The sequence below is a fragment of the Drosophila melanogaster genome, chromosome 2R, assembly GCF_000001215.4.
Source record: "Drosophila melanogaster chromosome 2R".
NCBI classification, from domain to species: Eukaryota; Metazoa; Arthropoda; class Insecta; order Diptera; family Drosophilidae; genus Drosophila; species Drosophila melanogaster.
The window spans coordinates 2,462,350-2,606,528 of NT_033778.4; the positions used below are offsets into that span (position 1 = coordinate 2,462,350).

The window sequence follows — 144,179 nt, forward strand, 5'->3', positions numbered from 1 at the left end:
CTTGAAAACCTCGTCTCAAATGACGAAGACGCAAAATGACTTTTGTAAAAAGTCCGTTCTTATTTTTTTTATTTTTGATAGTGAAAATAAAACAAGAAAACAATTTATATGTACAGGAAAATAAATTTGAACACAATGAATTGCATATCTCTCAAGATTATACATTGGTATCAATATGTCATAATTGGTTTGGCCATTTAAATTACAAAAATTTGAATGTTGAATGTTAAACAAAAACAAAGGTATTGCGTAGTGACAACGGCCCGAGTATAAAAACAAACAATTTGACGATTTTTTGAAAAAGTGCGGAATTAAAACACAGTTGACTACTCCGCAGCAAAATGATATTGCTAAGCGAGCAAATCGCAGGGCAAAAAGTCTCCTAATTCACACAAATTTACCGGAATTTCTGTGGGCTGATGCTGTGCAAACCGCAGCTTATTTGCGTAGTAGATGTCCAAATAATGTTCTCAATGGAGGGACTCCCTTCGAGTTATGGGAAGGGCGAAGTTTTTGCACTGGATAACCGAAGAAGGGGAAGTTTCAAGAAAAAAGAAGCGACGCTCTTAGAAAGAACGATACATGGGACTTGATGGTCCTACCTCCCAAGCAAAAGACGATTGCATCAAAATAGGTTTTTCGTATAAAGCGAAACAAAGACGACGAAATCGAGCGATTTAGATCTAGACTAGTTGCCAAAGGATGCGGTCAGGAGTGTGGAGTCGATTACTGGGAAACATTCTCTCCAGTAATACGTTATGAAAAAATTCGAATGCTATTTGCTATCGCCGCAGAGAAGGAGCTTTGTATGCATCAATTGGTCATCTCTAATGCATACCTAAACAGTACTTTGAAAGAAACGGTTTGTATGAAGCAACCGGAGAACTTTGTTGACGAGGATCACCCAACGAAAGTATTGAAGTTGCAAAAGGCAATCTAGGCAATCTGGCCTAAAACAATCTGGACGATCCTGGAATTATTCTCTAAGTGAGGTTTTGAAAGGCTTAGATTTCAAAAGATGTAAAAGCGAGCCATGTCTACACGTACTTCTCACAGAGCAAAAGTACATTGAAGTTTACGTAGACGACTTAATTATTATTTGTCCCACCGAGAGACTATGACAAAATCAAAAGAAATATTGCTGACAAGTTTGAGACACATGATAGCGGTCCCCTAATATACTTTCTTGAAATTAAACCTGTTGTCGCAAGAGAAGTACATAGAATCCTTATTAGCCACTTATGGGATGCAGGGAACTTTCAATCTGCGCCCACGCCACTTGGATTTCAAGTTTCCTGCCAAGATGACAATTGCGCCAAGGTAACAAAATATCAATCGCTAAAAGGATAACTTATGAAGTGTTAAGCCGACCCGAAATATTGCACACCATTTGCAACTTATCTCAACTTGCAGCCAAGCGTGTTTTACGATATTTGTCTGGAACCATGGATCTGAGGATCACATATCACAAAAACTGCAAACCAATTAAAGGGCTTCGCTGAAGCTGATTGAGGAAATGACCAGAATGACAGGAAATCGTATTCAGGGTATGCGTTTATGTTGGGCGGCACCGCGTTTTCCTGGTCATCTTCAAAACAAGTTGCCCAAAGCAGCATTGCAGCTGAGTATATCGCGTTGTTGACTGCTGCCAAAGAAACCGTTTATCTTCGCAGACTGCTAAAAGAAGTTGGCTGTTTAGACCAAGATAAAATTTTCTTATTAGGTGACAACATTAGTGCGCAGCATATCGCTAAAAACCCTGTACATCACAAGCGCACTAAACACATCGATATTAAGTATACTTCATAAGAGAGAAAGTCTAAAGTAAAGAAATGTAATTAAAATATGTCTCAACTAATGAAAATGTTGCTGATATCTTTACAAAAGGCTTAGGAAAGCAAAAGCATTATGAATTAATAAAATTGCTTATATTTAATTTAAATAAATGTATGTAGTTTAAGAGGAAGAGTTAAGTATCGATTAACTTGATTATCAAATATCTTTTTTTTTGTAAGAAAAAAAAAATTATTTAATACAATTTCCGCAGCTGTTTTCTCGTATTAAATAGGTAAAATGAGGTATTGAAATAATATGGATGAAATAAAATGAAATGGTCATGGAGGGCTAATTTTCCTATCTTTCCATAGACATCTTAGCGATCACTGGCCGGGAATTTTCTTCAATTAAATTATTGGGTGCCACCAGTAGTTTACGGCCTTCAAAAAAATAATTTGTTTATTTTTTCCCGTTTTTCTTTTAATGTTGGGATAGCACGAAATTCTCATACACCACGCACTATGTACTCGCTATACAATGGCTTCGGGTCGGGACCCCGAATCTGATTTCTAAAAATTCACTAGTTGGAGAAATGTCTAACATGAACGGCCAATCAGCGTGCCTACTTTTAGGCCGACAACGAAGGCACTATGGGGCATTTGGCCTGTTTTTTTTACAAAAATTAATACCTCCTAAACTATTGGAGATATTTGGATGAATTTTTGCCTCCAGGAATATTTTGGAAAAGTGGGCGTGCCCCAACTCCGCCCCAATTTTTTTTTTTTTTTTTAATATATTTTTAAAGTTTATTTTTAATTTAAATATTGTATAATTCATAACCGTCTTCCTCTTCACATTCAGCGAAGTCTGAAGAATTTTTATTAGGTTCAAATTCGCAAGCTAACATTTGAATGACTTCTGGTGGAAGAGATAGTCGCTTATACTTTCGCCTCTTTAAATTTATTGATGATATTATGGGATCCGAAGTATCCATTGCTCTGTAAAAGACATCTGCGAAGCTACTAATGGTTTCTGCCTTGGCTGGGTTTAACAAAAGAGTTTTAAGTATGGTTGCAAGATCCCGCAGGCCGCGCTAGAACCAAAAGATGTTCGTTGTGATTCTGCGCCCTTACGAGTTCATCTGCTTGCTGTCATCGGCCACTCAAACTTTTTAAATAATATGACGTTTTCGGGAGTAAAGCTTATTTCCTTTCCTTTTTATTTTTCTTCTTTACCTTCAGGACTAGGTGTTCTTTTAACCAATTTTAAAAAACTTTCAAAAATTCATTTATTTTTCGATTGCATTGTCTCCAATTTCAATCAAAAGATTGACTAAAATCATTCGTTGTTATTATTATTCGTTAAAGTCATTATTCATTAAAGTCTAGCTTGCTATCAGAAAAATGCCCACTGATAAAAGTGCAAATAGAATTTTCCTTTTGACGAACATCCTTTTGCTTGCGCCACTCTTCCAGCAGGGCAGCATTGGAAATCGAGGTATTGCTCCCTAAAAAATGAAATTTCTCAAAAAACCGCAGAAAACGCACATAGAGACTACCTGATATGAGTTAGGAATTGAACACACAAATTTAAACAAATTGTTGTAGCTCTATTTAAAGTTGAAAATTTTTTCAAACAACTACATGTTGACACCACTTGCTAAATGTACAAATTGTTAGAAATCTATCTATCTATTAGTCGGGGAACTAGACTATAGCATTCTCTCATGCTTTAACATAAACTTTCTGTTTTTAATTTTAATTTTTTCCGGCCACGCTTCTAACAGAGTATGTTGGGAAACGCAGCCGTCAGCAATTCCTATTATTATTTATTTATTTGATCCCAACTTTGGAGACACAAATTAGCGGCACCTCAGTTGTGCCATTATCTTTCTTTATCTAACCGTAGCTGGTTAGATACCGTAGCCGGCATTGTGATGAGATGGAGTCGAGTTGCTGTGCTGAGGACACCGACAGGATTGACGAAACGGGGAGTTAATAAGCTGTGTCTGCTGCCCCTTGAAAACCTCGTCTCAAATGACGAAGACGCAAAATGACTTTTGTAAAAAGTCCGTTCTTATTTTTTTTATTTTTGATAGTGAAAATAAAACAAGAAAACAATTTATATGTACAGGAAAATAAATTTGAACACAATGAATTGCATATCTCTCAAGATTATACATTGGTATCAATATGTCATAATTGGTTTGGCCATTTAAATTACAAAAATTTGAATGTTGAATGTTAAACAAAAACAAAGGTATTGCGTAGTGACAACGGCCCGAGTATAAAAACAAACAATTTGACGATTTTTTGAAAAAGTGCGGAATTAAAACACAGTTGACTACTCCGCAGCAAAATGATATTGCTAAGCGAGCAAATCGCAGGGCAAAAAGTCTCCTAATTCACACAAATTTACCGGAATTTCTGTGGGCTGATGCTGTGCAAACCGCAGCTTATTTGCGTAGTAGATGTCCAAATAATGTTCTCAATGGAGGGACTCCCTTCGAGTTATGGGAAGGGCGAAGTTTTTGCACTGGATAACCGAAGAAGGGGAAGTTTCAAGAAAAAAGAAGCGACGCTCTTAGAAAGAACGATACATGGGACTTGATGGTCCTACCTCCCAAGCAAAAGACGATTGCATCAAAATAGGTTTTTCGTATAAAGCGAAACAAAGACGACGAAATCGAGCGATTTAGATCTAGACTAGTTGCCAAAGGATGCGGTCAGGAGTGTGGAGTCGATTACTGGGAAACATTCTCTCCAGTAATACGTTATGAAAAAATTCGAATGCTATTTGCTATCGCCGCAGAGAAGGAGCTTTGTATGCATCAATTGGTCATCTCTAATGCATACCTAAACAGTACTTTGAAAGAAACGGTTTGTATGAAGCAACCGGAGAACTTTGTTGACGAGGATCACCCAACGAAAGTATTGAAGTTGCAAAAGGCAATCTAGGCAATCTGGCCTAAAACAATCTGGACGATCCTGGAATTATTCTCTAAGTGAGGTTTTGAAAGGCTTAGATTTCAAAAGATGTAAAAGCGAGCCATGTCTACACGTACTTCTCACAGAGCAAAAGTACATTGAAGTTTACGTAGACGACTTAATTATTATTTGTCCCACCGAGAGACTATGACAAAATCAAAAGAAATATTGCTGACAAGTTTGAGACACATGATAGCGGTCCCCTAATATACTTTCTTGAAATTAAACCTGTTGTCGCAAGAGAAGTACATAGAATCCTTATTAGCCACTTATGGGATGCAGGGAACTTTCAATCTGCGCCCACGCCACTTGGATTTCAAGTTTCCTGCCAAGATGACAATTGCGCCAAGGTAACAAAATATCAATCGCTAAAAGGATAACTTATGAAGTGTTAAGCCGACCCGAAATATTGCACACCATTTGCAACTTATCTCAACTTGCAGCCAAGCGTGTTTTACGATATTTGTCTGGAACCATGGATCTGAGGATCACATATCACAAAAACTGCAAACCAATTAAAGGGCTTCGCTGAAGCTGATTGAGGAAATGACCAGAATGACAGGAAATCGTATTCAGGGTATGCGTTTATGTTGGGCGGCACCGCGTTTTCCTGGTCATCTTCAAAACAAGTTGCCCAAAGCAGCATTGCAGCTGAGTATATCGCGTTGTTGACTGCTGCCAAAGAAACCGTTTATCTTCGCAGACTGCTAAAAGAAGTTGGCTGTTTAGACCAAGATAAAATTTTCTTATTAGGTGACAACATTAGTGCGCAGCATATCGCTAAAAACCCTGTACATCACAAGCGCACTAAACACATCGATATTAAGTATACTTCATAAGAGAGAAAGTCTAAAGTAAAGAAATGTAATTAAAATATGTCTCAACTAATGAAAATGTTGCTGATATCTTTACAAAAGGCTTAGGAAAGCAAAAGGATTATGAATTAATAAAATTGCTTATATTTAATATAAATAAATGTATGTAGTTTAAGAGGAAGAGTTAAGTATCGATTAACTTGATTATCAAATATCTTTTTTTTTGTAAGAAAAAAAAAATTATTTAATACAATTTCCGCAGCTGTTTTCTCGTATTAAATAGGTAAAATGAGGTATTGAAATAATATGGATGAAATAAAATGAAATGGTCATGGAGGGCTAATTTTCCTATCTTTCCATAGACATCTTAGCGATCACTGGCCGGGAATTTTCTTCAATTAAATTATTGGGTGCCACCAGTAGTTTACGGCCTTCAAAAAAATAATTTGTTTATTTTTTCCCGTTTTTCTTTTAATGTTGGGATAGCACGAAATTCTCATACACCACGCACTATGTACTCGCTATACAATGGCTTCGGGTCGGGACCCCGAATCTGATTTCTAAAAATTCACTAGTTGGAGAAATGTCTAACATGAACGGCCAATCAGCGTGCCTACTTTTAGGCCGACAACGAAGGCACTATGGGGCATTTGGCCTGTTTTTTTTACAAAAATTAATACCTCCTAAACTATTGGAGATATTTGGATGAATTTTTGCCTCCAGGAATATTTTGGAAAAGTGGGCGTGCCCCAACTCCGCCCCAATTTTTTTTTTTTTTTTTTTAATATATTTTTAAAGTTTATTTTTAATTTAAATATTGTATAATTCATAACCGTCTTCCTCTTCACATTCAGCGAAGTCTGAAGAATTTTTATTAGGTTCAAATTCGCAAGCTAACATTTGAATGACTTCTGGTGGAAGAGATAGTCGCTTATACTTTCGCCTCTTTAAATTTATTGATGATATTATGGGATCCGAAGTATCCATTGCTCTGTAAAAGACATCTGCGAAGCTACTAATGGTTTCTGCCTTGGCTGGGTTTAACAAAAGAGTTTTAAGTATGGTTGCAAGATCCCGCAGGCCGCGCTAGAACCAAAAGATGTTCGTTGTGATTCTGCGCCCTTACGAGTTCATCTGCTTGCTGTCATCGGCCACTCAAACTTTTTAAATAATATGACGTTTTCGGGAGTAAAGCTTATTTCCTTTCCTTTTTATTTTTCTTCTTTACCTTCAGGACTAGGTGTTCTTTTAACCAATTTTAAAAAACTTTCAAAAATTCATTTATTTTTCGATTGCATTGTCTCCAATTTCAATCAAAAGATTGAATAAAATCATTCGTTGTTATTATTATTCGTTAAAGTCATTATTCATTAAAGTCTAGCTTGCTATCAGAAAAATGCCCACTGATAAAAGTGCAAATAGAATTTTCCTTTTGACGAACATCCTTTTGCTTGCGCCACTCTTCCAGCAGGGCAGCATTGGAAATCGAGGTATTGCTCCCTAAAAAATGAAATTTCTCAAAAAACCGCAGAAAACGCACATAGAGACTACCTGATATGAGTTAGGAATTGAACACACAAATTTAAACAAATTGTTGTAGCTCTATTTAAAGTTGAAAATTTTTTCAAACAACTACATGTTGACACCACTTGCTAAATGTACAAATTGTTAGAAATCTATCTATCTATTAGTCGGGGAACTAGACTATAGCATTCTCTCATGCTTTAACATAAACTTTCTGTTTTTAATTTTAATTTTTTCCGGCCACGCTTCTAACAGAGTATGTTGGGAAACGCAGCCGTCAGCAATTCCTATTATTATTTATTTATTTGATCCCAACTTTGGAGACACAAATTAGCGGCACCTCAGTTGTGCCATTATCTTTCTTTATATAACCGTAGCTGGTTAGATACCGTAGCCGGCATTGTGATGAGATGGAGTCGAGTTGCTGTGCTGAGGACACCGACAGGATTGACGAAACGGGGAGTTAATAAGCTGTGTCTGCTGCCCCTTGAAAACCTCGTCTCAAATGACGAAGACGCAAAATGACTTTTGTAAAAAGTCCGTTCTTATTTTTTTTTCTTGATCAGCAGAAGCTTTCTGTCTTTTTTAGAATCCTTACGCTGAATCTCACCCTTCTAGCGTTTATAGTTCCTGAGATCTCTACGTTCATACGTGCAGACGGACATGGCTAGATCGACTCGGCTATTGATCCTCATCAAGAATATATATACTTTATATAGTCGGAAACGCTTCCTTCTGCCTGTTACAAACTTTTTAACGAATCTAGTATACCATTTTACTCTACGAGTAACGTTTAAAAAAGGGTCTGTTGAATTTTTGTAATAAGCTTTTGGAAATAGGGTCGTGATAATAAGGAAATAGTCGCTAACTTGGAGGTCGTTTTGTATTTCCCACTTGGATTGAAGAGATTGAAGAGCAGAGTGTGAGATCGATGTGTCTGTAATTATTGTGTGGTAAAAAGTGTGTGGGAGATTTGTCCAATGACGATTAGGTCGAACCTTGGAAGGTTCTATACCTGGAATGCTGTTGTCAGCATTCGTTGAAAATGACGTTATATCTCTAGAACTCTCTTCAAGTTTAATTTGGTGAAAACGTGACATTAAATCAAGGAATGAAAAATCTCTCTAAAAACTCTTCCTACTTGATCCAAAATCTCATCAATTAAAGTAAATAAAACAAAAAAAAAAAAACAACTTTTCAATAAATATAAGTAGAAAAATCGGCAAATGGTGGATTTTCCTAAGACTTGGCCCTAAAATGTAGCACAACACTTTCCAGGGGACTGTTGAAGTTTGTCGCCAGTGCCATACTACATATTATTAATTATAAACATAAATATATATATGTAAACTATAATTAATTAATTAAAAACACTTCACTCATTTTAGTAGATCAGTTTGCAATGAAATTGGTCAAAGCTCCCCAAAACCGTCTTCTAGCACGTTCTCATTTATTGTTTTTACTCACACTAGCAAGCAATTTCTGAATTTTAGGCGAGAGGAGAAATTGCAATTTTGACTATTACCAATGCATGCATGTTGGAAAACCGTTACGCTTCTAGTTATTCTAATGGCTTTGGTATGGCCGTTAGGCATCTTGTCATTTCAATGTCTTTGGACGAACCTTAGCACTATCGTAGCCAATTTTCAGGGTCACTGGGAGGTTAGTGGTATTAAAAACAGGCTTGTTTCCGATGGTTTGTTGTCAATAAACTTGAGAAGCAAGTTCCGGTAGTATTTTGTCTTCCTGGATGCTGCGTAGGTCGTTTTGAATACACTTTGCCTTGGGTGAAGTTCCTTTGTGCCCGCATCCTTTAGTTTTAACAAGTTCCTCTTCGCTATCGCATGTGAAATTTATGACTTTTTTAATCACGAATGGTGAGATTTTTTCAAAACTTTTTCCATATGTTTTGCTAATAACGATCATTTTCGTAAATAATCGGTTGGCGCTTGGTAGCTCAAATCCGGCGGTCACTTCGGTAGAGGCGACTGAAGCATTAAATAATATAGTTCCCGATAAACAAACTTTAGGGAGCTTGCGGTCAGATTTTACACACTAATTTAGGGTCATAACAAAGACACTAGAATAACAAGATGCGTAACGCCATACGATTATTTGGCAAACGATTTTTTCGCCGTGGCTCCAGGCTCTCTCTTCACCTTAGAGGTTCTTAGACTTTAAATCTATATTATTTTTGATCAATTGGCACCATGCGAAAAACTCTTGTTTTGCATTGCCTTAACGTTATTATTATTTAAATAAAGCTTAGAAATAGTAATAGCCGAATCATAATATCACAAAATAAATTTCAAAAATTACCTTTCATTAGAATATTTGACATAAGAGTATTCAGCTTGCGGCGTGTGAAAAATAAAAAAATAAGGCAATGATTGTTGAGTGCTTGTGTCCGCACTTCGTGCCTCAAGATATGACCAAAGTAAATACACTAGAATAATTCTAATGTCTTTGATATGATTTTTGTAATAAACAGTTTTCATATATTTTTTTAATTTCTACTTCGTATTATTTTTATGAAATATTTATTTCTCAATGTAATGTCTTCTTTTTGGAAAATTTATGTTTTGATTTGAAGTAGTTATAATAATTTCCTTTGTATTTGCTTTAATTATTTAAAATATTTATTAAGTCATTTGACTTAATATGATGTATGTAATTGAACAATTTTTATTATTTAAAATGCACATTAGATTCAGTTGTTTTTCATTTTCGGTTTTTTTGTTATTCCAATTTCGTCATATTGCTACAAAATTGGCCAAAACTCCCCAAATATGTAAATTCGTTTCTTCGATCAGAATTGATTTCGGCTCGAAAATCGTCTTCTAGCACAACACGCACACATATACGCGTTCTCGTCTCTTGTTTTTACTCACACAAGCAAGCAAATTCTATTTTTAGATTTCTTACGCTCTCAGCGTAAGCGAGCGGACAGAGGGCAACTTGGGCCATCACCAAAAAAGTGGCTGCATAGTGCCAAACCAATGTATGGCCGTTACGCATCTTGTTATTCTAGTGTCTTTGGTACTGATCTATTGAAGGATCCGCTATACAACTAGCTATCAAGTTAAGTTCTTCCTTAAACGTTTAATCACGTTCTAAATAAACCAACAAAGGTTATGGGCACAGATCCCACAGATAGTGAAAAAGATTAGAACACTTTTCTAAACACATGGAGTTTATTTATGCGGAATTCATTAATTACATCGGATTTGTGAAATGTTGTGTGTGAAAACATATATAGCCCAAGGAAGCAACCCAGGCAGTAACATGGGAAACAATTGATCGAAACGATTATCTAGTCAAATATTGAATGTTAAGCCCACGCAGTTAATGCTCATAAAGTCAAGGAGAACATCGGCAGAAGCATGGAAAAAATTGCTCAGAATTTATATGCCGGCGGTACCAAATAGAAAAATTCAGTTGTTTTATGTTGATGAAAAATGCAATCTGGAGATAAATTTGGAAGACGAGTTGAAGGTAATCATGTTTTAAGCAGTTTGCTTGATTCTTGGGAAAATTTAGTAGTCGCAACAGAAAAACTCGACGAGATGCCGCCATTTGAAAGGGTAAAAATCAAATTTCTTGGGGAAGGCGCCAGAAAAGAAGTGAAACTAGAAGAAACAGAAGCTGTGTACACACTCACACACAAAGCAGAACAACAGTAAGCAGAAAGACAATCGCCAAAAAAATAAATTTAAATGGATGTGCTAAAATTACCAAAAACCGGGACTTCGCGCGAGTGAATGCAGAAATAATGAGAAAGAAGAGAAAAAGAAAAAGAGAACAATCAATTTTTTAATGCAAGTTATCCAACCCATTTTCAACCCAAACTCTACCCCAGTTGATAAACAAATTTCAAACTCCAATCTCAGCAGCATTGCCTTTGCCCTTGTATTTGTCGTCTACACTTAGCCTGCCCTTGCCCTTGTTTTTGTCGACAACACTTAGCCTCCCGTTGTCGCCAACACTTAGCCACCCGATAAATAACCAAACTTAAACAAAACTTCCACTTGGAGACCAAGCCATGATCTACTTATTGCGCTTCAATCAAACTGCATTAGTCAGCAAATTTGAATTTCACAATTCTGTGAAATAATTTCAGTGTAAAGCTTTTATCCTAAACATATATGAAAGCTCAAGAAAATCCTAAAGAAAAGCTTTTGGCCGAGGTTCAGTGGATTAAGATTAAGATTTAGAAGATCAGTCTGAATCTGTATCAGATCGTGAACAGCTTCAAATCAAAGATACACTAGTAATAAAGGGTCTTGTAATAATATAAGTCAAAAAGTCTATCATCGAAATAAAATTAAATAATAAAAAGTAAAAACCATTTTTATTAAATAATTAAATAGTAACCATTTTAATTTGCATAGCAGTGTGGTTAAAGACAGAAAAAATATATGGTGCCTTGACAGTGGCTCTACTTCACATATGTGTTGTAACAAAACTAAATTTTCAAATATTAGTGAAAATAAAACAAGAAAACAATTTATATGTACAGGAAAATAAATTTGAACACAATGAATTGCATATCTCTCAAGATTATACATTGGTATCAATATGTCATAATTGGTTTGGCCATTTAAATTACAAAAATTTGAATGTTGAATGTTAAACAAAAACAAAGGTATTGCGTAGTGACAACGGCCCGAGTATAAAAACAAACAATTTGACGATTTTTTGAAAAAGTGCGGAATTAAAACACAGTTGACTACTCCGCAGCAAAATGATATTGCTAAGCGAGCAAATCGCAGGGCAAAAAGTCTCCTAATTCACACAAATTTACCGGAATTTCTGTGGGCTGATGCTGTGCAAACCGCAGCTTATTTGCGTAGTAGATGTCCAAATAATGTTCTCAATGGAGGGACTCCCTTCGAGTTATGGGAAGGGCGAAGTTTTTGCACTGGATAACCGAAGAAGGGGAAGTTTCAAGAAAAAAGAAGCGACGCTCTTAGAAAGAACGATACATGGGACTTGATGGTCCTACCTCCCAAGCAAAAGACGATTGCATCAAAATAGGTTTTTCGTATAAAGCGAAACAAAGACGACGAAATCGAGCGATTTAGATCTAGACTAGTTGCCAAAGGATGCGGTCAGGAGTGTGGAGTCGATTACTGGGAAACATTCTCTCCAGTAATACGTTATGAAAAAATTCGAATGCTATTTGCTATCGCCGCAGAGAAGGAGCTTTGTATGCATCAATTGGTCATCTCTAATGCATACCTAAACAGTACTTTGAAAGAAACGGTTTGTATGAAGCAACCGGAGAACTTTGTTGACGAGGATCACCCAACGAAAGTATTGAAGTTGCAAAAGGCAATCTAGGCAATCTGGCCTAAAACAATCTGGACGATCCTGGAATTATTCTCTAAGTGAGGTTTTGAAAGGCTTAGATTTCAAAAGATGTAAAAGCGAGCCATGTCTACACGTACTTCTCACAGAGCAAAAGTACATTGAAGTTTACGTAGACGACTTAATTATTATTTGTCCCACCGAGAGACTATGACAAAATCAAAAGAAATATTGCTGACAAGTTTGAGACACATGATAGCGGTCCCCTAATATACTTTCTTGAAATTAAACCTGTTGTCGCAAGAGAAGTACATAGAATCCTTATTAGCCACTTATGGGATGCAGGGAACTTTCAATCTGCGCCCACGCCACTTGGATTTCAAGTTTCCTGCCAAGATGACAATTGCGCCAAGGTAACAAAATATCAATCGCTAAAAGGATAACTTATGAAGTGTTAAGCCGACCCGAAATATTGCACACCATTTGCAACTTATCTCAACTTGCAGCCAAGCGTGTTTTACGATATTTGTCTGGAACCATGGATCTGAGGATCACATATCACAAAAACTGCAAACCAATTAAAGGGCTTCGCTGAAGCTGATTGAGGAAATGACCAGAATGACAGGAAATCGTATTCAGGGTATGCGTTTATGTTGGGCGGCACCGCGTTTTCCTGGTCATCTTCAAAACAAGTTGCCCAAAGCAGCATTGCAGCTGAGTATATCGCGTTGTTGACTGCTGCCAAAGAAACCGTTTATCTTCGCAGACTGCTAAAAGAAGTTGGCTGTTTAGACCAAGATAAAATTTGCTTATTAGGTGACAACATTAGTGCGCAGCATATCGCTAAAAACCCTGTACATCACAAGCGCACTAAACACATCGATATTAAGTATACTTCATAAGAGAGAAAGTCTAAAGTAAAGAAATGTAATTAAAATATGTCTCAACTAATGAAAATGTTGCTGATATCTTTACAAAAGGCTTAGGAAAGCAAAAGGATTATGAATTAATAAAATTGCTTATATTTAATATAAATAAATGTATGTAGTTTAAGAGGAAGAGTTAAGTATCGATTAACTTGATTATCAAATATCTTTTTTTTTTGTAAGAAAAAAAAAATTATTTAATACAATTTCCGCAGCTGTTTTCTCGTATTAAATAGGTAAAATGAGGTATTGAAATAATATGGATGAAATAAAATGAAATGGTCATGGAGGGCTAATTTTCCTATCTTTCCATAGACATCTTAGCGATCACTGGCCGGGAATTTTCTTCAATTAAATTATTGGGTGCCACCAGTAGTTTACGGCCTTCAAAAAAATAATTTGTTTATTTTTTCCCGTTTTTCTTTTAATGTTGGGATAGCACGAAATTCTCATACACCACGCACTATGTACTCGCTATACAATGGCTTCGGGTCGGGACCCCGAATCTGATTTCTAAAAATTCACTAGTTGGAGAAATGTCTAACATGAACGGCCAATCAGCGTGCCTACTTTTAGGCCGACAACGAAGGCACTATGGGGCATTTGGCCTGTTTTTTTTACAAAAATTAATACCTCCTAAACTATTGGAGATATTTGGATGAATTTTTGCCTCCAGGAATATTTTGGAAAAGTGGGCGTGCCCCAACTCCGCCCCAATTTTTTTTTTTTTTTTTAATATATTTTTAAAGTTTATTTTTAATTTAAATATTGTATAATTCATAACCGTCTTCCTCTTCACATTCAGCGAAGTCTGAAGAATTTTTATTAGGTTCAAATTCGCAAGCTAACATTTGAATGACTTCTGGTGGAAGAGATAGTCGCTTATACTTTCGCCTCTTTAAATTTATTGATGATATTATGGGATCCGAAGTATCCATTGCTCTGTAAAAGACATCTGCGAAGCTACTAATGGTTTCTGCCTTGGCTGGGTTTAACAAAAGAGTTTTAAGTATGGTTGCAAGATCCCGCAGGCCGCGCTAGAACCAAAAGATGTTCGTTGTGATTCTGCGCCCTTACGAGTTCATCTGCTTGCTGTCATCGGCCACTCAAACTTTTTAAATAATATGACGTTTTCGGGAGTAAAGCTTATTTCCTTTCCTTTTTATTTTTCTTCTTTACCTTCAGGACTAGGTGTTCTTTTAACCAATTTTAAAAAACTTTCAAAAATTCATTTATTTTTCGATTGCATTGTCTCCAATTTCAATCAAAAGATTGAATAAAATCATTCGTTGTTATTATTATTCGTTAAAGTCATTATTCATTAAAGTCTAGCTTGCTATCAGAAAAATGCCCACTGATAAAAGTGCAAATAGAATTTTCCTTTTGACGAACATCCTTTTGCTTGCGCCACTCTTCCAGCAGGGCAGCATTGGAAATCGAGGTATTGCTCCCTAAAAAATGAAATTTCTCAAAAAACCGCAGAAAACGCACATAGAGACTACCTGATATGAGTTAGGAATTGAACACACAAATTTAAACAAATTGTTGTAGCTCTATTTAAAGTTGAAAATTTTTTCAAACAACTACATGTTGATACCACTTGCTAAATGTACAAATTGTTAGAAATCTATCTATCTATTAGTCGGGGAACTAGACTATAGCATTCTCTCATGCTTTAACATAAACTTTCTGTTTTTAATTTTAATTTTTTCCGGCCACGCTTCTAACAGAGTATGTTGGGAAACGCAGCCGTCAGCAATTCCTATTATTATTTATTTATTTGATCCCAACTTTGGAGACACAAATTAGCGGCACCTCAGTTGTGCCACTATCTTTCTTTATATAACCGTAGCTGGTTAGATACCGTAGCCGGCATTGTGATGAGATGGAGTCGAGTTGCTGTGCTGAGGACACCGACAGGATTGACGAAACGGGGAGTTAATAAGCTGTGTCTGCTGCCCCTTGAAAACCTCGTCTCAAATGACGAAGACGCAAAATGACTTTTGTAAAAAGTCCGTTCTTATTTTTTTTTCTTGATCAGCAGAAGCTTTCTGTCTTTTTTAGAATCCTTACGCTGAATCTCACCCTTCTAGCGTTTATAGTTCCTGAGATCTCTACGTTCATACGTGCAGACGGACATGGCTAGATCGACTCGGCTATTGATCCTCATCAAGAATATATATACTTTATATAGTCGGAAACGCTTCCTTCTGCCTGTTACAAACTTTTTAACGAATCTAGTATACCATTTTACTCTACGAGTAACGTTTAAAAAAGGGTCTGTTGAATTTTTGTAATAAGCTTTTGGAAATAGGGTCGTGATAATAAGGAAATAGTCGCTAACTTGGAGGTCGTTTTGTATTTCCCACTTGGATTGAAGAGATTGAAGAGCAGAGTGTGAGATCGATGTGTCTGTAATTATTGTGTGGTAAAAAGTGTGTGGGAGATTTGTCCAATGACGATTAGGTCGAACCTTGGAAGGTTCTATACCTGGAATGCTGTTGTCAGCATTCGTTGAAAATGACGTTATATCTCTAGAACTCTCTTCAAGTTTAATTTGGTGAAAACGTGACATTAAATCAAGGAATGAAAAATCTCTCTAAAAACTCTTCCTACTTGATCCAAAATCTCATCAATTAAAGTAAATAAAACAAAAAAAAAAAAAAACAACTTTTCAATAAATATAAGTAGAAAAATCGGCAAATGGTGGATTTTCCTAAGACTTGGCCCTAAAATGTAGCACAACACTTTCCAGGGGACTGTTGAAGTTTGTCGCCAGTGCCATACTACATATTATTAATTATAAACATAAATATATATATGTAAACTATAATTAATTAATTAAAAACACTTCACTCATTTTAGTAGATCAGTTTGCAATGAAATTGGTCAAAGCTCCCCAAAACCGTCTTCTAGCACGTTCTCATTTATTGTTTTTACTCACACTAGCAAGCAATTTCTGAATTTTAGGCGAGAGGAGAAATTGCAATTTTGACTATTACCAATGCATGCATGTTGGAAAACCGTTACGCTTCTAGTTATTCTAATGGCTTTGGTATGGCCGTTAGGCATCTTGTCATTTCAATGTCTTTGGACGAACCTTAGCACTATCGTAGCCAATTTTCAGGGTCACTGGGAGGTTAGTGGTATTAAAAACAGGCTTGTTTCCGATGGTTTGTTGTCAATAAACTTGAGAAGCAAGTTCCGGTAGTATTTTGTCTTCCTGGATGCTGCGTAGGTCGTTTTGAATACACTTTGCCTTGGGTGAAGTTCCTTTGTGCCCGCATCCTTTAGTTTTAACAAGTTCCTCTTCGCTATCGCATGTGAAATTTATGACTTTTTTAATCACGAATGGTGAGATTTTTTCAAAACTTTTTCCATATGTTTTGCTAATAACGATCATTTTCGTAAATAATCGGTTGGCGCTTGGTAGCTCAAATCCGGCGGTCACTTCGGTAGAGGCGACTGAAGCATTAAATAATATAGTTCCCGATAAACAAACTTTAGGGAGCTTGCGGTCAGATTTTACACACTAATTTAGGGTCATAACAAAGACACTAGAATAACAAGATGCGTAACGCCATACGATTATTTGGCAAACGATTTTTTCGCCGTGGCTCCAGGCTCTCTCTTCACCTTAGAGGTTCTTAGACTTTAAATCTATATTATTTTTGATCAATTGGCACCATGCGAAAAACTCTTGTTTTGCATTGCCTTAACGTTATTATTATTTAAATAAAGCTTAGAAATAGTAATAGCCGAATCATAATATCACAAAATAAATTTCAAAAATTACCTTTCATTAGAATATTTGACATAAGAGTATTCAGCTTGCGGCGTGTGAAAAATAAAAAAATAAGGCAATGATTGTTGAGTGCTTGTGTCCGCACTTCGTGCCTCAAGATATGACCAAAGTAAATACACTAGAATAATTCTAATGTCTTTGATATGATTTTTGTAATAAACAGTTTTCATATATTTTTTTAATTTCTACTTCGTATTATTTTTATGAAATATTTATTTCTCAATGTAATGTCTTCTTTTTGGAAAATTTATGTTTTGATTTGAAGTAGTTATAATAATTTCCTTTGTATTTGCTTTAATTATTTAAAATATTTATTAAGTCATTTGACTTAATATGATGTATGTAATTGAACAATTTTTATTATTTAAAATGCACATTAGATTCAGTTGTTTTTCATTTTCGGTTTTTTTGTTATTCCAATTTCGTCATATTGCTACAAAATTGGCCAAAACTCCCCAAATATGTAAATTCGTTTCTTCGATCAGAATTGATTTCGGCTCGAAAATCGTCTTCTAGCACAACACGCACACATATACGCGTTCTCGTCTCTTGTTTTTACTCACACAAGCAAGCAAATTCTATTTTTAGATTTCTTACGCTCTCAGCGTAAGCGAGCGGACAGAGGGCAACTTGGGCCATCACCAAAAAAGTGGCTGCATAGTGCCAAACCAATGTATGGCCGTTACGCATCTTGTTATTCTAGTGTCTTTGGTACTGATCTATTGAAGGATCCGCTATACAACTAGCTATCAAGTTAAGTTCTTCCTTAAACGTTTAATCACGTTCTAAATAAACCAACAAAGGTTATGGGCACAGATCCCACAGATAGTGAAAAAGATTAGAACACTTTTCTAAACACATGGAGTTTATTTATGCGGAATTCATTAATTACATCGGATTTGTGAAATGTTGTGTGTGAAAACATATATAGCCCAAGGAAGCAACCCAGGCAGTAACATGGGAAACAATTGATCGAAACGATTATCTAGTCAAATATTGAATGTTAAGCCCACGCAGTTAATGCTCATAAAGTCAAGGAGAACATCGGCAGAAGCATGGAAAAAATTGCTCAGAATTTATATGCCGGCGGTACCAAATAGAAAAATTCAGTTGTTTTATGTTGATGAAAAATGCAATCTGGAGATAAATTTGGAAGACGAGTTGAAGGTAATCATGTTTTAAGCAGTTTGCTTGATTCTTGGGAAAATTTAGTAGTCGCAACAGAAAAACTCGACGAGATGCCGCCATTTGAAAGGGTAAAAATCAAATTTCTTGGGGAAGGCGCCAGAAAAGAAGTGAAACTAGAAGAAACAGAAGCTGTGTACACACTCACACACAAAGCAGAACAACAGTAAGCAGAAAGACAATCGCCAAAAAAATAAATTTAAATGGATGTGCTAAAATTACCAAAAACCGGGACTTCGCGCGAGTGAATGCAGAAATAATGAGAAAGAAGAGAAAAAGAAAAAGAGAACAATCAATTTTTTAATGCAAGTTATCCAACCCATTTTCAACCCAAACTCTACCCCAGTTGATAAACAAATTTCAAACTCCAATCTCAGCAGCATTGCCTTTGCCCTTGTATTTGTCGTCTACACTTAGCCTGCCCTTGCCCTTGTTTTTGTCGACAACACTTAGCCTCCCGTTGTCGCCAACACTTAGCCACCCAATAAATAACCAAACTTAAACAAAACTTCCACTTGGAGACCAAGCCATGATCTACTTATTGCGCTTCAATCAAACTGCATTAGTCAGCAAATTTGAATTTCACAATTCTGTGAAATAATTTCAGTGTAAAGCTTTTATCCTAAACATATATGAAAGCTCAAGAAAATCCTAAAGAAAAGCTTTTGGCCGAGGTTCAGTGGATTAAGATTAAGATTTAGAAGATCAGTCTGAATCTGTATCAGATCGTGAACAGCTTCAAATCAAAGATACACTAGTAATAAAGGGTCTTGTAATAATATAAGTCAAAAAGTCTATCATCGAAATAAAATTAAATAATAAAAAGTAAAAACCATTTTTATTAAATAATTAAATAGTAACCATTTTAATTTGCATAGCAGTGTGGTTAAAGACAGAAAAAATATATGGTGCCTTGACAGTGGCTCTACTTCACATATGTGTTGTAACAAAACTAAATTTTCAAATATTAGTGAAAATAAAACAAGAAAACAATTTATATGTACAGGAAAATAAATTTGAACACAATGAATTGCATATCTCTCAAGATTATACATTGGTATCAATATGTCATAATTGGTTTGGCCATTTAAATTACAAAAATTTGAATGTTGAATGTTAAACAAAAACAAAGGTATTGCGTAGTGACAACGGCCCGAGTATAAAAACAAACAATTTGACGATTTTTTGAAAAAGTGCGGAATTAAAACACAGTTGACTACTCCGCAGCAAAATGATATTGCTAAGCGAGCAAATCGCAGGGCAAAAAGTCTCCTAATTCACACAAATTTACCGGAATTTCTGTGGGCTGATGCTGTGCAAACCGCAGCTTATTTGCGTAGTAGATGTCCAAATAATGTTCTCAATGGAGGGACTCCCTTCGAGTTATGGGAAGGGCGAAGTTTTTGCACTGGATAACCGAAGAAGGGGAAGTTTCAAGAAAAAAGAAGCGACGCTCTTAGAAAGAACGATACATGGGACTTGATGGTCCTACCTCCCAAGCAAAAGACGATTGCATCAAAATAGGTTTTTCGTATAAAGCGAAACAAAGACGACGAAATCGAGCGATTTAGATCTAGACTAGTTGCCAAAGGATGCGGTCAGGAGTGTGGAGTCGATTACTGGGAAACATTCTCTCCAGTAATACGTTATGAAAAAATTCGAATGCTATTTGCTATCGCCGCAGAGAAGGAGCTTTGTATGCATCAATTGGTCATCTCTAATGCATACCTAAACAGTACTTTGAAAGAAACGGTTTGTATGAAGCAACCGGAGAACTTTGTTGACGAGGATCACCCAACGAAAGTATTGAAGTTGCAAAAGGCAATCTAGGCAATCTGGCCTAAAACAATCTGGACGATCCTGGAATTATTCTCTAAGTGAGGTTTTGAAAGGCTTAGATTTCAAAAGATGTAAAAGCGAGCCATGTCTACACGTACTTCTCACAGAGCAAAAGTACATTGAAGTTTACGTAGACGACTTAATTATTATTTGTCCCACCGAGAGACTATGACAAAATCAAAAGAAATATTGCTGACAAGTTTGAGACACATGATAGCGGTCCCCTAATATACTTTCTTGAAATTAAACCTGTTGTCGCAAGAGAAGTACATAGAATCCTTATTAGCCACTTATGGGATGCAGGGAACTTTCAATCTGCGCCCACGCCACTTGGATTTCAAGTTTCCTGCCAAGATGACAATTGCGCCAAGGTAACAAAATATCAATCGCTAAAAGGATAACTTATGAAGTGTTAAGCCGACCCGAAATATTGCACACCATTTGCAACTTATCTCAACTTGCAGCCAAGCGTGTTTTACGATATTTGTCTGGAACCATGGATCTGAGGATCACATATCACAAAAACTGCAAACCAATTAAAGGGCTTCGCTGAAGCTGATTGAGGAAATGACCAGAATGACAGGAAATCGTATTCAGGGTATGCGTTTATGTTGGGCGGCACCGCGTTTTCCTGGTCATCTTCAAAACAAGTTGCCCAAAGCAGCATTGCAGCTGAGTATATCGCGTTGTTGACTGCTGCCAAAGAAACCGTTTATCTTCGCAGACTGCTAAAAGAAGTTGGCTGTTTAGACCAAGATAAAATTTGCTTATTAGGTGACAACATTAGTGCGCAGCATATCGCTAAAAACCCTGTACATCACAAGCGCACTAAACACATCGATATTAAGTATACTTCATAAGAGAGAAAGTCTAAAGTAAAGAAATGTAATTAAAATATGTCTCAACTAATGAAAATGTTGCTGATATCTTTACAAAAGGCTTAGGAAAGCAAAAGGATTATGAATTAATAAAATTGCTTATATTTAATTTAAATAAATGTATGTAGTTTAAGAGGAAGAGTTAAGTATCGATTAACTTGATTATCAAATATCTTTTTTTTTTGTAAGAAAAAAAAAATTATTTAATACAATTTCCGCAGCTGTTTTCTCGTATTAAATAGGTAAAATGAGGTATTGAAATAATATGGATGAAATAAAATGAAATGGTCATGGAGGGCTAATTTTCCTATCTTTCCATAGACATCTTAGCGATCACTGGCCGGGAATTTTCTTCAATTAAATTATTGGGTGCCACCAGTAGTTTACGGCCTTCAAAAAAATAATTTGTTTATTTTTTCCCGTTTTTCTTTTAATGTTGGGATAGCACGAAATTCTCATACACCACGCACTATGTACTCGCTATACAATGGCTTCGGGTCGGGACCCCGAATCTGATTTCTAAAAATTCACTAGTTGGAGAAATGTCTAACATGAACGGCCAATCAGCCTGCCTACTTTTAGGCCGACAACGAAGGCACTATGGGGCATTTGGCCTGTTTTTTTTACAAAAATTAATACCTCCTAAACTATTGGAGATATTTGGATGAATTTTTGCCTCCAGGAATATTTTGGAAAAGTGGGCGTGCCCCAACTCCGCCCCAATTTTTTTTTTTTTTTTTAATATATTTTTAAAGTTTATTTTTAATTTAAATATTGTATAATTCATAACCGTCTTCCTCTTCACATTCAGCGAAGTCTGAAGAATTTTTATTAGGTTCAAATTCGCAAGCTAACATTTGAATGACTTCTGGTGGAAGAGATAGTCGCTTATACTTTCGCCTCTTTAAATTTATTGATGATATTATGGGATCCGAAGTATCCATTGCTCTGTAAAAGACATCTGCGAAGCTACTAATGGTTTCTGCCTTGGCTGGGTTTAACAAAAGAGTTTTAAGTATGGTTGCAAGATCCCGCAGGCCGCGCTAGAACCAAAAGATGTTCGTTGTGATTCTGCGCCCTTACGAGTTCATCTGCTTGCTGTCATCGGCCACTCAAACTTTTTAAATAATATGACGTTTTCGGGAGTAAAGCTTATTTCCTTTCCTTTTTATTTTTCTTCTTTACCTTCAGGACTAGGTGTTCTTTTAACCAATTTTAAAAAACTTTCAAAAATTCATTTATTTTTCGATTGCATTGTCTCCAATTTCAATCAAAAGATTGAATAAAATCATTCGTTGTTATTATTATTCGTTAAAGTCATTATTCATTAAAGTCTAGCTTGCTATCAGAAAAATGCCCACTGATAAAAGTGCAAATAGAATTTTCCTTTTGACGAACATCCTTTTGCTTGCGCCACTCTTCCAGCAGGGCAGCATTGGAAATCGAGGTATTGCTCCCTAAAAAATGAAATTTCTCAAAAAACCGCAGAAAACGCACATAGAGACTACCTGATATGAGTTAGGAATTGAACACACAAATTTAAACAAATTGTTGTAGCTCTATTTAAAGTTGAAAATTTTTTCAAACAACTACATGTTGATACCACTTGCTAAATGTACAAATTGTTAGAAATCTATCTATCTATTAGTCGGGGAACTAGACTATAGCATTCTCTCATGCTTTAACATAAACTTTCTGTTTTTAATTTTAATTTTTTCCGGCCACGCTTCTAACAGAGTATGTTGGGAAACGCAGCCGTCAGCAATTCCTATTATTATTTATTTATTTGATCCCAACTTTGGAGACACAAATTAGCGGCACCTCAGTTGTGCCACTATCTTTCTTTATATAACCGTAGCTGGTTAGATACCGTAGCCGGCATTGTGATGAGATGGAGTCGAGTTGCTGTGCTGAGGACACCGACAGGATTGACGAAACGGGGAGTTAATAAGCTGTGTCTGCTGCCCCTTGAAAACCTCGTCTCAAATGACGAAGACGCAAAATGACTTTTGTAAAAAGTCCGTTCTTATTTTTTTTTCTTGATCAGCAGAAGCTTTCTGTCTTTTTTAGAATCCTTACGCTGAATCTCACCCTTCTAGCGTTTATAGTTCCTGAGATCTCTACGTTCATACGTGCAGACGGACATGGCTAGATCGACTCGGCTATTGATCCTCATCAAGAATATATATACTTTATATAGTCGGAAACGCTTCCTTCTGCCTGTTACAAACTTTTTAACGAATCTAGTATACCATTTTACTCTACGAGTAACGTTTAAAAAAGGGTCTGTTGAATTTTTGTAATAAGCTTTTGGAAATAGGGTCGTGATAATAAGGAAATAGTCGCTAACTTGGAGGTCGTTTTGTATTTCCCACTTGGATTGAAGAGATTGAAGAGCAGAGTGTGAGATCGATGTGTCTGTAATTATTGTGTGGTAAAAAGTGTGTGGGAGATTTGTCCAATGACGATTAGGTCGAACCTTGGAAGGTTCTATACCTGGAATGCTGTTGTCAGCATTCGTTGAAAATGACGTTATATCTCTAGAACTCTCTTCAAGTTTAATTTGGTGAAAACGTGACATTAAATCAAGGAATGAAAAATCTCTCTAAAAACTCTTCCTACTTGATCCAAAATCTCATCAATTAAAGTAAATAAAACAAAAAAAAAAAAAAACAACTTTTCAATAAATATAAGTAGAAAAATCGGCAAATGGTGGATTTTCCTAAGACTTGGCCCTAAAATGTAGCACAACACTTTCCAGGGGACTGTTGAAGTTTGTCGCCAGTGCCATACTACATATTATTAATTATAAACATAAATATATATATGTAAACTATAATTAATTAATTAAAAACACTTCACTCATTTTAGTAGATCAGTTTGCAATGAAATTGGTCAAAGCTCCCCAAAACCGTCTTCTAGCACGTTCTCATTTATTGTTTTTACTCACACTAGCAAGCAATTTCTGAATTTTAGGCGAGAGGAGAAATTGCAATTTTGACTATTACCAATGCATGCATGTTGGAAAACCGTTACGCTTCTAGTTATTCTAATGGCTTTGGTATGGCCGTTAGGCATCTTGTCATTTCAATGTCTTTGGACGAACCTTAGCACTATCGTAGCCAATTTTCAGGGTCACTGGGAGGTTAGTGGTATTAAAAACAGGCTTGTTTCCGATGGTTTGTTGTCAATAAACCTGAGAAGCAAGTTCCGGTAGTATTTTGTCTTCCTGGATGCTGCGTAGGTCGTTTTGAATACACTTTGCCTTGGGTGAAGTTCCTTTGTGCCCGCATCCTTTAGTTTTAACAAGTTCCTCTTCGCTATCGCATGTGAAATTTATGACTTTTTTAATCACGAATGGTGAGATTTTTTCAAAACTTTTTCCATATGTTTTGCTAATAACGATCATTTTCGTAAATAATCGGTTGGCGCTTGGTAGCTCAAATCCGGCGGTCACTTCGGTAGAGGCGACTGAAGCATTAAATAATATAGTTCCCGATAAACAAACTTTAGGGAGCTTGCGGTCAGATTTTACACACTAATTTAGGGTCATAACAAAGACACTAGAATAACAAGATGCGTAACGCCATACGATTATTTGGCAAACGATTTTTTCGCCGTGGCTCCAGGCTCTCTCTTCACCTTAGAGGTTCTTAGACTTTAAATCTATATTATTTTTGATCAATTGGCACCATGCGAAAAACTCTTGTTTTGCATTGCCTTAACGTTATTATTATTTAAATAAAGCTTAGAAATAGTAATAGCCGAATCATAATATCACAAAATAAATTTCAAAAATTACCTTTCATTAGAATATTTGACATAAGAGTATTCAGCTTGCGGCGTGTGAAAAATAAAAAAATAAGGCAATGATTGTTGAGTGCTTGTGTCCGCACTTCGTGCCTCAAGATATGACCAAAGTAAATACACTAGAATAATTCTAATGTCTTTGATATGATTTTTGTAATAAACAGTTTTCATATATTTTTTTAATTTCTACTTCGTATTATTTTTATGAAATATTTATTTCTCAATGTAATGTCTTCTTTTTGGAAAATTTATGTTTTGATTTGAAGTAGTTATAATAATTTCCTTTGTATTTGCTTTAATTATTTAAAATATTTATTAAGTCATTTGACTTAATATGATGTATGTAATTGAACAATTTTTATTATTTAAAATGCACATTAGATTCAGTTGTTTTTCATTTTCGGTTTTTTTGTTATTCCAATTTCGTCATATTGCTACAAAATTGGCCAAAACTCCCCAAATATGTAAATTCGTTTCTTCGATCAGAATTGATTTCGGCTCGAAAATCGTCTTCTAGCACAACACGCACACATATACGCGTTCTCGTCTCTTGTTTTTACTCACACAAGCAAGCAAATTCTATTTTTAGATTTCTTACGCTCTCAGCGTAAGCGAGCGGACAGAGGGCAACTTGGGCCATCACCAAAAAAGTGGCTGCATAGTGCCAAACCAATGTATGGCCGTTACGCATCTTGTTATTCTAGTGTCTTTGGTACTGATCTATTGAAGGATCCGCTATACAACTAGCTATCAAGTTAAGTTCTTCCTTAAACGTTTAATCACGTTCTAAATAAACCAACAAAGGTTATGGGCACAGATCCCACAGATAGTGAAAAAGATTAGAACACTTTTCTAAACACATGGAGTTTATTTATGCGGAATTCATTAATTACATCGGATTTGTGAAATGTTGTGTGTGAAAACATATATAGCCCAAGGAAGCAACCCAGGCAGTAACATGGGAAACAATTGATCGAAACGATTATCTAGTCAAATATTGAATGTTAAGCCCACGCAGTTAATGCTCATAAAGTCAAGGAGAACATCGGCAGAAGCATGGAAAAAATTGCTCAGAATTTATATGCCGGCGGTACCAAATAGAAAAATTCAGTTGTTTTATGTTGATGAAAAATGCAATCTGGAGATAAATTTGGAAGACGAGTTGAAGGTAATCATGTTTTAAGCAGTTTGCTTGATTCTTGGGAAAATTTAGTAGTCGCAACAGAAAAACTCGACGAGATGCCGCCATTTGAAAGGGTAAAAATCAAATTTCTTGGGGAAGGCGCCAGAAAAGAAGTGAAACTAGAAGAAACAGAAGCTGTGTACACACTCACACACAAAGCAGAACAACAGTAAGCAGAAAGACAATCGCCAAAAAAATAAATTTAAATGGATGTGCTAAAATTACCAAAAACCGGGACTTCGCGCGAGTGAATGCAGAAATAATGAGAAAGAAGAGAAAAAGAAAAAGAGAACAATCAATTTTTTAATGCAAGTTATCCAACCCATTTTCAACCCAAACTCTACCCCAGTTGATAAACAAATTTCAAACTCCAATCTCAGCAGCATTGCCTTTGCCCTTGTATTTGTCGTCTACACTTAGCCTGCCCTTGCCCTTGTTTTTGTCGACAACACTTAGCCTCCCGTTGTCGCCAACACTTAGCCACCCAATAAATAACCAAACTTAAACAAAACTTCCACTTGGAGACCAAGCCATGATCTACTTATTGCGCTTCAATCAAACTGCATTAGTCAGCAAATTTGAATTTCACAATTCTGTGAAATAATTTCAGTGTAAAGCTTTTATCCTAAACATATATGAAAGCTCAAGAAAATCCTAAAGAAAAGCTTTTGGCCGAGGTTCAGTGGATTAAGATTAAGATTTAGAAGATCAGTCTGAATCTGTATCAGATCGTGAACAGCTTCAAATCAAAGATACACTAGTAATAAAGGGTCTTGTAATAATATAAGTCAAAAAGTCTATCATCGAAATAAAATTAAATAATAAAAAGTAAAAACCATTTTTATTAAATAATTAAATAGTAACCATTTTAATTTGCATAGCAGTGTGGTTAAAGACAGAAAAAATATATGGTGCCTTGACAGTGGCTCTACTTCACATATGTGTTGTAACAAAACTAAATTTTCAAATATTAGTGAAAATAAAACAAGAAAACAATTTATATGTACAGGAAAATAAATTTGAACACAATGAATTGCATATCTCTCAAGATTATACATTGGTATCAATATGTCATAATTGGTTTGGCCATTTAAATTACAAAAATTTGAATGTTGAATGTTAAACAAAAACAAAGGTATTGCGTAGTGACAACGGCCCGAGTATAAAAACAAACAATTTGACGATTTTTTGAAAAAGTGCGGAATTAAAACACAGTTGACTACTCCGCAGCAAAATGATATTGCTAAGCGAGCAAATCGCAGGGCAAAAAGTCTCCTAATTCACACAAATTTACCGGAATTTCTGTGGGCTGATGCTGTGCAAACCGCAGCTTATTTGCGTAGTAGATGTCCAAATAATGTTCTCAATGGAGGGACTCCCTTCGAGTTATGGGAAGGGCGAAGTTTTTGCACTGGATAACCGAAGAAGGGGAAGTTTCAAGAAAAAAGAAGCGACGCTCTTAGAAAGAACGATACATGGGACTTGATGGTCCTACCTCCCAAGCAAAAGACGATTGCATCAAAATAGGTTTTTCGTATAAAGCGAAACAAAGACGACGAAATCGAGCGATTTAGATCTAGACTAGTTGCCAAAGGATGCGGTCAGGAGTGTGGAGTCGATTACTGGGAAACATTCTCTCCAGTAATACGTTATGAAAAAATTCGAATGCTATTTGCTATCGCCGCAGAGAAGGAGCTTTGTATGCATCAATTGGTCATCTCTAATGCATACCTAAACAGTACTTTGAAAGAAACGGTTTGTATGAAGCAACCGGAGAACTTTGTTGACGAGGATCACCCAACGAAAGTATTGAAGTTGCAAAAGGCAATCTAGGCAATCTGGCCTAAAACAATCTGGACGATCCTGGAATTATTCTCTAAGTGAGGTTTTGAAAGGCTTAGATTTCAAAAGATGTAAAAGCGAGCCATGTCTACACGTACTTCTCACAGAGCAAAAGTACATTGAAGTTTACGTAGACGACTTAATTATTATTTGTCCCACCGAGAGACTATGACAAAATCAAAAGAAATATTGCTGACAAGTTTGAGACACATGATAGCGGTCCCCTAATATACTTTCTTGAAATTAAACCTGTTGTCGCAAGAGAAGTACATAGAATCCTTATTAGCCACTTATGGGATGCAGGGAACTTTCAATCTGCGCCCACGCCACTTGGATTTCAAGTTTCCTGCCAAGATGACAATTGCGCCAAGGTAACAAAATATCAATCGCTAAAAGGATAACTTATGAAGTGTTAAGCCGACCCGAAATATTGCACACCATTTGCAACTTATCTCAACTTGCAGCCAAGCGTGTTTTACGATATTTGTCTGGAACCATGGATCTGAGCATCACATATCACAAAAACTGCAAACCAATTAAAGGGCTTCGCTGAAGCTGATTGAGGAAATGACCAGAATGACAGGAAATCGTATTCAGGGTATGCGTTTATGTTGGGCGGCACCGCGTTTTCCTGGTCATCTTCAAAACAAGTTGCCCAAAGCAGCATTGCAGCTGAGTATATCGCGTTGTTGACTGCTGCCAAAGAAACCGTTTATCTTCGCAGACTGCTAAAAGAAGTTGGCTGTTTAGACCAAGATAAAATTTTCTTATTAGGTGACAACATTAGTGCGCAGCATATCGCTAAAAACCCTGTACATCACAAGCGCACTAAACACATCGATATTAAGTATACTTCATAAGAGAGAAAGTCTAAAGTAAAGAAATGTAATTAAAATATGTCTCAACTAATGAAAATGTTGCTGATATCTTTACAAAAGGCTTAGGAAAGCAAAAGGATTATGAATTAATAAAATTGCTTATATTTAATTTAAATAAATGTATGTAGTTTAAGAGGAAGAGTTAAGTATCGATTAACTTGATTATCAAATATCTTTTTTTTTTGTAAGAAAAAAAAAATTATTTAATACAATTTCCGCAGCTGTTTTCTCGTATTAAATAGGTAAAATGAGGTATTGAAATAATATGGATGAAATAAAATGAAATGGTCATGGAGGGCTAATTTTCCTATCTTTCCATAGACATCTTAGCGATCACTGGCCGGGAATTTTCTTCAATTAAATTATTGGGTGCCACCAGTAGTTTACGGCCTTCAAAAAAATAATTTGTTTATTTTTTCCCGTTTTTCTTTTAATGTTGGGATAGCACGAAATTCTCATACACCACGCACTATGTACTCGCTATACAATGGCTTCGGGTCGGGACCCCGAATCTGATTTCTAAAAATTCACTAGTTGGAGAAATGTCTAACATGAACGGCCAATCAGCGTGCCTACTTTTAGGCCGACAACGAAGGCACTATGGGGCATTTGGCCTGTTTTTTTTACAAAAATTAATACCTCCTAAACTATTGGAGATATTTGGATGAATTTTTGCCTCCAGGAATATTTTGGAAAAGTGGGCGTGCCCCAACTCCGCCCCAATTTTTTTTTTTTTTTTTAATATATTTTTAAAGTTTATTTTTAATTTAAATATTGTATAATTCATAACCGTCTTCCTCTTCACATTCAGCGAAGTCTGAAGAATTTTTATTAGGTTCAAATTCGCAAGCTAACATTTGAATGACTTCTGGTGGAAGAGATAGTCGCTTATACTTTCGCCTCTTTAAATTTATTGATGATATTATGGGATCCGAAGTATCCATTGCTCTGTAAAAGACATCTGCGAAGCTACTAATGGTTTCTGCCTTGGCTGGGTTTAACAAAAGAGTTTTAAGTATGGTTGCAAGATCCCGCAGGCCGCGCTAGAACCAAAAGATGTTCGTTGTGATTCTGCGCCCTTACGAGTTCATCTGCTTGCTGTCATCGGCCACTCAAACTTTTTAAATAATATGACGTTTTCGGGAGTAAAGCTTATTTCCTTTCCTTTTTATTTTTCTTCTTTACCTTCAGGACTAGGTGTTCTTTTAACCAATTTTAAAAAACTTTCAAAAATTCATTTATTTTTCGATTGCATTGTCTCCAATTTCAATCAAAAGATTGACTAAAATCATTCGTTGTTATTATTATTCGTTAAAGTCATTATTCATTAAAGTCTAGCTTGCTATCAGAAAAATGCCCACTGATAAAAGTGCAAATAGAATTTTCCTTTTGACGAACATCCTTTTGCTTGCGCCACTCTTCCAGCAGGGCAGCATTGGAAATCGAGGTATTGCTCCCTAAAAAATGAAATTTCTCAAAAAACCGCAGAAAACGCACATAGAGACTACCTGATATGAGTTAGGAATTGAACACACTACAACATGGATATAAACACTTACTGAACAAATTTAAACAAATTGTTGTAGCTCTATTTAAAGTTGAAAATTTTTTCAAACAACTACATGTTGACACCACTTGCTAAATGTACAAATTGTTAGAAATAGGCGCACACAATAAACAATATATTAATAACAACACATAATAAAAACCTAAAGATTGATTATCCATTTATATTTATTTTGGAATAAATATTCCTAGTCGTGTTAGTTGTGAACCCATTTCAATGTCTTCGATATATTCAATAAAGTGTTCAATGTTAAATATGAAAAGGGAGATTTTTCGTTCTCTCTCTAAATATTTTGAGTGGGAATTTATCAAAAAAAATTTATGAAAAACAAACGGGATTCCCTTTTTTCCTATCTACACATTCCAATTTACAAAAACAAGTGGAAAAGTAAAAGTGAAAGTAAATATTAAAAGTCGGCTGTAAATATTTGCTATTATTAATATATTTTTTCTTTTTACAGTTGCTTTTTTTAATTTGGTACATTTTGTCCTCTATAGTTTTCGTTATAATGTTTTTCATCTATTTGTTTAATTCTGCCTGCATTCCTATAGGGACTTTTAGATATGGAGGGTGTTATGGTTTGTATATTTTGTGTCAATTTCATAACTTTGTCTGTTCTTGTTAAGTTTTTTAATTATATTTAGATTTATCACCTGTGAGTTATAGATAGGTGTGCCTGCGTAAAGTAAATGTGAGCTGTAAAAGCAATGCAAAGCCAAAAATAACGGAAAAATCGAGTTTGTTCTAAGAAAAAGAACAAAACAAAGTAGGAAAAAAAATTGTAGAGTTTCTTGACAGTCTCAAAAGTGTGTAAACTTGGAATTAGTTAGTTTCTTGTATATTTAATATTTTTAATTTGTTTTTTGATTTATAAGTAAAATAAATATTGTTTAATTATATTTTATAAAAAAATTGCGTTTAATTAGCAAAAAACCCTTAATTTTTACCTTTAAATTATTTCACAGTGTGTAAACAGTTTCTTGACAAACTGTAGTTTTATTGTCTTATGTGTAAAAAATTGTTTCTACTCTTGTTTTCCTATAATAGTTCGTATTTTTTTGTGAAGGAGTTCTATATCTGCTACTCCTGTTTTGGTCGTTGTTATATCAATTTTTATTTTTTCAGTATTTAAACTTTCAAAGAGTTTCTCATAAACTCTGAGTCCTTTTCTGCTTTAAATTTCTGTGGTTTTCCCGCCTATCTACTTGCAACAGAACTTCTTTCCTTTTTATAGTAATGGCGAATATGTGACGATTTTGAAATTAGTTCCCAGGACATACTCACCCCTTTTTGTCAATGCTGCATTGAAAGCTAGAACTTCCGGTTTCGACCTATGTACATGACGAGAAGTGGTCTCCTTGATCCTTTTGAAATATTACTGTGCCGAAACCTAAAATAGAGGCGACAGAGTTGCTGCGGCTAGCTCAAAGAGTTTGTGTGTCCCATCAAACTTATGATTTGTGATTGCCCGACCAAGGAGAAGGGTGTATGGTCCATGTGTTAAGCCAACGATATACCTGGGACCACCTATGACGACCACTGACTCCACTGAATTTTCAACCACGTTACACCGTTACCGTTCGACCACCGGCTCGAGTTCAAAGGTCAAACGTCAAGGTCTATTAATTCCCGTTCGACCTGACCGCCCTTGACTCTTCTTGCATTCCAGACGTTTTCGCTATTGCGAAGAGTGGGGATTTTACTCCTCACAACTTTACTGCATCTCAGCTATGCAGCAACATCATCGTTACCTATGCAGAGCATCTACGTAAGCTCTCCACTCTAGTTCGCTCCACAATTATTTCAATTCTCGCTTATGCATGCTGCCAAACTTCGTAAGAAAAAAAACAAATAATCGTTTTAATTCGCTACAACATTAAAGTCGTCGTTTATTTTCGCAAATACAGAAAATAAAAAAGATTATTACCCCAACATTTAAGTAATCTGCTATGTCTTCAAACAATAGCTATGTCGTCAAAAAGAAAAAGTGACCACTTTTATTTAGGCACTTTCTTTAACTTTTAATGCTCTCTATGTTAGATCATTAAACAAAAATAAAGTAAAATAGGTGTGATATTTTATTATCATAACAGCGAACATATAACATATATCAAATTTGGTATAACAGTTTTAATTTTAACTGTGATTTCTTTAAATTGGTCCACCAGTATTATCTAAATCATCCTTTGCTGTCGATAAAACCTTCCCTTCATCTGAATCATCATTAACTGGTAGTCCTTTATTCCATGTCTGTATTTCTGCGGTCCCGAAAAGTTGATAAAATAGATACGTCAGAATTGAAATAATTGCGGAGACTTCAAATACTCTTCGCCATTGATCAATGGAATCCTAAAAATACAAAATTTTATTTTAAATTAAGAATTAAATCTGAATGGAAGCGGACGGATTTTTAAAAACGTTTCCAATAAGTAATATGTAAGAATCTGTTTAGGAAAAGACCATGTTGGGACTGCAATAAGTCCTTACTATTTATATTATTTTCGTATAAATTCATTCATTCATGGTAATATCAACTGCATTTATTAGTTATGTTATCATTTATCAAATTTCTTTTAGGAGAATAGGGTTTAACTAGGCGATTACATAATGTTATTGGACACAAAAAAGGAAAAAAACAACTTCAACCATGTTCTTACCAAATTTAAGACTCGTTAAGACAAAAAACAACAAAACTAGTGAGTACTGAACTAAAACCATTTATATTCGAAACCAACAAAGGTACATTTTGTTCAAATATTTTTATAGATTATTGCTTTGTCATAATAGTCATAATGTCCCGACCCGGACCGGACCTACATATAAACATCTCGCAATGAAGGCTTTAGATTAAAGAAAGATTAGTTTTGCATAGAAACGAACGGACGGACGGACATGGTTACATCAACCTGGATGTTAATACCGATGAAAATATATGTGTATTTCGGAGAAGCCCCGAGCGCGACTTTTCTTCCACTTCAGCGTCCATATTGTCCAGCAGAGAACTGGAAGGGTGGCATTTTTTGCCACTCGACTCACACTCAACAATTTTGAGTGCGGGTGCCACTCACCACGCACATCGCGGGTACTTACAAACACCCAGTAAAAAAGCCTACATGTGCAGGCAAGCACCCGGTTGTGCGCGCACCCGAATCAGTACTGCACTCTGCGTCGCGGGTGCCGCTCATACTCGCCACTTATAATGGAGGATGGAGAAGACAAAAAATCAAAAAACACATGTGCCTAAAAAGAGATGATAGGCAAAACACTCATGGGTTTCCCGTTAAACACATGGGTGTTTCCAAAAACACTTGTGTGTTTCTAAAAATACTTGAGTGTCTCGTAGACAGTCGAGTCAAAGACACGATGCGTAACGTGAGTGCTTGTGTCTTTGGTGGAGTGTCTCGACCGTTAATTGCGTCTTCTTTGTTTTTCCTTCTTATACATTTTATATTAGTTCTTAATATTTGCTTCCTTTTTCTTTTTGTTTTTAATAAATGTATAATTTTTTTTTAAATAATAAAAAAAAACAATTAAATATTTAATTATAAGTATTATTTAATAATATATAAGATTGTTATTTGTTAAGACATAAGATGCAAAGGTTGCAAAATTCTTAAAATGTGAGAAAAATAAAGTTCCTCTTTAATGTGTTTTAAAATATTTAATATATACTTTTTATGCCCACTTTGTTTTTATTAAAAAATCAGCAAATACCGTCATTAGTTTTAAATACTTTTTGTGTTCGAAATCTGTGGTACCCATTGAGTACATCAAAAAGCAAAAACATGTGCACGACCTTTTTTTTGGGTGTTTCCTTTCACCCTTCATTTCTTAGACCGTCACAACCGCCACCCATACAAATTTTATGAGTACAAAAAATGACCTGCTGCCGATCTTGCTTGTGCGTCACCCACCCAAAACCGTATTGCACAGCAGGCACAGGATGGGTTTTTACTCGTACCAATAACACCACGTCGACAAAACACTCGGATATTTTTTATTGCCCAAAGTAGGGTGTCGAAAAACACACGGATGCCTAGGGTGCCAGTGTTTAGCGGGTGTACTTAAAGTGCCAGTGGCAAAGACACTAGAATAACAAGATGCGTAACGGCCATACATTGGTTTGGCACTATGCACCCACTTTTTTGGTGACGGCCAAAATTGCTCTCTTTCCGCTCGCTCACGCTGAGAGCATAAGAAATCTAAAAATAGAATTTGTTTGTGTGAGTAAAAACAAAAGACGAGAACGCGTATATGTGCGCGTGTTGTGCTAGAAGACGATTTTCGGGCCGAAATCAATACTGATCGAAGAAATGAATTTACATTGTACATATTAGGGTAGTTTTATGCCAATTTCGTAGCAATATGATAAAAAAAATAATTATTAAAAATTCACGCCCTGAAATTATAATTTTAAAGCTTTTTAAATTCGTTTGTTAAAATCGCCTCTCGAATTAGCTACCGTTTACATATTTATATTTATGTTGATAATTATTTATGAGTAAAATGTGTAATAATCGGTACCCAGGGAACACCACGGGGAGGCCATTACAATTGTAATGGGGTCTTATATTTACGTATATGACCTTCGAGTCGACTTGAAATATTTTTATGTTTAACATTAAAACATTTCCATATTCCCCAATTAAGTTATTTTTCTAACTATTGTTTTTTATTATATATTGCTCGATTTTTCAGTCGTCAGTTATTTAAATAACGCTATTTTTTTTTATTTATGAGATAGAATGCTGAGCTTAGCTTGCTTTTTTTGTCTATCAGCTATCACAGTCCACTTCCAATGCTTAAAAAGCAAAACTTTTATAAGTTTGTTTAAAAGATCTGTTCTATGTGCATAACATTCATTATTTTCATAAAACCATAATGAGAAGGCACTAATTTCAATTGTGCACTTAATGCATTGCTCAACAATAATCTTTTTTAATACACATTTGTTTTTTGTTATTTTTAAAAACATTTTCGAAAGCTTTAATGTGTATTTTGCAAATATTAAAAAATAAATCAGATGGTGCCTTTAATTTCCCGAAGTCGGATTCTATTGAGTAGTTTTTCTCATGTATAAAAAGCTCTGATGGAGCTGTTAAATGCTCGGTTTCTTTTAAAATTACCGATCTGCATTTATCGCAACAACAAGTCACATCAAAGACACTAGAATTATTCTGGTGTCTTTGTTTTTGTCATATCTTGAGGCACGAAGTGCGGACACAAGCACTCAACAATCATTGCCTTAGTTTTTTATTTTTCACACGCCGCAAGCTGAATACTCTTATGACAAATATTCTAATTTAAAGTCATTTTTGAAATTTATTTTGTGATGGTATGTACATAGATTTGGCTATTTCTAATCTATTTTCAAATAATAATAACGTTAAGGCAATGCAAACAAGAATTTTTCGCATAGTGCCAATTGATCAAAAATAATACAGATTTAAAGTCTAAGAACTTCTAAGGTGAAAGGCATATTTTGTCAAATTTACAATGCATGAGCATACATGTGCCCACATAAAGTTGTCTGCTATCACTGTATGCGTAGAAAAGATCGGTTCGCTGTAGTGCTCTCTCGCTCTCTAACAAAAATTCGAGAGAGCCTGGAGCCACCTCTAGAGCCACGGCGAAAAAATCGTGTGACAAAAAATCGTATGGCGTTACGCATCTTGTTATTCTAGTGTCTTTGCCAGTGCCGTGCTGCAGTTCTCTGTTGTCCAGCACAGCACTGCGTGTTGTTCCTTTTATCGTTCTCACCAGACTAATTTACTCAAGCGTCGCCCTCTCGATGCTTTTCTTCTATTCCTCAACTGCACTCAATTATTTCACCCTTACTTCGCTTCCACGAAACTCTTACCAAAACAACAACAGGCGCCATGCTCATTTATGCTCACTTAACAACAACGGAACGCTTTCCGTGAATTTAATTATTCGCTGCTCATTCTTAACATAACAGATCAATAACATAATTTCGGTTACATTAAAACAATAATTTAAATAATACGTTAGATCTACTCAATCTTTCACATATACTTTATATTGTCCAAAATGTATTCCTTACTGCTTTTAAATTGTCAGAAATCCTTTCTAAGGGTATCTCTATCGGTATAAATGTCTATAGGTAATATTAAATTTTCCAAATCCTTATTATAATGACTTTCTTCTCTATTTTTTTTATTTCTTTGAACAATAGAAACTTATTTGAAGAGTTTCTCCAGATATCAGCAACATTGACTTCCTCGAACACCAGAGGAAGTCTGGCAGATACTCATGGCAGAAGTGTTAGTGGATTCACGAGAGCACGGTTTAAAAAAGATCCTGCGACATGAAGATGTCCGAACGTAACAAACATTAAAACCAGATGTTCACACATGAACACGAATATATTTAAAGACTTACAATTTTGGGCTCCGTTCATATCTTATGTAAATGAATCGAGAGCGATAAATTATATTTAGGATTTTGTTATCTAAGGCGACATGGGTGCATTGCTCAAAAACATGTAATTTAAGTGCACACTACATGAGTCAGTCACTTGAGATCGTTCCCCGCCTCCTAAAATAGTCCCTTAGTGGGAGACCACAGATAAGGTCCTCGCCGCTCAAGATAGGCAGATGTGCCCGAGCGTGGGACCTCGATAAGGCGGGGACTATTTACGTAGGCCTCTGCGTAGGCCATTTACTTTAAGATGCGATTCTCATGTCACCTATTTAAAACGAAGATATTTCCAAATAAAATCAGTTTCTTACAAAAACTCAACGAGTAAAGTCTTCTTATTTGGGATTTTACATTTGGTCAATCGAGCCTTTAATCGACTCTGCAGTTTCCCCCTACCAAAGGTAAGGAACTCAGAGAAAGGCCAGCTCCTTTAAGCATCTTACAGCTAAAGGTAGCAAAAATAAGTAACTCTTGTTTCCCCCTACCAAAGGTAAGGAACAGAGTATAAATATAAAAAGCAAAAGATACAAAAGAATCTTTTATGTTTTAAAACAAGCACCTTATAGTCTATAGCTAAAGGTTGCTTTGTGTACCATTATAAATTGTGGTAAGGCGTGCTTGAGGCCATACATCAGCAATTGTGAAATTAAAAAGTGCATAACAAAAGTGCCTTATAAATGCTCTAATAGCATTAAATCAGCTCATAAATAGAGTGCAGTGTATATGCCATAAGAGCATAAATTAAATAAAAAGTGCCTGAAAACAGTGCCTTATAAATGCTCTAATAGCATTAAATCAGCTCATAAATAGAGTGCAGTGTATATGCCAAAAGAGCATAAATGCCGAAATAAATGGCTAAAAAACAAAAAATCTGACTGGACTACAAAAATAATAAAACGTGCAAAAAAAAAAAAAATCATCTTTAAACATCGACGGAGCCTTAAAGAAGAGAAGGAAGTCAAATTCAAAGGAGCCTCTACCAGCAGCAGAAGCAGCAACAACAGCAGCAGCAGAAGCAGCAACAGCAGTAGCAACAGCAGCAACAACAGCAGCAACAGCAGCAGCAACAACAACGACATCAGCTAAGTCAAAACAAGAATTTTCTGTTTATCCAAACACACATATATATATAAATACATATAAAATACATATACACGTACTATATATATTAAGAAATTACAAAAAATTTTTCAAAATGATGTCAGAAAAGACTATTCAATTCCTTAAGAAGCAGTCCGAAATTATTTTGGAAATTAGAAAGTTGGAAGTAAAACCAACATTAACAGATGTAGAAATTCTAAAATTAAATGAGCTTCAAAAATGTTTCATTGCTAATCATAGCAATTTGTTAAAGATCGGCGTTGTCGATCATGAATATTTTAACGCGAAGCAGTATGATTTAATAATGATGGTGTTAGAAAAAATTAAAAATAAAAATGAAAAAATTAAGGGCGAGTCGGTAGAAAACACTTTCCCTAAATCAAACACTGTCCCTAAATCAAACCCTCCCCCTACATTAAACCTTGAAATGCGTGGTCACCCTGAAAAAGAGGGTATAGCACAAAACAACGCTTTAAAAGTAGAGCAGGCATTTCGTAATAATGTTGGCCAATTTCGAGTATATCTAGAAGATACGTCTAAACTAATAGACAGTAGTCCAGATTTCCTTAAAATAAGGAAAAATAAAATTGAATTTTTATGGCATAAAATAGATAACCTGATTGAACAGGTGAATAGTCATTTTGAGAGTTCGCTATTCGAAGAAGAAATTAGCGAACTTGAATTTGACAAACAAAATATTCTTACAGCCATTAATAGTCGACTCAGTGGCACAATAAATAAAGCTGAAATGTCGACGGTTGTTAAGGCGGAGGAGTTACCAACCCTGCCTAAAATACAGATTCCCACTTTCTTTGGTGATTCCAAAGAATGGGATCTTTTTAATGAACTCTTTACAGAGCTCATACATGTGAGAGAGGATCTCAGTCCTTCTCTCAAATTTAATTATCTAAAGTCAGCATTAAAAGGAGAAGCCAGAAATGTGGTTACTCATTTACTGCTCGGCTCTGGAGAAAATTATGAAGCCACTTGGGAGTTTTTGACCAAGCGATATGAGAATAAAAGAAACATATTCTCAGATCATATGAATAGGCTTATGGATATGCCAAATTTAAATTTAGAATCCAATAAGCAAATAAAGACATTTATTGACACGATTAACGAGTCAATTTATATTATAAAATTAAAGGCACAATTACCAGAAGATGTGGATGCAATTTTCGCTCACATAATTCTTCGGAAATTCAATAAAGAATCACTCAATTTATATGAAAGCCATGTTAAAAAGACAAAAGAAATACAGGCACTTTCTGATGTCATGGACTTTTTAGAGCAAAGGCTCAATTCTATATCATCATTCTCACAGGAAGTAAAACCTGTAAAGAAAATGATTAATAATAACAAGAATAAAAATTATAGTGACAATTGTGCATATTGCAAACTACCAGGGCATTATTTAATTCAATGCCATAAATTTAAAATAATGAATCCAGCAGAACGGTCTGACTGGGTAAGAAAAAATGGGATTTGCCTAAGATGTCTGAGGCATCCGTTTGGTAAAAAATGTATAAGCGAGCAGCTTTGTTCGACTTGTCGTAAACCTCACCACACGTTACTTCACTTTGCAGGTCATAATCCAGAAAAAGTGAATACGTGTAGAACAACAGGTCAAGCCTTGTTGGCCACGGCCTTGATTCAAGTAAAGTCGAGGTATGGAGGCTTTGAACAATTAAGAGCATTGATTGATAGTGGCTCTCAAAGCACAATTATTTCAGAAGAGTCTGCACAGATTCTAAAATTTAAAAAATTTCGGTCTCATACTGAAATAAGTGGAGTATCTTCCACAGGAACGTGCATCTCCAAGCACAAAGCGGTTATTTCGATAAGAAATTCTCCGAAAAATTTAGAAATTGAAGCAATTATTCTCCCAAAACTTATGAAGGCACTTCCAGTCAACACGATTAATGTTGATCAGAAAAAATGGAAGAACTTTAAATTAGCCGACCCCGATTTTAATAAACCGGGTCGCATTGATTTAATCATTGGAGCAGACGTATATACTCACATTCTGCAAAATGGAGTTATAAAAATAGACGGTCTCCTTGGGCAAAAAACTGATTTCGGGTGGATAGTTTCTGGATGTAAAAAATCCAAAGGAAAAGAAACCATTGTAGCCACAACAATAGAAATAAAAGAGTTAGATCGCTACTGGGAAGTGGAAGAAGAAGAAAAAGATGATATCGAGTCTGAAATCTGTGAAAATAAATTTATCAAAACGACAAAAAAAGATTCAGATGGGCGATACATTGTGTCAATTCCATTCAAGGAGGATGTCACCTTAGGAGATTCAAAGAAACAAGCGATAGCTCGTTACATGAATCTGGAGAAAAAACTAAAAAGAAATGAAAAACTTAAGGTTGACTACACTAAATTCATGAATGAATACATGGATTTAGGACACATGATTGAAGTGAGTGATGAAGGCAAATATTTTTTACCGCACCAGGCAGTGATTAGAGATTCAAGCCTTACGACCAAATTGAGAGTAGTTTTTGATGCTTCAGCAAAAACTACGAATAACAAAAGTTTGAACGACATAATGTGGGTTGGGCCACGAGTTCAAAAAGATATTTTTGACATTATTATTAAATGGAGAAAATGGGAATTTGTTGTTTCGGCAGACATTGAAAAGATGTACCGACAAATTAAAATAGATAATAATGATCAAAAATATCAATATATTTTATGGAGAAATTCTCCAAAAGAAAAAATTAAAACATATAAATTAACCACAGTCACTTACGGAACTGCATCTGCACCATATTTGGCTACCAGGGTTCTGGTAGATATTGCAGATAAATGTAAAAACCAAGTTATTAGTGCAATAATTAGGAATGATTTCTATATGGATGACCTAATGACTGGAGCTGATTCGGTAGAAGAAGCTAATAAATTAATAACATTAATTCCCCATGAATTGCAGAAAGTTGGATTCAACTTAAGGAAATGGATTTCCAACAATTCCAAAATATTAACCACTGTGGAGGACACAGGGGACAATAAGGTTCTCAATATTATCGAAAATGAATGTGTTAAAACTTTAGGACTAAAATGGGAACCTCAAAAGGATTTATTTAAGTTCAGCGTAAATTGTAATGATGAATCAAAAAATATAAATAAGCGCGTTGTGTTATCAACGCTAGCAAAAATATTTGATCCGTTAGGATGGTTGGCACCAGTCACGGTTTCAGGAAAACTTTTTATTCAAAAACTTTGGATAAATAAAAGTGAATGGGATCAGGAATTATCCATAGAAGATAAAAATTATTGGGAAAAATATAAAGAAAATTTATTATTGTTAGAGAATATTCGAATCCCAAGGTGGATTAATTCAAACAGTTCTTCAGTCATTCAGATTCACGGATTTGCGGACGCCTCCGAAAAAGCATATGCTGCAGTAGTCTATGCTAAAGTAGGACCTCATGTTAATATAATAGCTAGCAAAAGTAGAGTCAACCCTATAAAAAATAGGAAGACAATTCCCAAACTCGAGCTGTGTGCAGCTCACCTGCTTAGTGAATTAATCCAAAGACTAAAAGGATCAATTGACAATATAATGGAGATCTATGCTTGGAGTGATTCCACGATTACCTTAGCATGGATTAACAGTGGTCAAAGTAAGATCAAATTTATAAAAAGAAGAACGGATGACATTCGGAAATTAAAAAATACTGAATGGAATCATGTTAAGTCAGAGGATAATCCAGCAGATTTAGCATCCAGGGGAGTGGATTCTAACCAGTTGATCAACTGTGATTTTTGGTGGAAAGGTCCGAAATGGCTAGCAGACCCAAAAGAACTTTGGCCTCGGCAGCAGTCTGTAGAAGAACCTGTCTTAATAAATACGGTATTAAATGACAAAATAGATGATCCTATTTACGAATTAATAGAAAGGTATTCCAGTATAGAAAAACTTATACGTATAATAGCATACATAAATAGATTCGTGCAGATGAAAACAAGAAATAAAGCCTATTCATCAATTATTTCAGTAAAGGAGATAAGAATAGCGGAAACAGTTGTTATTAAGAAACAACAAGAATACCAGTTTAGGCAAGAGATAAAGTGCCTTAAAATCAAAAAGGAAATCAAGACAAATAATAAAATATTGTCATTGAATCCATTTTTGGACAAGGATGGGGTTCTAAGAGTTGGAGGAAGATTGCAAAATTCCAATGCAGAATTTAATATTAAACATCCAATCATTTTAGAAAAATGCCACCTAACAAGCTTATTAATAAAAAATGCTCATAAGGAAACATTGCATGGAGGGATAAACCTAATGCGAAACTATATCCAAAGAAAGTATTGGATTTTCGGGTTGAAAAATTCGTTGAAAAAGTATTTAAGAGAATGTGTAACGTGTGCAAGGTATAAACAAAATACAGCTCAGCAAATAATGGGTAACTTGCCAAAATATAGAGTGACGATGACATTCCCGTTTCTTAATACTGGAATAGATTACGCAGGTCCTTATTATGTTAAATGTTCAAAAAATCGTGGCCAAAAAACATTTAAAGGATACGTTGCTGTATTCGTTTGCATGGCCACCAAAGCCATACACTTAGAAATGGTAAGCGATCTAACTTCAGACGCATTTTTAGCAGCACTCAGAAGATTTATTGCTAGACGGGGAAAATGTTCCAATATCTATTCAGACAACGGAACAAATTTTGTAGGAGCTGCAAGAAAATTAGATCAAGAGTTATTTAATGCAATACAAGAAAATATAACGATTGCAGCGCAGCTTGAAAAGGACAGGATTGATTGGCATTTTATTCCCCCGGCAGGACCTCACTTCGGAGGTATTTGGGAAGCTGGAGTTAAGTCAATGAAATACCATTTAAAGCGTATAATCGGCGACACTATTTTGACTTATGAAGAAATGTCAACTCTTTTATGTCAAATAGAAGCATGCTTAAATTCAAGGCCATTATACACTATAGTTAGTGAGAAGGACCAACAAGAAGTTTTAACACCAGGTCATTTTTTAATTGGAAGACCACCTTTAGAAATAGTCGAACCAATGGAAGATGAAAAAATCGGAAATTTGGATAGGTGGAGACTTATCCAAAAAATAAAGAAAGATTTCTGGGTTAAGTGGAAAAGTGAATATTTGCATACGCTCCAGCAAAGGAATAAATGGAAAAAGGAAATTCCTAATATAGAAGAAGGGCAAATAGTTTTATTAAAGGATGAGAATTGTCATCCTGCAAGATGGCCTTTAGGAAAGGTGGAAAAGGTGCATAAGGGGAATGATGATAAGGTCCGAGTGGCTAAAGTAAAGATGCAGGAAGGATATATCACTAGACCCATTACTAAAATTTGTCCCTTGGAAGGAATAAAGTCTGTTGACAAAAATGAGGCTGACCAAGAGCCAAAAAGACGAACTAGAGCGACATCGGGAATGTCCAAGATCGGAATCATTATGGCAATGTTGTTGTTTGTGTTAAGTTGTCAAGTTTCTAGCGCATTACCTAAAGATATAGCACCAAGATATTCTATAGACAAAATAAATAAAACCTCAGCAATATATCTAGACCCGCTAGGAGATGTTGAGATTGTGAGTACTTCTTGGAATTTGGTTATCTATTATAAAATGGATCCATATTTTAAAATGTTAACAAAGGGTAATGCGCTTATACAAAGTATGAGGAAAGTTTGCGAAAGACTTCATAGCTTTGAAGAGCAATGTAGTCTAGTCTTAGATAATATGCAAAGTCAGTTATCGGAACTTGAAGAAAACAATAAATTGTTTATGATGCAGTCTAGATCTAGAAGCAAGCGTGCTCCTTTCGAATTTATGGGTTCCTTGTATCATATTTTATTTGGTATAATGGATGAAGATGATAGAGAGCAATTAGAAGAAAATATGAAGAATTTGTTAGATAACCAGAACAACCTTGATAAACTAATTCAAAAACAAACATCTGTGGTTGATTCAACTTCTAATCTATTAAAGAGAACAACAGAAGATGTTAACTCCAATTTTAGAAGTATGCAAATAAGAATTGAAAACATGACAGAAGTTCTTAAAGAAAATTATTATGTTTATAAGGAATCAATAAAATTCTTTATGATTACGAAACAGCTACACTCATTGATTGAAGAAGGCGAAAAAATTCAAGCAGGCATTATAAGCCTGTTGATTGATATTAATCACGGTAGGCTAAATACAAATATTCTCAGGCCAAATCAGCTTAAAAAAGAAATTGCCAAAATTCAGCAGAGTCTTTCAGAGAACCTAGTAATTCCAGGAAAACGGTCAGGTACGGAACTTAAGGAGGTGTATACACTGTTAACAGCCAGGGGTTTATTCATCGACGATAAATTGATCATTAGTGCAAAAGTGCCTCTGTTTAGCAGGCATCCATCCAAATTGTTCAGGCTTATTCCGGTGCCAATTCGAAATGAAGATCGGATAATAATGGTGCATACAACGTCCGAATATTTAATTTATAATTTTGAGATAGATTCCTATCACATAATGACGGAAGCCACATTAAATCAATGTCAGAAATGGCAACTAAATAAGAGAATATGCAAAGGAAGTTGGCCCTGGAATTCAGCGAATGATAATGCATGTGAGATTCAGCCTCTAAAGCCAGATAAAGCGGCGAACTGCATCTATAAAACAGTAGTCGACTCTAAAAGTTACTGGGTAGAGTTAGAAAAGAAAAGTAGTTGGTTGTTTAAGGTTCCTGCGAATTCAAAAGTCCGTCTGCAATGTACTGGCTCTCAAATTGAATTGTTTGATTTGCCTCAGCAAGGAGTTTTAAGCATTGCGCCATATTGTACGGCAAGAACCGACGATAAAATTCTAGTTGCCCACCATAACATTCAGTCCGAAAGTGAAGAATTATTATCAACACCTTATATAGGAGAAGTTAGTGGAGTGCCGAAGATTATTTGGGATCCGCTGAAACTATCAATATTAAATCATACTGAGGAATTTGAACGATTGAATAATGAAATTAAATTTATGAAAGAGAACCATCAAAAATTGAAAGATTTACATTTCCATCATATTTCCGGACATGCTGGATTAATTATTGCTTTAATACTAATGATAGTATTAATAATATATTTCATACGGAAATGTGCTGTGCAACAAAGAATGCAAGCAATAACCTTTGCAGGTCCGTTGCCAGTACTATAAATATCAATAGTAAATAAACAATAAAATAATATAACAAATAAAAATATACAGTCCACTAATAGAAAATGTACTTCTACATAGAAAAAGCAAAATGTTTAAAATAAGTTAATTAAGTACAAATTGTTGAATTAAAAATAATATAAACCATAATTGTAATCCAATAAAATTAAAAGCCAGAAAAACTAGGCCCATTGAAATCTTAGTTGCAAAATAAATGAACATATATCAAATAAATACAGTCCACTACTGTTATAAATGCAACTAATATACTAATGTACATCTCAGCTTTGCTGGCCCTTTGGCAGAATGTTCACACATGAACACGAATATATTTAAAGACTTACAATTTTGGGCTCCGTTCATATCTTATGTAAATGAATCGAGAGCGATAAATTATATTTAGGATTTTGTTATCTAAGGCGACATGGGTGCATTGCTCAAAAACATGTAATTTAAGTGCACACTACATGAGTCAGTCACTTGAGATCGTTCCCCGCCTCCTAAAATAGTCCCTTAGTGGGAGACCACAGATAAGGTCCTCGCCGCTCAAGATAGGCAGATGTGCCCGAGCGTGGGACCTCGATAAGGCGGGGACTATTTACGTAGGCCTCTGCGTAGGCCATTTACTTTAAGATGCGATTCTCATGTCACCTATTTAAAACGAAGATATTTCCAAATAAAATCAGTTTCTTACAAAAACTCAACGAGTAAAGTCTTCTTATTTGGGATTTTACACCAGATAATGCCTAGCATTTAATAATGACCGAAAGTCATATAATAGCGGTTTAAAAAACATATATTTCAAAACGAACTGAATTCAGTTATTCACGCATTACAAAGCTTGCAGGGCAGATTTTTGCGCTGCCATCTCAATTTTCCAATTAAAACTAAGCCTTGGAAAACGTTATAAATTTAACTTTTTTGGAATAGCGGCGACAACATTAAAAATATTTGGCTCCGAAAAAGGTCGCCGACAACTAGGCTTAGCGATCAAGAAACGAAAAGTGAGTACATAAAAACGACCGACGCTGCCAACAACAACAACATTGTTTAGTATTAGTATCTAAGGAATTCGACTTTGCTGTTAAAAAATCATAAGGATTTCGTTGCTGTAGACATGCTCCCCCGTTGAAAGACTCGCTTTCAACAGAATCATCTACCGGCAGCATACATAACTTTCTGACCGCTCTACAAATGATGCCGGATGCTGGGCAACGCATTGGGGGAAGATTCTTGTCCTTGACCAGCACCAAATCTTCTATGCACAGAGGTCGACTAGAGAGTTAGATATTCCTCACGCCAACGAGCCCAAAACATCTGCTGAAGGTGTGTTACTTTCTCCCATCCGTCTAAACGATTGTAGTTCAGTCAAGCCTGGCACTACAAGCGTCTCAGCAGGTCCGCAAAGAAGACGGCGTGCAGGGGTCAAAACATTAAGGTAGCCTGGTTTCTCTGAAATCGAAACTAAAGGCCGAGAATTAACTATTGCAGAAACTTAACACACGAGGGTACGCAGCTCCTCACAACTGAGAAGCGATGTTCGAACGCAGCGAACAGATGATGCTTAACTGCTACTTCCCACAATCACCCAAACTGTGGTGATCGGGAGGGAATGGTATGCCAATCGATATTATCAGCCAGACAAAATTCAAGACAAAATTCAATGCTAATGGTGTTAATTCCTTCAATTAATTTTTTGCGTTGACAAAGTTTTCGTAGAGTGAAAATAAAACGCTTAAGGGCTCCTAGAAATGAGTTCGTTGTCAAGTCCTGGACATGCTCCAGATGCAATGCCTTGGTGGTGAAACAAATGAAGATGTAGCACTTTTACATTGCGAACACCCACACTTGTAGTAGAAAGGAACACAATTGTCGACTCCAGTAATTGAAAATGTTCGAGATCCTGCCAATTGTTCTTTGGGAAGGTTGCCCATGATAGACTCAATAAGCTGCGGCTTAGTACTAAAACTTTTAACGCATTTGCGAACCACTCTTGAGACAATTATTAACCCGCCAATAGGCCAGGCTTGTCGGCCTGCGTGCAGCTGTGGTTAATGAAAGCTCCGAATAATAGACTGAGTTATATGATGGTGTTTGGCCGAAATCATTGTGTGTCTAGCATAGTTTGAAAGTACCGAATTTTCCAAACGGCTACCAACGCATTTAGTGTCATTCTCATCCAGAAAGGTTAGTAGCGACGCAATAGAGCTTAGGTTTTTGACAATTCCCTTAAATGCAACTCCCTTAATTTTGTCCCACATTTGCGTACGCTGACCCACATTTCCCAAAGCCGATGATGGCAATTACGGTAAATAAATTTGGAGACGTATCCAAATATTCGTTGAATAGCAGGGAATGAATTGCAATTGATATTATTATCAAGATATGGGGATTTACTTAGTAGCAATAATCGTATAATAACACAAGAGGCAGGCCAGCATTTTGAACCTTGTGTAAGAAACAGCGGACCACAAAAGCAAAACATAGATTCCATCAGTTGATTACACTATCTTATCGTAAACCGATGAAAAGGTAGACATAAACATGTAAAAAAAACTTTTCACAAAATCTATTTTTAATTTTTTAATTATTCGGATGCAAGCTTCTTTGACAGACTGTGTATGTAAGCGATAAATGCGCCACTAAACGCTTGCCTGTATGTTTGTCCATGTTTGAAGAGAAGAAAAAAAGTGCTTAAAAAATGACGGGATCGCCTGCGTTACAATTGTCGGTCTGCAAACCTTTATTCTGTAGGCGGTAAACACTGACTTGTTGCCTAATTTTCCAATTAATATTCAACCTAGTTTGGGAAACCTTATAAATATTATTTCTTGTTAATTTGTGCTTAAAATAGCGACGACAACAAAGAAGGTATTTGGATGTAAAAAAGTTCGCCGACAACTATGCTACCTACGGTGACTAGTACTGTGACAACAACAACCACTGCAACTGCAATCACAACAACAACTGGAACGGTAACGTCAGCTCGCTCAATTTCGTCGACGCAAGCATTTGCTCCTACTGAGCCAGCGATCAAAACAAAAACACAATTTAACGGTTCTGCTGCGCTACCAACAAGCCAAAACGTAAACAAGAACGCCGGGTCCACCATACAGACTGGAATGGATCGCTACATAACAATAAAAAGAAAACTTATCCCTCAAAATTACAAAAGTCAACAAACAGAAAACAAATCAAAAATTACACGCGACAATGCTAACACGCTCACTAACAAAACGCCAGAAAACACCAACAGATTTGAGCTGCTGGCAAATTCTACTGATGAAAGTATACAACCGGCAAAGTCACCTAAGAAGGTCAAGCCTCCTCCAATATACATTCGCGAAAAAAGTTCAAGTGCATTAGTGAACAAAATAACCCCACTTATAGGAGAAAACTCATTTTACGTAATACCCTTAAAAAAAGGGAACATAAATGAAACAAAGGTTCAAACTGAAACCGAGGATAGCCATCGTCTACTAACCAAATTCTTGGATGAAGCAGGAAAAAACTTTTATACATACCAACTAAAAAGCGCAAGGGGCCTACAGGTTGTTCTCAAAGGGATTGGACAACTGTTTCGACCACTGAAATCGTAGAAGCGCTCAAGGAAAAGAACTTTAGTACAAAAATGGTCATGAACATACTAAACAAAAATAAGGAACCACAACCAATGTTCAAAATCGAGTTGGAGCCAGAGCGCCAGACACTGAAAAAATGAAGTTCATCCAATCTACAAGTTACAGCTCCTACTGCATCGGCGTATCAAAGTGGAAGAGCCACACAAGCGCAATCGCCCAGTGCAGTGCACTAACAGCCAAGAATATGGCCACACTAAGGCGTACTGTACGCTGAAATCTATTTGCGTAGTCTGTAGTGAAGCTCATAGCACAGCGAACTGCCATAAGAACAAGGAAGACATCTCTGTCAAAATGTGCAGCAACTGCGGTGAAAGTCACACAGCGAACTGGCGTGGCTGTGTAGTATACAAGGAACTAAAGAACCGCCTTAACAAACGCGGAGAATCAATACGCGCTCAGACCACCCACATCGCTCACACTCCGCCACAACCGGGCCCGTCCTCCACTGCACCCCCCCTACACATCGTACCAGTCCTAGCGTTTCCTTCGCTAGTGCCTTAAAATCGGGAATTAAATCTGTGAATCCGCTAACACAAAAGTCGACTTCTACTCGGAAAGAACAGAAAATAACTACCTTGAACGAACAAACGCAGCATATATCAACTGGCATTGAAACGATGATGATCTCACTCCAGCAAACCCTAAAAGAGTTTATGACATTCATGCAAACCACAATGCAAGAGCTTATGCGAAACCAAAACATGCTGATACAGCTTCTTCTGTCATCCAAATCAATATAATGTCTCCACTTCAAATATCTATGTGGAACGCGAATGGCGTTTCACGGCATAAAAACGAACTTGCCCAGTTCTTATTCGAAAAAAATATTGACGTCATGCTCCTCTCCGAGACACATCTAACAGACAAGCACAACTTCCATATCCCAGGATACTTATTCTACGCCACAAGCCATCCGGACGGCAAAGCCCATGGGGGCACTGGTATACTTATCAGAAGTCGCATCAAACACCACCTTTATAACAGAACTGAAATGGACTACCTGCAATCCACTTCCATAAGCATGCAATCCAGCTGCGGCCCCGTCACTCTGGCCGCAGTCTACTGCCCACCTCGTTTTGTAGTTTCTGAGGACCAATTCTTGGAATTTTTCAACTCACTCGGTGAGCGATTCATAGCGGCCGGTGACTACAATGCCAAGCATACGCCCTGGGGATCACGTCTTTTGACCCCAAAGGGCAAACAACTTTACAACGCGCTCATTAAGCCGCGAAACAAGCTCGATCATGTGACTCCGGGTAGGCCTACATACTGGCCAGCAGATCCAAATAAGCTATCATTGACTTCGCAATAACAAGAAAGATTCCAAGAAATAATATTACGGCCGAGTCACTTGCAGAACTATCATCTGATCACTCTCCAGTTCTACTTACTCTCTGGCACCGACCACATATAACTGAGCGGCCCTACAGGCTGACAGGCAACAGGACCAACTGGGCAAGGTACGCGAAATATTTGTACTCACATGGAACCAACTCAAACAGTATTCACCGACGAGGATGTTGATCGCCTAGTCAAATCGATAGAGGAAACACTTGTTGCTGCAGCCAAGGACTCTACACCTCCAGACACACACAAAATGACAAATCATAGCAAGACAAATCGTGAAATCGAACAGCTAGTACTTGAAAAACGAAGACTAAGAAGAGAATGGCAGAATCATAGATCCCCAACGGATAAAGAACATTTAAAAATAGCAACACGTAAACTAACCAGGGCACTTAAGCTTGAGGAAGCCAAAGCCCAGCATCTATATATCAAACAACTATCGCCCACTAGCAAAAGGAACCCTTTGTGGAAAGCACACAAAAGCATACAGCCACTGGCAGAAACAGTCGTTCCACTGCGAGGTTCCTCTGGAAGCTGGATACGCAGCGACGAAGATAGAGCTAATGCGTTCGCCGATCACCTTCAGAAAGTATTCCAACCAAATCCTGCTAGCAACTCATTTGTCCTCCCTGTAGTAACTAAAAGCTTGCCCCCTATAAATCCAGTAACATTCAGCCAAAGTGAGATAGCATCTATCATAAAAGATCTTAAGCCCAAAAAATCACCTGGACATGACTTGGTGACATCAAAAATGATCATAGAACTCCCACCGTGTGCGGTTCTGACCTTATGCCATCTCTTCAACGCTATTACGAAACTTGGATACTATCCCCAAAGGTGGAAAAAGGCGGTTATAGTAATGATTCCCAAGCCAGGCAAAGACAAAACGCAACCCTCATCCTACAGACCAATCAGTCTCCTAACGTGTCTCTCGAAACTGTTTGAAAAGGCATTTTAAAAACAACTAACTCCCTACTTAAAAAGGCGAAATACAATACCATCGCATCAGTTTGGCTTTCGCAAAAATCACGGAACGATCGAACAGGTCAATCGCATCACAAACGAAATTCGTACCGCTTTTGAGCACCGGGAATACTGTTCAGCTATATTATTAGATGTTGCACAAGCATTTGACCGAGTCTGGCTGAAAGGACTAATGTACAAGATAAGAAAACTGCTTCCCCAGAACACGCACAAAGTGTTCGAATCTTATCTCTTCAAAAGAGTGTTCTCAACCAGGTGTAACAGTTCGACTTCACACAACCGCGTTATCAATGCTGGAGTCCCCCAAGGTAGTGTACTGGGCCCCGTTCTTTACACCCTATTCACAGCAGACATGCCTACAAACTATCAGCTCACAACCTCTACGTTTGCTGACGATACCGCAATACTTAGCCGATCTAGATGCCCAGCAAAGGCAAAAGAGCAACTTGCCTGCCATCTTAAAATAGTGGAAAGATGGTTTGCGGACTGGCGCATTAAGATAAACGAGACCAAAAGCATACATGTAACCTTCACACTGAACAGACAAACCTGCCCACCCTGTACTCTGAACAATACATTTATCCCACAAGCAGACGTAGTAACATATTTCGGCGTTCACCTAGATAGACGCCTCACCTGGCGGCGACATATAGAATCTAAGAGGACTCATATGAAGCTTAAAGCAGCCAATCTTCACTGGCTTATTAATTACAACTCTCCCCTTAGTCTGCAATACAAAGTACTCCTCTACAATACTGTGCTGAAACCCATCTGGACATACGGCTGTGAACTATGGGGAAACGCTTCAAAAACCAACATTGAAATCATACAGCGAGCTCAGTCCACGATTCTGCGAACTATCACTGGGGCACCATGGTACCTACGCAGCGAAAGCAAATTAATATAAGTTATATAATAAGATTTGAATAATTATTGTTAGTCTCACAAAAAGAGAAGATCCAATAAATAACGCAATAAGTTTATGAAAAAAAAAACTATGCTCAGCGATAAAGAAGTGAAGAGTGGAACTTAAAAACGACCCCCTCTGCCGGCTGATATGCATTGTACAGAACAAAACGAGAGAGAGCTGTACGGGTGCTAATTCTGGGGCTTGGCTTGTGACACCCAAATCAATGTAGCAGAAGCTTCGGGACGAGATAAACGCAAGCATGGCAAAAGATTCACGCGGGAATCTACGAATCGAACAAATCTTTGCGTGATCGCCACAGCCATGACGTCATCGAAAATAACATTGAAGACTCTTGGAATGTCAACATGTGCGCTTAAAGCACCAAAGTTACCATCAACGCTGATAACATTGGTGAGGAACATACCAGTGTTAGAAAATAGACTGCTGTCAGTGATGATCAACGCAAGAACACAAACGTAAACAAACTTCTTGAATCTCCAGCAGCATCTCTTGCCTTGGCAAAAGAGGTCAGAATGGTGTACGACGGCGTATGTGAGCGTAGTTGGGTCACAGCTTCAGAACATGGGAAAGATTTAAAGATTTAAAATTCGGAGGACGTCAGCATGCATATGCTTCTAATTGAAATTCGCTGTTTATTTCGAGGACCAACTAGATCAACATCGATCTGTAGGAGCTCATGGAAAACATTATAAAAGGAATTCCAGACCCAACGTTGTGTAAACAGGCTCGCATACAGAGCTTCTCCGAGCCGATGCAGATTTTGCGGGCTTTCTCGGAAGTCCGTCTGCCACAGCGCAACACATGAGGTAGTTCTTGGACGAGATTTCATTGAAGCGTGCCAGTTGAAACTGGATCCAGATGCTTTGGGACGGGTAACGGTTAAACCATTAGATAGAGAATGAGATAGAAAAGCAAAGAGCGAAACAGTTGGAGAAACGGTTAGTGAAACAGTACAGTTAGTGAAAGAGTTAGTAAAACAGTTGAATCGGTAAAACGATTATCAATACAATGATTCCTCTAGGCAGTTTAACAAACGATTCAGCAATTAGTCAAAAATTGTATGCTGCAGTTACGCCCAGTTATAAAGAAACCATTAGAGAAATCTTTAGCATTGACTACGAAGAGAGTGCGCAAATCAATTACATATGCGGCGAAAAATGTAAACAAGCAATGTAAACCGTGATCAGGGGATCATCTGGTTAGGACGGCCGAGTTGTGGTAGGATGGATACTCAAAAGGCCCACTGTACCATGCAGTAGCATAGGTTACGGTAGATATAAGAATTATAAGATCATCTCTATCCTACTTATAAGTTGTCAATAAGCAATATCAAAGTGTTCACTCACACCTTCTTTCCTAATGCAGCCTCGGGCTTCCGTCTAGTTGCGTGGATTCTTCGATGCTAGCACATAAGCTTATGGAGCGTGCTTATACTTGCGATCGAAGACTAACGGAGAATCAAAAATCCATCTGCTCTGTGCCAAGTCACGAGTAGCTCAACTAAAACGCCTTCAAAATTCCAGGATAAGAACTTTTCGCGGCGCTTTTATTGGCTGAGCTAATAGTTACCGTCAAGGACTCCATCGATTTCAATTGCGCTGGATTCGGCAACCTATAAGGAAGTACAAAGCATTCGTATCAAACAGAATCTATACAATTCAGAAGAAGAAGATGACTTGGCATCACGTTCCGACGAACTTTTACCCAGCACACGTCATGTCGCAAGGATATAACCCGAGAGTATTGCTGGAGCATTCCTTTTGGCCTCCATTCCTTTCGCAAAGCTCGTCGAATTGACCATCCCTGTTGCATGCAGTAAAGGACTGTCAAAACTTCAAATTCCTTAACTCTTTTGATACGTTGCAGCGCGTAAATGCATACATTCGTCCTTTCATATAAAATTGCGGAGCCAACTCTATAACATTTAAAGGCCGTCTTTCAATGTAGGAGATTAACTCGGGAACTGTACTTCTTCTGAGAAGCAATTAGCAGGTTTACGTGGAATAAGAGGGAATGGATTTCTTAGCCAGAGCAAGCCGTTTCCATAGAAGAGAAAGCTTGCTTCGCTTAGGGCTATACTCGGTTCCGATCGATTACTTCGAGTCGATGGAAGGCTTCAGAAAGCCAGCTTGGACTACGATACTAGGCTTTCGATACATTTAACAAAGGAATATCCAGTTACCAAGGCACTCATTGAGAATAAAAATTTGCATGCGTTGCTTGCTAAATTACGGCAAAGGTTCTGGCGGATTGGAGGCCGCAAATTCGTTTCTAGTGTCATCAATAACTGTGTCCGATGTTTAAAAATGAAGCATGTGACTTTTGAACACGTAATGGATGGCGGGCTAGAAAATCGAGTGCAGCCTAATACAGCATTGGTTTGTTTGGTTTTCCACAAGTTGGAAGTCTTTGAGGCAGTCCGCGTACCATTAGTAGTGACAATGGTACAAACTTTGTTGGTTCATAGAGCGAGCTTGCCGAAGTAAGAGAGCGATTACTGAGCGAACCGCATACGGTATCGATATCTTCCGCCTGCTTAGCTGATAAGATCGGTTGAAAGTTCATCGCTCCGCGTGCCCAGCGGCGTGGCGGCAAAGAATACAGTGAAGTAAAATCAAAATATTTTTTTATAATAGTATGGACGTGGCAAAAAATGTTTGGCAAATCGACAAAAATTTATAAAACTATTAAATATATGAAAAACTTTCAAAACATTTTTCTCTGATGTCTTCTTACGCCCTAAAACTACAATGCAGACTAACAAATTAACATCAAAGAAAACAAACTGGGTCAAATACAGAAGTTTAACAGACATTTAACTGAATTCAAGCCTCTGCTGTCGATATAGAATCAGCAGCAAACACCCTGGAGAGTATCTTAGCTCCAGCTGCCCGCATATCTACATCCCAAGTAGAAAGTGCAACTCGCAGCCCTAGAATGACAAACTGACGGGAGTGGCAAATTCAAAAATCGCTAATTGCAGAGCAAAGATTAAAAAATACTTCACATACCTTCCTATGCGATACCTTCCTAAGCTAAAAGATTAAAACGCCCAGCATCGCTATATAGAGCAAGTATCAGCATCAAGCAGTAAAAACTCATTATGGAAAGCTCATCCCAGTTTAACCACACCAGCACCAATTTTTTCACCTCTAAGAAATATCGCAGGTAGATACACAGTAGAAGTAATACATATATTTAAAAAAAAAAAACTAAGCCCAGATCTTTGCATGTTTTGCAGAGTCCATGAATTGGTCTTCGGAGATTATAAGGCGTGTTACACAGATACATTGTGCACTGGGCCAGATTCTCTTTTTTTTTTTGGCATATAGTCAACAAATTTTGTAAATTGTATTTTTAATTTAACTATATATTATGAAAGAGCACAGATTAGGGACACCAAAACGATACTTAAAAACACTTAAGTTGCAACACTTCATTTTTTATGCGATATCAAATTCATATATTTGATCAGCTGTTTGTTCAAAAATTGGTGCGAGTCTTTTACATAACTTAGTGATTCTGTTAAAAATACATCACGTGTCCAAATATTTTCAAATAAAATGGAATATAAAGGTCAACGTATGTTTAATATAGATATAACTTACTGATTTATAATTATGTGTTCCATGTTGTAATTGTTGTTGTCTTAGTTTAGGCAAAATCTAACCAAAGTGTTCGTCTATTGTGGAGTGAGAAATGATTTGTGACAACTTGTGCCAAAATCTAATAACTGATGTGTTTACTCAAAACTGTAAATCAATTGATGTTAGTAGCGCCTTTTGCCCAAATTTGCCTATGCTCTTTATATTTTGCCTTTTAAGGCAAGTTTGAGATTAGCCGATCGGTTCTGCTAGATGAATGGATCAAAGGAGATCGAAATGAAAAAGCCGTAGTTGATTGGGTTGTTAGCGAATTTAAATTTAATGATATTACTATTGACGAGAAAGCTAAAATCGTTAAGCAAATCAGAAGCTTTCACCTATATATAATGAAAATTCTGGCTAAATGTAGCCGTACAATTAAGAATTAAAAAAAAACATTCCAGTTGGCTTTCATCCACGATGATGGTTGTCGTGGACCAAAACAACAACCAAGTCGCTTCAGACTGTCTAATGGGACGACCTCGACTCTCTTTCAGTGATGCAGGATCACGGCTCAAAAGAAAAATAGCAACGGATCTGGCTAATATTGAAGAAAATAATACAAGTCTTCTTGTCCATGTAGCATCAATTTCAGCCAAAAAGGAAAAAATGGACGATACTGCTTTTGTATTAAAGCAAACCATTTCAACTTCAACTGCATCCATTGAAATTAGAAAGAAATTGATATTCTCAGAGCCAGTACCGCTCACACCAATTCACCATTTTTGATTGACAGCTCTCTAATCAAAGCCCAAGTACAACGATCAATGTAAATGGATCACTATAAATGGTATCTGATGTCAGCAACTGTCCACAAAGTTTTGATTCACGGTCCGCAGATAATAGCATCCTCGGTTTTACCTATCGGCTGCTGGAGAGAACGCATCTAAAGCACGTAATAAATTCTAAAAGCGTGATAGACGGTCATATTCGAGACAAAGTTCTCGTCTTAACAATTTAACGGACGTATTTTAACGAGCCATGGATTCATCGGATCCTTTACTTTCAAGCCTAAATATAAACAAAAGATCGTCTCAAAATAAAAAAGTCGCTTTGCCGAAAGAAGTCATCAATCTTTTAGATGCACAAAATGTAGAACATATTAATTCGGATTTGGATCACGATGATCCATTTCCTATGCATTTGGACGTAGAACATTTTGATTAATATAATAGTATAAATATATGTATATTAAATAGATACATAAGAAAAATTCAGCTTAAATTTATTATATTAATTAATAAAAAGAAATAATCATGTCAAATCTACTCCTTAACTTTATATCCTAATATGGGCGGTATGGGTGGGTGTGGTCCGATTTACTTAAAATTTTAAGTACGTATTTTAAATGTCAAATGCACCAATTCTAAAAAATTCAGCTCTCTAGCTTTATTATTTGACTTTACGCCAAAAAAAAGGGAATCTGGCCCAGTGTGCATTGGTACGGCTGAAGATATTTTATTGAAGTTTTATATATCGTGCGGATACAATTTCGGAAGTCTGTAATTCCTTTGTAAATACTTAAGTGCTTGGTTCAATTTTATCGTGCTTAAGGGTGTCGACAGAGTGCGCGCCGACGAGTGAAGACGAGAAAACGAGAAGTTGGCAGAGTGAGAGCTTTGCAGTATTCGATAAGTTCTATGAGTTCTTATTGCATTGTCACACGTATCGTTTCACATGTAGACTGCCCTGCCAAAAATTATATAATATTGTAATTATAATAATTATATATATATAAGTATATCATTATATAATTAATATGTATTAAATATATTATATTGCATATATTATAATTATATTATAATTAATAGCATAATTAACAACAAGCACACGCTATGAGCGAGTTGAAGCGATAAAGCAGGCTGCAAACTGCTCTCTCGCTTTCCTCTCGCTTTATCGCTTGTACTCGCAACTCGCTTCGCTCTCACTCGGACATCTTTCGAGCGATTGCACTTAAAAATGCATGCTGTGGTTTATCAGCCTAATGCTCAGTGTAACAAGAATTATCTAAACCGTTCTAAAGCTCCACTTCGCTCGGGATCCAAAACAGTTCCATAATTTCATTAACACTAAGCGCAAAACACTTTCTTACTCCTCAATCATCAAAGTAGAATATATTGTGTGGTGTGGGCTCAGATTCTGTGTGGAAGCCTTGTAGAAGACACTATTGAAACTGTTTACCTCACCTCCAGAATCTTCACAGTTCCCCATATATTGAAGGAGTCCTTTGTGACCCCTCTTCATAAAACAAATTATGTTTAAATTGTCGGCAATCAGTAAGCTTTTTGAAAACGGTATCACTCCTTGTTTGGGAACAAGACACCCTGTTTTCCACTCTTCATTAACTTTGCAGCATTCGCTAAGTTCTATGAGTTCTTATCGCATTATATTCGCTCACTGTCACACGTATCGTTTCACATTTAGACTCCGGCTTTTCCATAACCCGTAAACGGAAACTCATCTACATCTTGTGCATAAGGACCGCTTTCGTCACAATTTTCTTCTCAATGGAACCACGCGGGATCTCCGAAGTGAAACTGTGCGAAGTTCGAAACAATAAATGTTATAGAAACAGATGCACTTTCATTTATAAACACTAGTCATTTGCTTTATGAAACGCAGCTCAACAATCACTAACCTTTTGGTGATAACTTCCTTGTTAAAACAGGGCTTCAAAAATATTCTTCAAGCAGATGTCATCTACACTGACTTCAGTAAAGCATTTGACTCTGTTAAGCATTCTCTTCTAGTGACGTAACTTGGGTCCTCTTTAAAAATTCTTTTTCTTGTATTCTCCGAGTCACATCCGGTATCCTGCCTTGGTCCGCTCCTTTTTACCTTTATATTAACGAACTAAACTTAAAAATAAAACATTCGCGTGTACTTATGTATGCAGACATTACATAATGCCTCCGTATAAAGAAATGGACTTACAATCCGAAATAGAAGGCTTTCAAATGTGCTGTGATAACGTCTAAAATTATATGGATCCAAGAGTTAAGTTATGACCTTTAGTCGTATCAACCTAATACACGCAACTACACTCTAAGCTGGAGCTTTCCTATAGAATAACAAGGGTTAATGATCTTGGTGTTCTTCTGGACCCTAAGCTAAAATTTTCAGACCATATTTCGATAATTGTCAATAAGGCCAAGCGCGTGCTTGTTTTATAAAAAGGCGGACTAATTGAATTAGGAACAAATATAAAAACATTTGGGCGGTTTTAGGACGTGGCAAAAAGTTAATAAATCTTAATTTAAAATTAATAAAACTGTGAATCTTTTGAAAAAAGCTTGAGCTGCGGCGCTTTAGTGGTTGTCGAGAACTCGGTGCTTATACGGACAGGCGAACTGTGATCGTGATAACTTTATATGGTCGAAAACGTTCCTCTTCGAGTATAAGGTATAATAAATAGCATTACCCGTTGACTGCACCTCTTCATCTTTAGAATACTAATTGTGTTTTGTAACTACAATATAATATTAAATTCTATACTTTACCTCTTGTGTGACGATAAATCCAGCCGTTAGCGGAGATATAAAGGATGCAGACATATGAATTGTTTGGCAAAATGCTAAAACAGCTGCGGAATGACCATAATTTGGCGCTAAGTCAATTATATTGGCCATAGCTCCAGCATAAGATGCAGTTATAAATATCACAGCTATAAACCATACCGTTAACAAAATGTACACATTGTCTATATAACCAATACAGTATATTAACACCCCAGGAATAATTTGTGATAGAGCAGTAAATACTTTTCTTACATTAGTAAGACACAAAACCTTATAAAATACAATTTTGTCGGCAATATAACAAAATAGTACTGATGATATATATGAACAAATAAATGGAACACCGGATAGAAAACCATTTGTTTCAAAATTAAACTTTAAAACATTTCCCATAAATGTCGGACCATTAACAATAAAAATGTAATGAACAAATATTCGTCCAAAAGTTGTTATAGCAATCGCCCAAGCAGGTATGGATTTAAATATTTGCAGCCAAGGCACTTTAACTTTAACACTACTGTTTACTTCTTTTTTAACGTTTAGCTCTATATAATTCAATTCATCTTTAGTAATACGAGGGTGCTCGCGTGGTGTATTAAAAGCAAGTAAATACCATAGTATACACCATCCAAGCCCTAAAGTACCAGTAGTATAAAATATATATGGCCAACCCCATTCTGATAAAATAAATCCACATAACGGATACGTTAAACCAATACCAATACTAAAACCCTGAAAGCTTGACATAAAACGTGAACGTTCCGTAAGAGGTATCCAATATCCAACTATTGCATACATGGCAGGCCACGTCAAACCAGAAGCAAATCCCTGAATAGACCGCAACACAATAACAGCTATGTAATGTAATTGCGCTGCTGATGGCATCATAAAACTACATAGAGCTGTTGCTAACTGAGACCATCCAAATACGCACTTGGTTCCAAACAATTCTGTGGCAACCCCTCCAACCACCTGCGACAACACGTAGCACCAATAGAAGGAACTTATTACAACAGATTTTACTATTGTTTTTTGGTCATCAGTCCCAGTACCCTGAAAATGAAAATATATATATATATTGGTAATTATGGAAACATTCAAAAGTTTATATTACCAATATTTGTTGCGATTTGATAAGAGATTGGTTTTGCGTTGAATTGTCGTTCGCTATCATAGCCACCAATGCGAAATTCATATCATTGCGCATCATAAAAGAGACCAGAAAGCCAGACCACGAAAGGAAATAGAGCACCAAACGCGCTGGAATTTTGTCTGCAATAAATGAAACAAATAACAAAGTTTGATATATTTGTTTCATAAATTATATACACGTACGTATATTATTACATGTACGTATTATACATGTACGTATTTACTTTATTGATCCGCCCTATAGAAATACATACATCCCTCTATATCATTGTGGCGAATGCGGTGAACAAGGTGACTATGGTACATAAAATTGAAATTTTTTCATTTTAGAAATTGTAAGAACTCACGATGGAGCTAAAGGCTTTGATATTTTATGTTAAATTAAGCTTATACAGGCGAGGGAAGAATGCTAAAGCCGTGTCGAGTAAAGACGAGTCTGCCAGGAATCAGAAATTAAATGCTTTAGCATGCAGTAAGGAGCCCGCCTACGATTGTCGGGCCACGCAGCCTACAGCTGTTATACCCGACAAAGGGTATAAATACTTTTGATAATATAAAGGAATTTATTTTAAGTGAACGTAGCAACTATTTCACTGCGGCAATGCGCGTAGTAACATTGAGAACAAAAATGTGACTATAGCGGTGAATGGTGAATGTGTCATACGATGCCTAATATGTAAACAAGTAACCTTTTGCTGGTCATGGACGGATATGATGCGATAAGAACTAAACACTTGTTTTCCATTTTCAAGGGGGTAAATTAGGCTTTATCGACCTTTAAGTTGTCAGTTTATAGATGCCATTTCAAGTAGTCAAGTACTCCATATGCCAATGTTTCCAAAAACTTTCAACTATAGCTTTCAGCTGATCCACCTGTCCCCCCGGTTCATAGGTATCTTCAGGGGCATGGTTCGGGTAGCGCAGTATACAAAGAATGGGCAGGTGAAAGCGGGTCCAAAGTATTATCTCCAGCCAGACAAAGCGGGCGTCTGTTGAGGATAGCTTCAATTTGAGTCAATACAGTGAAAAGTTCCTCAAATGTTAATGCATTCGGTCCAATTATACGTTGCATGTGCAGTTTTATTGAGCATACGCCGGCTTCCCACTGACCTCCCAAATGTGGGGTAGACCGGGGAATGAAGTGCCAAGCGATCCCTTCATTGCCGAAGAAATTAGCTGTTTCCGTGGCCTGATTAATGACCATCCGTCTCTCGTCGTCCAAAATCCGTTTGCTGCCATGAAATGCCCCGTTGCCTGAGTAAAGGTCCGTGAGCTTCGAGCAAGCTATTAATTATTAATCGTCGCTAACTACCTCGATGTAAATTACCTTAGTAGTTAAGCATACATATATTGCAAACCAGGCCTTTCCGATCCGTGGTCCTTTTTCTTCATTTAATTCGTAATCCAACCGTAATCCAATTCGTATGTTGAAAACAACGGCTTGAACTGTGGAAATGGGGAGCGCACCAATAATTTGGTGACTGGTGTTCTTGCGTTGGAAGAAGCTGGATTTGCATTGGAACACAATCTTTCTGACTAGATTGCGGGCACCCAGAATCCAGTACTGTTGACGAAGATGCGTAAACGTTGCATCCACTCCAGTGTAAAGGGGAGAAACCCGAATAAGTAGAGGTTTTGCATTAAGCTGGGGTCCACTTAGTAGCTGCATGAACTTCCGGTAAAGACCTTTCTTTGTACATGACGAATAAGTCTTCGTCGTGCTGCCAGCAAGTCTTCCGAGATAAGAAATAATAAGCTGTTCCATTGACGAGAACGACTAGTCTAAAAAAGCAATAACAGTAGAAATATACCCGTATGTGTGGGGTCGAGATCTTGTTGATGAGTGACTTCTTAGCTCAAAGTTTGCGCATCCTCGGGTTTCGCCAGTGCGGTTGGCTGCGAGACCAAGAACGGAAATCCGAGCGTGCACTCGTCGCACGCCTTTCCTCTGAAAAAATGATCCCGCCTTAGTCGCGCATCAGCGTGGTGCGTGACAGCTGATCTTCGAGTTTGGGTTGTGCCTACGAGTTGACATTCGTAAGAACTGAAGATGTAAGAAATTTCAAAAATTGGTGGATGGTCACACCCTTTTTCTCGGAGTCTGCACACTGCGCCCAGGCTTTTCCAGTATCGGAATCCAATTTAGCGAGGTATTTGTAAAATTCGGGGTACTCTTGGTACCCCGAATCGTCAAGGTTTTACCAATCTTGTTTCTCGTGGAAGGCATACAGCTCTTGCGAGAGTCGCACAACCGCATATTATCGTCCTGTAGTTCCGCCAAACGAACTCATAATGGTTGGACAGATTGAGTCTCCTCCACAAACTTAATGGCATTATTATACTCGACAGCAATTTAGCTTTTGCAGAAGTCCCGCTGTTGAATCACACTCCGCATGGCGACCAAGAATAGGGGATGATTCTATAGATCACTGTGTACAAAACCGAAATAAAGTACAACTGTCGAAAATCAAACGAGATGCTTGCGATTCGGATCGACCGTAGTGCATCTGTTTGTATAATATTTATTGGTTCCAACTAGCACAATTGGACTTCGGAGAGCGCAATGCGCGTGGTTTCATTAAGAATAAAAATGTGGATGAAGCGGTGAATGTTGAATGGATCATACGATGCTTATGCTAAAGATGTAACCAAGTTACCGTTTACTGGTCATGGTCACGTATTAGGAAGGCTTGGAGTCTACATGTAAACCGATACATGTGACAATAAGAGGATATACAGATAAGAACTTATAGAACTGAACGAATGATCCAAAGGTAAATGAAGAGTGGAAAACAGATTGTCTTTTTGCCAACCACTAGGTATAAATAATATTTTAAATATTAATACCGCGTTCTGGTGCTATGCCAGCGCAAACGAATAGCGTTGGTCATAGATATAAATTCCGCCACTCGCCCTTGTAATTGAGGTTAACATATCGCTCCCAATAATTTCGAGATGCCTGGCGTACAGCAAGATCGCACCCTTTTCCGATCTGATCATTGATCTTTAGGAGGCGAGTCCTTATTCAGTTGGCTACTCGGGCAGACATCCTACTCTCGCAATCTTACTTATAGCGGCCGATGAGCCAGTTGTCGAATTTCGCTTGGGAGGGCTCTAATGCATGAACAGGAATTGATGCCTGTGATCAGGTCAAGCATTGTAGATAAAAGAGTGACATTTTTTAGTGACATTTTTGACATCGAAGAGTGAAAACCTACCATTGTTGTTAACAGGGAGTATGCTGTAAGCCATACGTCCACAATAAAATTTATTTCCTTGTGTAGAGCGATGCGTCGTCAATGGCATAGTTTCCCAATGCGTTGAAGACATTTATTCGTGAGATACCGCCATAAATGTTGGAAAGAGTATCCCAAATTGGACTAAGCTGATGAACCATATGAAGCGCAGTCACAGTAAACATTTGCACAAAATAATCTTTCAATATTTTATTAAATGGAGCTTACTATCGATTGAAATAAAGATTTCATGATTTTTTCTACATTTTGTTATTTTATTAGTCTCGTAAATTTCTATTGATTTACCAAAAAACTTTTTGCCACGCCCACTCTAATGCTCAAAATTGCCACGCCCACATTTAAAAAATTTTTTTTAACCCCCACAAAACGACCCATAACAATACCCGTGCTTTTGAACAATGTTTGATATTTTTTATATTCCATATATTTGCACGAACATTTTTTGTCACGACCACAAAAAGCACAAATCTACCACGCCCAGATTTTGAAGAAATTTTTTTTTCTTCGTTTTATTGTTTGCATTGCCAATTTTTATCGGTATATCACAACCACTTCAGCTACAAAACACCCGACAATGATGAAATTTCTCTTGTTTTAAAGTGAAAGATGTAAAATACTAATATTACAAGAAATTACATAAATTATTAAAATAATGATCCATTTGAAGACAAATGCTTGGACGTTGTATTAAAAATTTGTTTTTTGTATTACTAGTGTAAAATCTCAAATGAGAAGACTTTACTCGTTGAGTTTTTGTAAGAAAACTAATTTTATTTGGAAATATCTTCGGTTTAAATAGGTGACATGAGAATCGCATCTTAAAGTAAATGGCCTACGCAGAGGCCTAAGTAAATAGTCCCCGCCTTATCGAGGTCCCACGCTCCGGCACATCTGCCTATCTTGAGCGACGAGGACTTTATCTGTGGTCACCCACTAAGGGACTATTTTAGGAGGCGGGGAACGATCTCAAGTGACTGACTGTCATGTATGCATGTAGTGTGCACTAAGATTACATGTTTTTGGGCACTGCATCCATGTCGCCTTAGATAACAAAATCCTAAATATAAATTATCGCTCTCGATTCATTTACATAAGATATCTCACGTTCTCTGCTGGCGTAATTAGAATCGACAGCCACATCATGTCTATCTACCTAATTGCTCTTCTGGCTTGTTCCGATGCCTGTGCTGTTCTCCTGGCTGGGTGTTTGTGCCGAACTTCAGCAAAAAACCCAGCTATAATGAATGTTTTTAAAGGACCACCATCTCCCAGTTTCGCCGTACCAAACTTCTACATCTATTATTTTTGGTGTTCTCCATCTGTGCGACGTGATCTATATGAGAAGTTTTGAGTGATGGTTTATCCTTCTTATCACTTGTATCCCACCTCATCCCTCCTGGATACCTGATTTAGCGTTTACTTAATTGCACTAAAAACATTTTTCCACAACTTTAAACACTTTGTCTTTTAACTTTTGAAGGAAATAGTTTTTTCGTACCAAATCCAGCGTCTTCTTCCCCAGATAATGACTTTGACCTTAGGCAACCCAAGTGATATCATTTTCCTTTTGAGATGGAGCGATGAATAGTTCTTCTTGTCATGTTCTGTCTGACTTAACCAAATCATCTGCCAACTGAGCTTTTTATTCCTATTGTCCAGGTCCTTGTCGTCTCTTCCGTAGGACCACCTGCCGGCTGGATGCCCGTCACTTTCTCCGTACGTCCTTCGAACTTTCTTCCGACTGACTGCGAGCCCGCGTCCTGGCCGTACTCTCCACGACTACCCTCGCGTACGTATGGCTCCTCGCGTGTTGTGACTGACTGCCTCTTGCCCGGTACCGTTAGTTTACGGTCTCTCAGCTTTCGCGGGGTCCAAGGCCCATTAATTACCGTTCGACCTGAACTCCTCACAACTTTACTGCACCTCAGCTGTACAACGATATCATCGTTATATTACAGCAACTACGTGACATTAAAGTTGTCTTTTAAAACAGCAAATAAAGAAGCTTATTGGCTCAACATTTGATAAACCCGACGTGATTTGTGCATTACCAATACATAGTGCAAATCATAGAAAGCTCTTTATAGCTTTAGTTAAGTAATTGAATTAAATTAATTTGCTGTTGCTACTGAGTGCGTTTTTTAACAACAATTTCTGTTCGCAATATTCACACAAAATTAAAGGCAATGAACGTAGTTACACAAGATTGCATATACATAGTTATATTTGTGCGCCTACAAATAACAGAAGCTGCCGCTAATTCTTCTTTGCGCTCATCTTCCCGCTTGAGCTGAATTTCATGTCGCTGTTTCTGCAGTTTCGTTGTTGTTGCTATGGCTTCTGAAACGTTATCTCTAATGCAAGCAGTGACATTTTGGAGGCGCAAGACGACTGCAAGGTTTACTTCTTATTAAGCGATGCATTAATTTCGTTTGAGAAGATCGTTCTTCATGTGAGGTTTGAGCTGATCGATGAGCTTCAGCAAAAACTTAGAAAAATTTCAATGAGCTCGAAGTTCTTGATTTTGAGGAAATTGAAAGTGATTTGAGTGAGAAATTTGATGACATTTTCGTAACGCTTAAATCCTCTGTTCGGGGAAAGATTTCGAAGCGCGCCTTGTAACTGAATTCCCACACATCCTTTGTTGACGGCAAATCTCCATGTGATTGCGGCCATCAGCAGCGTCCACCCCGTCATAGGGCACCGCCGCTGCCCCCTCTTGGGCTTCCGAAATTCGCTGGAGGCTATGCTAACTGGATGGAATTTAAGACTATGCTTACAACGATAGTAGATAGCCACCCTGATAGAAAAGATGCAGCATCTACGCACATGTCTAAGGGACACTGTACTTAAAACCATTCGCTCACTGGAAATATTGGATGGAAAATATGCTATATCATTGAATTTCTTACAAAACAGATTTGCTAATCATCGTTTAGTATTTCAGGCACACATCACTCAGATTCTGGGGCTAAGGGCAGTGCAGAGTGGTTCCATTTCAATGCTTGGTGAACTGTCGTTTAAATTCGACGATCACATTCGTGGAATGGGGTAAGCAGAACAAATCGCTGGATGTAATAGCGCCCACGTACTTGTCCGAAAGCTGGATCCGACGAATCAGGCGAAATGGAAGGAGCATTTGAAGGAAATAGTCTTCAAAAATTAAATTCCGACGTGAGAATCCATGGCATGAGTATGTCGGGTCTCGCATCTACCTAAATTTGATATTTGCTAACATGCCAACTGTGGAGAGACAGTTCTACTTCACTGGACCTCAGCTGTGTAGCAATATCATCGTTATTTATCTAAGCTCTCCCCTCTTGTACTTTCGCAGCTACACCTTTGGTTACACCTTTCGCTACAACATAAAAATCGTCTATTGTTTTCACAAAAATAGCTAATAAAAAATTATTTGCTCATCAACATCTCTAATTAAAATTATAATGTCGTCCATATAGACAGAATTCGTATTTTCTTTTTTGTGTAACAAATTAAGTATACTTTTGGGAGTATACCTCTACCGGAAAATGGAAATACCTTTTATGTTTTATTTGTTTGTTCGAACGCTGTTTTGCATCGATGCGCATATACCTCAGTTAAGAAAGCGAGTCTTAACCGACTTAATTGAAGAGCGGAAGCAAATCGATACAAAGTTACAAGACAAATAAATAATTCTTTCTTCATCCCAATTATCCTGTCAAATACAAAATTACATTTCTTTCACAGATCTAGAGTCCGACCTCTCTCTCTCTTTGAGATTCCACCCCAAGTATGGACCGTATACCATACTCCATTATCTAGATAACTCCAACCACCTTTAAGCTTAGAAAATCAAATTTAGTTCATCGCTTACGAACAGTATTTCCATTATTAATAGAGCACAAGAACACAAAAGCCCCTCAACTAACTTACATACATACATAGGTGGAGCTGGAAAAAAGAGAGAGGTGAGCCAATATAGCGGTTATACGCAGAAAACCGCTACTGGATACGCACGGATTTTCGACATTTGGCCACACAATGGGCAGCAAACTGCACAACATGGTAGCACTAGAATATAAATAAAGAGTGGCAACACCGCTCGCCGATATTGTTAACACGATCGTGGTGAGTTCGGCGGAGCTGCTAGGCACAAGAGATTGTGAACTTTAGAACGGAAGGCGGGAAGTTCAAATACCTATCTGGTGGACAGAAGCAGAGGGCAGCAGCAGATGAAAGTTGGAGAAGGGCGCAAGGATCGCGGTGCGGGGCGGGACGCCAAACTACAGAGCTGAGACTGCCGGTCCGAGGTCAAAGAGGCGCAGGTGGACGAGAGGAACTCGAAGAGGTGTATGTGAAGGATCGAGATGCCACGTCAAGATGCTAAACGACAGGGTCTACTAGGCTAAGACGCCTAGGCTGAGATCAGGAAGGTGCAGGACAACAGAAGGAGGATGAAGAAGAGGATTTTCGTGACGCCAAGTCGAGATGCTGAACGACGGGGTCTACTAAGCTGAGACTGCCAGGCTGAGAACAAAGGGCGCAGGGTCGACGAATGGAAGGAATCGCGAAGCTGCCTATGCGACTATGAGACTCCGGAGCGGAGGAACGCTTGAATCATATTCTTTTTCAAAACTTCCGAAGGAAGGGGGAGATGTGAGTCAAGGGTGGACAGGTCAAACGGTAATTAATGGTCCTTAGACCCTGACAAAGCGGAAAGGTTGTGAAATAACGGTACTGCGCTGGACCTTTCACTCGAGCTGGCCAAGGCCACGGAGGTCGAACGGTAACCGCGAGGACTTTGGACATGCACAAAGAGGACGCACCGTGATCTAACGGTACATTAGTTCGACCTTGTACCCGAGCGGTCGTGCGCAAAAGGGGAATTACAGAAGCCTCCGCGGCCTATAAGAGGACGGCGCACGTCCAGCTCGAGGCAGTCAGTTCCAACGCGCGAGAAGCCGTACGTACGCGAGGATAGTCGCGCGATCAGGACGGGGTCAGTGTAGTCGGCAAAGGTGGTCCCAGGCCAAGCGTTGCCTCAACCCGTGAACGATACACCCTGCCCCATTACATCCTTAACCCGTTCGAGGAAACACAGGACAACGAAGGCAAGGCGTCGCAAGAGCAACGCGATAACCGGAGGAGTTTGCCGAGCAAACAATTCAATAAAGCGAATTTAATCAAAACCTCTGTCTTCTCCTTGGTTGGGCAATCACACAAATCATAAATTTGGTGGGACGAACACAAACTCTCTGAGCTAGCCGTTTCAACTTAACATCTTAATAATTGATCGAGGAAGTCCTAGGAGTTGTGTGTGCAGACTCGTCTATTCTTACTGATCCTGAGAATATACAAATTAACCAGTTTCCTCGTATGTTGTTTGTATTAATTAACGTCGGTTTCTGCAAGCCCGTGCCTTCACAATACACAACGGAGTAACTTTTAAAAACTCTTTATTGAGCAGAGCAAGTGCTGCTGCTTATGACGGTAGAAAAGAACTGAACTTACGAATACAAGAATTCAAATTAAAAGCTAAAATGAAAAAATGAAAAAGAAACACTTTCTTGCGGTTTTTTATTCGTAGCGGCCACGGGAATAAGCAGTGCTTGCCGACTTGGTAACGACATCCGGCCTAATGCTTACATTGCAGAATGCCGTTGTTGCCGTATTTAACTTAAGTTAACTAAACCCCCCCTAAAGATGGAGACAGCCCATGGCCGACTTTAACTCAGCGTTTTCCACGTCCAATCGTCTAGCGGATCGTCTGGCCTTCTGGGCGTGCCAGCCCACAATAACGGCACAACAGGAGGCAAGAGCATCATGCTGCCACGATTAGTGTCACTCGCTGGCGGTGTTCGGCGTTGACCTCTTCTCTAAACCTCCGGATTGTCTCTAAGTTACGTTTATTCAGGCGATGAAGGTACGGGAGACTGAGCACGCTTTCGTGGGAGGTGACGTTCAGGAGAGGTAATTTTCCTACCACCGTTACTCCGTTTTGGATCCCGTTCCGGGTGACGTACAGGGATCCGATGATTTTCCGCATGTAGGTCGAAGGTAACAAGCTGCGTACCGTGCACCCAAATTTCAGAGCCGTTGTCTTGCACTTGCACCTTGGCGGCCCTGCCGTTGATGGTGACAATCCCCTCATCTACATAGGTGACGGGATCCAGGCTGCTGGATTATATTTCGCAGTGCGCCGCGTCTGCATGAACTGCTTGATGATAGCTGGCAGAAGGTGGCGCTGGTTGATGCAGTGCAAGCATTGACGGTGCAGATTTCGTTGTTATACTCTGCGATAACGCCATCGTCTCAATCGTTCTTACAGGCGAACTTATTTACCGGAAATTTGATGAAAATGTGTAATGCGTTATTGGATTGTAGAGCCTTCACGGACGATACGGACATGAGGTCCCCTATGGGTGGATTGATGGGCTTCTCCAGCCAAGCCGATCTTAAATCTGCATGATCAAGAATATTCGGGCTAACAATGTTCGTTTTTGCAAGTGTCACTGCCAACATTAAATTTTGAAGCTCCATCATGAGCATTCTAGTTCTCGCGAGCAATGTTTCATCAATTTGCAACTCTTTTGCTGTCTGGAGGATTAAGTTGACACCAATAATAAGAATAATGCTTAAGAACATGATATGTGCGGAAGGCGTTACACGGACTTTGCTACTGACCGCGTCATTTTAAATTGTCCTTGTAGACCACCCTCCCCTTAATAAGGACCGTGGTCCCCATGTCCGCTTCTACAGCTCTTTCCTCGCACAACGGCGGGAACTCGAATACCCTATTCTGGCGCGAGGCCTTTTTCTTCGTCACTTAGCGCGGTTTGAGCTTTCTGGATCCTATTGTGGATCTCTACCTGTGGCTCATCAGGGTGCATTAGGACGATGTCAGCCGGTCTTCTGTTGATGACCGAGTGAATCGACTTATTATATTGGGTAGTGGCCAACATTACTATTTCGACCATATCACTTATGCTTATATCACGTGCAGTGGAAACGCTCCACCTGTCCGTTGGAGGTACTGTGCAGTGGTGGTGCGTTTGTAATGCTTACACCAAAGTTGTTACAAGCATGGACATGATCGTGTGCGACTTCAACGACGGCTCGTTCACACAAGTCCTGCAGTTCTGCACGATCCCGTTGGCCAGCTTGGCCATTTTGGGGAAATCGGAATACTATTTTACTATATTACCTGTTTCACATTTTTTGTGTTGTGCAGTTGTGTTCAGCAGTTAAGATTTCGCTTCTACCTTCTAATCTGAGTACGTCCACGACGCGGTTCCTGCAATGCCAGAACTTTGTGGCTGGGAACCTCCGGACTATCTCATCCTGTACCATTGCGAGCGTGTGCAAATCGCAATGAAAAGCGTTTACGCCCCTTGGGACGATAATGTCTACTAGTGGGTCTAATAAAGCTCGCTGCAGACGATGTTAACCGTGTTTCGCCTTTTACCGAGAAGGATGTCTTTTCGCGGTCGTGTTTTGCGAGCGTGATCTGATGGTAGCCGGATTTAAGATCCAGGGTCGAGAAGTACTTGCCCAAATTGCCTAGTATCATTGAGATGTTCGGCATGAGTATTTGTCGGAGATTGTTTTTTCGTTGAGCTTGCGGAAGTCTTTTACTAGCCGCTTATTCCGGTTACCCGCCCCATCGGTTCCCTTCTTATCTCAACCCATATATAACCCATATATAACCCCGATTAAAAAAAAAATAAAATAAAAATTTAAATTTTAGGCAAGCACGGAAAATGGCATTACTTTACAACAATTAACTCAACGAAAGGCCTTAACCAAATCAAAATCTATCTGCTGTTGTCGAGTTCCCCGACTATCACATACCCCGACTCAGCTAGTAGGAATGCGATCGCGAAATTTTATAATTTTTGTTGGCTATCGATAGATATTGAGGAAAAAAATGCGAACAAATTGAAATAGAAATTGTTTAAAAGTGTGGGATTGACTGTTTTGGGAGTTTTGTAGGAGGTGTTTTTAGTATACAGATAAAAATTGGCAAGACAAACAATAAAAATAATGAAAATTCTAAACATTTACCAATCGTCTTCCTATCTTCAAATCGAACGGTCGTGATTTTTTTCTGAGCTCCGAATTCACTTTTGTGTTTGTAAACCCACCGGAGGTTTTTTAGTACTTTCATTTATAATTATAACATAGTTATTAAAACTCCGTTCCTTTCGGGAGAGAATCTATTTTTATTTGTGCACTAGTCTAAACAAATTAACTAATTCTTTTGCTTCTCTGTCTTTTTCTTGTGTTTACTCTTTCTTTCGTGCGTTCTTTGCAGTGCTCGTTGGTGTTGTTTTTGTATGCACATAAACTGCTCTGTGCATCAACTCTATCGCTCTCCCACACAATATCTACAGCTTTAAACGTGCAGACTGTTCTCTTGAGGTACTTTTAACAGCTCGCTTGCAAGTTTTGATTTTGTGCCTTTGTAGAGTGGTCCGAATACAGAAAATAAGTATACTAATTTGGTCTGCTTTCAAAATAATGGTTATAAAACCTGAGCAGCCAAAAATGACTTGTTGGTTATGTTTTGAAATGGTACAATCTAAGTGCGATGGTTTTAGCGACCGAACAGTTTATGCTAAGGACCCAAATCTCAAATACTGTTTTGATACTTGCCTAGGGGTTGTGAACGAGATGAAATCGATGCGTCAAACTAAAGGGGCTTGTTAGGACTGAATAACAGTTTTGGCTTAGCTAAAGATAGTTTAGTGATAGTGATCTCCTTAGCAAATCGATGCGTCAAACTAAAGGGGCTTGTTAGGACTGAATAACAGTTTTGGCTTAGCTAAAGATAGTTTAGTGATAGTGATCTCCTTAGCAAATGTTGTTAGGATCAGCAGCCGAAAAAGATTACACTGTGTCTGCACTGGTTTCTCAACCATCTGCAGCATCCTGTCCCGATTAGCTTACCACCACAAATGATTATTGAGTCCGGACTACACAAGTTGGTCCTTCAGAAATACAATCTGCAGGAAAAAAAACACCAAATTTTCGTTTGTCGGCTTTCCCCTTATCAAACATCATATGATATATTGTCTTATATACAAAACAAGCCCCGCCAAAGATGCTTTAAGTGTCTGGAGGGAGACCACATAGCGGCCCACTGCCCGCAGTATCAGGGCGCTTCGGCTCTCTCTACCTCCAGCCAGACTCGTTTGCGAAGGCTTTCACCAAGTGCCTGACGGAAGGCGTCTTTATATGTTGCTCCTTCCTACACCAGGGAAGCCACCCGAATAGCCACCAAGTGCCTGACGGAAGGCGTCTTCCCAAGTGGCTGAAAGATACAAAAGCTGTTGCTTCTCCCAGGGAAGCCACCCGCGGAGCCTTTATCGTTCCGGCCGATATGCATCATCGATGGAACTGGCAAACTCCTGGAGAAACTGGTGAGCTAGAGAGGGCTATCGCTGTCGCGGGTGACCTCTCACGGTCCCATTTTGGCTTCAGGAAAGAGCGGTCCACCGTCGATGCCGTCAACAGAGTGGTCGAAGTAGCGGGGCCAGGCAATCGAGGGCATCAGATGAAAGGGGGTAGCAAAGAGTACTGCCTTATGGTGACACAAGACATCAGGAACGCCTTCAACACAGCGAGGTGGGACCGGTTCCTAGAAGCATTAACTTCGAGGTGCCAGCCTACCTAGTCAGGATTATTCGCAGCTAATTCTCGGAACGAGTCCTACTCTGCGAGTCGTCGGAAGGAGGCTTCAGGCACCAGGTCATGGGAGTCATGATAGACACCAGGCTTTAGTTCCAAAAACACCTAGCTTACGCTACCTCGAAAGCAGCAGGAGTAAATCGGGCGTATTTCAAGATTTGCCCTTCAAATTGTTATTCTCTTTAATTTTGTTCTTTTTTAAATGTGTAATAAACGAATTTCCCCTTTTGCCGTTTCGAGAATTAAGTTGACTATGGAGGTTAGTTGATTAATCAGGTTCTGAACTTTAGTGTTCATTTCTATGTGCCCTTTATTCGCGTCCACCAGTCGCGTTTCTAAGAACATACTCCTCTCAAGATTGCTAGCGTCTGGCGTGCCGGCTACGACTTTCAGTATAGAACCCACGTGCGTCGAATCCATGTGTAACTGTGAGAATTTTTTCGTAAAGGCAACCGTTTCCTGCACCACGCGCGCGTATTCCGACAGGTCCCATACCAAGATCTGTCCATCGACAGTGGGATGTATTTGGCGCGCGTGTAATCGGTTATGTACGCCGAGACCAGGGACAAATATAGGAGAAGGATGAATCCATTTCTGTGTGTGAAAATTTTACTGCTATTTTTGTATATTATGCGGAGGAAACCCACCACAAAAACTTACTTAACTACTGTGTGTGCCGATGGCGTTAAGCTCAAATCCACTAAAAAACGTTCCAAGTGGCTTGAAAAAACTTACAGCTAATAGATGCACGGGCCTTGAATAAGGGTGAGTCACTTGAGGTTGTCCTTATGGGCCACCCTTCTTTTATTAAGGATTTTGGTCCCCATGTCCGCTTCGACAGCGGTGCGCTAAGACGATGTCAGCCGGCCTCCATTTGACAACCGAGTGAATCGACTTGTTGTATTGGCTGGTGGCCAACAAGATTAACTCTATCGTGTCTGTTTTCATGCACCTGACGAGTTCCAGTAGTGTGCTAAGGAAGCGCTCTACGAGCCTGTTGGTGGTGATCGTAACACCAAAGTTTTTGGACAGCATAGATGTAAACAATGTTAGTTGAAAGTAGAAGTAGTGTTGTGTGAAGTTCAGTCTGTTAAATATTACACATATGTAAATACTCTTAAACTTAACTTTGATATAATAAATAAATATTACACTAATATTACATAGATGTAATTGTGTGCGAATTCAACTATGTTTTATCATCTTGGCCCTTGGGAAGCAGCATGAGCTTAACCAGATCTGGCTTCAGGTCCTCAATGGTTCTCGAGCTAATGGCCTGTACAACGGCATATTTGGAAAACTTGTCGATGCAAGTAAGGAAGAATTTTTTGTCAGTAGATAAAATGTCTATACGCAGCATTTCCACACACACAATATGTCTAAAACACGATTCTTGGAGTGCCAGCATTTCGTGGCTGGGATCTTCCGAACTACTTAATCCTGTATCATTGCGAGCGTATGCAAATGGATGAAAGGCGTTTACGCCTCTTGGGACGATTAAATCCGTTAGCTCGTCTAACAGAGACTCTCTGCAAACGAAATTAATTGAGTGTCGCCTTTTATTCCCCAACAATATGAAAATCTGTTTGCATGGGAGGCGTGTTTCCTCGAGCACTGATTCTGGAAACAGTTCTACGGTTTATCAGTTGACGCAATTGTGTGGGTGAGGGACATCTCACTGTGCATTGTTGCCGCGCAAAATTCTGCCTCTTCCTTCTCCAACGCATTAAGCTATTATCTGGATAAAGCGTCCGCTACCAGGTTCTCTTTACCTGGCTTGTAAAATAAACGAGCGTTAGACTCGTTTGATTCCGACACGGAAAAGGTTGACGGTTGATGGTCAGTTAAGATGTTTATATCTTTCACTCAATACAAGTAATGCCGCAGTTTAGCCAGGGCCCAAACGATGGACAATAACCGCCGCTCATTAGTCGTGTAGCATCTTTCGTTAGATCAAATAGCTTCTTATATTCAGGGTAGCTGAGCATGACGTCTTTTGACGCAAATATATTGCGCAGCTTTTAGAATGCCTCTCGGTGGGACTCAGAGAAACGAACCTAAATGTTCTTCGATCTATGCCTACAAACTGCCTACTAATTGTTTTCGAAATGGGTCTTGCTATAGCAGCGAAGTCTTTGATAAAACATCTATAGTAGTTCGCGACGCCCAGAAACGACCTGACTTTGAATACCGACTTGGGCTCAGGGAATTCTTTTATGGCCTTGACTTTTTCTGGGTCCGTTGTTGCACCGTTACTGGTGGCTATGAAGAAAGCTACAAGAAAGCTCACGCTTTTCTTAAAAAAACGCTATTTCTCGACCGATACTCTTATGTTCGCTTCTTGTAGGCTCTTTAACAGCCACTCTACATGTTTGATGTGAGCCTCCTAGTCTTGAGAGAAGATGATCAAGTCAACATAAACATAGCACAATTTGCCTATTTGTTCCCGTAAGATATCATCGATTGTTCGCTGGAAGATGCTGGCTGCGTTCCTGAGGCCAAACGGCAGTCTCTTGAACTCATATTTTCGTTCCGCTAGCACAAACTGATGATATCCGGATTTGAGATCCAGGGTCGAAAAATAGTGGGCGTTGCCCAAGTTGCTTAGTATCATCGATATATTCGGCATGGGGTGTTTGTCGGTAATAGTTCGCTCATTGAGTTTGCAAAAGTCTATCACCAAGCGCTTGTTGCGGTTGCCCGCCTCTTCGGTGCCCTTCTTATCTACTACCCATATGGGGTTGTTGTAGGGGATGCCGATTTTTGAATTATGTCGTTTCTTAGAAGATCTTGGAAATCCTATTCGAGGAAGTCGGCTACGCCCGTGGGATATGGGTAGAGCTTGGCATAGATGGGAGATTTTCTCGACTTCCGTACCCCATTTGAGCTGACCGGAGTCAAACACAGTGACGAACCAGCCAGAGCTAACAAATCGAGTCCGATTATCCCATCAAAGTTTGACAAGTCTGAACAACGCAATAAAGCATTTTTGTGTGACGGTGGTTGAGCCATGGATCGAACGCAAGTTGAATTGCGAGTTAACCGGACAGACGTAATTTTTGGACGTGCCGGTATTGATAAGGAAGCTCATATCCCGCCCTGCTACTCTTCCGTTTGATGGGGAGGGCGTCAGAATCGCTTTCAGCATCGTCTTCGATCTATGCCTAAGCGCCGTTGGCGGCTTTGACGTACAAGTTCTGCCCCTGTCCAGCATCTTGGGTTATATGATTATATGATACCCTTCGGTGCCTGCTCTTACCGTTTGAGCGAGCGGACATGACCGACCGCTTGTTGACGCCAACGGATGCCTGAGCGGGCTGTCTAAACTTTGATAGCTAAGGGTCCTCCATTGGTTCTGGAGCACGGGCGCGAGTTTGCTGCTCGGCATTTCACTGGCCGGAATGGCCTTGCTGCTTGTGCTGCCTACTAAAATGTGGGTTCTTTGACCCGCTTGCCTGCGCTTCTGCTTGTTGGGGCGGCTTGACCCGCTGCTGGGCACTTGTCTTTTATTCTTTTTTCTCCACGCTCCTCGCGAAGATGGCAGAGAACGAATATCTTTCATGGTTCGATTCTACCTGACGGCAAGGTCCTTGGCTTTGCTGAGATTAGCACATCTGTGAGACTACGCTTGAGTCCCGAAATAAACACACGTAGTGCATCTTCGCGGAACTTTTCACAGAGGCCCTTTGCTAGGGCCGGCTCGTATGACATGTTGACTTTGTAAGTCAACAATGTACGTTTTTTGCCGACTTCATCGTAATATTGCAGTAGAGACATGCTGCCTTGCCTCAGTGTGCCAAACTCTTGCTCGATTACGTGAACTGGACCTTTGTCGCTGTATGTGAAGTCGAGGCGACTTATAATCGCGTCAAAGCTAAGTGCCGAAAGAGGCCAGAATAACATCCGCAGCCCCCCCGAATTTGTTTCTTATAATTATAACCGCTTGATAATGGCGTGAGACATTACGGTCTAAAAATACGGTACGCTGCAAGAGCCGCCTGTCTCCACGAAACGTATGATTCATGTGCACCTGCAACCTCAGGCAAGCATTTGACGGCATCCAATGGCTCATCGCAGCGGATATCATTACTTATTTCTATGGGTGCATTGGCTAAATGCATAGGCATTTAGTTGACTTTGTTAATCAAGGCCTTATTTGCAGTGGCTTGCTGAGCTAAGGCAGCGGTGACATCTACCTGTATTACGAATTTCAACTGCTCTGCATCCATGTTTCTTGGAGTGGGAGGCGCCGCAACTGAATGTCTTGGCGCTGGAACGCGAATGCGATTGTCACAATCAGAGTCCGAATCACTAGACCGACGGCAGGGGGTTCTAATGCGACGGAAGGGTGAAGTCATATGCTTCCAATATAAGCAACGAAACTTCGAACACAACAAGGTTGCAAAATTCCACGGATCGTTATACGTTGAACGTTAAAAAACCAAGCCGCTCGCTTTCGCTATAGCGCACTTGAGCTAACCGTACTCAAGAGGAGAGGTTAATGACGTTGTCGCTGTTGACGTTGGTCAGCAGCAGCAATTTGTCGGATTGTTCTGTTGTAAGCAACAGTGGTGGTCACAAGCACATGTTTTAGCAAGCTGTTAGCACTTGGTGTTTTTCAGTACAGCCCTGTTGATGTGGCTGAGTTTGATTCACTTGTAGTTAAAAGTGATTTTTTATCTCGTGGGTAATGACAACTGCACTGTCAAATACCAGTAGTTGGGCGCCAATTAACCAGTTTCCTGGTATGTTTTGTTTATATTATTTAACGTCGGTTTCTGCAAGCCGGTTGCTTCACAATAAATATACAACGGAGTAACTTTTAAAAAACTCTTTATTGAGCAGAGCAAGTGCTGCTGCGTATGAGGGTAGAAAAGAACTGAACTTACGAATACAAGAATTCAAATTAAAAGCTGAAATGAAAACGAAACACATTGTTGCGGTTTCATATTCGTAGCCGCCACGCAAATAAGCAGTGCGACATCCGGCCTAATGCATACATTGCAGAATGCCGTTGTTGCCGTATTTCACATACACGCCGCAGCGGCGTTTACTTAAGTTACCCTACATGTATAGTTAAATATTCATTCTCCATATTGCTACGAACTGGTTTCTTTCATTAGTGGCAGTGACAAGTGAATTAAATGTACATAAAGGACGAAATCTTAAAGTTCTGGTGGTCGCAGATGTCATGACTATGCGCACTTACCCTATCTAGGATGACCGGACATCGACCATTTTTATACGTCGGTATCACTCCAGACGATTGGGACAGGCAGCGGACAACCTTGATCGTCGACTGCTTTTGAAACGGTCAAGCAACAAGTTTAGGAGTCCTCTAAGGCAAGGAAATTTGCCGCGCAATTGGCGGTGCTTATCCGGACGGCACTACTGTCGCGGAACGGATAAGTTGTGTAGGGGTATTATATATCCTCTTAGTTAATTAAAACACACAAAGGCAGGAGTTGGACTCTTTGATTTATTTGTTACTTCCCGTGTTCAGCTTTAGCATTCGACTGACTCCCTCTCCGTTTGCGATCTGCCTCTATGCTTGTTGCTACAGGGCCGATGTTGCGAAACAGAGAGAATGCCACCCGAAAGTGAACAAGTACTTAATATTTATATACTATGTTGCTATTATGAACTGAACTTATGTATGTGTACCTCTAGCCTACTACAATTCGACCATCCTGACATTTAAGATCACCTGATCTTGTCGAAATTTCCAACTTATAACTATTACATTGTTCTTAGCCGCTATTTGTTACATTTTTTTCTTTTCTTATCTTTAATTATACAAATTTACTTTCTACTCCCTATCCAATGTTTAATATTTTGACTACTCCAGGCACCTTGATATGGATTTCGCGCTAATTGAAAACCTTCAACATCTTTAATTAAAAACCTATCATTTTTCAATACCTTCTCTATTTCATATGGACCCTTATGTATTAGGGTATTAGCTTTCTAGCAACTCCTCCTGTACTATCGAAATTCTTAACCATAATGTAATCTCCTACTTTGTACTGCGTACTTTCTTTTTTCTTATTATTATATCTTTTTTCATTATCCCTCTGTGCTTTTAATTGCGATTCCGATCCTTTTCTTCTAATTTCTTTCAAGTCTCTAATTTCACTAACATTATCTAACTCTTCTAATTTTTGTCTTAATTCATCAACAACTATTCCCTTTTGTTCAATTCCAAACAACATCTTGCTGGGAGATTGCGCTACACTTCTTTGTTTGGTATTATTCAGAGAAAATTCTACGTCTTCAATAACTGCATCCTAATGCAATCCCTTTTCAATGTCTGTTAATTTAGCTATCATAGGCCCTACTATTCTATTGACTCTTTCCACCTGTCCATTGGCCTGGGGTGAACCTGTCGCTATCTTTATGTGTTTAATATTATACTCTCCCATAAATTTTGCAAAATCTTCGGATGTAAAGCAGGTCCCCCTATCTGATACTATAAATTTCGGCCTGCTATATGATCTAAAATAATCCTTTAACGCTAAAATCACTTCCTTTGTGTTCGTTGTTTTTGTTGCGTATAACCTAACATATTTAGTGAATCCATCTATTATTACAAACAGATGTTTCTTTATTCTACCGTTATCTACTGGTCCGTAATGATCGATGTGTATTATCTCAAACGGCACATTTCCCTTTGGGATGCTATGCAGCATTCCTTCTTCTTTTCCCGACTTCGGTAAAAATGCCACACATCTCAAACAATTTCCTATATGCCTAACAACTTTTTCTTTCATATTCGAAAACCAATAAATCTTACCAATAGCATCTATAACCTTATCTCTCCCTAAGTGACCTAATTCATTGTGATATTTATATAAAATTTTTTCTACCATTTCTTCTGGTACACAAAACAACAATCTTCCACCGTTTGCCTTCCTATAAAGTACACCATTTCTCATTTCAAAAATTTTATCTTCCGTTTTCTCTAACTTTTTCCTAATATCTTTCAACTTTTCATCTCTTGCTTGACAAATAATTAAATTATATTCGAAAGTATTAGTTTTTATCACTAATATGTTCGTATTTCTGCTCAATGCATCCACATGTTGCATATGCTTTCCTGCTTTATGAACTACCTCAAAATCGTACTCTAATAGTTCTAATGCCCACCTCGCAATCCTAGGGTTTAATTCTACTTTATTTAACGCTAGACTTAATGCGTTGCAATCCGTAACAATTTTAAATCTCTTTCCCTGTACATAGATTCTAAATCTTCTTAATGCATACACGATGGCCAATGTTTCAAGTTCAAAACTATGATATTTGGCCTCATCCTTTGTTGTGGCTTTCGAGTAATAAAATATAGGGTGCCATTTCATATCCTCTTTCTTTTGCAATAACACTGCACCAAAACCTTGTGCACTTGCATCTGTATGTAACTCTATTTCATCCTTATAACAATATAACCCTAACACTGGAGCTTCCACTAACTTTTTCTTAAGTGTCTCAAAACATTCTAATTTTTTTTCTTCAAACGAAAATTCTCTGTCTTTCTTTAATAAGTCATATAAAGGTTTTGCAATCGTTGAAAAACCCTTAATAAATCTTCTAAAATATGAACACAATCCTAAAAAGCTTCTGACACCATGCTCCTTATCTGGTACTGGAAAATCTCTAATTGCTTCTATTCCCTTGTCATTGGCCTGTATTCCCTTACTTGTTATTAAAAATCCTAAATATTGTACACTCGATTGCAGAAACTCACATTTATCCATTCTCAGCTCTAATTTGTTCCTCGTCAACCTGTCAAAAACTTCCCTAAGTACTTCCATATGTTCCTTAATTCCTTTGCTAGCTATCATAATGTCATCCATATATATAATAACTTTATCCTGCCTTATCATATCCTCGAAAATTCTATTAATAAATCTCTGAAAGACCGCCGTGCATTTTTCAGCCCCATTGGCATCCTTAAAAATTCAAACTGTCCTAAAGGCGTCATAAAAGATGTATATTTCATTGATTCCTTATTAACAAAAACATGAAAGTATCCATGTTTAAGATCTAACTTCGAGAATATCGTTTTATTTACTAATCTATCCAACAGATCATCAATCAATGGTAAAGGATAATTATCTTTGACCATTGTTTTGTTAAGTTTTCTGTAATCAACACATAATCTTAGGTTTCCTGTTTTCTTTTTCACTAACACTATCGGAGATGCATACTCTGAATCACTCGGTTTAATAATTCCGTTTTTTAGATATTCATCTAAGATAATCTGCAGCTTTTCTTTTTCAGTATATGCTAATCTTCTAGGAGAACAACTAAACGGTTTTAGGTTATTTAATCTTAATTGTATTTCGCACCGAATTTCCGGTTCATTCGGTCTTTCTTTATTAACATAACAGTTTTCTACAAACTCAATAAATTGACATTTTATACTATGATCCACCTGATCGCCTATTTTGTAATCAATTGAGTCGTCTATTACATTAATTTCAAACATTTCCCTCTCCACTTTGCTTATTTCAGCATTGACAGCTTTCTCTAATTTATTTTTAACCGTGTCACTACTCATTTGACTTTTACTACTACCTTGACTAACACTATCGCTAACTGTTTTATTATTGTTGCACATATTTTCTTCCTTTAACATTTTATCGCTTTTCTTGTTACATCGACTTTCAATTTTATCCACTGTAATCATTTTCAAGGTGTCCAGATTCAAGATTAAATTACATGCTTCCACAAAATCTCTTCCCAATACTACATCATGATTCATAGACTCGTTTGCCACCATTATTAAATTAAAGTGTATTTTATTCAAATTTTTCATAATGTAACACAATATTTTTCCATATGTTTTCAAGGGACTTTTGTTTAATCCGTAAAATGAACTTAAAACTGGTACTCCAATAACATCTTTGGGTACTTTACTAATTTTTATGAACGAAATGGGGCTTCCCGTGTCTATGAGGCATGCTGTAATAAATTTTGATTTAGCATTGTTCATAAAATTAATTTCAAAATATCTTACGTAATTGTTTTTATCCCCATTCTTGTTTTTCAGGCACTTTGCTGCAAAGTGCCCCATCTCACCACAGGCATAGCATGACCCTTTTTCGCGCTTTGGCTTCCTGCACTCTTTGGCCCAGTGTCCCTTCGAATTACAATTGAAACAACGCAAGAGTGTGCTGCTATTATTGTTCACCGATGCCACCTTCTTGTCTGCTTCATCCACTTTCGGTAGTTTCACTTCCGCAAATGCCTTCTTTATGTGCTGGATATCTTCAAAGCATTGGATACGGGCTTGGTTACGTAGCATTTGATTCGGAATACCTTCAATGAGGAGCGCCACCAATTCTTCCTTATCCATGTTTATTCCATGTGCAAGCATCACCTTATCGTCTGCATAAGCAACAAAGCTTTCGCTCGCTGTCCACTTTCGTTCCTCAAATTTTAATTTTTTTTTTTTTTCTAACTTCGACTTCCTCTCACCAAACATTGATATTAGCTCAGCCGCCAACTGCTCCGTTGGTAGCAATACACGTTCTGGATCTGCATGCAACCACATGCATGCTTTTCCTTTTATCTTACTGACAATCAACATCTTTATATACGGTTCCTTTATTCCATAAACGCTGGCTATGTTTTTCACCTGTAAGATCCATTTGCGCGCACATGTATCTCCCGAAAATTCATTTACTGCCTCGGTTGCCATACGCAATAATAAATCCATATTTTGCACAGCTTGTCCCACTGTATTTCGTTTATTCTTGCCACATTCTTTGTTCATTTTCTCACCGCCGCCGTCTTCGCTGTCGCAAACTTCGTTTTCGTCGCTATTCCCGTCGGCGCTGTTGTTGTTGCGGGCGCCGTCTGCACTGTTGTTCTTGTAACTGCGTATCCCGCTTTTGTCGTCATATTCGCCGTTACTTTTGTCGTTGCGCACAGTGCTCTTCTCATCGCCGTCTTCGTTGCTATCTCCAGCTTCGCTGTCACTTTCGTCGTCTTTATGCTCTCCGTCTTTTCCGTTATTTCTTTTTCCTTTTTGAATATTATTATTGCTGCTTCCGTCGAAATCTTCTTCCTCGCTTTTTAATAATAATTTCAATTGATTTCGCTTTTCGTTTGTTAAATTATTCAAACGCAAAATCAATTCTCTTTTTGTTCCCGTGGTTGGTTCTTTTACTTCACTCAACCATCCTTTCAATTGCGCCGTCGATGCATTGCTTATATTCATTTTTTTTTTCTCTTTGGCTCGTGGGCACTCGGGCACATTAAATACTAAATGTATGCATTTTTATCGCTATTGTAATTGGTCACATCGATTTAACTAGGAATTAAGCTACTTTGCGCGTGGGATCAGTTCGTCTGACGATACCAAGAGTGAGGGAAGAAAAACTGCGGTACGTAAAATTCAGAATAGATATATGTTCAAATTTGTAATGCCTTTCAAACTGTATTATTTCCCTATAGAATAAAACGATCTTCATTTGGGCATACAAGGGAATCATGGATGATTACATCAAGAAGGGATATGCACGACGGCTAGAGCCGCAAGGGATAACCCACACCAACGGCGGCAAAGTATGGTACCTTCCGCATTTCGGGGTCGAGAACCCAAACAAGCCGGGAAAAATCCGTCTAGTCTTCGATGCCGCAGCCAAAGTGAACGATATATCACTGAACTCGGCGCTGATGAAAGGCCCTCAGCGCTACAAATCCCTACCAGAAGTGCTCTTCCACTTCCGGGAAGGAGCAGTTGGAGTATGTGCAGACATCAAGGAGATGTTTCACCAAGTGCTGATACAGCCACAGGACAGATGTGCCCAGCGATTCTTGTGGAGAAATGGAGAGGATCGTCGGAACCCGGACACCTACGAGATGCAGGTCATGACATTCGGAGCAGCTTGCTCTCCTTGTGCAGTCAAAGCTTCGCAATATAGTAGTACGGATCCGCAAGCGGTTCTGGCGATAAAGGAGTACTACTACGTGGACGACTATGTGGACAGTTTCATAAGCAAGGACGATGCAAATACACGCAAACGCAGGATTTGATTTGTGTCGGTTTTCCTCCAGTTCGGAAGATGTGGTCAAAGCTCTGATCCCACAAGGATCCAACATCCAACACGAAAGTTAAATGGAGCGAATCTGAGGAGAAAGTATTGGGAATGTACTGGCAGCTGGCTACGGATGACTTCAAGTTCATCATCAAATACCATCGGGTACCCAGCAGTGTGATGGACGGGAAACGCGTCCCTACCAAGAGGGAGTTTCTAAGCCTTGTTATGTCCACATTCGATCCGCTAAACCGCTAAACTGTTGATGCGAGAGATTTGGCAGAGGAGAGTCAAGTGGGATGAACCACTCACAGACGAATTGGCCGCAGCATTTGAGTGCTGGCGGCAAGAAATGAAATACATTGAAGAATTCCGATGTCCACGCTACTACTTCGGCGCTGGACGTGTACGGACACTGCAGCTGCACGTGTTCGTGGACTCCAGCCAATCTGCGTTCGCCACGGCGGGCCACATACGCAAACGACGATGTGCAGGCACATTTTGTGTGTTCCAAAACGAAATGTGCTCCCATGAGGACGATGTCGATCCCACGACTGGAACTTCAAGCAGCTGTATTAGGAACTAGACTGATGGACACCGTTAAACAGGAACACGGTGTAGCGATCAGCAGCTGCACACTATGGGCCGACTCTAAGACCGTGCTGTACTGGATCATCAGCACTCACCGGAGATATAAGCAATTTGTTGGAAGTCGGGTGGCCGAAATCTTAGAATCCACAGAAGTTTCCCAATGGAGATGGCTACCATCTACCGAAAACGAGGCAGACGACGCAACCATTTCGCAACGCCGCGCGGACTTCAGCCAATGTTCGCGGTGGTTAAGCGGACCACCATTCCTAATGGGACCTGAAGAAAGTTGGCCCAAAGTCGCTGAGGAAGAAGAGATGTCAGGTAAGTTTGTAAACTTGGAGGCCACCATCGGCGAGATTCCTCAAAAGTTTTGGTGGCGGCTAACTGTAACGTATGCAAGTTGCGGAAGGCACGACCGACACAACCGGAGATGGGCCCATTGCCGGAGGATCGGCTTGAGGCAAATGGATGGCCATTTAAGTTCATTGGCCTGGACTATTTCGGACCATTCCTTGTGTCGATTGGGCGCCTAACAGAGAAGAGGTGGGTGGCGCTATTTACCTGTCTAACTACGAGAGCCGTACACTTGGAGATGGCTCATGATTTGTCAACAGATTAATGCATCATCCCTATGAGAAACTTCATGTGCCGCCGTGGACCTGTGGTTGGGATAAGGAGCGATAATGGCAAGAACTTCGTGGGAGCCGATAAAGAGGCCAAACAATTCACCGATGTATTTGACGAAGTGAAGATACAGGGCGAGTTGTCATCTAAAGGAATCGAATGGATCTTCAATTGCCCATCAAACCCTGCTGAGGGAGGTGTCTGGGAAATGATGGTCCAGTGCGTGAAGAAGGTTTTGGCGCATACGATGAAGGAACTTGCACCTAAGGAGCACGTGCTGGAGAACTTGCTGATCGAGGTGGAGAACATAGGGAATTCCCGCCCGCTCACGCACTTGCAGGAGGCTCCACTGACACCGAACGACCTGTTGAAAGGAATGCCCGACGTGCCAAATCTTCCTGGAGATGATGAATTGGCATTTGAGAGATGCACAACAAGGAAACAGTGGCGTATCGCTCGGATGATGAGAGATCGGTTCTGGAAACGATGGGTGCACGAGTACTTGCCCACACTTGTTCGCAGAGAGAAATGGTGCCAGCGTGTTGAGCCCATGCGTCGAGGAGACCTTTATACATCTGCGACCCGGCCATACCACGCAGGGAGTGGAAAAGAGGCGTCGTTGAAGAGGTGTTCACCGGGAAAGATGGAGTGCCACGGCGGGCTTCGGTGAGGACTAGCGACCGAGCCAAAATAGTGCTGCGTCCCGCTTCGAAGTTAGCCGTTCTGGATGTGGTGAATGCTGTTGCTTCACGGGGGAGGGGATGTTGCGGAACGGATAAGTTGGCTATCGATAAGTAATCACCGATTGAGGGCACTCGGGCACATTAAATACTAAATGTATGCATTTTTATCGCTATTGTAATTGGTCACATCGATTTAACTAGGAATTAAGCTACTTTGCGAGTGGGATCAGTTCGTCTGACGATACCAAGAGTGAGGGAAGAAAAACTGCGGTACGTAAAATTCAGAATAGATATATGTTCAAATTTGTAATGCCTTTCAAACTGTATTATTTCCCTATAGAATAAAACGATCTTCATTTGGGCATACAAGGGAATCATGGATGATTACATCAAGAAGGGATATGCACGACGGCTAGAGCCGCAAGGGATAACCCACACCAACGGCGGCAAAGTATGGTACCTTCCGCATTTCGGGGTCGAGAACCCAAACAAGCCGGGAAAAATCCGTCTAGTCTTCGATGCCGCAGCCAAAGTGAACGATATATCACTGAACTCGGCGCTGATGAAAGGCCCTCAGCGCTACAAATCCCTACCAGAAGTGCTCTTCCACTTCCGGGAAGGAGCAGTTGGAGTATGTGCAGACATCAAGGAGATGTTTCACCAAGTGCTGATACAGCCACAGGACAGATGTGCCCAGCGATTCTTGTGGAGAAATGGAGAGGATCGTCGGAACCCGGACACCTACGAGATGCAGGTCATGACATTCGGAGCAGCTTGCTCTCCTTGTGCAGTCAAAGCTTCGCAATATAGTAGTACGGATCCGCAAGCGGTTCTGGCGATAAAGGAGTACTACTACGTGGACGACTATGTGGACAGTTTCATAAGCAAGGACGATGCAAATACACGCAAACGCAGGATTTGATTTGTGTCGGTTTTCCTCCAGTTCGGAAGATGTGGTCAAAGCTCTGATCCCACAAGGATCCAACATCCAACACGAAAGTTAAATGGAGCGAATCTGAGGAGAAAGTATTGGGAATGTACTGGCAGCTGGCTACGGATGACTTCAAGTTCATCATCAAATACCATCGGGTACCCAGCAGTGTGATGGACGGGAAACGCGTCCCTACCAAGAGGGAGTTTCTAAGCCTTGTTATGTCCACATTCGATCCGATCGGGTTCTTGAGCTGCTACATGATAACCGCTAAACTGTTGATGCGAGAGATTTGGCAGAGGAGAGTCAAGTGGGATGAACCACTCACAGACGAATTGGCCGCAGCATTTGAGTGCTGGCGGCAAGAAATGAAATACATTGAAGAATTCCGATGTCCACGCTACTACTTCGGCGCTGGACGTGTACGGACACTGCAGCTGCACGTGTTCGTGGACTCCAGCCAATCTGCGTTCGCCACGGCGGGCCACATACGCAAACGACGATGTGCAGGCACATTTTGTGTGTTCCAAAACGAAATGTGCTCCCATGAGGACGATGTCGATCCCACGACTGGAACTTCAAGCAGCTGTATTAGGAACTAGACTGATGGACACCGTTAAACAGGAACACGGTGTAGCGATCAGCAGCTGCACACTATGGGCCGACTCTAAGACCGTGCTGTACTGGATCATCAGCACTCACCGGAGATATAAGCAATTTGTTGGAAGTCGGGTGGCCGAAATCTTAGAATCCACAGAAGTTTCCCAATGGAGATGGCTACCATCTACCGAAAACGAGGCAGACGACGCAACCATTTCGCAACGCCGCGCGGACTTCAGCCAATGTTCGCGGTGGTTAAGCGGACCACCATTCCTAATGGGACCTGAAGAAAGTTGGCCCAAAGTCGCTGAGGAAGAAGAGATGTCAGGTAAGTTTGTAAACTTGGAGGCCACCATCGGCGAGATTCCTCAAAAGTTTTGGTGGCGGCTAACTGTAACGTATGCAAGTTGCGGAAGGCACGACCGACACAACCGGAGATGGGCCCATTGCCGGAGGATCGGCTTGAGGCAAATGGATGGCCATTTAAGTTCATTGGCCTGGACTATTTCGGACCATTCCTTGTGTCGATTGGGCGCCTAACAGAGAAGAGGTGGGTGGCGCTATTTACCTGTCTAACTACGAGAGCCGTACACTTGGAGATGGCTCATGATTTGTCAACAGATTAATGCATCATCCCTATGAGAAACTTCATGTGCCGCCGTGGACCTGTGGTTGGGATAAGGAGCGATAATGGCAAGAACTTCGTGGGAGCCGATAAAGAGGCCAAACAATTCACCGATGTATTTGACGAAGTGAAGATACAGGGCGAGTTGTCATCTAAAGGAATCGAATGGATCTTCAATTGCCCATCAAACCCTGCTGAGGGAGGTGTCTGGGAAATGATGGTCCAGTGCGTGAAGAAGGTTTTGGCGCATACGATGAAGGAACTTGCACCTAAGGAGCACGTGCTGGAGAACTTGCTGATCGAGGTGGAGAACATAGGGAATTCCCGCCCGCTCACGCACTTGCAGGAGGCTCCACTGACACCGAACGACCTGTTGAAAGGAATGCCCGACGTGCCAAATCTTCCTGGAGATGATGAATTGGCATTTGAGAGATGCACAACAAGGAAACAGTGGCGTATCGCTCGGATGATGAGAGATCGGTTCTGGAAACGATGGGTGCACGAGTACTTGCCCACACTTGTTCGCAGAGAGAAATGGTGCCAGCGTGTTGAGCCCATGCGTCGAGGAGACCTTTATACATCTGCGACCCGGCCATACCACGCAGGGAGTGGAAAAGAGGCGTCGTTGAAGAGGTGTTCACCGGGAAAGATGGAGTGCCACGGCGGGCTTCGGTGAGGACTAGCGACCGAGCCAAAATAGTGCTGCGTCCCGCTTCGAAGTTAGCCGTTCTGGATGTGGTGAATGCTGTTGCTTCACGGGGGAGGGGATGTTGCGGAACGGATAAGTTGGCTATCGATAAGTAATCACCGATTGAGGGCACTCGGGCACATTAAATACTAAATGTATGCATTTTTATCGCTATTGTAATTGGTCACATCGATTTAACTAGGAATTAAGCTACTTTGCGAGTGGGATCAGTTCGTCTGACGATACCAAGAGTGAGGGAAGAAAAACTGCGGTACGTAAAATTCAGAATAGATATATGTTCAAATTTGTAATGCCTTTCAAACTGTATTATTTCCCTATAGAATAAAACGATCTTCATTTGTCTAAGCCAATGAGTGTTTAAGGCATTTCCTGGGTATTGTCGGCGGCTCGACAACTACAATGTCGTATGCACATACGTAAGGTCACCGAATCCTGAGGATCTCCAAGAGATCAGAAGTTAAGTGCGAACTTAACGTGGCTGTGTGTTGTTTCCCCTGTCAGACTAACTTATTATTCGCGACCCAAATTTATCGGCAGCTGTGTAGCTCGACTTTGACTCGCGATTGACACCGGGCTGGTTGACAAAATCGAGGTAAGCTTTACTAACTATGTATTGTATTTACAAGAAAACTCAGCCCAATTGATTTTTTTTTTTGGCACCAGCGGTTGACGCCCGTTGAAAACAATTGTTTCGGTTGACGCCTTCGGACTAGCCGAGGAATCTACGGAAGTCAAGGCAGGTTGTCTTGGCAGACTAGCTCCTTGGAATATTTATTTTTCCTACTTCCAACGTAAGATTACCCGGGACCCATTATGTATGTTGGCACCCCGGTTATTATAGGGACAAATGTAAAAATAAATATCTTCGCGTGAAATTAATCTTTTAAATAATTTCACACACAGATATTTAATTTCAAATTGTCTTTCATAATCCTCTCCCGCCATGGGTCATCGGACATATCCGGGCCATTTAAGAGCATTCCCGAAGAGAACCGGTATTCTTCAAACGGCCAATCCAATCCCAACATCATTCCTAACTAAAGGGGGTGCCACCAAAATCATCACCCTATCGCGTTACCTATCGACTTTATCATCGACTCCAACTGCAACAATATGAAAAACGTAAGTCGACCTTTTGAAAAGCTTCAATCTTCAATACACACAAACCATTAAACAAACAATAGAAAGCATAAGTTGTCGATAAGCAAACATGTAAAGCTTCGAAGGTCTTTAATGTTTTGCTAGAACATAATATTATTTTTTATAATTAGTTCTTGAATAACTCTGGTATATTAACATTAAATAAATCGAATAAATAAATAAATAGAAATGATATATATATGATATATATGATATATATATGATATTAAATACCTAAATATTCAATTATATATACTTTTATGGTCGGAAACGATTCCTTCTAACTATTACATACTTTTCAACGAATCTAGTGTAGCCTTTTACTTTACGAGTATGGGTATCAAAATATGAAAGAGGAGCTGTACTCTCACACTCCGACGTATTGTTATTCCCCATATATCGAAATCAAAATCCGTCTCAGGCTGTCTTATAGGGACCAATTGGTAGTTCTAGGTGATTTTAATATACCTTGCCCAATGGGGTCACGTCGAAAGTTAATTATATCCGAAACTCTCTTGGTCGTTTATTGTATCGATGCCTTGTATAAGGTCCTGAAACTGTGCTTCTGTCCGGAATAGAAACTTTAACTCCACCCAAAGATCCATATCATCCTACTTATGAGGTGACAATCGACTGCTACGCCCTGAAGTAGTTTTGGGCTGTTTTAGGGCGTTGCAAAAAGTTTGGCCAATCGATAGAAATTTACAACACTAATAAAATATCAAAACATTTTTTAAAAATGTGGTCGTGGCACTTTTGGGATGTTTGTGGGCGTGGCATCATGAATCAACAAACTAGCGCTGCGTCTATGTCTCTGGAAACTGTATGCTTAATCTAAACCTTTTTGCTTTTACAGTTCTTGAGATCTTGACGTTTTTACGTAGGGCCAGATAGACTCGGCTATTCTGATATCAGTTAGTAAACAAACTGCTTACTAATTGTCTTTGTTGATTTCGTTCATCTCTCGCTTTTCATGTTTTCCGATTTTCAGGCCAACCAAAGCAGCCTTGAACAGCATGCCCATACTTTAGAAAAATGTTTTTTTTTTTTTCGTTTAAGCTTTGTCAATTTCCATCTGTATACCAACGCCCTGAATTCTCCCAAAACTGTCACGCCCACACTTATAAATAACGTTTATTTATTGATTTTACAATTTTTTTTAGGTATGATTTCTCAAAAAATTCTCGCTTGCACTGCCACTAGCTGAGTAGGTATGCGGGTATCTGATAGTCGAGAAACTTGACTATATCGGTCTATCTTCTTTTTTCTGCAGTACATTTAATCTTTATTAAAAGGCTTACCACGAAGAAGCGAGGATTGGGTTTCCCTTCCATCCCTTCCAGTAAGAACATCATCTTGCGGTGAAGAATATGATACCCTCGAATTGAACATTTCACTTTTGAATAAAAAAAAATATTGTTTATGAATACATTATATAATAATATAAAATAATATCGAAGCGGTTTTAATTGAACACAGGGTGAATATGCGTAGTGTTATCAATGACCACCTTCTTGAGGGTAAAGGACATTAGTGATATGTTTTTAATGCAGTAGAGCAGTATGTATTTAAGAGACTATTGCAATCACGGTAGAAAAGCATGTTCAGAGCAAGAAAGAGCAGCAGGAATATCGACAACAGAGCAGCAGGAGAAGAGACATCAGAATATAAGTAGAGCGACAAGACAGAACAGAAAAGGGGGCATTCGGTGCCGCCAAACTGGTCACGCTGTTGCACCCCTTACATTTTTTTTGCTCATTTTATTCCCCAATATATATCGATATCCCAGAAAAAAATCCAATTTCGCGTTCGCATTCCTACTAACTGAGTCACGGGTAACCCGGGGGATACAAGACTATAGCATTTTCTCTTGTTTTATTTTTGATCAGTACCAATTCCCGACATAATACATAATTGTTAGTCAGAGCGTCCTGGATTAAACCACCATATTATTTAGCTTACACAGATAATTGTAAAAAAATGTACGATCATTTTAATACCCGTTATTCGTAGACTAAAAGTATATACTAGATTCGTTGAAAAGTATGTAACAGACAGAAGGATGCGGTGAAATATGCACATATCGCTGCAGCTACACACCGTACAAGCTGTAACATTTTGTTACAGTGTATTTTTGTAAACATAAAAAGCTTGACCATAAATCTCACGGGATCATAAAATGTACGTGAAGTAAAAGTGTCAGCAAAGCAAGTTTGTTTTCAGAAAGCGCAGTCCACTGTGGATGCAGTCAACAGAGTGGTCGAAGTAGTCAGGATTGTTCGCAGATACTTCTCGGAACGGGTCCTAATCTGCGAGTGTTTAGGCACCAGGTCACCGGTGGAGTCCCTCATGGTTCGGTTCTTGACCCTACCGCTGGTTGGTAGGAGTGAAATCGTAGGCTTCGCGGACGACATGGCGTTGCTGCTTGTTGACAAGCATCCCGGTCAGGCTGAGGAAACGTGCAACAGAAACATCAGGGCTATTAGACAGTGGCTCAGGTCAATGGGGCTTGAACTGGGACCGGAAAGACGAAGGCTGTCCTGATAAGCCCCAGGAAGGTAGTGGAGACGGCCATTGCCGAAGTTGGCAATGGTCTGCTATCGGCCAATTAAGTACCTGGGAGTCATGATAGACACCAGGCTTTCGTTCAAGAACACCTAGCCTACGCTAGCTCGAAAGCAGGAGGAGTAAATCGGTCGTTATCAACCATAATGTTAAACACACGAGGCCCAAAACAGGCGAGCAGAAGACTGCTGACGAGCGTATGGCGGATGAATGCCCATGGTGCGAGACCCCAGGTCTCAACGACCTTTCTCCCATAAGTCTGGACTGCATAGCTCTCATCTGCATCACTGTGCTTAAGCCAATATGGTTGACCCAAAACAGGCGAGCAGAAGACTGCTGACGAGCGTATGGCGGATGAATGCCCATGGTGGGAAACCCCATTTCTCAACGACCTTTCTCCCATAAGTCTGGACTACATAGCTCTCATCTGCATCACTGTGCTTAAGCCAATATGCTTTTAAGGGGTGCCAAATCAAAAATTCTGGGTACTAAGACTGGAGGTCGGTACCTAAGAAAGGAAAACATCCATAGATACTTGCAAGTCAAGTAAAATATCCAATAAAAAAGTTAAATGTCTAAGCAAGCAGATACAATATGTTTTAATATTTTTTTCGAATTTATCGATTTCCAAAAAAAAGGTTTGCCATATACTTTTGAAAAATGTTTCGATTTTTCTTGGGGAGTCTTGAGGGTCCCCTAATTGAAAATTTGTATTTATTTGGCCTACGTCCATTTGACATAATGAAGTATTATGTTGGGGATTAAATCTAGATTACTGTTGAGGCTGGATAGTATTATATGACATTCTAAAAACTATATTTATTATAGGCATTATTACTATAATTGATTCTATTTCCAGGATTTTCGTCGGCTTGTAAGTTTCCGTATCCATTTAGAGTTCGTTCGTTACGATTGTCGTTAGTGAAATATTTTTTAAAGGGAGGTTTCTGGTTTAATTGTTTTCGAATAGGTCCATACAGAGTAGCTTTGATAACGAGCTTCTTTAATAATTTTATATGTCTGGGGGTTTCTAGCGAAAATCATTGTTTTAGTTGGCTCGGAAGGATTGTCCCTAAATAGTAAACGTTCCGTCAGAGTGTGTTAAGATCCGGTTGTGAAATCTATTGGCAATTTCGTTGATTTTATCATAATATTGGTCTACACAGTTTTAAAGCATCAATTAATTCGTCACTACTTTCTTTTTCCCCAAAGTGTTGTGACGTAATATCATGTCCATTCATTTGCACGAGCTAATTTGGAAATACAAATTTCAAATCGGTGCTTTTATCGGCGTGTGGTCACTTATGGGGTTGTACTCAACTGCCAGATTCGAGCTTTATTTTACATTTTCTGTCTCTTATCTCAATTCATAGGCTAGCTTAATATTACGCATGTAGTGTACAATTAAGGGTATACGAATAGGCATATTTGACTATATATACAGCTGTGTTCATTGAAATAGCAGTTTAAGATAAAAATCCTATGATTTACAGTTTTAAAGGGCAAATTTTTTTTAAAACATCTTTGGATATTTAATTTCAAATAATTCAACAAATTTTTAACTTTTATTTCTTCTGTAGTTTCAAAAATATAGATTAAAAATATAGATAACAGCAGAAATTCTGATGTTCACTGAAATAGCAGTGCTATGAAAAAATAGTAACTAACTTGGCTAGGTAGGGCACCTAGTGGACCCCTCGCTTAAATTTTGATTCAGTAGTCGTCTCTGAATTGTAACGTCGCTGATTCCTGAGTTCAGCTCAGACTTTATATCCCCATACGATGCAAAAGGATTGACTTTGCTGTAACGAACAATACGTCGACCTATATCTATGTCTATCTGTGGTTTAACGTATGGCACCACGGTTTTCGGGCTTTCATTCATATTTGATGGCATTGGCCATTTTGGCAAAACATTCAGGAATTTTTTAAATTTTTTTATATGATTATCCTTCCATTCTTAGCTTAAGAATTAATGTGGGCGTGGCAGTTTTGGATGGTTTCAAGGCGTTAGAGTGGGCGTGGCAAAATTTTTTTGAAAAATCGATAGAAATTTACAAAACTAATAAAAATATCAAAACATTTTTCAAAAGTGTGGGCATACACGTTTGCGTTAATTTTCGAGGTGACAAACTGGAATTCGCAAGTTCCATAAAAAGATATGGCTCCCCACAAGTGTGATGACGGCTTAAAAACATTCTTCCTTTCTTATATCATAGAAATAGTAGTTATAGCTATCTGGACCATCGAGGTTGAACTTCTTTTCATCGGAGAAAACCACCGTCTTCCACTCCTTGTTCCATGTAATGTAATTATATAATAATTTCTTTTCTTCATTACGGAGAAAATTACTCACAACGTTTTGACTTCGACCGATTTTCTTGCTATTACACAGTGTTTTAAGTCAGGTTCAATATAGCCTTTGATTTGACCTTTTTCAAAATCGGATAAAGGTTTTTCGCGGCCCATTTTAGAAAAAGATGATAAAAGATGATTTAAATTTTAGAATACAAACGAATTTAACTCTTTACAATCACGCAGTCAAAAAAAAAAGTGAAGTCAAAAGTGTAAAACCTATTCAGTTGAGCCAAAAAATTGAAGATTTTTTGTTATGTTTTTGAAAAAAAAATAAAAATGATATAAAAACAAATTTAAGAGATCAGAAACTTAGCTACTTATGACTGATCTATTCATACGTACAAATCTATTTCGCTTCGTAAGAATTTTACGATTTCGATTTGAAATTGAAAAATCGATGCTCAGGTATTACAAATCGTAAGAGTCATCTGGCCGATATGAAAAAAAATGTAAATATGAAAAGTAAATATCAAATATCACAAAGGAAAAAATAATTTAGTTAAAATTAAAATTTGACAAACAAAATTTTGTCGGCAACAAAAAGTTTCGATTTGGCAAGGGGTCATACGGGCGGCGACAAAAGTTATCGGAAAGACTCCCACACTGTTAGTGAAACGAAACTGGCAGGTATAAATGCTTATATATTATAAAAGAATTGATTAATTACATAACTAATTACTTAGTTAAGTGATTACAAAACTTAACACTTAGTTAATTAATTAATTAAGTAGTAACTTAAATGGTCAAAGTGATGTAAAAAAGTAATTGCAAACATATAATAATATAATAATATAATAATATAATAATATAATAATATAATAATATAATAATATAATAATATAATAATATAATAATATAATAATATAATAATATAATAATATAATAATATAATAATATAATAATATAATAATATAATAATATAATAATATAATAATATAATAATATAATAATATAATAATATAATAATATAATAATATAATAATATAATAATATAATAATATAATAATATAATAATAATAATAATAATATAATACAAATTAATATAAAAATATAATAATATAATTAGCTAGCTTTTAAAGCGAAAGGTCGTGTTTTTTTTGCGCTCCGATTTTTATTTTGTGTTTGTCAAACCAGCCGTGGTTTTTAATAATCTTCTTTAATTATCATATATTTTAAATGTAATTATTAATTATATTCGCTTCGCGAGTGATTCTTTGCGATTTGTGCAGTAGTATAAACAAATATACAAAGTATTTTGCATTTTTCGTCTTTGTTTTTTGTTTCCTCTCCCTTTTTTGTGCGTTGTTCGCAGTTCTTTTAACAGCTCGCTTGAAAGTTTTGATTTTGTGTTTTCGTGCACAGTGGTCTGTAGCAAAGGGTAAAAGTCTAAATTACTGTTGTGATGCTTGCCTTGTGGTCACGAACGAGATGAAATCGTTTATGCGCCAAACTTAAGGTGGCTCGAAAGAACTAATCAACAGTTTTGGCGTAGCTAAAGATAGTTTTCGTCGAGCCGATGATCTTCTTTCCGCGCTAAATTCACAGTTTAATGGAAAGGAATGGAATGGAAAGCGGAAAAAAGCCACTGGTGGTAGGCTGCCTATGGCGAACGCCCCGCAACCACGGGCAAATGATCAACAGGACTCCACAACTGATCAGCTGTCAATCGCAGCAAATCCGCATATGTTGCTAAATCGGCAGCTAAAAAAAATTCGGTACAATCCGATCAATTCGTTGTGGAGGGACCCCACCCTGTGATTGCTAAAGATTGCGAATTGTCTGCACTGGTTTCTCAACCAGTGATTCCACCTGACCCGATTAGTTTACCACCACAAGGGAACATTGAGTCTGGACTACCGGCACAAGTTGGCACTTTAGAAATACAATTTGCAGGGCCAAAACCCCTCGCGTTGGTTCCACTAAAGAAACAAATTTTCGTTTCTCGGCTTTCCCCTGATAAAACATCGTCTGATGTATTGTCTTATATACAAGACAAAACAAAAGCCGATAATATAAAAGTGGAAAAATTTAACTTCTCTTACGCTAGGGATATATCATCTTTCAAGATAACTGTCCTAAACGAGCTTTTTTCGATCATATGTTCGGGTGATTTTTGGCCGGATAATATGGTGGTAAAAGAGTTCGAAGCTAAGATCAAAAATAGGAAATAGGGGCCCGTGGGAATTAAACTTCCCTCACGTGGCCAGACCACTGCACCATCCGCCTCTTCATCTTCTTCCTCTTCTCATCCTCTTCAAAAAACTAACAACGAATCTTACTATCTCCTATCAAAATGCTAGAGACTTGCGTAGCAAACTTACCAAATTTTATTGTGAGACTCTTTTCTTTTTAGTAAATCCGGAGATACTTAACTCCGAAGTCTTCCCAGGTATGTACACTATATATAGGTATGACCGTCCCTCCAGACGGGAAGGTGAAGTCTTAATTGCGGTTAGATCTACCCTCGCGTCGGAGGAGTTACTTTTTGACGAGTCCCGTAACGGCTTGCTCGACTTATCATTGTCGCAAGTTAATTATATTCGAAACTCTCTTGGTCGACTGTTGAATCTATGTCTTGTAACAAGTCCTGAAAGTGTGTTTCTGTCCAGGGTAGCACCTCTTACTCAACGTGAAGATCCATATCATCCTACTTTCGAGGTGGGAATCGTATATTACAGTACGGTGCGGTATTAAAAGTAAATTCAGAGAAGTCAACAAAGCGAATTCATTGTTTTCGCAAGGCAAATTTTCGAAGACTAAATAATTTTATAGGTGGCTTTAATTGGTCCGATCTTTACTACTGCAACATAATGACGGATGCCATTAATATGTTTTATATCGCAATTAAATCATTTTTTGACTCTTGTGTTCCGATGTACTTTCCGTCAATCTCTAAACCTCCTTGGTTTAATAAAGAGTTGACACACCTAAGAAATGTGAAGTCCAGACTATATATAAAATTTAAAAATACCGGTTCTCAGTCCACAATTTGTAAATATTTAAGCGCTCGGTTAAACTTTACCGTGCTTAATGCTCAGTGCTACAAAAATTATTTAAACCGTTGTTAGTTCCAGTTTGGACAGGATCCGAAACAGTTTTATAATTTCGTTAGCACTAAGCGAAAAACAAGTTCTTACCCTTCCTCGCTGTTTTTTGAAAACACTACGGTAACATCGGATCAGGCAATAGCCGATCTATTCGCCAAGTTTTTTCAAACAACTTATTCAACTTTACCTCATTCCAAACCGCCATACTCTTATGCGGTATCTAAGTCGAATATAATATTTTGCCCCACTATAAACAAAAGCTCACTGCTTAACGATCTTCAGCGTGTTAAACCGGTCTATTCGCCAGGTCCCGATGGAATCCCTGGCTGTGTGCTCAGATTCTGTGCGAAAGCATTGAGCAAGCCTCTACTATAACTGTTGAAATCTGGAATCTTCACAGTTCCCTCATATATGGAAGGAGTCCTTTGTGATTCCTATTCATAAAAAAGTCGGCCATCCCAAAACTTTTTGAAAATGTTATCACTATTCATTTGCAGCACCTTTGTAGATCATTCATATCAACGTGTCAGTTCATTTTATGAAACGCAGATCAACAACCACTAACCTCTTGGAGCTAACTTCTTTCGTAATACAGGGTTTCAAAAATAATCTTCAAACAGATGTCATCTACACTGACTTTAGTAAAGCATTTGACTCTCTTAATCATTACCTTCTAGTAAGGAAACTTAATCTTTTAGGTTTCCCTGTTGATCTTCTAAATTGGATTTCAAGCTATCTGAATGGCAGAACGCAACGAGTCCTCTTTAAAAACTCTCTATCTTGTATTCTCCGAGTCACATCCGGTGTCCCACAAGGGAGCCATCTTGGTCCGCTTCTTGTTACCTTATTCATTAACGACCTCCCCTTAATGATACAACATTCGCGTGTACTTATGTACGCAGACGATGTTAAATTATGCCTTCAGCACAAGGACATTTCGTGCCATTCGGACTTACTATCCAATCTAGACAGATTTCAAATATGGTGCCGTGATAACGTATTAAACTTAAATGGCTCCAAGTGCAAAGTAATGACCTTTTGTCGTGTCAACCCAATACGCACGACTTACACTCTAAGTGGGTGCCCTTTGGACAGAATAACACGGGTTGACCCTAAACTAAAATTTGTTGACCATATTTCGACTATTGGCAATAAGGCCATGGGTGTGATTGGTTTTATAAAAAGGAATTTGATGATCCTTACTTGACTAAAACCTTATTATTTCGTTAGTCCGTTCGATTCTTGAGTACAGATCACCTGCTTGGAGTCCACAACACGTAGTCCACTCGGACCGCATTGAATCGGTCAAAAAAAAACTTTTTACTTTTTGCCTAAATTGGGATGCAAACCGTATATTACCTCCTTATTCCAGAAGACTACTTTTAATTAATTTTCCTTAACCTTAACCGTAGAACTATGCTTGGAACAGTATTTATTTGTAAGGTTATCCGTGGTGATGTTGAGAGTCCCGTCTTGACCAGTTGGCTTAACTTCTCGGTTACAAGTAGATTCACTTGAAACTATATAGCCCTTATCTTAAATCATTGTAGATCTAACTATGAGTTGCAAGACCCATACAGAGTATTATGTTCTGACTATAATAGATTTTGTCCTCTGCCGCTCTTAAAGCAATAAATTTTAACTGTTTTAGTACATAATTAGATCCTACTAACACTAATATTTAATTGAGTTATTTTACATTATATTCATTTCCTCGTTTCTGTTCTCTTTTCTATATCGCGTTTATATTCTCGCGAATCGAGCTGTACGATACATGGCAGCGCCCCTCGGTCGGTTGGTTAATAATATAATAATACAATAATATAATATAATAATATAATAATATAGTAATACAATAATATAATATAATTATAAAATAATATAACAGTTTTAATTCCGATGTTCGCCATTACTTTTTTAATGCACTTTGCCCATTTAAGTAATCAAATGATTACTCCTCCTTAAATGAACTCTTTTATATTTTATAAGAATGGTCTGCCTGTTTGATTCACCAATAGCATGGCAACCTTCAGCAGCTGACGCATACGAATGCCACATTTAGCGGATTCCACTGAGAAGAGCCTGCCTACATCAGCTGCAGTTTTACCACCAGGAAGCAGCGGCGCATAGCGGTAAAATTGCGGAATCGATTCTGGAATAGATGGGTATGGGTACCTGCCAACAATTGTGCGCAGGGAGAGATGGTCCAAGCACGTCCAGCCCTTTCGTCAAGGAGATCTGGTGTACATATGTGATCCGGCCACACCACGAATAGAGAGGAAACAAGGCGTCGAGCGGCGGTGCGGACTAACGATCGAGCCACGACAATGAGTCCCGCTTTGAAGCTAGCTGTCCTGCAAGTGGTGAATGCCGCGGAACGGTTTAGGGCTATCGATAGTTATTCATGACTCAATTTAGACCCGAATTTATATATTTGTGTCACGATTTTGATGTATATGTAATTCGGGCACACTAAGTCTGTCTTTGCCTATTTTTGGCACATCAAAAAACTCCGGAAGAGAAACTGCGGAACGTAAGATAGCGATTGTATTTTAGGTTAAGTTGACCCAATGTGTATTCTACAAAATAAAGCGCAACTCCAATATCGATAGATATTGGGGAATAAAATGAGAAAAAATTACTTAAAAGTTTGGGCGTGACCGTTTTGGGCGGTTTGTTTGTGAAAGGATGGGCGTGGCCACAATGTTTTTGGTATACAGATAGAAATTGGCAATAGAAACAATATAATCGTGGCCACAAGGGTCAACAAACATGCGTTGCGTCTATGTCTCTGAAATCTGCTTGCATATTCTCAGCGTTCATACGAACGGACAGTTAGTCGAATAGGGATCCTGATCAAGAATACATATACTTTATATGGTCGGAAACGCTTTCTTCTGCCTGTTGCACAATTTTTAACGAATCTTGCATACCCTTTTACTCTACGAGTAACGGGTATAAAAAAAGAGAGAATGCTATAGTCGAGTTCCCCGACTATCAGATACCCGTTACTCAGCTTATGTGAATGCGGAGGCAAAATTTGATCATTTTTCTGGGATATCGCTAGATATTGGGGAATAAAATGAGAAAACAATTTTTCAAAAGCTTAGGACGGTTTTAGTGCGTTTGAGAGGGCGTGGCAAAAAGTTTTGTTGCCAATCGATAGAAATTTACAAGACTAATAGAATTATGAAAAAATATACAAAAAACTTATATCTTATAAATTGAATAAAATTTCGATCTGGAATTGTATAATGTTAAGCATACCTTGACCAAAAAAAAATGCAATTAAAAAAATATATTTCATAAATATAATACAAAGATACATAGTTGTAAATAAATACAAAAAAATAAAAAAGTAAAATAAAATAAATAAAAAATATGCAACCTGTTTATTGCAAAACTGATTTCTTGAGGCAAATCGTGCGGACATATGTAAGCACCTAACAATCGTTGTCTTCTCTAATTTTTGGAATTACAATTAATCCAATATAAAGTCAGTTATGTAATATTCATTATGTGATATGTTCATAGATTCGGATATTACCTTCTATGCTAAGTTCAAATAACATGATATGTTTAGGCATGCAAAACAATTGGTGCCAATTGATAATAAATAATATAGATTTAAATATTAAGAACGTGTTAAGTGAAAGGCATATTTTGTCAAATTTACAATGCATTAGTATACGGTTGCGGTCGGTGGTGCTGTATGCCCTAAGCTCTCCGCTTTCCGTCTTTTGAACAAAAATTTGAGAGAGCCTGGAGTCAGCACCAAAAAGTCGTATGGCGTTACGCATCTTGTTATTCTATTGTATTTGGTTGGGCCTATATGGCACATGCTGGAATGGCCAACCTCGTTTTAATCGACGGGAAAGTGGATATCAAAACGTTTCTTCAAATTTAAAGGAAAAGCCTAATGCAAGTTGTAGGAAAACTGGGCATACGCGGCCGTGTTCAGTATTACACGGCAAGCGATCCCAAACACTCACCAGTAATTGTGATGAATTTGATTGTCCGAATTGTCTCACGTAGTCATTGCGCCTGTACAGACCCCAGACTTAAGTGTAATTAAAAATTGATGGGACAAATTTGATATAGCCATAGGGAATATTTCCAAAAACAAACGACTTAAACAAGGTTATCTTGGAAACCACTAAAAAATTGTTTCTTCCACGGGAAATCGCCTCAAATGTATGCTGAACTATAAAATATGACCTAATTTGATATATTAGCTTTAACATTAGTAATATAAAGTAGAATAAACTGCACAAAAAAGCCTGCGCGTTTGGTTTTTCTGAAATATCTTTTACTTCTCTATAATTATAGAAATAGTTTTAATTTTATGAATACATCAATATTTCTAGTTAAAATACTGCGTTTAATTTTTTTTGTTTTTTTTTAATAGTTTAGCAGTAAAAAAACTTCAACTATAATTTGCCAACTGCAAGAAATACGAGTTTTCCATTGCTAAGAAAAACCTTAAGTGTGGGGCAAAGTAATTTTTTCGGATTACTGTATGTATGCATTATGTACCTTACTGCATTATTTTCATTGCAGCGCTTTTAAACATTTTAGGTTGATCAAAGAGGTAATTTCGGTTGCTCATTACAAATTATCACAGCTCATATTAACTGATTTAATAATCGTATATATAGGAATATTACCTTTTTCGTCTTTTTCTTCTAAATTCTTTACATTTACAAATGCAAGTATTTATTTACATAAATTTGGAGTATGTTATTTTATAATGTTCTCAGATGTATGGATAAAACTAATTCTGAAAATAATACTTCTTAATACGTTTTTCAAACGTAGGCGTAAAACTCTTTGACAAATAATGGAATATTAAATCAAACTTCTACTGCACATTCATTGGTTTTTGTCGAATACATCAAGTGCACCTTCGTGGAAGTTTTCCAAAACATGGGTTTAAATAGCGACAATAACCTTGTCGAATTTGAAATTAAATATGTTAAATTGGAAAAATCATCGAATATGGAACATCGAAAAAAGAATCGAGCCAAATATGCTGATGCTTTGCTTATACAGGACCAAACACATAAATTTCATTCCATTATATTCCATTAAATGTGCGACTTTAAAACTAAGTTTACCAATACTATGAAAAACGCCATGCACTTACGTAATTTACATAGGATCACAGCTTTAATGTATGTAAGGAATTGAACATAGATTTGTATTAGGTTTGCTCTATATTGCAAACAGAGAAGGCTGTTAATAATGTTACATAATTCAACATTTCATTCATTCATTCATGGTTTTGAATAATATTATGAAAAAAATGTACACTCCCGTTACTGAGCTTTTGCGAGTGCGAATGAGAAATTTATTTGGCACATCAGCAGAAATTTGCAAGGCAAATAAAAATAATAAAAAATTATTAGAAGTGAAAAAGTTCTTTAGTTTGTCGGTGCGTTTATTAAATGTAATATTTCTATTATGAATTCTTCCTATTGTAGAACACGGTTCGAATATGGATTTATATGGAATATGGTTCGAATGGATTTAAATCACAACACTTGTATTCATATATTTACATATATATTTTTATTTAGGCACAGATTGGCGTAGGCAAGGTCCCGCTGCAATCGAAGTATCTTTTGTAAGTGTTCTTAGAATCTACAGGGTTCTTGGCCCAAATCGATGATCGATTGGTCTGCATCGCAGCGGCGCTTATTGTATAAAGTTGACCTTTTGTCGTGTCAACACAATACACTCGACCTATACTAAGTGCTCTTAAGATAAAATAACACGAGATGAAGATCTTATTATTATTATTTTATAATTATTATTATAATTAAAACCTTATTCATTTCGCTATTCCGACCGATTCTTGAGTATGGATCACCTGTTTGGAGTCCACAATTCGCAATTAACTTGGACCGGATTGAATCGGTCCAAAAAAACTCCAGTAGACTACTTTTAATTAATTTACCTTCCCTATCTAACCGTAGAACGCTGCTTGGAACAGTCTTTATTTGTAAGCTTACTCGTGGTGAAGTTGAGAGTCCCAACTTGATTAGTCGGCTTAACTTCTCTGTTCAGACATAAATACTATTATTCATATATATTACATTTATTTCCTCGTTTTATATATTTTTTGCTTTAAAAAAAATAATACAAAATAAGACAGGGGCATACTTTATTATACATTTTTATTGCGGTGGTGCTGCTTCCGAGGCTATTCACTGAAAGTTTTCGAATTTTTCCTATGTCTCGAACGAGTTTATGGGGGATACTAGTATTCTGAGTGCTCTGAATACCCTGTCTTTGATTGTTTTAATAATTTCTAGAATAATAATGATTTCCGAAATTATTATTAAAGGACCCCAATTAGTACCCTAATTTCTATTAGAGTTAATTTTTTTGTTTCCGTTTTTGTATATCTACTTTGATACAAATTATTTTCTAGCTTATCCACTTGGTCGTTAAACGAATTGAGTTACTGGTTTTATGTTTGAGTCAAATTTTGATGCCCCGAAATTTTGAATTTCATCGTCATTTTAAGAATTTTAAAATATATAAGAATTAATTGTTTCATTTTAAGGGTTGTTGAAATATTAACACCGTGTGCTGTTGGTCTTGGTGGAAAAGTTTTTAAAATGGACCGAGATCGTCCCAATGCGAAGGGCAACCACCGAGGCTGTTCGAGAGCGGATAGTGGGCAAATACGGGGTGTCCAAGGTGATGATAACGGACAACAGAGTGCAGTTCACAAGCAGGGCATTTCTGAGATTTCTGGAGGAGCTGGGGGTGTGCCACTAGCTCACGGCTCCATATACCCAGCCAAAAAACGCAACGGAAAAATTATTATTCAAGCTATTGGCTTTCAAAGCGAACAGTCGTTTTTTTTTGCGTCTTAATTTTTATTTTGTGTTTGTCAAACCAGCCGTGGTTTTTAATAATCTTCTTTAATTATGATATATTTTAAATATATTTATTAAAGATCCGTTCGATTCGCGAGTGATTCTTTGTGATTTGTGCAGTAGTTTAAACAAATATACAAAGTATTTCGCATTTTTCGTCTTTGTGTTTTTTTTACTCTCCCTTTTTTGCGCGGTGTTCGCAGTGCTGTTTGGTGTAGTTTTTTGCATGCACATTAACTGCACTGTGCACCTTTTCTTGGCTCTTTCGATCTCCCACACAAAATCTAAAATTTCTGAGCGTGGAGACTGCTCTCGTGCAGTTCTTTTAACAGCTCGCTTGAAAGTTTTAATCTTGTGTTTTCGTGCACAGTGGTCTAATTGTAGATAAACATGGAAACAGTCTGCTTTTATAAAAATTGCTGGTTTTAAAACCTGAGTAGCCAAAAATGATTTGTTGGCTATGTGATAGAATGGTGCATACTAAGTGCGCTGCTTTTAATGGCCGAAAAAGTGATGACCTAGCAAAGGGTGAAAGTCTGAATTACTGTTGTGATGCTTGCCTTGTGGTCACGAACGAGATGAAATCGTTTATGCGCCAAACTTAAGGTGGCTCGAAAGAACTAATCAACAGTTTTGGCGTAGCTAAAGATAGTTTTCGTCGAGCCGATGATCTTTCTTTCCGCGCTAAATTCACAGTTTAATGGAAAGGAATGGAATGGAAAGCGGAAAAAAGCCACTGGTGGTAGGCTGCCTATGGCGAACGCCCCGCAACCACGGGCAAATGATCAACAGGACTCCACAACTGATCAGCTGTCAATCGCAGCAAATCCGCATATGTTGCTAAATCGGCAGCTAAAAAAAATTCGGTACAATCCGATCAATTCGTTGTGGAGGGACCCCACCCTGTGATTGCTAAAGATTGCGAATTGTCTGCACTGGTTTCTCAACCAGTGATTCCACCTGACCCGATTAGTTTACCACCACAAGGGAACATTGAGTCTGGACTACCGGCACAAGTTGGCACTTTAGAAATACAATTTGCAGGGCCAAAACCCCTCGCGTTGGTTCCACTAAAGAAACAAATTTTCGTTTCTCGGCTTTCCCCTGATAAAACATCGTCTGATGTATTGTCTTATATACAAGACAAAACAAAAGCTGATAATATAAAAGTGGAAAAATTTAACTTCTCTTACGCTAGGGATATATCATCTTTCAAGATAACTGTCCTAAACGAGCTTTTTTCGATCATATGTTCGGGTGATTTTTGGCCGGATAATATGGTGGTAAAAGAGTTCGAAGCTAAGATCAAAAATAGGAAATAGGGGCCCGTGGGAATTAAACTTCCCTCACGTGGCCAGACCACTGCACCATCCGCCTCTTCATCTTCTTCCTCTTCTCATCCTCTTCAAAAAACTAACAACGAATCTTACTATCTTGCGTAGCAAACTAACCAAATTTTATTGTGAGACTCTTTTCTTTTTAGTAAATCCGGAGATACTTAACTCCGAAGTCTTCCCAGGTATGTACACTATATTTAGGTATGACCGTCCCTCCAGACGGGAAGGTGAAGTCTTAATTGCGGTTAGATCTACCCTCGCGTCGGAGGAGTTACTTTTTGACGAGTCCCGTAACGCTTGCTCGACTTATCGTTGTCGCAAGTTAATTATATTCGAAACTCTCTTGGTCGACTGTTGAATCTATGTCTTGTAACAAGTCCTGAAAGTGTGTTTCTGTCCAGGGTAGCACCTCTTACTCAACGTGAAGATCCATATCATCCTACTTTCGAGGTGGCAATCGTATATTACAGTACGGTGCGGTATTAAAAGTAAATTCAGAGAAGTCAACAAAGCGAATTCATTGTTTTCGCAAGGCAAATTTTCGAAGACTAAATAATTTTATAGCTGGCTTTAATTGGTCCGATCTTTACTACTGCAACATAATGACGGATGCCATTAATATGTTTTATATCGCAATTAAATCATTTTTTGACTCTTGTGTTCCGATGTACTTTCCGTCAATCTCTAAACCTCCTTGGTTTAATAAAGAGTTGACACACCTAAGAAATGTGAAGTCCAGACTATATATAAAATTTAAAAATACCGGTTCTCAGTCCACAATTTGTAAATATTTAAGCGCTCGGTTAAACTTTACCGTGCTTAATGCTCAGTGCTACAAAAATTATTTAAACCGTTGTTAGTTCCAGTTTGGACAGGATCCGAAACAGTTTTATAATTTCGTTAGCACTAAGCGAAAAACAAGTTCTTACCCTTCCTCGCTGTTTTTTGAAAACACTACGGTAACATCGGATCAGGCAATAGCCGACCTATTTTTTTTCAAAGTTTTTTCAAACAACTTATTCAACTTTACCTCATTCCAAACCGCCATACTCTTATGCGGTATCTAAGTCGAATATAATATTTTGCCCCACTATAAACAAAAGCTCACTGCTTAACGATCTTCAGCGTGTTAAACCGGTCTATTCGCCAGGTCCCGATGGAATCCCTGGCTGTGTGCTCAGATTCTGTGCGAAAGCATTGAGCAAGCCTCTACTATAACTGTTGAAATCTGGAATCTTCACAGTTCCCTCATATATGGAAGGAGTCCTTTGTGATTCCTATTCATAAAAAAGTCGGCCATCCCAAAACTTTTTGAAAATGTTATCACTATTCATTTGCAGCACCTTTGTAGATCATTCATATCAACGTGTCAGTTCATTTTATGAAACGCAGATCAACAACCACTAACCTCTTGGAGCTAACTTCTTTCGTAATACAGGGTTTCAAAAATAATCTTCAAACAGATGTCATCTACACTGACTTTAGTAAAGCATTTGACTCTCTTAATCATTACCTTCTAGTAAGGAAACTTAATCTTTTAGGTTTCCCTGTTGATCTTCTAAATTGGATTTCAAGCTATCTGAATGGCAGAACGCAACGACTCCTCTTTAAAAACTCTCTATCTTGTATTCTCCGAGTCACATCCGGTGTCCCACAAGGGAGCCATCTTGGTCCGCTTCTTTTTACCTTATTCATTAACGACCTCCCCTTAATAATACAACATTCGCGTGTACTTATGTACGCAGACGATGTTAAATTATGCCTTCAGCACAAGGACATTTCGTGCCATTCGGACTTACTATCCAATCTAGACAGATTTCAAATAACGTATTAAACTTAAATGGCTCCAAGTTCAAAGTAATGACCTTTTGTCGTGTCAACCCAATACGCACGACTTACACTCTAAGTGGGTGCCCTTTGGACAGAATAACACGTGTTGATTATCTTGGTGTTCTTCTGGACCGTAAACTAAAATTGTTTGACCATATTTCGACTATTGTTAATAAGGCCAGGGGTGTGCTTGGTTTAATAAAAACGTGGTCTAAGGAATTGATGATCCTTACTTGACTAAAACCTTATTTATTTCGTTAGTCCATCCGATTCTTGAGTACGAATCACCGGCTTGGAGTCCACAATACGTAGTCCACTCGGACCGCATTGAATCGGTTAAAAATAAAACTTCTTACATTTTGCCTAAATTGGGAGGCAAACCGTATATTACCTCCTTTTTCCAGTATACTACCTTAATTTACCTTAACCTTAACCGTAGAACTATGCTTTGAACAGTATTTAATTGTAAGCTTATCCGTGGTGATGTTAAGAGTCCCGTCTTGACCGGTCTGCTTAACTTCTCGGTTACAAGTAGTGTAAAATCCCAAATGAGAAGACTTTACTCGTTGAGTTTTTGTAAGAAACTGATTTTATTTGGAAATATCTTCGGTTTAAATAGGTGACATGAGAATCGCATCTTAGAGTAAATGGCCTACGCAGAGGCCTAAGTAAATAGTCCCCGCCTCATCGGGGTCCCACGCTCCGGCACATCTGCCTATCTTGAGCGGCGAGGACCTTATCTGTGGTCTCCCACTAAGGGACTTTTTAGGAGGCGGGGAACGATCTCAAGTGACTGACTCATGTAGTGTTCACTTAGATTACATGTTTTTGAGCACTGCACCCATGTCGCCTTAGATAACAAAATCCTAAATATAATTTATCGCTCTCGATTCATTTACAAAAATTGTAAGTCTTTAAATATATTCGTGTTCATGTGTGAACATTCTGCCAAAGGGCCAGCAAAGCTGAGATGTACATTAGTATATTAGTTGCATTTATAACAGTAGTGGACTGTATTTGTTTGATATGTGTTCATTTATTTTGCAACTAAGATTTCAATGGCCCTAGTTTTCCTGGCTTTTAATTTTATTGGATTACAATTATGGTTTATATTATTTTTAATTCAACAATTTGTACTCAATTAACTTATTTTAAACATTTCGCTTTTTCTATGTAGAAGTACATTTTCTCTTAAACAACGATATAGTGGACTGTATATAAATTAACTAAAGATAGATCGCACCGTCTTGCGATATTGTCGTCGTCAGGATTCCTCCAGAGGTGAAGGGCTTCCTTCGCTGGCTGCTCCGTGGAGTCCGGGGAGCAGAAGTGTATTTTTTACGTTGAGAGGAACTTTCCCCTTTTAACTGCCAGCCTTGTGGTCTGGCAGAGTAAGTAATAAGAATGTATTTTACGACGCTTAGTCGGAGTTGATGAGCTGCCGCTCTTTATTCTGATAAATGCAAATTCAAACTGAACTTAAGGCTAACAAAATATGAAACTCATAGCGGCCACTCCAACGGGTAGTGTTTGCCAGCTATGCACGGGCTTCCGGCCAGACGCTGTGTCAGCAATTTGGCCGGAGCGAGTCTTCGGACGATCGGTCGTAGCCGTCGCCCGGTTAACTTAGTTAACTACTCCCCTCTCAGAATTAAGGCCGCCCTCGGCCGTCTGTAGTTCAGCGATAATCTGCCTAACTTGGCCTGCGGATTTTCTTGCCTCAGTGAAACGCCTAAAAATAAGCCCGATGCAGATGAGTGCGCAGCATATTGCTCCTGCAATAATTGCTACGAGACGTGTTCTTTGGTTCTCAATCTCTTCTTTGAACCCCTTAATGAACTCCAAGTTTCGTTCACTCAGACGGTGAAGATACGGGAGGCTGAGGACATCTTGGGTGGCGGTGATGTTCAACAAGGGAAGACTTGCTGTCCCTGGGGCTCTCTTCTGAGTGTTGTTGTGGTTGATGAAGAGTGTGTCATTTATGATGGCCTGTTTGTCAAAGGTTATGAGGTGTGTGCCATGAGTCCAGATTTCTGTGCCGTTGTCCACTCGCACTTTGGCCGACCTATCGTTGATGATAATAATTCCTTCGTCTACGTAGGTTATCGGATGCAGGTCACTCTCTTGTACTCGGCAGTGTGCTACCCCACCGGCGTGCAGTTCTTTGGCGCACGAACTCTCTGAAGCTAGGCGGCAGAATGTGGCTCTCGGTGATTCGGAGCAGTTTTTGATGGCGTAAACTTCTCCGCTGCATTCGGCTATGATATTGTCTATGATCTGCAACATCGTTCCACCATGGGCAACTGGGAAAATAGTGATCTTCTTGCAGGCCAATTTAATTTTGGGGAATTTAATGATAAAGTGTAAAATGTTACGGGACTGTAAAATCTTTACAGACGAGACGGACAAAAGATCTCCTATAGGTGTGTCGGTGGGTTCCTCAAGCCAAACTGTTTCTAAGTCTTCGTGATCTAAAATGTTCGGACTAACAATGATAATCCTGGCTAGGGTTATTGCAAGCATTAAATTTTGTAATTCCGCCATCAACATGCGGTTTCTAGCAAGCAGTGTTTCATATAAGTGTCCAGTGTCTATTTGTGAGGTTTTGGCTGATCTCAAAATTGAATTGACGGTAGAGGTAAGTTGATTAATTTGATTTTGGGTTTTGGTGTTAATTTGGATCTGTCTATTGCTAGACTCGACTAACCTCATTTCGGTAAACTTGATTTTTTCTAAGTCGCTGGCATCTGGTGTCCCTGCTACAACCTTTAGCATAGATCCTAAGAAATCCAAGCTCCTAGCTACTCTGTGATGAACGCCCAACGACTCTAACAAGTCCTGGAGGTGGGCGGTATCCACGCTCAGAAGCTTCTTCATATGGGATAGCGGAAATATGTCTATCATGTTGGTTGTCTCCTCTATTACACGCCCATATTCTGAGAGGTTTGCTGTGTGCGTGACGTAAGCAAACTCCTCCCATACTAGGATTTCGCCATCTATAACGGGGATGTACCTGGCCTGTGAATAATCGGTAACGTGGGCCGACGCCAAGGACAGGAGTATGCAAAATGTTGGTCCGATCCTGTGAAATTAAGCTTTAGCTATTTTTATGCTTATAGAGGGTTTTCCCACCACCGATAAAATGAACTTAAAACAAACTATGCCAGTAGCTACGAACCTATAGTAAAAAACAAAGTGCGCCAAGCGGCTTGAAGGTGTAATAACTAGTGAATATAAAAAATAAGGTGCGCCAAATGGCTTGAAGGTGTGATAAAAAAATATAATATAAAAATGAATATAAAAAATGAATAATAAAAAAAACCATAAAGGACATTGTTGGTCATATCATTTAAGATTGTCCTTGTGGACCACCCTCCCCTTAATGAGGACCGTGGTCCCCAGGTCCGCTTCTACGGCTTTCTCCTCGCACAAGGGTGTGAGTTTATTTCCCAGCCTTCTATTGGATTTAACCAATACCTTCTCGCCGACTTCGAATACTCTGTGTTGTCGGGAGGCGTTTTCCCTGGTCCTGAGCGTGTTTTGTGCCTTAATGATTCTGTTCCGGACTTCCGTCTGTGGGTCATCTGGGTGCTCCTGCACGATGTCAACTGGTCGTTTGTCAACGACGGAGTGAATTGACTCATTATACTTGGCGGTTGCCAACAAAATAATTTCCACAGTATCGGTTATGCCCTTGTCGATTTTTAGGCAACGAGCAAGCTCCAAAAGGGTGCTATGAAAGCGCTCCACTTGCCCATTTGACACGCTATGGAGTGGCGGTGCATTGGCAATGCTAACGCCAAAGTGATTGTCAAGCATGGTCGAGATAGTATGCGAATTTAATGAAGGTTCATAATCGCAGTAAACTACTCCAGCCCTAGGGAAGAAATTCATAATCTGTAGTATGGCCGGTTTAAGGTCTTCGATTGTCCTAGAGTGGACATGTTGCACAATTGCGAACTTCGAAAACTTGTCAATGCAAGTTAGAAAATACTTTTTATCCGTAGAAAAAATGTCGATGTGTAGTAGTTCTCCCACATGAGAGGGGATTGGAGTCTCGCCTAGCTCATGTTTTTTTGGGTGCCTATCGTATTTGCCTTTTGCGCATGTTTTGCAGTTTGCTACGATTTCGGTAGCCAACTTGGTCATCTTCGGAAAGTAGTACTCGGAGAGTACCTGCTTAACGTTTTCTTGGGCCGACCTGTGGGCCCTATTGTGTTCTACGGTAAGAATTTCCCGTCTTTCAGGGACTGCAAAAATATCCGTTACACGGTTTTTGCAGTGCCAAAATTTGGTGGCTGGAAATCTCCGAACCAACTCGTCCTGTATTAGTGCCAGCGTGTGCAGGTCACAATGAATGGCGTTTACGCCCTTCGGAACGATTACATCTGCGAGTTCATCAATCAATGACTCTTTGCAGGGGAAGTTAATCGCATGCCGCCTCTTGTTTCCAAAGAGGACGAAGCTGCGCTTTAACGGAAAGCGTGCCTCCTCCAGAGTTATCTGGTTCTGAAAGCAGTTTAGGGGCTTATCCGTCGTTTCGATAGTGTGCGTCAAGGAGAGTTCGCTGTGAACAGTGGCCACGCACGATTGAGCTTCTTGCTCCTCCATGACGTTAATTTGTTGCCGTGACAATGCATCGACGACCAAGTTTTCTTTGCCGGGTTTGTAGAAAATACGCGCTCCTGATTCATCAATGCGCGCTTTCCACCTTTTAATCTTTGCATTCGGATTGGATTCTGATACTGCAAAGGTTAGCGGCTGGTGGTCGGTAAAGATGTTGATGTCTTTAACCGCATACAGGTAATGCCGTAGCTTGGCCAAAGCCCAGACTATGGCTAAGAGTTCCCTCTCATTGGTGGCGTAGTTAACCTCCCTGTCCTTCAATGTCCTTGAGATCATTGTTATTGGGCGTCCCTCTTGGGACAATACTGCGCCAATGCCATGGGCCGAGGCATCTGTCGTTAGATCAAATGCCTTTTTGTAGTCGGGGTACCTTAGCATCACGTCGTCGGATGCCAAGATGTTTCGTAGTTTCTGGAACGCTTGTTGCTGCGTCTCCGAGAACTGAACCGGAATGTTTCGTGACCTGTGTCTACTAACTGTTCCGTTTTCCCCTTTTAGGATGTCTGATATAGGCCTTGCTATTGCCGCGAAGTCCTTAATAAAACATCTATAGTAGCTGGCTAGGCCTAGAAATGACCGTACCTCAAAAACACTTTTGGGTTCCGGAAATTCTTTTATAGCCTTAACCTTTTCTGGGTCTGTTGTAGCACCGTTACAAGTGACTATAAGCCCAAGGAAGCTCACACTTTTCTTAAAAAAGCTGGACTTTTCTACCGATACTCTCATGTTCGCATCGTGCAGGCTCTTTAGAACCCAATCTACGTGCTTGATGTGAGAGTTTTCGTCTTCGGAGTAGATAATTACGTCGTCAACGTAAACATAGCAGAACTTGCCGATTTGTTCCCGTAGGATGTCATCGATTGTCCTCTGGAAAATGCTACCTGCATTTTTGAGGCCAAACGGTAATCTGCGAAATTCGTATTTTCCCCCATTCACAGAAAAAGAGGTTTTTTCCCTGTCGCGTTCTGCAAGAATGATTTGGTGATAGCCAGACTTGAGGTCCAGCGTGGAGAAATACTTCGCATTGCCTAGGTTGCTCAATATCATGTTAATATTTGGCATGGGGTATTTATCGGGCACTGTTCTTTCGTTTAGCTTGCGGAAGTCGATAACTAGTCTCATTTTCCGGTTGCCATGGTCATCGGTCCCTTTCTTATCTACAACCCATATCGGGTTGTTGTAAGGGGATACCGACTTCTGAATTATCCCGTTTTTAAGCAGGTCTTCAATCTCTTTATTGACGAAGTCCGCCGCCCCCATTGGGTACGGGTATAACTTTGCGTATATGGGCTCCTCACTAACTGTTCGGATGGTAGCTACCACCGATGTGTTATAGGGCAAATCCTCGTTAGGGTTTGCAAAAGCCTTCTTCCTAGTCTTCAGCATTTCTAAGAACGCGTTTCTGACCAAGGGTGGCGCATCTGAGCAGTCCACTTCGGTAAAATTGACGTCGGGGCATGGGTGGAATTCAATTTTCTCTTCTCCATTGCCCCATCTGAGGTGGCCAGAGGCCAGACAAAGCGATGCCCCTGCCTGTTTAAGTAGGTCGAGGCCAATTATCGCGTCAAAGGAAGACAAATCAGGTAAAATGAAGAACGTGGCCTTCAAATCAAAAAGTGACACGAAGCATTTTTTCGTGATCGTGGTAACGCCATGGAGTGAATGGATGGTGAATGGGGAATCGACGGGGCGAACGCCTTTTAAGCCTTTGTGAGGCCGGATAAAATTTTTTGACGCACCCGTGTCGATGAGGAACTTCATCTCTTTCCCCGCTACTCTTCGTCTGATGACGGGCAGCAGGGATTTTCCCCTAAAAAATTAATCACTTCTAAATCATATTCAGAAATGGTGTCGTCATCCACTTTGGCCGCCGCGCTGGACGCTGTGGTTGCGTACGTGCCTTCGGCCTGACCTATGGTCTGAGCGATGTGATTAACCCTCTGTCTCTTGTGAGGGTGTGAACGACCGGAGTGGGCGGGCTTCCCGTTTTGGTAGGCCTGTGCCTGAGTGGGTTGTCTCAACCTGGACATAGACGGGTCAACCTCCATGGGTTCTGATGTGTTTTCACGACGCCTGTCGTTATGCGGAGCCGAGTGTACCTGAGCCTTAACCTGTTTAATAAAGTGTGGGTTTTTTCCCCCGCTTACTTGGGAGTGCGCTTGGTAGGGCGTTTGTTGGCGTTCTTGCGCCATTGGGTATTGCATCCTATCACTATCCTCCAGGCTTTTTGCAAACGATGTTGCGAAGGTGTACCTTTCGTGGTTTGATTCCACTTCACTGGTGGCCTTATTGGTAAGCAAGGTGAGCTTTTTCTCGACCTCGTCGTAGTATTGTAATAGAGTCAGGCTTCCCTGTCTGAGGGTGCCCGTTTCCTGCTCGATGACGTGAATCGCGCGTTTGTCACTATATGTGAAATCGAGGCGATCTATGATCGCATCGAAATTCAATACAGTGCCGAACGAAGATAGCACCGCATCGGCGGGGCCTCTTATTTTACTTCTGATTATAACGACCGCCTGGTAGTGGCGTGAGCTATTTACATAATTCCTAAATATGTAATATGCGGCTACCGCCGCCTGCCGCCAGGAGACATATGTCTCTTGTGCTCCCGTAAATTCGGGCAAGCATTTTACGGCATCCAGAGGCTCGCTGCACTCGACGTTGCCCGTGATATCAATGGGTTGGTATACTTTGATTATAGGGGCTGCCGCTTGTGTGGGTGCGATTTGCACCGCTGCAACTTGGGTAGCCAACTGTTGTATAACTTGGCGCATTTCTTCTTCTCTACGCCTGGCTTCACCGGCCGCTTCTGCCAAGGCACGATTAACGGCGGTCTGAATCACAGCCTTAAGCTGATCTGAGTCCATAGTTCTACCTGAAGGGGGGTTGGTGGGTGCCCGTATTGGGATGAAAATACGCGGGGGCCCTTCACTGTCAGAATCTGAGTCGCTAAGTTTATTTTCCCTATATTGTGTAAACGGGGAGCACATATGTGCTTAAGTTAAACTGCACTGGTATGCAATGCCCGCTCAGCTATTTTGCCCACGAAGGCAGCTGGCAATGCAAGAAGTACGCGGAGACGGAGCCGCCGCCTTAACAACTATGTGTGTGAGCCCAGTTGCCGCCTTTCCAAGTGCCAACACTGGTACGGTGAGAGGTGCGCGGGGACTGAGCCTCCGCCACGATAAACAAAGAAGCGAAGAATAAATAATTGAAATACAAATGCATGCGCGGCCGTATCGGGTTCACAGCGGTGGAGTGGGGACAATAAAGATACAAAATTTCTACTCGAGCGATGTGATATACAAAACTGAATTAAATGTCAAATAAAAATTAAAATCTGGTGTATTAAACTGTGAGAGCCTTGGATCTGATATTTAGCCCCCGCAATATGTTAATTTCCTCACCAAAAATATTTGCAGTGTAACAGCATATAATGTCTGTTGGGTACACGATGCGAAAAAAATTTAACTGCTCGGCGAAATAGCAATGCGCCGTAACACAACTGTGAGCGAATTAAATTAAATTATTTTTTTTTTGTTTTTGCCGTATTTGCAACGGATTATGATGTTAGTTAAATTTTTTTCGCAGTGAAAATAAACACCAACACCTACTAGCCGTCACATTCAGTATTGAGATTTTAAAAACACTCTTCAGACTGGTTTTTTCGTATTTTTAATGTTTTAACACTGGTCTGAAACTATGGTTTGTGTCGAAGACTTAAAAGGTTTGACCAGCGGGCCCACTTACATGTTCTGTATGATGTGGGCGGGTGGGTATTTCCCGCTAGTTGGGCGCCAATTAACTAAAGATAGATCGCACCGTCTTGCGATATTGTCGTCGTCAGGATTCCTCCAGAGGTGAAGGGCTTCCTTCGCTGGCTGCTCCGTGGAGTCCGGGGAGCAGAAGTGTATTTTTTACGTTGAGAGGAACTTTCCCCTTTTAACTGCCAGCCTTGTGGTCTGGCAGAGTAAGTAATAAGAATGTATTTTACGACGCTTAGTCGGAGTTGATGAGCTGCCGCTCTTTATTCTGATAAATGCAAATTCAAACTGAACTTAAGGCTAACAAAATATGAAACTCATAGCGGCCACTCCAACGGGTAGTGTTTGCCAGCTATGCACGGGCTTCCGGCCAGACGCTGTGTCAGCAATTTGGCCGGAGCGAGTCTTCGGACGATCGGTCGTAGCCGTCGCCCGGTTAACTTATATTTTTTTTGTTATATAATTTTATTTTTTATTTACTATTGATATTTATAGTACTGGCAACGGACCTGCAAAGGTTATTGCTTGCATTCTTTGTTGCACAGCACATTTCCGTATGAAATATATTATTAATACTACCATTATTATGAAAGCAATAATTAATCCAGCATGTCCGGAAATATGATGGAAATCTAAATCTTTCAATTTTTGATGGTTCTCTTTAATAAATTTAATTTCATTATTCAATCGTTCAAATTCCTCAGTATGATTTAATATTGATAGTTTCAGCGGATCCCAAATAATCTTCGGCACTTCACTAACTTCTCCTATATAAGGTGTTGATAATAATTCTTCACTTTCGGACTGAATGTTATGGTGGGCAACTAGAATTTCATCGTCGGTTCTTGCCGTACAATATGGCGCAATGCTTAAAACTCCTTGCTGAGGCAAATCAAACAATTCAATTTGAGAGCCAGTACATTGCAGACGGACTTTTGAATTCACAGGAACCTTAAACAACCATCTACTTTTCTTTTCTAACTCTACCCAGTAACTTTTAGAGTCGACTACTGTTTTATAGATGCAGTTCGCCACTTTATTTGGCTTTAGAGGCTGAATCTCACATGCATTATCATTGGCAGAATTCCAGGGCCAACTTCCTTTGCATATTCTCTTATTTAGTTGCCATTTCTGACATTGATTTAATGTGGCTTCCGTCATTATGTGATAGGAATCTATCTCAAAATTATAAATTAAATATTCGGACGTTGTATGCACCATTATTATCCGATCTTCATTTCGAATTGGCACCGGAATAAGCCTGAACAATTTGGATGGATGCCTGCTAAACAGAGGCACTTTTTCACAAATGATCAATTTATCGTCGATGAATAAACCCCTGGCTGTTAACAGTGTATACACCTCCTTAAGCTCCGTACCTGACCGTTTTCCTGGAATTACTAGGTTCTCGAAAAGACTCTGCTGAATTTTGGCAATTTCTTTTTTAAGCTGATTTGGCCTGAGAATATTTGTATTTAGCCTACCGTGATTAATATCAATCAACAGGCTTATAATGCCTGCTTGAATTTTTTCGCCTTCTTCAATCAATGAGTGTAGCTGTTTCGTAATCATAAAGAATTTAATTGATTCCTTATAAACATAATAATTTTCTTTAAGAACTTCTGTCATGTTCTCAATTCTTATTTGCATACTTCTAAAATTTGAGTTAACATCTTCCGTTGTTCTCTTTAATAGATTAGAAGTTGAATCAATCACAGATGTTTGTTTTTGAATTAGTTTATCAAGGTTGTTCTGGCTATCTAACAAATTCTTCATATTTTCTTCTAATTGCTCTCTATCATCTTCATCCATTATACCAAATAAAATATGATACAAGGAACCCATAAATTCGAAAGGAGCACGCTTGCTTCTAGATCTAGACTGCATCATAAACAATTTATTGTTTTCTTCAAGTTCCGATAACTGACTTTGCATATTATCTAAGACTAGACTACATTGCTCTTCAAAGCTATGAAGTCTTTCGCAAACTTTCCTCATACTTTGTGTAAGCGCATTACCCTTTGTTAACATTTTAAAATATGGATCCATTTTATAATAGATAACCAAATTCCAAGAAGTACTCACAATCTCAACATCTCCTAGCGGGTCTAGATATATTGCTGAGGTTTTATTTATTTTGTCTATAGAATATCTTGGTGCTATATCTTTAGGTAATGCGCTAGAAACTTGACAACTTAACACAAACAACAACATTGCCATGATGATTCCGATCTTGGACATTCCCGATGTCGCTCTGGTTCGCCTTTTTGGCTCCTGGTCAGCATCATTTTTGTCAACAGACTTTATTCCTTCCAAGGGACAAATTTTAGTAACGGGTCTAGTGATATATCCTTCCTGCATCTTTACTTTAGCCACCCGGACCTTATCATCATTCCCCTTATGGACCTTTTCCACCTTTCCTAAAGGCCATCTTGCAGGATGACAATTTGCATCCTTTAATAAAACTATTTGCCCTTCTTCTATATTAGGAATTTCCTTTTTCCATTTATTCCTTTGCTGGAGCGTATGCAAATATTCACTTTTCCACTTAACTCAGAAATCTTTCCTCATTTTTTGGATAAGTCTCCACCTATCCAAATTTCCGATTTTTTCATCTTCCATTGGTTCGACTATTTCTAAAGGTGGTCTTCCAATTAAAAAATGACCTGGTGTTAAAACCTCTTGTTGGTCCATCTCACTAACTATAGTGTATAATGGCCTTGAATTTAAGCATGCTTCTATTTGACATAAAAGAGTTGACATTTTTTCGTAAGTCAAAATAGTGTCGCCGATTATACGCTTTAAATGGTATTTCATTGACTTAACCCCAGCTTCCCAAATACCTCCGAAGTGAGGTCCTGCCGGGGGAATAAAATGCCAATCAATCCTGTCCTTTTCAAGCTGCGCTGCAATCGTTATATTTTCTTGTATCGCATTAAATAACTCTTGATCTAATTTTCTTGCAGCTCCTACAAAATTTGTTCCGTTGTCTGAATAGATATTGGAACATTTTCCCCGTCTAGCAATAAATCTTCTGAGTGCTGCTAAAAATGCGTCAGAAGTTAGATCGCTTACCATTTCTAAGTGTATGGCTTTGGTGGCCATGCAAACGAATACGGCAACGTATCCTTTAAATGTTTTTTGGCCACGATTTTTTGAACATTTAACATAATAAGGACCTGCGTAATCTATTCCAGTATTAAGAAACGGGAATGTCATCGTCACTCTATATTTTGGCAAGTTACCCATTATTTGCTGAGCTGTATTTTGTTTATACCTTGCACACTTTACACATTCTCTTAAATACTTTTTTAACGAATTTTTCAACCCGAAAATCCAATACTTTCTTTGGATATAGTTTCGCATAAGGTTTATCCCTCCATGCAATGTTTCCTTATGAGCATTTTTTATTAATAAGCTTGTTAGGTGGCATTTTTCTAAAATGATTGGATGTTTAACATTTAATTCTGCATTGGAGTTTTGCAATCTTCCTCCAACTCTTAGAACCCCATCCTTGTCCAAAAATGGATTCAATGACAATATTTTATTATTTGTCTTGATTTCCTTTTTGATTTTAAGGCACTTTATCTCTTGCCTAAACTGGTATTCTTGTTTTTTCTTAATAACAACTGTTTCCGCTATTCTTATCTCCTTTACTGAAATAATTGATGAATAGGCTTTATTTTTTGTTTTCATCTGCACGAATCTATTTATGTATGCTATTATACGTATAAGTTTTTCTATACTGGAATACCTTTCTATTAATTCGTAAATAGGATCATCTATTTTGTCATGTAATACCGTATTTATTAAGACAGGTTCTTCTACAGACTGCTGCCGAGGCCAAAGTTCTTTTGGGTCGGCTAGCCATTTCGGACCTTTCCACCAAAAATCACAGTTGATCAACTGGTTAGAATCCATTAGAATGGATGCTAAATCTGCTGGATTATCCTCTGACTTAACATGATTCCATTCAGTATTTTTTAATTTCCGAATGTCATCCGTTCTTCTTCTTATAAATTTGATCTTACTTAGACCACTGTTAATCCATGCTAAGGTAATCGTGGAATCACTCCAAGCATAGATCTCCATTATATTGTCAATTGATCCTTTTAGTCTTTGGATTAATTCACTAAGCAGGTGAGCTGCACACAGCTCGAGTTTGGGAATTGTCTTCCTATTTTTTTATAGGGTTGACTCTACTTTTGCTAGCTATTATATTAACATGAGGTCCTACTTTAGCATAGACTACTGCAGCATATGCTTTTTCGGAGGCGTCTGCAAATCCGTGAATCTGAATGACTGAAGAACTGTTTGAATTAATCCACCTTGGGATTCGAATATTTTCTAACAATAATAAATTTTCTTTATATTTTTCCCAATAATTTTTATCTTCTATGGATAATTCCTGATCCCATTCACTTTTATTTATCCAAAGTTTTTGAATAAAAAGTTTTCCTGAAACGGTGACTGGTGCCAACCATCCTAACGGATCAAATATTTTTGCTAGCGTTGATAACACAACGCGCTTATTTATATTTTTTGATTCATTACAATTTACGCTGAATTTAAATAAATCATTTTGAGGTTCCCATTTTAGTCCTAAAGTTTTAACACATTCATTTTCGATAATATTGAGAACCTTATTGTCCCCTGTGTCCTCCACAGTGGTTAATATTTTTGAATTATTGGAAATCCATTTCCTTAAGTTGAATCCAACTTTCTGCAATTCATGGGAAATTAATGTTATTAATTTATTAGCTTCTTCTACCGAATCAGCTCCAGTCATTAGGTCATCCATATAGAAATCATTCCTAATTATTGCACTAATAACTTGGATTTTACATTTATCTGCAATATCTACCAGAACCCTGGTAGCCAAATATGGTGCAGATGCAGTTCCGTAAGTGACTGTGGTTAATTTATATGTTTTAATTTTTTCTTTTGGAGAATTTCTCCATAAAATATATTGATATTTTTGATCATTATTATCTATTTTGATTTGTCGGTACATCTTTTCAATGTCTGCCGAAACCACAAATTCCCATTTTCTCCATTTAATAATAATGTCAAAAATATCTTTTTGAACTCGTGGCCCAACCCACATTATGTCGTTCAAACTTTTGTTATTCGTAGTTTCTGCTGAAGCATCAAAAACTACTCTCAATTTGGTCGTAAGGCTTGAATCTCTAATCACTGCCTGGTGCGGTAAAAAATATTTGCCTTCATCACTCACTTCAATCATGTGTCCTAAATCCATGTATTCATTCATGAATTTAGTGTAGTCAACCTTAAGTTTTTCATTTCTTTTTAGTTTTTTCTCCAGATTCATGTAACGAGCTATCGCTTGTTTCTTTGAATCTCCTAAGGTGACATCCTCCTTGAATGGAATTGACACAATGTATCGCCCATCTGAATCTTTTTTTGTCGTTTTGATAAATTTATTTTCACAGATTTCAGACTCGATATCATCTTTTTCTTCTTCTTCCACTTCCCAGTAGCGATCTAACTCTTTTATTTCTATTGTTGTGGCTAAAATGGTTTCTTTTCCTTTGGATTTTTTACATCCAGAAACTATCCACCCGAAATCAGTTTTTTGCCCAAGGAGACCATCTATTTTTATAACTCCATTTTACAGAATGTGAGTATATACGTCTGCTCCAATGATTAGATCAATACGACCCGGTTTATTAAAATCGGGGTCGGCTAATTTAAAGTTCTTCCATTTTTTCTGATCAACATTAATCGGGTTGACTGGAAGTGCCTTCATAAGCTTTGGGAGAATAAGTGCTTCAATTTCTAAATTTTTCGGTGAATTTCTTATCGAAATAACCGCTTTGTGCTTGGAGATGCACGGTCCTGTGGAAGATACTCCACTTATTTCAGTATGAGACCGAAATTTTTTCAATTTTAGAATCTGTGCAGACTCTTCTGAAATAATTGTGCTTTGAGAGCCACTATCAATCAATGCTCTTAATTGTTCAAAGCCTCCATACCTCGACTTTACTTGAATCAAGGCCGTGGCCAACAAGGCTTGACCTGTTGTTCTACATGTATTCACTTTTTCTGGATTATGACCTACAAATTGAAGTAAAGTATGGTGAGGTTTACGACAAGCCGAACAAAGCTGCTCGCTTATACATTTTTTACCAAACGGATGCCTCAGACATCTTAGGCAAATCCCATTTTTTCTTACCCAGTCAGACCGTTCTGCTGGATTCATTATTTTAAATTTATGGCATTGAATTAAATAATGCCCTGGTATTTTGCAATATGCACAATTGTCACTATAATTTTTATTCTTGTTATTATTAATCATTTTCTTTACAGGTTTTACTTCCTGTGAAAATGATGATATAGAATTGAGCCTTTGCTCTAAAAAGTCCATGACATCAGAAAGTGCCTGTATTTCTTTTGTCTTTTTAACATGGCTTTCATATAAATTGAGTGATTCTTTATTGAATTTCCGAAGAATTATGTGAGCGAAAATTGCATCCACATCTTCTGGTAAGTGTGCCTTTAATTTTATGATATAAATTGACTCGTTAATCGTGTCAATAAATGTTTTTATTTGCTTATTGGATTCCAAATTTAAATTTGGCATATCCATAAGCTTATTCATATGATCTGAGAATATGTTTCTTTTATTCTCATACCGCTTGGTCAAAAACTCCCAAGTGCCTTCATAATTTTCTCCAGAGCCGAGCAGTAAATGAGTAACCACATTTCTGGCTTCTCCTTTTAATGCTGACTTTAGATAATTAAATTTGAGAGAAGGACTGAGATCCTCTCTCACATGTATGAGCTCTGTAAAGAGTTCATTAAAAAGATCCCATTCTTTGGAATCACCAAAGAAAGTGGGTATCTGTATTTTAGGCAGGGTTGGTAACTCCTCCGCCTTAACAACCGTCGACATTTCAGCTTTATTTATTGTGCCACTGAGTCGACTATTAATGGCTGTTAGAATATTTTGTTTGTCAAATTCAAGTTCGCTAATTTCTTCTTCGAATAGCGAACTCTCAAAATGACTATTCACCTGTTCAATCAGGTTATCTATTTTATGCCATAAAAATTCAATTTTATTTTTCCTTATTTTAAGGAAATCTTGACTCCTGTCTATTAGTTTAGACGTATCTTCTAGATATACTCGAAATTGGTCAACATTTAAAGCGTTGTTTTGTGCTATACCAAAGACCCTAGAATAACAAGATGCGTAACGCCATACGATTTTTTGGCACACAATTTTTTGGCCGTGGCTCTAGAGGTGGCTCCAGGCTCTCTCGAATTTTTGTTAGAGAGCGAGAGAGCGGAGAGCGCTGCAGCGAACAGCTCTTTTCAACGCACAAAGTGATAGCAGACAACTGTATGTGTGCACACGTATGCTCATGCATTGTAAATTTGACAAAATATGCCCTTCACCTCAGAAGTTCTTAGACTTTAAATCTATATTATTTTTGATCAATTGGCACCATGCGAAAAATTCTTGTTTTGCATTGCCTTAACGTTATTATTATTTGAAAATAGGTTAGAAATAGCCAAATCTATGTACATATTATCACAAAAATAAATTTCAAAAATGACTTTATATAAGAATATTTCTCATTAGAGTATTCATCTTGCGGCGTGTGAAAAATTAATAAGGCAATGATTGTTGAGTGCTTGTGTCCGCACTTCGTGCCTCAAAATATGACCAAAGCAAAGAAACTAGAATAATTCTAGTGTCTTTGATATTACTTTTGCAATAAACAGTTATCATATTTAATTAAATAGTATATTTATTAAATCATTTGACTTAATATGATGTAACATTAACATTAATAGTGTTTCAAAAAAAATATTTAGCTTTTAAAAAATTGTCAGATGAGAGACAAATTAGAATTAAAAATAAATATAAATGTGTAAACGGTAGCTAATTCGAGCGGCAATTTTAACAAACAAATTTTAAAAAGCTTTAAAATTATAATAGTCAGGGCGCGAATTTTAAAAAATTTTTTTATTTTATCATATTGCTAGGAAATTGGCAAAAACTACCCTAATATGTACCATGTAAATTCGTTTCTTCGATCAGAATTGATTTCGGCCCGAAAATCGTCTTCTAGCACAACACGCACACTTATACGCGTTCTCGTCTCTTGTTTTTACTCACACAAGCAAGCAAATTATATTTTTAGGTTTCTTACGCTCTCAGCGGGAGTGAGCGGAAAGAGAGTAATTTTGGCCGTCACCAAAAAAGTGGCTGCATAGTGCCAAACCAATGTATGGCCGTTACGCATCTTGTTATTCTAGGGTCTTTGGCTATACCCTCTTTTTCAGGGTGACCACACATTTCAAGGTTTAATGTAGGGGGGGGGGGGTTGATTTAGGGACAGTGTTTGATTTAGGGAAAGTGTTTTCTACCGACTCGCCCTTAATTTTTTCATTTTGATTTTTAATTTTTTCTAACATCATCATTATTAAATCGCTTCGTGTTAAAATATTCATGATCGACAACGCCGATCTTCAACAAATTGCTATGATTAGCAATGAAACATTTTTGAAGCTCATTTAATTTTAGAATTTCTACATCTGTTAATGTTGGTTTTACTTCCAACTTTCTAATTTCCAAAATAATTTCGGACTGCTTCTTAAGGAATTGAATAGTCTTTTCTGACATCATTTTGAAAATTTTTTGTAATTTCTTAATATATATAGTACGTGTATATGTATTTTATATGTATTTATATATATATGTGTGTTTGGATAAACAGAAAATTCTTGTTTTGACTTAGCTGATGTCGTTGTTGTTGCTGCTGCTGTTGCTGCTTCTGCTGCTGCTGCTGTTGCTGCTTCTGCTGCTGGTAGAGGCTCCTTTGACTTTTTGACTTCCTTCTCTTCTTTAAGGCTCCGTCGATGTTTGAAGATGATTTTTTTTTTGTTTGGCACGTTTTATTATTTTTGTAGTCCAGTCAGATTTTTTGTTTTTTAGCCATTTATTTTGGCATTTATGCTCTTTTGGCATATACACTGCACTCTCTTTATGAGCTGATTTAATGCTATTAGAGCATTTATAAGGCACTTTTGTTATGCACTTTTTAATTTCACAATTGCTGATGTATGGCCTCAAGCACGCGTTACCACAATTTATAATGGTACACAAAGCAACCTTTAGCTATAGACTATAAGGTGCTTGTTTTAAAACATAAAAGATTCTTTTGTATCTTTTTGCTTTTTATATGTATACTCTGTTCCTTACCGTTGGTAGGGGGAAACAAGAGACACTTATTTTTGCTACCTTTAGCTGCAAGATTAACTTAGCAATGCTTAAAGGAGCTGGCCTTTCTCTGAGTCCCTTACCTTTGGTAGGGGGAAACTGCAGAGTCGATTAACGGCTCGATTGACCAAATGTAAAGTCCCAAATGAGAAGACTTTACTCGTTGAGTTTTTGTAAGAAACTGATTTTATTTGGAAATATCTTCGGTTTAAATAGGTGACATGAGAATCGCATCTTAGAGTAAATGGCCTACGCAGAGGCCTAAGTAAGTAGTCCCCGCCTCATCGGGGTCCCACGCTCCGGCACATCTGCCTATCTTGAGCGGCGAAGACCTTATCTGTGGTCTCCCACTAAGGGACTTTTTAGGAGGCGGGGAACGATCTCAAGTGACTGACTCATGTAGTGTGCACTTAGATTACATGTTTTTGAGCACTGCACCCATGTCTCCTTAGATAACAAAATAATAAATATAATTTATCGCTCTCGATTCATTTACATAAGATATGAACGGAGCCCAAAATTGTAAGTCTTTAAATATATTCGTGTTCATGTGTGAACAAGTAGATTCACTTGACTCTATATCTTAAATCATTGTAGATCTAACATGACCGAACATGACCGTCAAAACGTCAATTGGTAAGGGTGGTTAAAAAAGGCTTGAGAGACGGGATAACGCGATACGTATATGCGATGGAGGTATTCACCGTTGATAAGCTTCGTAAGGAGTGCGTTGAGGTTCATATGGGCAGCAGGGTAAAATGTAGGTGAATGAGGTGCAGGGCCACGATGAAGACGACGATCCGCCCCAGACCCCGAGCCACAGCGGGAGCAGGATGCTGGAATTGTGGGAGTCTGGAGCATTGTTTCTGGGATTGCACAGCGGTGGTTTTGCAATCGCTCTGGACGACCGGACACGGTGTCACCAAAGTCCCCCGATTGCGCGGAAAACGTCCGGCTGGGCAATCCGAGAGCTGGAGGGATTCGCCCAGGCACGAATCATGCAGAGCAATCGTGGAGAGAGGATATGCGAGCCTTAAAGTTATTTCTGGAACTAAAATAGAAAGTGACCCAAACAAGTTGTCAGAGGTTTCCGACAAAAATGTTATTGAATTTAATATAATAAAATACTTTTAGGTTTATAAGCCAGCCCATCGACCAAATAGTGAAACACTTTTATTGTTCTTATTTTTCAATAATTATTTTATATAAGCAACCGATAAAAAATTAAACAAGATTCACTTAAATAACTATAACTACTATTACTACAGTTAGTAATTGATTTGGTTTGACTATTGTTATAAATATATAAAAGATTCAAGCTTCATATAAAAATTCATTCATTCATGTTGGCTATTATACAATATTGGTTATCCTCGAAAATAAGTATTGGACTACTTAATTTTAATTTCATTTAATTTGTTAATGATTTTAGCCATAATGCTTCCCTTACTTCTTCGAATAAGACTATATATTCAGCTTCGGTATATATGAAAATTTTAAAACATTTTAAATAAATACCCTGCAGTACTTCTTCTGTCAGTCTCATTTCCGGCCCAATCAGAATAAACATACCACATAAGAATAAAAGTTGGAAGAGGAGTCCCAACTGGATTACAATCTTCCATATTGAATTTTGTGAAAACATTTTTAATATATGCAGATTGACTGAGACAAATTTGATCATTTTTATTCCAATAAAATATCGTATTCTATTTAGATCGTTCATTTGAAACTTATTTAAAAGATATGTTTTAAATTTATATATATATATAATATATAAATATATGTGTGTATATATATGTATATATAATATATATATAATATTATATATTATACATTTTATGGCATTGTTTTTTTATGCATTTTCCGTAGACTCTCGATTCCCTATAGTTTGCAGCACTTTAGCACTTGTGTCTCTGTTACTTTCCTTTTAACTTTATTTCATGATCGAGTAGCCGTGTCTTTACAAAGTCTTATGTCAAATTGATTTCGGTAGGAGTTCCTATGGTTGTTATTGCTCCTTCATAGTTAGTCGAAAGTGTATTAAATAGGTGAGCAATTTTGTCCATTTCGTCCAACTTGGCTCCAGCCACAACTAATAATAATAATAATAATCAAATAAATGAAAATGGTTTACTAGCAGAGTATCACTTTTTTATCAGGTTTAAAGAGAATAATTGCTTGCGTAGTGACAGTTGAGATGCCAAGCTTTTAAGCTCATAAATAGTATCCAATTTTTCAAAAAACTGCTTTGCCGTATTTTAATTTTTGGCAAAACTTAAAAAAAGAATCACTCAAATATTCTTTTATGATCCCCTTTGCATTTCTTTCTGCCCGTTTCACTTCCTCGCTTACTTTTGCTTGTTCTTCAATTACATTTGTTCAATGAATTACATTTAAAAAATCGTTTTCGTCTAACAGTGTCCCCACTAGGAGATTCCAAATTGAATATTTTTCAATGTTAAACGGTTTTTACATTCCTCTTCCTTTATCCATGTCTTTTTTTTTTGTGACTTTTGACTACACGTCGCACAGTGAGGCAGATGATTTTTCTAGCGAAAAAAATTTTTTAATATTTAAATCGGCATTTTTTTGGATTTTTAACTGACAATAAATATGCTCATACGCATATAAGAGTTTGTATAAGAGTGTTTGTTTGTTTACATGATCCTCTGTGAGCTTTCAAAGTAAACATATGTTTCAGCGCGTGGTCCGCAAATATTTGCCCTAACGTTTTGGTGTTTGTTGATTGACCTTTAATTGAAACAAAGTAAAGCAAATTAATTCAACAACTTTTGTTAACTTTAGGAAAAGGTATGTTCTAAATAAAATCAATGTGTTTTTGACCCGTATTTTTATGTTTAGTAAAAAAAAGTGTTCGAAGTTTGTTATTTTACTAGGTATGGCATTATGCTTGATACTAGCATATTTGGAATATAACTAACCTTGTTCACTGAAGTTCAAGCTGATTTTAGCATTTATGTAACGTGTAAGTCTTTCATTTTTTCAGAATTATATCCAACTTTGATCAACTATAAAGTCTCTTGCACTTTTTAGGTAAATTGTCAGCCCCAAAGTACGTGTTTTATTCCACTTGGCTTAGCGAAAATGATCCCGCAAAGAGAACTCTCGTCCACAAAGTTTAAGCGTGTCATTTTATCTAAGTGTCTAATCTTGTGAAGGATGCCTATACAAATCGGGTTTGCGAAGCGCATCAAAAGTTGTTTGTGCATTGAATGCAGACAATACTGCTGGAAAAAAAATTAAAAGGTCCCTGGACACAAATGTGAAGTTAACTAGTCCGTTCTCACCAGAAGAAGCCCTGGCTCTGTATATACATATGTAGATCTAGGCCTCACTAAACAAAATATAAGCTAATGCGATGTAGTGCTATGCAAATAGATGCTGATTATATCCAAGTTACCAGAAGTTGTATTCAGCAATTGTTCACACATGAACACCTGCACCTCATTCACCTACATTTTACCCTGCTGCCCATATGAACCTCAACGCACTCCTTACGAAGCTTATCAACGGTGAATACCTCCATCGCATATACGTATCGCGTTATCCCGTCTCTCAAGCCTTTTTTAACCACCCTTACCAATTGACGTTTTGACGGTCATGTTCGGTCATGTTAGATCTACAATGATTTAAGATATAGATTCAAGTGAATCTACTTGTTCACACATGAACACGAATATATTTAAAGACTTACAATTTTGGGCTCCGTTCATATCTTATGTAAATGAATCGAGAGCAATAAATTATATTTAGGATTTTGTTATCTAAGGCGACATGGGTGCAGTGCTCAAAAACATGTAATCTAAGTGCACACTACATGAGTCAGTCACTTGAGATCGTTCCCCGCCTCCTAAAAGGTCCCTTAGTGGGAGACCACAGATAAGGTCCTCGCCGCTCAAGATAGGCAGATGTGCCGGAGCGTGGGACCCCGATGAGGCGGGGACTATTTACTTAGGCCTCTGCGTAGGCCATTTACTCTAAGATGCGATTCTCATGTCACCTATTTAAACCGAAGATATTTCCAAATAAAATCAGTTTCTTACAAAAACTCAACGAGTAAAGTCTTCTCATTTGGGATTTTACACTACTTGTAACCGAGAAGTTAAGCAGACTGGTCAAGACGGGACTCTCAACATCACCACGGATAAGCTTACAAATAAATACTGTTCCAAGCATAGTTCTACGGTTAAAGTTAAGGTAAATTAATTAAAAGTAGTATACTGGAAAAAGGAGGTAATATACGGTTTGCCTCCCAATTTAGGCAAAATGTAAGAAGTTTTATTTTTAACCGATTCAATGCGGTCCGAGTGGACTACGTATTGTGGACTCCAAGCCGGTGATTCGTACTCAAGAATCGGATGGACTAACGAAATAAATAAGGTTTTAGTCAAGGAAAACGGTCAGGTACGGAGCTTAAGGAGGTGTATACACTGTTAACAGCCAGGGGTTTATTCATCGACGATAAATTGATCATTAGTGCAAAAGTGCCTCTGTTTAGCAGGCATCCATCCAAATTGTTCAGGCTTATTCCGGTGCCAATTCGAAATGAAGATCGGATAATAATGGTGCATACAACGTCCGAATATTTAATTTATAATTTTGAGATAGATTCCTATCACATAATGACGGAAGCCACATTAAATCAATGTCAGAAATGGCAACTAAATAAGAGAATATGCAAAGGAAGTTGGCCCTGGAATTCTGCCAATGATAATGCATGTGAGATTCAGCCTCTAAAGCCAAATAAAGTGGCGAACTGCATCTATAAAACAGTAGTCGACTCTAAAAGTTACTGGGTAGAGTTAGAAAAGAAAAGTAGATGGTTGTTTAAGGTTCCTGTGAATTCAAAAGTCCGTCTGCAATGTACTAGCTCTCAAATTGAATTGTTTGATTTGCCTCAGCAAGGAGTTTTAAGCATTGCGCCATATTGTACGGCAAGAACCGACGATGAAATTCTAGTTGCCCACCATAACATTCAGTCCGAAAGTGAAGAATTATTATCAACACCTTATATAGGAGAAGTTAGTGAAGTGCCGAAGATTATTTGGGATCCGCTGAAACTATCAATATTAAATCATACTGAGGAATTTGAACGATTGAATAATGAAATTAAATTTATTAAAGAGAACCATCAAAAATTGAAAGATTTAGATTTCCATCATATTTCCGGACATGCTTGATTAATTATTGCTTTCATAATAATGGTAGTATTAATAATATATTTCATACGGAAATGTGCTGTGCAACTAAGAATGCAAGCAATAACCTTTGCAGGTCCGTTGCCAGTACTATAAATATTAATAGTAAATAAAAAATGAAATTATATAACAAAAAAATATATATACAGTCCACTATATCGTTGTTTAAGAGAAAATGTACTTCTACATAGAAAAAGCGAAATGTTTAAAATAAGTTGAGTACAAATTGTTGAATTAAAAATAATATAAACCATAATTGTAATCCAATAAAATTAAAAGCCAGGAAAACTAGGGCCATTGAAATCTTAGTTGCAAAATAAATGAACATATATCAAACAAATACAGTCCACTACTGTTATAAATGCAACTAATATACTAATGTACATCTCAGCTTTGCTGGCCCTTTGGCAGAATGTTCACACATGAACACGAATATATTTAAAGACTTACAATTTTGGGCTCCGTTCATATCTTATGTAAATGAATCGAGAGCGATAAATTATATTTAGGATTTTGTTATCTGAGGCGACATGGGTGCAGTGCTCAAAAACATGTAATCTAAGTGCACACTACATGAGTCAGTCACTTGAGATCGTTCCCCGCCTCCTAAAAAGTCCCTTAGTGGGAGACCACAGATGAGGTCCTCGCCGCTCAAGATAGGCAGATGTGCCGGAGCGTGGGACCCCGATGAGGCGGGGACTATTTACTTAGGCCTCTGCGTAGGCCATTTACTCTAAGATGCGATTCTCATGTCACCTATTTAAACCGAAGATATTTCCAAATAAAATCAGTTTCTTACAAAAACTCAACGAGTAAAGTCTTCTCATTTGGGATTTTACAGCAATGGTTATGTGCTACCCAGATCAGAGTCGAATATAGTAAAAAAGACAGTATACCGCTGCGAGGGTAAGATTGCCGCTTCCTGGTTGTACGTTTATAGGTGTGGCCTGCATGTAATTAGTTGCAAACTCGCTATAATGGTGGTGTTTGATGCGATTTTCGGATATAATCAGCATACCGGTTCCGCCATGTGCTTTTTGGTTGGATGATTTGTTCCGTAAAACATAAAGCCGCTTATTTGGAAGTTATTTTTAGCAGTGAGATGTGTTTCCGACAGTAGCATGACGTCAATTTGGTTGTCATGAAAAAATTGAGCTATTTCAAGTTTATGCTGTGAAACTATCGTTCCACAACGATATTCGTAGGCCAACCATTGATTATTTGGAACGTTGTGATATTAGCATATCCATGAGGAGATTTTGGTTGCGCATGAGGTCTTGCATGGTAGTCCGCATGAAGGACATGAATTCAATCATATGCTGCTACAAAGTATGCATCATGGTTTCAATATTGCTTTGTTGTTGCATCGGTAATCGGTGTCGGATCAGTTTGGGCAGTATGTAGAGTGGTTGCCGCAGCGCTAGGTTTAGTAAGTCCCGATTTTGTGAGGTGATCCGTGGGTGAAGCCGGCTTTTGAGGTCTTTGTATATAGGACAGCCTCTATAGTTTGCTGTGTGGTTACCGCCACAGTTTCCGCACTTTTTAGTATTGGGATCGCTTTTATTTGTCATGCAATAAGCAGAGTCATGAAGCTCTCCACAGATAACACAAACTGGACGCAATGTGCAGTATGCTCTTGTATGGCCATATTCTTGACAGTCCGTGCATTGGACTGGGCCTTTGCGCTTGTGTGGTTCTTCCACGGTAATGCAGAAGAAACTGTAGCTTGTAGATTGGGTGCACTTCATTTTTCCGGATTGCTTTAGTGACAGGTTCCAGCTAAACTTTGAAGAGTGGTTGTGCTTTTCTGTCTTTGTTCAGAAGGTTGAAGGCGATTTTTGCCTTAAAAGCCTTATCATTTAATGCCTGCGTTAGAACGACTTGAGGGCCCCTGCTACTTTTCAGTTGATAGGTGTAGTAGTTTTTGTTGTTTTCGTTTAAGTATTTTGCAAGGGTCCTAAAGCTCTCTTCGGTTTTTACTTTTACCTTAGTTTCTTATAAATATTCGAATTGTCGCTGAGCGATGGCACTGGAGTGGGGGGAGTGCTATGGGCACACATGGTATGCGGTCAGCGATTTGGGCTAGCGTGATATCGCTTACTGTGCAAATATGTTTTGTTAGCCTTCAAGTGGATTCTCGCATTACGCTTGCACTTGGGCCGGACTGTTTGTGCGCGGATTGCAGCAAAGTGCTACAATGTGTTTGTAAGTTGTAAGTTTAAGGCTGTTGGAATATGTGTACAGTGGGTACCCGATTTGTGTGCCTACCACACTACAGTGCTATTTTTCTGTTAAGCTATCGCCCTACTCAAACTTAATTGTAAATTTTATGTATTTCTTAAAGGCACAGCAACACGGAGCTGCCGTGTATCGTACGGCTTGATGCGAGAAGAAAGCCGCGATATAGAAAAAAAAAACACAAATGAGGCAATTAATTAACACTAGTAAGATCTAATTATGTGTTAAAAAAGTTAGAATTGAAGAAAATAAAACCAACGAACGCTGTTTGGATCAGCTATTTGCGGTTTATCGTCCATATTTAAGTGGCGTTCAGTACCGTAATTCGACACTGATTGAATAAAGTGGATTAACGTTCGCCCAGTGTTATCTAGTTCGGCATCTGCGTACACACATTTGACATTCGTGGTCTTGGCTAAACCTTGGAGATACGAACTAAAATATCCATGTACTATGGGTGCTTGAGTTACATAGTAGTCGGGTATGAGCCTCGCCTTCCATTTTCTTTCTGGCCAAAAGTCAAGGATCTCGTTTTTTTTGGCTTCGAGTATTTTTATACTTCCGCCTTCCGCTAGCTGGCTGCGCAGATACTCGACCCACACAAATGATTTATGCCCATGCTTTTTTTATAGGTACAAAGACAATTAATTATTATCTAATCTAATATTATCTAATTATTTAATTTTGTCCTGGCTCTGTAAAATCCTTTTGGGAAAGGCGTGGAATTTGTATACATCGTTTTACTCGACATCGAGTCCTTCAAATTTTGATTCTGGCCTTAGGTAGAAAGCAATCAATCAATATATTACAAGTAATTCTCGTAATTTTTTTAACTTCTACTTGAATAAATAAATTCGGTTGTTTAACAAAAAGTGGAAATAAAAGAAGAAAATTAAACAATCCAATAAATCCAATAACATTTAAAATCCAATAACATACAAACAAAAGTGAATAAATATTTGAAATAAAAACTATAATAAGTGAAACAAGTTAAAATAAACAATACAAATGTAAGTGAATTATTATTCGAAATAAATACTACAAGAAGTTAAAACAAGATAAAATAAAACTACAACAAAATGCAATTTTTACAGTTTACAAAATTTTAAATATTAGTTTTAAAATCATAAAAGATTATAACCTGAAAACTCTGAAAACTTTGATAAATAAAAACAAAAAAAATTATAAATAAATAAAAAATTACAATGGCACGACCAATTATTGCCGCACCGAAAATCGTTGCGCTAAACGACAACAACCTCGCTGAAGTCAGCAGCTAAAAGACGTCATGCCATTCAGAATCCAGAAACCCTCCACACCTTCCTCAGCAGGGTGGGTACATAATTTCACTCTACCAAATGCGACAACAGAGGATTCTACTTGGAACCATCAAAAGGAACTTGGACGGCCAAACATCGAAGATTGGCCAACCCTCAAATCCAGACTTATCTCAGAACTTAAACGCCAAACACCGAACTACAAACTACTGGATAACTTTAGGGAGACACCTTATAAAGGAAATCTGAGAGCATTCTGCGAAGATTCGGAAAGCCGACGTCATATCTTGATTTCGAAATTACATCTGGAAGTAACCAAGCAGAATTTCATATTTATATTCAAGCAATTAAAAATTTCATTAAAATACTGATTAGAAAACTACCACTAATAAAATATATTATAAAAATAATAAAAAATGCAAATCCTAATCTGAAATCAACATCACTACATGAACTACAAAAAGCCTCCACACCTAAAAATGCCATCTTCCCTATAACCAAATGACTAAGACCATCGGACAGTGGACAAACCAATATGTCTGTTGACAAATTAAGATTTCAAGACGCACACGAATACGAAGAATTTCAACCCAGTTATTATGAACAACAGGTCCAACCAGTCCAAACTGACGACGAGCAAAATCAAAATATTTCAGAACCAAACCCAAATTCTCAGTTAACAGGCGAATACATTGAAATAGCACACAAAGGTTACACAAACAAATGCCTAATAGACACAGGATCCACGATTAAAAATGTTCAATAAAAATATATTTTGTCAAGATGCGAAGTTATGTTCGAAGTATGTTGTTATGATGTTAAAAACATCAATTGACCCTATTGCGCTGAAAAGATTGGTTATCTTACCCAGCAATAGTATTTTTAAAATATATCAACCATTATATGTACACAGTTTTTCTAATAATTACGATATGCTTATTGGTGAAAAATGCCAAAGAAATTATAAATAACAAAAATAGCACAGTTACCCTTTTTGACAAAACATACCAGTTATTACTTCAGAACCGGGAAGAAACTAAAATTTGTATATTCAAAAGAAACCAGAACCAATTAAAAACTCATGCCAGGATTCAATACAAAAAATAGATTTTTCACTGTTTCGATTAGATCACCTAAATCAGGAGGAAATTGTAAAAATGAAAGGCTTTTTAAAAATCTTCAATATAAAGAAGGAGACAATTAAAATCACTAAATACAACACACAACTCCCCAATTTATTCAAGTACCCACAAGTACCTGAAAACCAAGTACAGGAAATGCTTAATCGGGGATTCATTAGGGATAATTCGACAAACAATAGTCCTACTTGGGTAGTACCCAAAAAACTGATGCTTCTGGTAAATTCAAAGTTGTAATTGATTATAGAAAACTCAATGAAATAACTATTCCCGACAGATATCCAATACCAAAATTATGAAAATGTCAATATATTACAACCATTGAACAACAGGATTTCACCAAATAGAAATGGACCCAGAATCAATATCTAGAGTTTCATTCTCCATCGAAAGCGTTCATTATGAATACATTCGAATGTCATTTGGCCTTAGGAATGCACCAGTTACCTATTATTTACAGGGACGACAGTTTATAATTGCTAGTGTAAAATGTTAATTTATTTAAAGAATTTTGTGTTTAGTTTTTACGGTCGCCATGTAAAGAGTTCATTTATTTAAGGTATTTTGGGTTTAGCTTAAAAGAATAGAAGAGCTTCTGATCTGTTCGAGGTTCTTTATTTGAATGCTCAAAGTGTGTACGTATGCAGAAGGCATGCATATGTAGCTTGACCATTTGAGCAGCAAAGTGCATGCTCAGCATTCCCACGCTCCGCGATCGGCTTATGAAAAAGCGTTAGATCGTATAACTTGGGCGCTGGAGTGCTTACGTAGTTCTTGGCGGTCTTTTGGGTTTATGTATTGTATAAATATGTTTATTATGACAAAGTGTTACAATGTATTGACGCTAAGTTAAATACATCAATTAATGTATTGGTAGGGTAGATTGCTACAATATGCTACACTAGTGATGATCAACCTCTTAGATGGCTGCCGGAACCGAATGTTATGTTACAAATTAAACGATTACCAATTTTAAATCGATCATAAAGGGAAAGGGAATTTAGTTGCTAATGCATTACCTAGAATTAAAATTGAAGAAAACCATCATGGTAACGTTACTCAACATAGTGCAGAGAAACACAATAGCAATCTTATAACAGAAAAATCAACAAATTATTTTAAGCAACAAATAATTTTTGTAAGTCCGATAAAAAATGAAAGTAGAGCATTCAACAATATTCGGTAACCCATTACACTCGAAAAGGCCAAGCAAAGTTTACTTGAAACTTTACCATTCGTATTCAATACGATGTAGATTTTGAAATTATTCAAAGAACACGCAGAGAAATTATTATTATCACTTACATCAAAGTATTTCTCAGTATCTTTCTCTTCTTCTTAAAGAATGTTAGCTCATAAGCGAACTTCAAAAAATTATACTTCAATCACACGAAAAACTCTTACACCCGGGTATACAGAAAATGACGAAATTATGTAAAGAAAATCACTTCTTTCCAATTAGTAGCCAACTACTAATTCAGAATATAATAAACGAGAGCAATATAAACAATTTGACTAAAACAGAACATATAAGCACCAAAATGCCTTTTAAAATAACTCAGAATCCTGAACATCATCGAGACCAATTTGTTGTAGATATTAATTGATCTGAGGGAAAACATTACATCAGTTGCATTGACATTTATTCTAAATTCGATACACTTGAGCAAATTAAAACAAAGGACTGGAGAGATTGAAGAAACGCAACAATGCCCATTTTTAATCGGTTAGGTAAACCCAAACTAATAAAGGCAGACAGAGACGGAGCTTACTTACTTACTTAATAAAACATGACACTACTGGACAAACACCTGCTCAAATTTTCTAATACGATGGGCATCCAATATTAGATACTCGAAAAATTAGATAATAGATAAAATAAATGATGACCGACAGGAATTTGATATTGACACTAAATACAGAAAAAATCCTCTAAGAAAGGCAATAAAAAAGTCCATTTAAACCAAAAAAAAAAAAAAAATTTTGAGCAGACAGGCCCTGACCATTACAGAAATCACTAAGAGAAATAGAGTTACTCACTACTACAAAACAAAATTAAAAAAAAAAAAAACATAAACCTGCACCAGATAACATTATTTCTTATGCTGATCACAGCGGTTTAAGGACAACAAATTGAAGTTAATAATTTTTTCTGATAAGTCAGTCCAGATACCATCTTCCTTCGAATATCATTGCTTGATAATAAATTTAACTGAAATAGACATTGTGGCTGACTATTTTGAGCAAAGGATACGAACCGATTATCATAAACCCCAGGTCAAATTTTATACAATAAAATGAAAAGAGGACTAGCAGGAATAACCCTACAACGAATATGTTTCGAGAAGTTGCATTAGGTATTCCAGTTGAAACCTATCGAACGAAATCGTTTTTTTCCTCAAACGCAGTTCTCATACGTCCAATGTCGCTCATAACCCTATCGCGTTTTTGCATAGCCAAATAAATTTAGTATTTGGCTTTGCCAGTACTTCCTTCTCCTTTTCCATTTTAATTTAATGGGAATAAATAAAAATAAATAAATAATAAATAAATGTCCGACACCAGGGTTGAATAAATCCCACTCGTAAATGCTCACGTAATTGAATGCCCACCTAAAGATTTTTAATCGAAGCCCAAATGCGGCCCAACGCTTAGCCAAATCCCATGGTGCGAGCCTATTCCGCTGCAGTCACGTGCGCACCGTATGCTACTTCGTCAGCAGTACGCTAAAGCGCTCCAGAGTCGTTGGCCTGGCGTCCGATTATGACGCTGCGATAGAGGTCGAGTAGGAACTGCCTCGCTTGCAGAACAATGACCGCCGCTGCAGTGGTGGCAGCGAGCCCGATGCTGACGCTGCGATGGAGGTAGGATAGGAAGAGCCAAGCTTACAGAACAATAACCGCAGCTGCAGTGGTGGCAAAATAAACAATAAATAAATAAAAATTCCAAATTTATTTACTTTTACTATTTAGCTTCCATGATTTTTTTTTGTGTATAATAAAAAATGAAATTTTTTTCACCATCAAAGGATGACCTCCCGAAAATTTTTCTCAGTGTATTTCGTGGGATATTTTCAATAAAAATTTTTTGTAAATAAAACTCACTCAAATTTTCACTTCTCTGCGAATGATCGATCTCCCTGCGCAGATGAGATGAAATGAAAGCGTGGCATTTTCCAAGGATGAGCAGAGCCAAAGCTGCCTCCGTTAGGAATGAAGCCAACAACTCCCCGGTTACCTCGGACACCTTTTCCAATTTTTAAACTCACGTCATGTACGTACTCCAGAGATAGCCGGCAGTCGTTGACAGTTACTTGTGTTAGGACGGCCGGCAATGCCATCAGGTGAGTCTGGTTGAGTAGCTCGCTTCATTTCGGCCACCAACTGTTATGGCCTCGTCGTCATATTGGACAACAAAAGTCCCTACTAGATGATGTTTCTCATGCTCTTGTATGGCCATATTCTTGACAGTCCGTGCATTGGACTGGGCCTTTGCGCTTGTGTGGTTCTTCCACGGTAATGCAGAAGAAACTGTAGCTTGTAGATTGGGTGCACTTCATTTTTCCGGATTGCTTTAGTGACAGGTTCCAGCTAAACTTTGAAGAGTGGTTGTGCTTTTCTGTCTTTGTTCAGAAGGTTGAAGACGATTTTTGCCTTAAAAGCCTTATCATTTAATGCCTGCGTTAGAACGACTTGAGGGCCCCTGCTACTTTTCAGTTGATAGGTGTAGTAGTTTTTGTTGTTTTCGTTTAAGTATTTTGCAAGGGTCCTAAAGCTCTCTTCGGTTTTTACTTTTACCTTAGTTTCTTATAAATATTCGAATTGTCGCTGAGCGATGGCACTGGAGTGGGGGGAGTGCTATGGGCACGCATGGTATGCGGTCAGCGATTTGGGCTAGCGTGATATCGCTTACTGTGCAAATATGTTTTGTTAGCCTTCAAGTGGATTCTCGCATTACGCTTGCACTTGGGCCGGACTGTTTGTGCGCGGATTGCAGCAAAGTGCTACAATGTGTTTGTAAGTTGTAAGTTTAAGGCTGTTGGAATATGTGTACAGTGGGTACCCGATTTGTGTGCCTACCACACTACAGTGCTATTTTTCTGTTAAGCTATCGCCCTACTCAAACTTAATTGTAAATTTTATGTATTTCTTAAAGGCACAGCAACACGGAGCTGCCGTGTATCGTACGGCTTGATGCGAGAAGAAAGCCGCGATATAGAAAAAAAAAACACAAATGAGGCAATTAATTAACACTAGTAAGATCTAATTATGTGTTAAAAAAGTTAGAATTGAAGAAAATAAAACCAACGAACGCTGTTTGGATCAGCTATTTGCGGTTTATCGTCCATATTTAAGTGGCGTTCAGTACCGTAATTCGACACTGATTGAATAAAGTGGATTAACGTTCGCCCAGTGTTATCTAGTTCGGCATCTGCGTACACACATTTGACATTCGTGGTCTTGGCTAAACCTTGGAGATACGAACTAAAATATCCATGTACTATGGGTGCTTGAGTTACATAGTAGTCGGGTATGAGCCTCGCCTTCCATTTTCTTTCTGGCCAAAAGTCAAGGATCTCGTTTTTTTTGGCTTCGAGTATTTATATACTTCCGCCTTCCGCTAGCTGGCTGCGCAGATACTCGACCCACACAAATGATTTATGCCCATGCTTTTTTTATAGGTACAAAGACAATTAATTATTATCTAATCTAATATTATCTAATTATTTAATTTTGTCCTGGCTCTGTAAAATCCTTTTGGGAAAGGCGTGGAATTTGTATACATCGTTTTACTCGACATCGAGTCCTTCAAATTTTGATTCTGGCCTTAGGTAGAAAGCAATTAATCAATATATTACAAGAATCCGTAATTCTCGTAATTTTTTAACTTCTACTTGAATAAATAAATTCGGTTGTTTAACAAAAAGTGGAAATAAAAGAAGAAAATTAAACAATCCAATAAATCCAATAACATTTAAACGATACAAACAAAAGTGAATAAATATTTGAAATAAAAACTATAATAAGTGAAACAAGTTAAAATAAACAATACAAATGTAAGTGAATTATTATTCGAAATAAATACTACAAGAAGTTAAAACAAGATAAAATAAAACTACAACAAAATGCAATTTTTACAGTTTACAAAATATTAAATATTAGTTTTAAAATCATAAAAGACCTGAAAACTCTGAAAACTTTGATAAATAAAAACAAAAAAAATTATAAATAAATAAAAAATTACAATGGCACGACCAATTATTGCCGCACCGAAAATCGTTGCGCTAAACGACAACAACCTCGCTGAAGTCAGCAGCTAAAAGACGTCATGCCATTCAGAATCCAGAAACCCTCCACACCTTCCTCAGCAGGGTGGGTACATAATTTCACTCTACCAAATGCGACAACAGAGGATTCTACTTGGAACCATCAAAAGGAACTTGGACGGCCAAACATCGAAGATTGGCCAACCCTCAAATCCAGACTTATCTCAGAACTTAAACGCCAAACACCGAACTACAAACTACTGGATAACTTTAGGGAGACACCTTATAAAGGAAATCTGAGAGCATTCTGCGAAGATTCGGAAAGCCGACGTCATATCTTGATTTCGAAATTACATCTGGAAGTAACCAAGCAGAATTTCATATTTATATTCAAGCAATTAAAAATTTCATTAAAATACTGATTAGAAAACTACCACTAATAAAATATATTATAAAAATAATAAAAAATGCAAATCCTAATCTGAAATCAACATCACTACATGAACTACAAAAAGCCTCCACACCTAAAAATGCCATCTTCCCTATAACCAAATGACTAAGACCATCGGACAGTGGACAAACCAATATGTCTGTTGACAAATTAAGATTTCAAGACGCACACGAATACGAAGAATTTCAACCCAGTTATTATGAACAACAGGTCCAACCAGTCCAAACTGACGACGAGCAAAATCAAAATATTTCAGAACCAAACCCAAATTCTCAGTTAACAGGCGAATACATTGAAATAGCACACAAAGGTTACACAAACAAATGCCTAATAGACACAGGATCCACGATTAAAAATGTTCAATAAAAATATATTTTGTCAAGATGCGAAGTTATGTTCGAAGTATGTTGTTATGATGTTAAAAACATCAATTGACCCTATTGCGCTGAAAAGATTGGTTATCTTACCCAGCAATAGTATTTTTAAAATATATCAACCATTATATGTACACAGTTTTTCTAATAATTACGATATGCTTATTGGTGAAAAATGCCAAAGAAATTATAAATAACAAAAATAGCACAGTTACCCTTTTTGACAAAACATACCAGTTATTACTTCAGAACCGGGAAGAAACTAAAATTTGTATATTCAAAAGAAACCAGAACCAATTAAAAACTCATGCCAGGATTCAATACAAAAAATAGATTTTTCACTGTTTCGATTAGATCACCTAAATCAGGAGGAAATTGTAAAAATGAAAGGCTTTTTAAAAATCTTCAATATAAAGAAGGAGACAATTAAAATCACTAAATACAACACACAACTCCCCAATTTATTCAAGTACCCACAAGTACCTGAAAACCAAGTACAGGAAATGCTTAATCGGGGATTCATTAGGGATAATTCGACAAACAATAGTCCTACTTGGGTAGTACCCAAAAAACTGATGCTTCTGGTAAATTCAAAGTTGTAATTGATTATAGAAAACTCAATGAAATAACTATTCCCGACAGATATCCAATACCAAAATTATGAAAATGTCAATATATTACAACCATTGAACAACAGGATTTCACCAAATAGAAATGGACCCAGAATCAATATCTAGAGTTTCATTCTCCATCGAAAGCGTTCATTATGAATACATTCGAATGTCATTTGGCCTTAGGAATGCACCAGTTACCTATTATTTACAGGGACGACAGTTTATAATTGCTAGTGTAAAATGTTAATTTATTTAAAGAATTTTGTGTTTAGTTTTTACGGTCGCCATGTAAAGAGTTCATTTATTTAAGGTATTTTGGGTTTAGCTTAAAAGAATAGAAGAGCTTCTGATCTGTTCGAGGTTCTTTATTTGAATGCTCAAAGTGTGTACGTATGCAGAAGGCATGCATATGTAGCTTGACCATTTGAGCAGCAAAGTGCATGCTCAGCATTCCCACGCTCCGCGATCGGCTTATGAAAAAGCGTTAGATCGTATAACTTGGGCGCTGGAGTGCTTACGTAGTTCTTGGCGGTCTTTTGGGTTTATGTATTGTATAAATATGTTTATTATGACAAAGTGTTACAATGTATTGACGCTAAGTTAAATACATCAATTAATGTATTGGTAGGGTAGATTGCTACAATATGCTACACTAGTGATGATCAACCTCTTAGATGGCTGCCGGAACCGAATGTTATGTTACAAATTAAACGATTACCAATTTTAAATCGATCATAAAGGGAAAGGGAATTTAGTTGCTAATGCATTACCTAGAATTAAAATTGAAGAAAACCATCATGGTAACGTTACTCAACATAGTGCAGAGGAACACAATAGCAATCTTATAACAGAAAAATCAACAAATTATTTTAAGCAACAAATAATTTTTGTAAGTCCGATAAAAAATGAAAGTAGAGCATTCAACAATATTCGGTAACCCATTACACTCGAAAAGGCCAAGCAAAGTTTACTTGAAACTTTACCATTCGTATTCAATACGATGTAGATTTTGAAATTATTCAAAGAACACGCAGAGAAATTATTATTATCACTTACATCAAAGTATTTCTCAGTATCTTTCTCTTCTTCTTAAAGAATGTTAGCTCATAAGCGAACTTCAAAAAATTATACTTCAATCACACGAAAAACTCTTACACCCGGGTATACAGAAAATGACGAAATTATGTAAAGAAAATCACTTCTTTCCAATTAGTAGCCAACTACTAATTCAGAATATAATAAACGAGAGCAATATAAACAATTTGACTAAAACAGAACATATAAGCACCAAAATGCCTTTTAAAATAACTCAGAATCCTGAACATCATCGAGACCAATTTGTTGTAGATATTAATTGATCTGAGGGAAAACATTACATCAGTTGCATTGACATTTATTCTAAATTCGATACACTTGAGCAAATTAAAACAAAGGACTGGAGAGATTGAAGAAACGCAACAATGCCCATTTTTAATCGGTTAGGTAAACCCAAACTAATAAAGGCAGACAGAGACGGAGCTTACTTACTTACTTAATAAAACATGACACTACTGGACAAACACCTGCTCAAATTTTCTAATACGATGGGCATCCAATATTAGATACTCGAAAAATTAGATAATAGATAAAATAAATGATGACCGACAGGAATTTGATATTGACACTAAATACAGAAAAAATCCTCTAAGAAAGGCAATAAAAAAGTCCATTTAAACCAAAAAAAAAAAAAAAATTTTGAGCAGACAGGCCCTGACCATTACAGAAATCACTAAGAGAAATAGAGTTACTCACTACTACAA

The 144,179-nt window shown here is 38.1% G+C and overlaps 1 protein-coding gene and 1 non-coding gene across 6 annotated transcripts, besides 3 other annotated features; both read right to left on the reverse strand.

The window, feature by feature from the left end:
• Window positions 1–9,174: 9,174 nt before the first annotated feature.
• Window positions 9,175–10,141: a mobile genetic element.
• A 14,459-nt stretch (window positions 10,142–24,600) lies between these two features.
• Window positions 24,601–25,567: a mobile genetic element.
• A 6,825-nt stretch (window positions 25,568–32,392) lies between these two features.
• On the reverse strand, window positions 32,393–103,036 carry MFS17 (Major Facilitator Superfamily Transporter 17). 5 transcript variants are annotated; one of them, NM_001276229.1, is made up of 6 exons: window positions 102,770–103,036; window positions 91,434–91,528; window positions 60,224–60,381; window positions 59,092–60,162; window positions 53,294–53,559; window positions 32,393–32,674 (listed from the first exon to the last, which is right to left on the reverse strand). In NM_001276229.1, the coding sequence occupies exons 2-5, from the start codon at window positions 91,522–91,524 to the stop codon at window positions 53,506–53,508; spliced, it is 1,374 nt and encodes a 457-aa protein (NP_001263158.1). In that variant the 5' UTR covers window positions 91,525–91,528; window positions 102,770–103,036; the 3' UTR covers window positions 32,393–32,674; window positions 53,294–53,505. The 5 variants fall into 5 exon arrangements, with proteins under 5 accessions (NP_001263158.1, NP_001104365.2, NP_001015095.1 ...); NM_001110895.3 differs by lacking the exon at window positions 53,294–53,559 and adding an exon at window positions 100,278–100,456; NM_001015095.4 differs by lacking the exon at window positions 53,294–53,559 and adding an exon at window positions 102,095–102,320 and having other exon boundaries at window positions 58,230–60,162.
• Window positions 89,821–89,933, reverse strand: mir-2279 (mir-2279 stem loop). Its single transcript, NR_047702.1, has one exon. It is a non-coding gene; the product is annotated as a mir-2279 precursor RNA (primary transcript).
• A 20,701-nt stretch (window positions 103,037–123,737) lies between the features above and the next one.
• Window positions 123,738–124,843: a mobile genetic element.
• Window positions 124,844–144,179: the final 19,336 nt, after the last annotated feature.

What these genes read in the sequence shown, in the direction of transcription:
- MFS17 (NM_001015096.4), bottom strand. Translation starts at nt 91,524, where the DNA reads ATGTTCAATTCGAGGGTATCATATTCTTCACCGCAAGATGATGTTCTT. An exon ending in CCAATCCTCGCTTCTTCGTG is followed by an intron (nt 60,382 to 91,433) that starts GTAAGCCTTTTA and finishes CATTTATTGCAG; the next exon opens with ACAAAATTCCAGCGCGTTTG. An exon ending in GATTTATCGTCACACAAGAG is followed by an intron (nt 32,675 to 59,091) that starts GTAAAGTATAGA and finishes TTGTATTTTTAG; the next exon opens with GATTCCATTGATCAATGGCG.